At 35.7% G+C, this 116,746-nt stretch overlaps 1 protein-coding gene across 1 annotated transcript; it reads right to left on the reverse strand.

Annotated features, from left to right (window-relative positions):
• Nucleotides 1-18,294: 18,294 nt before the first annotated feature.
• On the reverse strand, nt 18,295-82,733 carry Svip (small VCP interacting protein). Its single transcript, XM_081752094.1, has 4 exons — nt 82,514-82,733; nt 40,559-40,726; nt 26,141-26,195; nt 18,295-18,488 (listed from the first exon to the last, which is right to left on the reverse strand). The coding sequence occupies exons 1-3, from the start codon at nt 82,571-82,573 to the stop codon at nt 26,178-26,180; spliced, it is 246 nt and encodes an 81-aa protein (XP_081608220.1). The 5' UTR covers nt 82,574-82,733; the 3' UTR covers nt 18,295-18,488; nt 26,141-26,177.
• Between the last annotated feature and the right edge of the window lie 34,013 nt (nt 82,734-116,746).

Consider the following 116,746-nt stretch of genomic DNA (forward strand, 5'->3'; position numbering starts at 1 on the left):
ATATTCCAAATAAATATAATAATTATTATTTACATATATGTTGTTCTGTCGTTAGTAAATAAATTAAATTAGAAAAAAGATATTGAATATTTTGAACTTCAAAATATTGGGGGGACGCGTCCCCCCTGCCAGAGACGCTCGTGTTCTGTGTGAGTTTCATTTGCCTGACATAATTCCTTCTTGGTGTCGATATTTCCATTTCCGTCAGTATATAGTTTTATACAATGCTTTTTATTAAACTCATTATAATCTTTCGTTATGTGATAAGTTCAAAATAAATAATGTTAAAAACACTGGCTAGTTTTTTAATTCCACATTTTACTATTACAATGATAAGAGTAGGTCTAATTTTAAAAAAAATCAAAAAATGAAATTTTGAGTTTTACGTCCCACGGGTATGCCGGCTAGGCTAAAGGTGATGATAATGATGAGAAATGAAATGGTGGAATGAAGAAACTGGGAGGAAACGGGAGAACCCAGAGGAAACCCACGCACACGGTGCTTGCCCACCACAAAGTTCACTTGACGGGAGTAGGGTTTGAACCCTGGACCCCATGCACCAGAGGTGAACGCTCTACCACTGAGCCACCGCGGCTCCTTAAAAAATTCAATCATAATTCAAGTGAAATTATGAAATATAAAAATGACATAACGGTTAATTAAAATCTACATGAATAAATTGCATGCCAGTATTGAGAGAATGTGTCCCCAATAAATGAGTGGTTAAGCTCGTTGCCTTGTAATCAAGAGGTCCCGGGTTCGATTCCTGGTGGGGATACAAGTGGTTCGGATCCCAAGTAGCTGTAGGTCCCGTCCTTATTATCAACTTATGAAAGGCAATAGCAAACTACCATGGGCTCACCTTGCCCAGGAACATTCGGGTCAAACACCTACCTTCGGGCAGAACACCACATTATGATCATCATTGAGAGAATTAGGCTATTTCAAATTACGTTGTAACTTTTGTAACTTCTAATACCTAAACTGCTACTCGACAAAATCTGGTATGTTTGCAAAATCACCGATTGTTCCCTTGTTTGGGACATAAGTTTGTGCGGGGAGCGGCAAATTATTTAGACACAGGGGCGCACAATGTATACGGGCCTGAGTCCAGTCTTGAGTAAAATTTTTCTTGTGCAAATTTCACAATCGTTACATCAATGTTTACTTCCTACTTGTTTAACTTACGGTTCCGCCCAACTGAAATTTCACTTTATAATGATTCCTCCCCCTTCCGTTAGAATTGGAGTATCCACAAGATGCAACGAATACACTATCAATACAACTGATTTTGGACAATGACTAATTCTAACTTTTCTCTTGAATTTGTAGCTTAACCTCTCTTTCCACCTACGAATATAATTAACTTACAATCTACAAAGGCTGATCAACTTCCAAAGCAAAGATGCGCCGATGAAAATGGAACTCGTGTTAATCTCTCACGCAAGTAATATGAAGTTCCTCTTTCAATGAATCAGTGAAGAGAATGACGTTTTAGAATGTGCGCGTATGAAAAAATGAAGATTAGTGCATGTATGATGCTGACAGTACTTTTAGAAGCAAAAAGGTATATTCAAATGGCGTTTGAAATGAATCAGGATGCAGCTCAACTTAACCACCTTTGAAACACGCGTAACAAATAAAATGCGAAAGCGCGAAACTGGAAGTGTGGGAACGCTTGTAGGCGGAGATAATTATCAGATGGCAGATACTGAAACTATCGATGGACATCACTGTCCCTGTGATAAATTTCACAAAGGTTTTATAAATTTTAAACAATTCAATGTCTAGTACCTGGGTCAAATCAGTACACTTAGGCAGCATTAATCATGTATAAAACTGAGCACTATTCGGAATAGTCCCATTGATTAAGTCATCATCTTGATTGATATACGAACATCCAGAAGAACACTGTTAGAATTCGAAAGACGGGGAGATAGACATGTCGGATTAATCTACTTTCTTTCAGTATAAAATAAACTTCGGAGAGAACTAATATGAAATGAAATCCTCAACGTCTCACGAATATACCTTTTACGGTAATGGAGATGATTATTAATGAATTGAGGAATCAATATGAAAGAATTGGTGGGATAAGTTGTGTGGTAGAAAACGGGAAAATCCCGAGAAAACTCATAGAATGATGTCCATCACAAACTTACATGGTCTGGAATCGAACTATGAATCCTTCATTGAGCCATGGTGAGAATCATGGTGAGAATCCTATCATTGAGCCACTATCTCTACTTTGGAGGAAGAACTAGAATGTCTATAGACGTATCGACCCAATATGTACTAATGTGTAATAAACAAGGAAATGTTTCGACCCAATAAACACTAACGTGTAATAAACATAAGTACAAAAATGCTTATGTATCGTGGCGGACAAAATTCTTTGATCAGGTAATAACGACTGCTTTGAAACTAAGGCAGAGTATTAAAATTAACTCTGTCATATCTATAGTATGGTGTGAAGAAGAAACAAACTTGTGAACCAAAGGTTTAAGAACAACTTAAGTTCATTAATATAAATTATGCCGAAGATCATATGACAACGAAAGAAAGACGAAAGAAGTTTTGAAACGAAGAAAAATAACATAGAACTTTGCAAGCGGAGGAAAAGAAACCTAACGTAAACACACTAAAGACGAATAGTTTACCACGTAGTCATCGCGATTCAATGGTCAAGGCGCTTGACCAGTAATCTAGAGGTTCTCGGATCGAATCCACGTCGAGCAAGTCTTTTTTTTTTTACTTTACGATTTTTCGTGGCGATTAATCAGGGATGACACACGTTTTATTATCTTCAGATATTTGAATACTCGGATATTTCAATACTTGAACTATCAAATCTTCAGGAATAATAACAATAATAATAATAATAATTATTATTATCTCGTAGAAGATTAAAAGTTAGGAGCTTATTATCTGCTCAGGTCATACCATTATAAACAGAAACGTGACATTTGGTAAGAATATTTCGGTTTAGTTTCATGTTGCCCACGACAAGGGGAATTTCTCATCTTGTTTCTAAAACAAAAGAAACGAAATTGGGATGAGAATGAACATTTTACATTCGAGACGGGACAAGGCAAACTCAAATTACAGTCTCACTTTAAAGATAAGAATCGAGACGAGACGAAAAGTACCGTAAGCATTTCTAGTCTTATCTCGGTTCTCGAAATGGTGTATGTCCATTCTTTAAGTAACAATTGCTCTGTAAACCGAATCTTATACGGTATTTTGTTATTTTTTTTATTTCAGAGCTCATTGAATAATGGTTTGTGTACGTACTTTTGAAGTAAAGCTTTTATAATTACCTCTGCATATCCTAAAAGTTAGTTTATTATATGCGTTAGTGTTCAGTGATATTCAGTTATTACTATTACAGTTATTTTCCTTGAAAGGTACTGTAGAATACGTTCTGGATATGAAACTTTGGTGAAGCGCTTTCGTTTAAAATTTGGGTAGTTTCATAGGTGTGTCTTGGAGGTACGAACCCACTCGCCGAAATCCCGACTTTTCTGTAAGTTTTGCTTCATTTTGGGTCAACTTTAAACATTTTAATACCATTATTATTATCACTGAAGTTTTGGGAATTTAATGGCTCAACCTGTTCCAACAAGCTCCCGCCTAGTGCGCATTGTGCTCGACAAACGCCGTGTGTGTGTGTGTGTAGGATTTCTCGGGATTCCGCTTCCTCCCACTTCCTTTATTCTAATATTTCTTTCATTCTCATCATCGACTTATTTTTTAGCTTAGCCAGCGTAACCATTACTTAAAAATAAATTTTCTTAGAGATCTTGTGAGTTCAGACTTTCTACATGAAATTTGCCTGGAAAGTTTTCGTTTAACATTTACCTGGTTGTGGGGGCGAACGCAGAGGGTATGTCCTGGTGGTCGGGACACTTCTCTCCAGTCCCAATGACATTGCTTTTGCTATATATATATATATATATCTTTTGCCATATGTTAGGGGCGATTTTACAGTTTTTAGTACAATCTGTCCTCATACTGAATTTGCCTTCTATATAATAATAATAATTATTATTATTACTGAACATCTGAGACCTCAATATTACGTCCAATTCCAATGCAAATAAGCATACTGAAGTTGATAGGAAAAAGGAAAAGATGTAGGGTGAATAGCTTTATAAGAGATACTTTGGAAGGATTAGTGTCCGGAAGGAAAAGACTATAAAAAAGAAGGTATCTGCTCCTGGATAATATAAAAGTCAAAACTTCGGATGCCTAAACAGAAACTAAGTAGGATTTGTCTTCATCACGATACATAGGAACCCACTACAAACTGCATCTTTGGGTAAGAGACTTTGGATTACATGTGCGTTATATTGGTATTTTAACAAAATATACATACAAATATAAAAAAAGAATAGTTCCTATTTACAGATTTTGATTGAAAGGATATATGGAACGTGTTGGAAATGGCGAACGAAAATATTAGTATGATTTCTAGTAATAGTGGAAGAAGTTAGAAACAATTCTACAATGGAACAATAACGTTTCAGACACATTTATGACTCATATTAGACCCTAAGGATGACCCTAATGTATTCATGGATTGTTTGCTAAACACGTTACGTTCTCACACACTACGAATCAAAATTCCAGGCATGTAACGTCATGTTGTTAATATTTTCCTTATGAAGAAGGTAGTTTCAACTCGTAAGAGCAAGATAAATTGAATATTTTTCATGTTATTATACATCAGAAGTATCAACATTGTAAATGATAATTTCTTTAATTACCTCAGGGGAAATCGAACCCAGGACCCTTAAAATCACGAAACGAATACTCAAGCCACTACCCTAAGAGTGTTCTGTTAAGAGTCAAAACACACTTGTGTATGTAGCAAATAGCACACGTTAACAATTCCAATATTTTATTAACGATGAAACACTCTGATTTCTGTCATGATAAAATACTATAGTCCAGAGAATTCAATTTTAAATTTAAAAAAACATAGAAACATACAAGGAGATGACGGAGAAATTGGTCTTAAGACTAATTCGAACGCTTAACTGGAACCTGGTACCTCAGGCCATTTGTTTCTGATTCACCGAAAGTATATCCGTAACTTGTCTCTGTTATACTTCATTAAACTCGTTTTAGTTACTTTCAGTAACCTTGAACAACAGGGACACGAACACAGATACATAGAGGCCATTTAAAATTTCAAAAGCTCTCAGCGGGAATTGAACCCGGGACCCTGACCACTGAACTACCTGATGGGTGGGGTACCTAGTTCGTTCCCAAGACAAGTAAGCTTCAGATGGAAAACATCGTGCTCGTGCGTTTTCTCGGGCACTCCTGTTTCCTCAAATTCCTCTCATTCCACGAATATGTTCATCATAATTCACTTGCTTTAATCATGGTCTTTCTCAACCTGGCAGGTATAATTGTGGGACATTAAATACAGATTTCATTTCATTTCACTTTCAAACGACTAATCCAAAGCCATCCTAACCGAAAAGCAGTTGTATTTTCTATTGCTCATTAACGTGTTTTCAGAAATATATATAGAGAAAAAACATGGGGAATCGTAATTCCAAACAAAAGTGAAACAGCAGATTCATAATACCTTAACCTAAAACGAAACCATTTTATATCTTTCGAAACTTTTCCAAAATGTGTATGGATATTCTGAAGAGTGGCAATATAGCGTTTTTTCGGTTTCTGAAATAAGCGAACACATTCTGATTCAACCTTAAACCAATCCCAAACCAGTTAACCATGTTTTGGAACCTGTCTAGTACCTAGATTGTAGTTGATCTCACTATTGTCTCGCGAAATCAACTGCCACCATGTAGTTCAAATTTATATATATATATATATATATATATATTGTCAGGATCCCCACATCCCTACATGAGCACATGTTGATGGACAACATGTGCTAATGTTTACAAACAAGCAGGCTATACACTGAACAGGAAGACACGAAGATCAATACCATGGGAAAAGAAGACGAGTTCGATTCTCCTTGGTTGTGCCCGTGACTGATATAATGCTACAGCCTCTCTTCTAAAAAACACGTGAACAATTTGCCACAAATATCCTTAGCAGGGACATACCGGAAGAAGCTATTTTTGGGATCAATTAATGTGAAATTTGGTGCTACCATACTAAGAAGGTTTGAGTTTTTCAAATTTGAAATGTTATTTCGGTAACGCACAGCCTTAGGAGGACACAAGAGATGTGATTTTTATATAAAAATACCAAATTTTACTCTAGAAATGAAAAGGAGCGTCAGATTAATTATATATGTCACAGAATTAATATTCTGATGGTCCTTGCATGTGCAATGCACGATAAATATTCTTATGTGGATGTATCATTATTGCAGACAAATTTTGTGATTTTCTTTAAAAACTTCAAATCTACTTCAATCGTTATCTTCTAACAGTATAACAAATTTTATAGCTTTGTTCTTATGGTGTCACTTAAATATAATCAAAGAATTTGCATTTGCTAAAGTCAATTGGGACACTTGTTATAGCACAAAATCACACACACGTCACCAACGTATTTTCTGCAACTAAAGTAAAACCAGCTCGAAATAGAACATAAAATGATAATGAAAAATATCGCAGCAACCACAAGCACACATACAAAATCGTAATGAAAACTAACGTTTTAAAAGTTGCAGGTTTAGTTGGTTGGCTTTACAGTTCAATATTGTCTTCTTTGTTCCTTAAAAGGAGCGTACTTTTCTCAAACTTCTTACATGATAACCGTATGATCCCACTTTACAAACAATAGCCTACTTGCATGTACTGCACACATAAATACATCAATAAACCATATACTATGGACACATAGTTGTAGTAGAAACAAATGCCTCGCGAGGAATAAGAATCATTACTTGAAAATTATTCCTTCTTAAAAACAACACTTTGTGGCTCTATCACCTTTAATTGTTTAAAAATATCATTAGTCTAAGACAGATAAATTCAACTTACTTTTATTCAGCATGCTCTCCTGAACAAGCAAGACAGAAAGTAATGCGATTTACTATAACCATTATGAACACCTTCAATGTATATGATCATCTCTACACTCTCGACAATTCTCTGCTTCAAGTCATCTGATAGATATGTTGAAGAATGTGGTGAAGGTAACTGCCCATATTAAAACTGGCACATGCGAGGAGCATCGGAGTATTAATTCTGTGACATTTGTGATTAATATGACGCTCACGCCCATTTCCAAAGTAAAATTTGGAGTTTTTATAAAGATTCATCATCATAGATTGAGCACCCTAAGGCGCTGCCTTACTAAATAACAATTCAGATTTCATAAACGCATACCTTTTTACTACAAGAATACCAATTTTCACATTAATTCACCAAAAAAGGTTTCTTTCCGTATGTATCTGCTAAGGATATTTATGCAGAATTTTTTGTGTGGATTTTAGATGGGAACTGTAGCCCCATATAAGTCATTGACACATGCAAGAAGCATAGGAATAATAATTCTGTGAAATTTATTATTAATCTGACGTTCACTGGCATTTCCAGATTAAAATTTGGAATTGATATAAAGTTTCACCATCGTGTTTCGCCCCCTGTGCTCCCCTAAGTTGACGCGTTTCCAAAATAACATCCAATATTAAAATACGCATACCTTTCTACTACAATAACGCGGTATCACATTAATAGATTCAAAAAATATCTTCTACTAGTCCCTACTATGGATATTTATGGTGATTTTTATGTGATTTTTAGAAGGGGGAATGTAGCCTCATATCAGTCATTGGCACATGCAAGGAGCATGGGAATATTAATTCTGTGAAATTTGTGATTAAGCTAACGCTTACTGGCGTTCCAGAATATACAATTTGGAATTTTGATAACATTCCACCTACCACCATTTTTCGCCTTTTGCCACCCAAAAGAGGAGCCTTACCAAAAATAATGTTCCAGATGACCATACTAACATTGCGGATAAGTGTTATTGTCTTTTGTAGCAATAATACTCATGTGCGCCAAATTCCTTACCAATAATTATTGGAGAAAACTGCTACAAAAATTTAACATTGAATCTCCTATAAGGAACATGAACTTTTGTGCTTACGACCCAAAACAGGGGCTAAAGAGTGACTTTCTCTCAATTACTGTTTTTTTTTTTTTTTTTTTTTTTTTTTTTTTTTTAATCAGAGATTTTTCAATAAGAATGCCAAATATTACATTAATAGTGTGAAGATTTCATCTTCCAGTGCTGCAGAAATTTACACGAATTATGGAACAAATTTTGGTAGAACGGATATATGAAACCTGTTGGAAATGGCGAACGAAAATAGTAGACATGTGACGTCATGTTGCTAGTATTTTCCCTGTGCAGAAATTCGTTTCAACACGTAAGATTGAGATAAATTCCGTCCATATATATGGGCGGAAATGGGGAGTTATAGAGGTTTTAATCAACTTTGAACTACACAATGGCAATTGATTTCACGGGACAGTAGAAACACCAACTACAATCTAGGCACTAGATGTGTTTCAAAACACGATTAACTGGTTTGGGTTCGGTTGGCGATTCAAACGGAATATGTCCGTTTATTTCAGAAGCCGAACCGTAATTTGGTTCAGTTTTGTTTGAAAACAGACACTATATTCCCACTTTTCAGAATATCCATACATATTTTAGAGAAGTTCCCACATATGTGTAATGTTTTCGTTATCACCGACCCCCAGCCTGTTTTATTGCATTTGAAGAGAATCAGGAAAAACTTTCATAGCTTTCAAACTTTATTAACCAAGCCTCGTATATTTCCAAACATTCTAGAAACTCTTCTCTCATCGCTTTGGTATGTTTCTTCGTTTGTGTTGGTGAGCCTCAGTTCGATTTTGTGGCTATATATAGACATATGATGTGGACACAGTGACTCCCTTTGTGATTGTTCTTTTGAGTCCAGAAAACGGGACATTTGCAATAACACCTACATGTTGTTATCGCCCATCGCTAGTTGAACGATTTGAAGCATCCACATCTCTTCAGCCAAAGAGCTTGGACTCAACATTATACGTCATAAGCGGGAGACTCCAGCCCCAGGGTTGATATTCTATAGTTAATCAAGAGTGTCTCAGTTTTTCAACACCCTTTGTGAGGATTGCCTCCTCGTTGCTGTTTGTTAGGCGGTGCGGTCCGCACCTACTCGAAAGCAGCGTCCATGCTGCCTAAAACCATAGACTGCGCGTACCTTTAAATACTTTCTGAAAAACGTAGATTTATACCTCCACGAGACGGACCTAAGCGCTTAATTAGTTTGATATGTGACGAACAGTTTGTCTGTAAAGTATTTTTAAATGTGAAGACTAAGTTGAGTCAGTTCAATATTCATTACGATATCGCAATAAGTGGAACCCTGGAGCACAACCTCGTCTGTTACCATATATACTTAACATCGTATTTTCGACACCAGCTTGGAACATCAATCACGGAGGCAGCATTCGGGACTCGACCCCAGAACAGTGATAGGACAGCACTATTGGCTAGCCGAAGAATGACGTGAGTTGTCTAATTCATATGCCAAGCCACCAATTTCGTTTATATATTAAACAAAAGGTGTTAATACATTTATTTCTTTAGTTAATGTGCATGTAATAAGTGTGTTTATTGAGTAATATTATAGTTTCATTATCTAAATTTTGGTTTCATCATTTGTTGCAAACGTTGTCTGCATCCAACTCTACTGCGATCCCAGCCCTAGCACGATAAACTATATGAAAATATTATAAAATTGAAAGTGACTATATTTGTGACTCCTAATCTCTTGAACCACCCGACCGACCTCGATCAAATTTTCAACATAGATGACGTTTGGGCCTGGGAGTGTTTTAATCATTTCACTTTAACGGTAAAACTTAGAGGAGGGAGCAGGGGGAGTTATAAAATAACAAATAAATCTTAACTCTTGAACCAAACTACTAATCTCGATCAAAATTTTAACATAGATGAGGTTTAAGCCTAGAATGTTATTTGTCAGTTCACTTTGACGAAACAGCATAGGGGAGGAGGAGGAGGGGGAGATGTGCAAAAATCAACATAAATAAAAATAAAAGTGATTAACTTTGTGACAATAATTCTTGAACCCACCCAACCGATCTCAAATTTTTAACATGTATGAGGTTCGGGACTGGAAAGTTTTTAGTTTCACTTTGATGGTAGAAACTAGGGGAGGAGGAGGGGAGAGGTATATATATTAACGCATCGAAGAGGGTGATTGATGCTAGTACTCCATATTCACAAGTGAGACTTCAAATAAATTGGAGTTTGATGCCGTTATTTTGTATTTCTAATACAGGTCAAAAGTATTTATATAAATTGAGTTTACACAAAAGACATAGACAGTTGAGTTGTTTTCAGTTTTCACTCAAATTATTCTAAAATATTAAGAGGTTTGATTATAATCATTATTATTTTAATTTTCTCTCTATCTTTTTTGGTCAATATTGCTGAACATATCATCATCATCATAGCTATTCTGCTATTACTGGCAGGTTACTTGCTGCAACTGAGAAGCTTCGACGTATGGTGGCCCTCAGCTAGTCTCTTCGTCTTGACGTAGCAATTTTCTGTTTTAATGCCTTCCTTCAACTAGTCTCCTTCGCTCTCTCCCTCTGTTTTCTTTTACAATACCCTCTAGCACGTCGCTCATAATACAGTTCCTCCTCAGCCAATATCCCAAAAAGTTCTTCTTCCTCCTCTTCACAATATCTACAATTCTTCTTCCCCTCCCCCTTACTGCTAATATTCCTAACACTTCATTCATTTTCCGTTTAACACAGCTAATACTCTCCTTTCTTCTACATGCCCATGCTTCGAAAGCCTGCAATTTTTTAATCGATTTTGCGTAATGTCCATGTTTCTGCCCCATAGAATACATACTGGAATCAATAAAACAAAATCTCAATATTTAATTGGAAGTTCGTTTAATATAAGGATTAGCTAATCGATTGAAAAGAAAAATCTGACACCCTTATAGTGTAAAAATGATTTTGCAATTCATGGTATTTCAATAATCTGTGCCGTCTTGATTTTCTTTCTTGCGTCTCAGGGGTAGCCTCACCAGTTTGGGAACTAGTAGAGTGTTGGATCTGTTAAAAAATATATACAGATTCCGAAAAGTTGTGATTTATCTTATAAGTAATGAAGCGTGGGTACATTAAAAAAAATAAAGGTCATCACCTATGTTGTATAGTATCGTCATACTTACACGAAGGTAAAACTGTATTACATTTAGAAACATATATTGTGTTTCCGTTACTATTGACGCATTGTAGAGTTCATTCTTCCTTATATTCAAAGTAAAATTTACCTATGAAAAGCGTAAGATTTCTTAAATGCAAAACTTGCAAGACCAAGACCAAGGGTTCTAGTTCAAGACCAAGAACAAGACCAAGACCACCCCGGTCTTGGTCTTGGTCTTGGTCTTGCATTTGCTCATCACTACCCCTAACATATGGCAAGTTACAATATAGTCAGGATTGGAGAGGTGTGTCCCGACCACCAGAACATACCCTCTGGGTACGTCCCTACAACTAGCTAATGTTAATCCAGAAGTTTTCAGGCAAATTTCATGTAGAAAGTAGGGCTATTGTACTTACAGGATCCCTGAGAAAAATTTTTAAATTTTGCATTCCATGGTAACTCCGGCTAAGCGAGACGTCGATGATGAGAATGAAAGAAATAGTGGTTTAAAAAAGTGGAAGGAAACAACCCTAGAAAACCTACACCCAAGGTGTTTGTCCAGCACTTGGCTGAGCGGGCTACGACTAAAACAACCATAAATGAAGCGCTTAATCTTTTCGGAGCAGGGTGAATTATTAAATTCACAAAATTTCAAATAATAATAATGGTATTAAAATTTTTAAAGTTGTTCAAAAATTAGGCAAATCTTACAGAAAAGTCGGGATTTCGGGGAGATGTCCGTACCTCCAAGACACATCTCTGCAACTACCCAAATTTTAAACGAAAGCGATCCACTAAAGTTTCATGTAGACCATATTCTATTGCACGTTTTAAGGAAAGTAACTAATAGAAATAACTGAATATCACTGAACACTAAGGCATATAATAAACTAACTTTTAGGATGGGCAGAGGTAATTATAAATCCTTTGTTACAAAAATATCTACACAGACCATATTTCGATGAGCTCCGAAATACAAAGTAACAAAATAGCGTATAAGATTCAGTCTACAGAGCGATTGTTTCTTAAAGAATGGACATACACTATTTAGAGACAAGACGAGAAAAGTTTATGATACTTTTTGTCTCGTCTCGAATATCATCTTTAAAGCGAGACAATAATTTGAGTTACACTTGTTCCGCTTCGAATGTAAAATATTAATTCTCCTCTGGATTTTGTTTCTTTCGTTTTAGAAACGAGATGAGAAATTCCTCTTCTCGTGGGCAACATGAAACAAACCGAAATATTCTCACCAAATGTCAGGTTTCTGTTTATAATGGTATGATCTGAATGATGATAAGCTCCTTGATAGTTCAAGTATTGAAACATCCGAGTATTCAAATATCTTAAGATAATAAAACGTGTCATCGCCGATCAATCACCACGAAAAATCGTAAAGTAAAAAAAAAAAAACTTGCCCAACGTGGATTCGATCCGAGAACCTCTAGATTACTGGTCGAGCACCTTGACCACTGAACTACGATGACTACGCGGTAAACGATTCGTCTTTAGTGTGTTCACGTTAGGTTTCTTTTCCTCCGTTTACAAAGTTCTACGTTATTTTTCTTTGTTTCAAAACTTCTTTCGTATTTGGTTCATCATGATATAAGTCAATGGTCTTCGGCATAGTATAAATTAATAACTTGAGTTGTTTTTAAACCTTTGGTTCACAAGTTTGTTTCTTCTCCACACCTAACTACAATTATAACAGATCTAATTCTCATACTCTGCATTTGGTTTCAAAGCAGTCGCTATTACCTGATCAAATACTTCGCCACGATACAAAATGTGGAAATCGTAAAAATTTCTTCGTCCGGAGACTACCTTTTTCCGTGTTTAATTGTAAGAATATGCAAATTCTATGAATAGTATATGAATACATCATGCAGCTTGGATTTATGAGTTTTAAAAATTATTAAACGAAGTGCTTCAGGAAGTTCTCTAATGATGGAAAAAAATACAAAAAGAGAGCTGCCGAAATAAAGAAAAAAGTCCATAGCCAAGTGGTAAAAATATGTTAGTGGCAGGGAACTACATTAAGAATACTACAAGTAGCTTGAGTTCATGGATAACCAATTCTAGTCGTTAATCTGTAAGAATATTTACTAGATGTTCCTTGTATTATCGTATTTCACATGACACTGTACAGCATGTTGTAGGCGTTGGGGTAAGACTGACCTTAAAAAGCATGTTTAATGCTATACATTCTATAAACTCTACATAGTTAACAGTGAACTAGTTTTATTGATTTCTTTCATTGCGTCACAATAATGATTTTCTAAATTATAAAATATTTAGTGAAAAATTATTTAAATGGTAAAGAAACCGATATGAGAGCTCACTAAAGGACCCGTAACGCTTACATACGTAATTCAGAGCATCATAAACACATTAAGACATAAAGAGTAGCAAGACACCATCACACAGGAAACGCAGCTGCGAAATATATCTGGGTAAGTAGGGGAACTTCAAGAGTATCAGGGGGACGGACAGTCAGGAAATAAATGCGAACAAGAAAAAAATGTATAGTAGAAAGTTCAATAGTACATTAGTTCAGAAACTATTTGGTCTAGGAATTAATTCGTGCGGTTGGTACGCACACATTGAAGCTGTAGTACAAACACAAAATACATAAATACCTTAAGAAAAATATTGTCCGTCGCTAGCCACCACTTTCGCCCATCTGTCAGGCAATGTACGGATTCCGTGGCGAAAGAAGTCCTCATCCTTGGAAGCGATCCAGTCAGAGACCCATGTTTCGATATCTTCTGAAGAAGTAAACCGCTGTCCAATCAAATCGTTGTTCATGCAATCGAACAAGTAGTAGTCCGAAGGAGCAACGTCTGGTGAATACGGCGGGTGGGGTAAAACTTCCCATCCGACATTTTCTAAATAGGTTTTGACCGGTTTTGCGACATGTGGGCGAGCGTTATCATGTTGAACAATAAGTTTATCATGTCTGTTCTCCCATTCTGGTCGTGTTCTGGCCAGAGCTTGCTTCAAACGCATTAATTGTCGTCGATAACGTTCTCCATTCATAGTTTCACTCGGTTGCAGCAGCTCATAGTACACCACACCTTTCATATCCCACCATATGCACAGCATAACCTTTGCACAGTGAATATCTCGTTTTGGTTATGATGGACCTGGTTCACCTGGTTTCACCCAGGCCTTTTTTCGTTTAGGGTTCTCGTAATGGATCCACTTCTCATCACCCGTAATAATTCGATGCAGAAACCCCTTTCTGCTCTGTCGTTGAAGCAGCAATTCGCAAATGGTTTTTCGTCTTTCAACGTCTCTGTCTTTCAATTCATGTGGAACCCAATGTGACATCTTTTGAATCATTCCCATGGCTTTCAAGCGTTTGGAGACTGTTGTTTGATCAACGCCTAATGCTGCTGCAAGTTGTTCCTGCGTTTGACACGAATCCTGCTCGAGCAATGCTGTCAATTCTTCGTCTTGAAATTTTTTTGGCTGTCCAGCTCGCTCTTGGTCTGCCAAGCCGAAATCACCACTTCTAAACCGTGCAAACCACTTCTGACACGTTCGCTCAGCTAGAGCATGGTCACCATACACTTCCACCAAAATACGATGACTTTCAGTCGCACTTTTCTGCATGTTAAAGTAATGCAGCAGGACACCCCGCAAAAACACTTTATCAAGCACAAATTGCGCCATGTTCACTTAACTACAAACTGGTGTTGTTGACGCTTTAATCCACTGCCCTATACTACGAACGATACGCGATGACAGGGGTTTGCAACACATGTATGGATACACGGAACTGTGGGACGCTCCGTTCGTTGCGCCATCTCTTGTCCCCCCGCACGAATTAATTCCTAGACCAAATATATATATATGAAGGACAGATTAAAAAAAAATCGAGAACGAGTAAATTACAGAAGTAAAAGTTGTGTATTTTTATTGTGTATGTATATATATATAATCGTTACAGAATGCCACGCAAAAGCGTACTACAAGACTGGAAAGCATCACAAAGCTGGAAACACGTGCCTCGTGGTTGTAGTGGGAGTGATAAAGAACCGCCAGTGAGCATTTTATTTGTCGTCTGAGGGTATGTTCTCAATAAAATTGATTTTTGATATAATTCTGCGCTGAGAAATCTTAAAAGATAAGTGAAAACCTATAACTTTTATTAAATAATCTTGCTATAGAGTTAAAGGTTACCTATCAAACATTAATATAGTATTTTTGTTTACTGCAGAATATAAGAAACCTTTGTAAATCAAATTATATTCAACAAACGATATGAGAGTGAATGCCGCGCAGTCGTTGTAGAGTAATACTGCACGGTATTCCTCACGAAGTCTGATCATTTATCATGAATAGTAGGCGTTTGACAAATATAAATTTAAAAGTATTAAAAGAAATTTGTCATGAAAATGAAAATTTGTTTCTCTTTTTCTTCTTTAATGTCAAAACAATCTGTATCTAGTTTGGCTCAATATAAAGAACAAACAAAGCCCAATTGTTGTGTAATGATAAACTGAATTATATTCTCTTACCTAGTTCTGGAAATTTATGTATTATCTTTAACTATTTTGGAAGAGATGAAGAGTTGTGGTATCGTAGTGTGCTTTTCCCCTCCTTACTTTGTTGATATGTGCTTCTCACACATTTTGGAATACTATTTTTATCAGAAATTGCAGTAATTAATTTTTTTATAATTAATTAGTTATCATAAAGTTTCTCATATTTTATACGTAAAAGCCTTCGCTGGGAATAGCTTATTCAATCAGTGAAATCCACATCGAAGTATGATCAATGGTTCTCGATATAATCGCGAAAAAACATACATACATACAAGGAGCTCAAACTGATAATTGTATTTTTTTAAGGTCGGTTAAAGAAAGAATTACAGCCGGGTTAACCAAACAGTCGATCGCCGCTGAATACTGCATAGATCACGAAATGTTTTTAGAAAGTTTTAGATATTACCTGAAATCTCACACACCAAACGAGAAATAATAAACATAGAAGCAATCGAATGAATTACATTTCTATGTTCTTTCTCATTTGTTTGTTCTTTGCATATTTGTTTGTTTGTTCTTTCTCATTTGACTTTGCCTACCTGCAGTGAAAAGTATGTAGAGAATAAACTATTGAGACTACAAACTGATATTTTCATGAAGGAAAGAGGTCTGAAAACATTTTTTTCGTCCCTTCTTTATGGAGAGAAGTAGCAGCTCTTCGTCTGTTAGCATTCTCTGCCTCAACCTACCTTTCTGAAGCAACCTGGCCTCAAATGAAAACCATTAAGTCTAAATATAAAATGTGTTGGCCGATGAATATTTATACTTAACCAACCGCAAAACTTTTTTTAACAACTCTCGGAAGAAACAGTGCCATCCTTCATTTTCAAAATAAAAGGTTAGTGACCAAAATATATATTTTAACTAATTATTTTTTTGTAAACGTTTTTGAAAACGATCTTTATGTACCACTGTTTGCGTTGTAAACTGAAACGTAGGACACAATCGGTGGCGTGTTGACTAGGCAAATGAAATAAATGCTGTGAAGTGACGTTGCCGCGTAGTAAAAGCGTGTGTCTAAAGACGTACTACAGCGCAAGTAGATAACATATACATACATTTTGTCTCTGCTTCCTTCGTGTATAATTGACGCAAATGTGTACAAAGACGTGACATCACCTAAGCCCTTTCATTTAATAGCAGCGTTTAAAGGGAACTCGGAGTGCAGCCTTCAAACGCCACAACCGCTGTCCCTTAGCATAATACTAGACTGCGGTATTAGCAAACGGTCTGTGGTACATTGCCAAAGATTTTCGTCGTCTGAAGTAAGGGAATCAAAAAGTTCAGTTTTGAATCCTGAATTACATACGAGGGTCGTTCCTAAATTAAGGCTTTTTTTTGACTGTGTATGTCCATGCCAGACGTCATTGGTGTAGTGCTAATACTTGAACCTTCCTCTTTTATTTGCAGCTGGTCCCGTTATTCTGCGGTAGTTGGCGCCAGCATAGGAGTGTTCCAATATGGAGCCTGATATGGACGTGCGTATAAAACAACGATGTGTGATTGAATTTCTCACTGCTGAAGGAATTACGCAAATTGAAATCCATCGACGCTTGGTTAAAGTTTATGGAGATGATACAATAGACATGAGCAATGTGAGGCGATGGGTACGGTATTTTCAAGGTGGTGAAGAGGGTGCTCATGACAAGCCACGGCCCGGTCGACCCTGCACAGATGCCATCCCTCGCAATGAAGAGCGTCTTAATCAACTCATCCGTGCTGATCGCCGGATAACGACCAGAGAATTGTGTACAAAGCTAGATGTGGCGAACATTTTCAAGACTCGAAAGTGTCGAAACCTGTAAGGAAGCGGTTAGCCTCAGCTGGTTCCGATTTTTACAAGCGCGTCATGCAGGCTCTGGTTCATCGTTGGCAAAAATGCATAACGAATGGTGGGAACTATGTGGAAAAATGACAGTCTGTAGCTGAAATATTGCTCTGTTTAGCTGTGCTGTTGTTATTTATGTATCTCCATTAGTTTCCAGGGAAAAAAAAATAGGAGGCATTACTTTCGGAACGACCCTCGTACTTTTGGATTCTGAGCTCACGTTAGTGTTACTTATGCGACACGTCTGATTTCCTATCTAAATTTCGAACTTGCATTCATCCTATCTAAATTTTCAACTTGCATTCAAGATGGTAGCCATGCTCGCCATATACCCTACATGTTGCACCCCTTTCTCCTCTATTACCATCTTCTATTAACAGATTATACATTTTCCTGTCAGGTTTCAAAATAAAACAATATCGACTTTCTACTTTCCCTGTATAACATATCCATAAAACCAAATACTACACATTACATTGGCAAGTAAAGGCAAACTGATACACTACGAGGTTGGTACATGAGAAACCAATGCATAGTTCTAGTTTTAGAAACTAAGCTTGTCTCTACTCTCAATGTTTAAAAGTACAGTATATTTCCATAAATATGTATGTGATGAACACAAATAACTACACAACAGATACTACAAACCTATTATATACACACAGTATGGATCTTTACAAAAAAGATCTAAGCTATCTTTTTATGTAATAAAACAACACTTTCCTTCATTGATAGTTTTTTTTTATTACAATTATGAAGTTTAGATTACATCTGTATTGATATGTACATATTTATACAAAGTTTATATTACATAAAAACTTCAATTCAGTTAGTATGTGTGGTCCCTTGGATAGAGACTACTGCAATATTTATCACATTACATGTCTTCAATTCTGAAATAAAATAACATTGCATTATTGAAAAGGAAACAAACTAAAGATAGAATCATTTAAAATGCGAGGGACGTTTAGCAAGTCCATGCACTCCGATAGCAAGTTCAAATTTCTAGTTGAAGTTGACATCCTTCAATAAATATACTTGAATTTTGATTGTCTTTCGTTTGTTATACTGTTTATACCAGCATTCTAAACCAAATAAAAGCATGTTTAGTACAGTGAAACCTGTCTATGTTGGAATCATTTGTTACACTCCAAAGTGGCTAACTTACACAGGTGACCAACTTACAGAAAATAAAATTATTTTTGAAACGAATACTATTGTAACTCGTAATAAACACTTATACATGTAATGCTGCTACTAATCATTATCTACGTAAATACATGGTTAAACTTATTTCTGGAATATGAAACTATCTTATGAAATAAACATCTATCTTATTTCGTTATTCACACACTATACTTTATACGTAATTTCAATATACCAATTAGCTGCAAAACACTACATCACATTGTTTTATCTTTACTATTCTCCACATATGACGATAAATGAAATAAGGTAAAATATAGGTTCCAGGAAATACTCGAAACATCCACTTTTACTCGCCCAAAGCTCTCAGCAATGAAACACGTGATCGTTTGTGCATCAGAAAAGTGGTTGCTGACCAGCTACCTAATAAAGGCAAGGAGACTTCTATTTTCTTATGTAGCGTTTTTTAACATTCTTCAACATGTATCCGATCGCCATTGCTTCAAATTTTTTGCAAGTTCCTCACAGAAAAAAGAAAAAAGAAAAGATTCGGGGAAGTGGCGAAAAAATCTGATGGTAACCATGAAATGATCTATGATCTTTATTACAATAAAGAATATGAAAAGGAAGGCACTAATCTATTGATAGACTTTTCGACAATAGTTATAAAACCAATAAAGAGTTTACACCGTTTGCTGTATTTTTGGAGGAGTTACTTTCAATTGACAAGTTCTCCTCTTACTGTTCGGTTTACTGACCTGAAACAGTAAAATATGTTTAGAAAACGTTTCTAAGGAATAAAGATCAGGCAGGTATCAACAGAGGTGCATTTAATGTTAGCGGCATAGGAGCAACGTTACTTGAATGCGGCCAAGTTCTAAGATAGATAAGCGCCTAACTTTAGAGTAATAAGTAATGTATGTCTTATCGGAAAACATAACTTTCATAGGAAAGATACCAACATAGACTTGTGGCCAACTTAGAGAGATGGCCAAGTTAACAGGTTTTACAGTACTTAATATGGGAAAAAGTAAACTTCATGTATTGATTAAGCACTACTTTTTGCGATAAAAAACTATTTTTAAAAAAGTTTGAAAAGTATTGTGAAGATTGCTCCAAGTCATAGGAGGTGCTAAACATTTCACTTGTTTCGTTGTGGTCGTACGAGCGTCAACAACTCTGAACATACGAGGCGTTCGAAGTAGATTACATCTGAAGAAATGGTGAATAAATTCATTATATTGAGTTGAAAGATTGGGTGAAGATACACGAGGCTATAATGGTAATCATTTCAGTCGAAACGTGTTTTTAACATTCTTTATGAATATTTATATATATGAACGCTTTGATAAGATGAATGACATGATTGCTCAAAGGCGAAATCCCATGAACATTTCGAGACAGTGTTTGGACATACGGAAGCGTAACTCAAGTGAGTGAGTTTTGAGATGTTATGCTACTGCTTATTAAATTTTAATACATTGCTACAACCCAGAAAGCAAAGAATAGTCAAAACAGTATATTTCAAATGAAGAACGTGCTCAGAAAAGGTAATAACTGTTCTATCAACTAGCAATCTTACTAGGATTTTTTGGAATTCCTATGCCACTGTTTTCATAAACTACCTAGAAAACGGCCTCCGCATTTAATAGGTGTTACAAGGAACTGATGAAAAAATAACCCCATTTAGAAAAAAAAAAAAAAAAACTTTCACCAGAACAATGCCAAGGCCTATGCATCTGCAAGTGTTACGATTGAAACTGTTGAACTGACTACAAACTGCTACCTCAACTACCATATTCTCCAAATTTTATCGCCTCTGACCTTTTTCGTGAACTGAAGATTTGACTCGCTGGAAAACAGTTTGCATTTGATGATAAGATCATGCTTGATACGAACGCCTATTTGGCAGCAATTGACAAATCCTATTGTTCGGAAGGCATAAAAATGTTGGGAAAACGCTGAATAATTACCGAGGTAAAAGAAGGCTAATCGAAAAAAATGGAAGGTTAATCGAAAAAAATGGAAGGCTAATCGAAAAAACATGATGTTCAGTATGAAAGAATTCTTTCATTTCGAAGTCACGGACGGATATACCAAACACTTCTCGTACTAGTTGGACAATCACATTTTATATCACTACTATATGAATAAACAATAATACATAATATCTTACTTTATGCATCACTTTATAGGAAGTAGAATAATATTTACATACCAAACAGACCATACTATATACTACACAAGATAGATAATTACAATATTTTATACTCATTACTAGGTTTACGATTTCTATGGTTTTCTATCTCTTTCCCTCATGAACAGAAACCTGTACATTATGATACAATTTGTTTCATTAAAAACCGAGTGATTTAAAGCACATTTGGTTTGGCATCTTTTAAAAATAATTCCTGTTTATAATTGCATTTTTTAACATTTATGCATATTTAGGTGCAATTTTAGTATTCAATCGTTATTTTAACTGCATATCTTTTAACAGCTTAAGGGCTTTTCTTTTAATAAAAATGAACACAGTACAATGTTTTTAACGTTAAATTCACTTCACCTAAAGAAAAAGAAACATTCAGGTTTTCCTTTCTTCAAATTCTGCGTTGTCCAGTTTTAATTTTTGTATGAAACCTGTTTCTCTTCCCTTTCGCCCGATCGCCTTGACCTCTATTTCTATAGAGGCTGGCTTTCAACTTTGTTGATACTTTTAGATCATGTGAGAACTAGACTAACAGTTGAGGCAGACAGTTTTGTACAGAGTGCAGCTTTGATATTCCTAAATCCTGAAAGTTAAAGAAGGTACTTCCTAAATCCTGAAAGTTAAAGAAGGTACATGTTCCAAACTAAATCGTTTTGTGTTTGAATTCGGCGGTGAAAAGGTTTTTATCACGGATGGCTCTATTCTCTACGTAAAGTGTGTGGTATGGCAGTTGTAGGTGAAAGAATATTTACTATTTAATAGCATGTATAGTGGTAGGCAAAATTGCTTACCAGTTAATGGCGACTGCTTTGAAACCAAATGCAGAGAATGAGAATTAAATCTGTCATTTCTGTAGTTTAGTGTGGAGAAGAAACAAAATTGTGACCCAAAGATTTAAGAACAACTCAATTTTATTGACAACCAAAGATTATTGACTTGTAGCATCATAAAAGAAATACGAAAGAAGTTTTAGAACAAAGAAATATAACGTAGCAATTTGTAAACGGAGGCAAAGAAACCTAATATAAAAACACTAAAGACGAATCATTTTGCGCGTAGTGATTGTGGTTGTGGTCAAAGCGCTCGACTAGTAATCTGGAGGTCCTCGGATCGCAACTACGGTGTAAATATACTTTTTTACTTTAAAATTTTTGGTGGCGATTGACTGGCAACGACATATGTTTTATTATGTTAAGATATTTGAATATTTGGATGTTTCAAAATTTGAATTATCAAATCTTTAGTAATAATAATAATAATAATAATAATATCTCGTAAAAGATGAAAAGTTAGGAGCTCATCATCGCTCAGGTCATACCATTATAAGCAGAAACGTGACATTTGAGAAGAATATTGCGGTTCTGATTAGTGTTGCCCACGAAAAGAGGAATTTCTCATCTCGTTCCTAAAACAAACAAATCGAGACGAAAATTAACATTTTAAATTCGAGACGGAACAACGCTAACTCAAATTATCGTTTCGCTTTGGAGATGAGAATTGATACGACACAAAAAGTATCATAGAAATTTTTCGTCTTATCTCGATTCTCGAAATAGTGTATGTCCATTCTTTAATTAACAATTACTCTGTAGACTGAATCTCATATACTATTTTGTTACTTTATATTCCGGAGCTCATCGAATTATGGTCTGTGCAGGTAATTTTGTAGTAAGTTTTTATAATTCTTTCTGCATATCCTACAAACTAGTTCACTATATGCCTTACTTTTCAGTGATTCAGTTATTTTTTATTACAGTTACTTTTCCTTAAAACGCACAGTAGAATACTTTCTACATGAAACTTTAGTGGAACGCTTTCGTTTAATATTCGGGTAGTTGCCGAAGTGTGTCCTCGGGGTCCGGACCTCCTCCCCGTAATCCCGACTCTTCTGTAAGTTTTGCCTAATTTTAGGACAACTTTAAAAATTTTAATACCATTATTATTATTATTATTATTATTATTATTATTATTATTATTATTATTATTATTATTATTACTGAAGATTTGATAATTCAAACATTGCAACATCCAAATATTCACATATCTTACGATAATAAAACGTCTCATCGCTGATCAATCGCCAGCAAAAATTCGAAATTATAAAAACATATATTTACACCGTGGTTCCGATCCGAGGACTTCAGATTACTGGTTGAGTACCTTGACATCTGAATCACGATCGTCAAATGATTCGTCTTTAGTGTGTTTATGTTAGGTTTCTTTGCCTCCATTTACAAAATGCTACGTTATTTTTCTATGTTTGAAAACTTCTTTCGTATTTCTTTTATCATGATATAAGTCAAATAATCTTTGGCATAGTTTGTATTAATAACTTGAGTTGTTCTTAAACTTTTGGTTCGCAATTTTGTTTCTTCTCCACACCAAACTACAGATATGTCAGATTTAATTCTCATACTCTGCATTTGGTTTCAAAGCAGTCGTCATTAACTAGTAAAGCAATTTTGTCCGTCAAGATACGAAGGGCGAAATAAAAGCGTGAACTAAGGCTATATGCGAACGAAAAACTCACTGGGTTGAGTTTGAAACATCAAATCATTCTGTGTTTTTAGAAGACATACAGATGGTGATCAGAAAAATGGAAACACCTGAACGAAACTGCAACTTACCAAATTAATATGGTGCCGGGCCACCTTTCGCCTTCAGAACAGCCTTGATGCGACGTGGGATGGAGGCATAGAGGTCGTGAATGGTAGGAAGTGGAATTTTACACCATTCCTCGTGCAGGGCATCGGCCAGTTCTGTGAGAGAGGATGGAGGTGGAAATCGTCGCCGGAGTCGTGTTTCCAAGACGGACCACAGATGTTCAGTTATGTTGAGATCTGGGGATTGGGCGTGCCAGGGGAGGTGTTGAACTTCATCCCGATGTTCCTTAAACCACGCTGCAACAATGCCAGCTGTGTGAATGGGTGCATTATCATCCTGGAAGATGGCGTCATTGTCCGGGAACAACATCCGGACCATAGGATGCAAGTGGTCTCCTAAAATTGCGACATAATCGTTGGCAGTGATTCGTCCGCTAAGTGTGACCACAGGACCCAATGAAAACCATGATATAGCGGCCCACAGCATCACCGAACCGCCGCCATGTTTCACAGTTGGGCGGAAACACTGCAGATCATAAGCTTCTTTGGGCGTTCTCCACACATAAACACGGCTCGTGGTTGGGAATAGGGTGAAGGATGACTCATCAGACCATATCACACTTTCCAGTCCTCAACGGTCCAAGTTGCATGATCGCGGCACCATTTGCGGCGTGCAAAAGCGTTATGGTCCCTGATGAGCGGTTTGGCCCGTGCAAAACAACCCCATAAGTTCATGTCATGTAATTCGCGGTGGACTGTGATTGTCGAAACAGGGTGGGGGAGGTGCTGATTGAGTTCCTCCGTCACTTGCACCACAGTGGCACGACGGTTCTGCGTGACAATGCGCTTTAATACCCGGCGTGACCTGTCACTCATGATCATCTTCCGCCCACTGTTCCGCTTCCCCGATGTGGTTTTCCCTTGTGTTGTGTAGGCCGTCATCACCTTCGACACTGTCCCACGCGACACACCTAACACAGTAGCCACTGCCGTCACACTCACTCCACATAACCGCGCACCAACAATTTGCCCTCTTTGAAAATCTGAGAGGTTTCCCATTTTACACTACCTCCGTCTGCTGCAGCCACTGGACACTGCTGTTCCACTGCGCCTGACGTAGTATGGAGACCGACCTAACACACCACCACCAGCGGTCCGGCGCTGCGGGCGCCACGAAACCACTGCCAACCAATACATCTGACGTGTTGCCAACTACAGGTATTTCCATTTTTCTGATCACCATCTGTATGTGAGCTATTTATCTAAACTGACATTCCTCTGAGTAAAGTGGACAGTGTGAAATTCGGTGTATTTTAAAAAAAATACAATTCTAAACTCCCTTCCCGATTCTTCGACATTAAGGAAGAACAAACGATAAAGTCTTGATTAACATATTTTTCGTTATTTGTGGAGTACCACTATCTGTTCAAAAATAAGATTGATAAGTACAGGTATACCCTACCATATTTATTGAAGGCATGAACACTACACAGAGAAATCACTACACGCTATAACACAATAACAAGAAACAGAATTAGTAGGGCTCAAATTTCTATGACTGAAAATATGCAGCATGCATTTATGCCCTAAACAAATGGAAAATATTACCTTAAAAATAATCTAAAACAGGCAGGCGTCTTTGTGGCTGCAGGAATGGGGATAATATATATCATAGCACAGTTCCCCTCCCCACACAAAGCAAATGTTGAAATGACACTACTGCTAAAGAAGTACGCAACTTCATACTTACTTTTTAGAACACTTGGCTTTAGACATCTTGAAAATTGACTCAGTGATGCCAGAATCTATGACAAAATCCTTTTGAGAAATGTGAAATATCTTTCATACTTGAAAAATACCCGTACTTTCAGTGTAACAGAAAAAGAGGATGGATCTTATCGTACGTACCAGTAATGATTTCAGAAGGTGGCCCAGGTGGAAATTCTCCCTGGATCTCCGATCGTGATTAATGTGGCTTACCAGTATTTTCTCAGTGCTATTTTAATCTCCCATGTACTTGAAGTCTCTCCTGGAATGCCTGAAATACTTTCCAATACGCAACAAAGAAACTGAACTTTCAGGTACTTTTGTAGGGAGAAGAGAGAAACTAAGATAGCCAGAAGCTGAGATGGCAATTTCTGTTCTCAAAGTGACAGATGCTAAGGCAGGTCAACAACTTTGACCCCATCACTCTGATTCCTTCAAATAATATTAAAAACACCAACTGCTTGTAAGACAATAGCTCTATAGAACCTCGTTGCCAATACTTGCAAATATACTTCTGACCAATAAGTGAAATCCGCCTACAATATGTCCAAAATATGCTCTGATACCTCTTCCGGACCAAAATATGATCTAATGCTAATATTTGGTTCAAATATGTATTTATAGCACTAATAAAAACCGTATTTTCGTGTTCACAAGAGTAGTGTTCGTGTTTATATTTAATTAGACATGTGAAAAGATCCAGGATAAAAATCCAAGCCTTAGTTATTAGCTTCTCAAGAATCGTATCGTTTTGATTTCTAACTTAAGAATATGATTAGCATGTAAATGATGAAATTTGAATATAAATTAAAATACTTACGAAATTTAATTTTATTATTTACAGAATATCTCTTCAGTTATCTGTCCACTTGCCACTGAAACAAATACATATATATATATATATATATATATATATATATATATATATAACTAGAATATTTATTTTCAATAGTCACTTCAGAAATTTAGCACAAACATTCTTATCTCTCTTATAGCACCAAATGGAAGACAGTGAATAACATATATTAGCAAGTTCCTCTAATTCTCACTATAGACAAGCAATTCTAATCTTGGAAGGATTTCATACAAACAATATATATATATATATATATATATATATATATATATATATATATATATATATATGAACTGACCTTCCATTTGAATATTTCAGAATTCTTTAATTCTGTACCATTTCCGGGGAATAAAATAGTTGCCATGAGTTTTGCAATGGCCCTCGTGTATATATATATATACAAGGGCCATTGAAAAACTCATGGCAACTATTTTATTCCCCGGAAATGGTACAGAATTAAAGAATTCTGAAATATTCAAATGGAAGGTCAGTTCCAGTGGCGTATTTACGATTTTCTTTCGGGGGGGGGGCTTTGCTAACTTTCGGGGAGGGCTTTGCCTGAAAATGTGAAAATTCTGCAAGATATTTCATATACTCTACTATAGTAAGATTTCGGGGGGGGCTTAAGCCCGGAAGCCCCCCCTAAATACGCCACTGGTCAGTTCATATATAAACATTACATGTAGAGAGATGGATGAACACACACACCATCATAAAGATATAGCACGAGAAAAAAGACGGACAAAAATGTTCCAAAAGTGTTTCTGTCAATTGCAACTGTATGCAATAGTACATTACAAACTACGTGCATTTCATGGCATCAGAAGTCTCCCCAAGAATCCACAAGATGGCAGGGACTTCCAGATGTCGCAGGTACGTGTTCCTGCCCTGTACTATTGTATACTGTAGCAACTGACAATAAAACACGTTTGAAACGCCAAAATATTTTCGTCTTTTTTCTCGTGCTATATCTTTATGGTAATATGTATGTTCTCCCATTACCTTACATGTAATGTTTACATATGAACTTCTATTTGCATATATATATTAAAAATGCAATCAAATGCCGTAAAGTTGGACGATAGCTTCGATACGTGGCAGTAATATGCCTAGAGTTGCACTTAATGACCACCAGGTGACAGAGTGTTGCTGGAAGAACGACGAACGCGGCAGCGTCCGTATCAAGATGGCCGCATGCACCTTGTCAGAACAGTGTTTGGTGATCCGGTTTTTGAGCAGTGAAGGTGTGAAACCAATTGAAATTCATCGCAGGATGATAGCAAAGTATGGTGATTCGTGTTTGTCCCTGCAGCAAGTATATGAGTAGTGTAGGAAGTTTAAAAGTGGCATAACATCTGTGGAGGATGCTCCTCGACAGGGACAGACTCACCGCGTAGCGACCGACGAAAACATTGCGTTAGCGGAACAACTTGTAAAGGAAAATAGGCGGCTCAACACATTGTGCATAATATTCTGCATTTGAATAAGGTCTGCAAAATGGGTTGACAGCTGAATTGAAAGACCATCGCGTCGAAGCCTGTGAAGAAATTTTGTCGTTTCAACGCCAAGGGTGGTGCATTTCTGAACAGGATTTACAGGCGATGAGACCTGGGTTCACTATCATCAACCAGAAACAAAAAAAGCAAGCGAGGAATGGCGGTATAGCTCTTAGCGAAACCAAAATAATTTGCACTCAACCTTCAGCAGGAAAGGTCATGCTCACTCTCTTCTGGGATGCAAAGGGAGTAATTCTGAAACAGAGTACATGGAAAAAGGAGTGACAGTAACCAGTGCCTCGTATTCAAACTTCTTGAAAAATCAAATTTGCCCTAACTGCGGAGACTTCTGTCCTCAGGTGTCCTCCTACTGCATGACACCGTCCAACCGCATACTGCCCGTTTGACCGTTGAGACTATCAATGACATCAAGTTTGAGTGTCATTCATCCACCCTCTTGCCAGATCTTGCCCTTAGTGACTTTCATGTGTTGGAACCACTCAAAGAAGCGATGGGAGACAAGTATTGGGAGGAAGCGATGGGAATAGTGATGAAGAGGTGAAAAATGTGGTGTACGAGTGGATACAATCTTAACCTCTTCCAACGTAGTATCCGAAGTAGTGGAATACTTGCATTCAACGTCAAAGGAACTACGTTGAAAAATAAGAATTGATGAGAGTAGATACACTTACTTATACTAATATATAAAAGAATGTATGTGCCTGACATCAGATTTTCGCACAGAAAGGAGTCACCAAATTATCTACACATATAGATTTTCACCGCGTACTAAGGAGATTTTTCGGCTAGAGTGTGAAGGGATTTGAGAGTAAAGTTTTATAGTATGTATACGTAGAGTAAGCCATAGTATCTATATTTAGATAGGCAACCCAAACTGCTTGACTCGGATGCAGATTACATGGTCCAAGAATTGATAGGAACAGTGCTGAAGGCACTCTCCAGGTGTTTATTTCTGTTTGGTCCTCTTCCGCCAGATGTTTCCTGCTTGCGTATAAAGCTTCTATTCTACACGAGATATATGAGCTTTTCTAATTGGTACATACAATATAAAGTAAGTTAACTAGTATTTTTCATGTTTTTGGTGCTATTGCTTCAAATGAATTTGAGAGATACTGAAACGGTAGTAGATGCACTGTATTATATGGTGAACGTTAATGTTAATGATAGAAAAAAACGAGAATAATACCATTTTCCAGCACCCCTACATATTCACACTTAAAGCTCAATATGTGTCACGATTTTTATCTCTCTCTCTCTCTCTCTCTCTCTCTCTCTATATATATATATATATATATATATATATATATATATGTATATATATATATATATATATATAAACACCTTTTAAGATTATGAAACCGTGAAATGTTCTGCTGCCGAAATCAATTAATGCCCTTTTCAACAATAATTGTAGTCAGTACTTCTGGAAAGACCTATGAGGTACTACATATAATTGAAAATATAATTCCATTTTTAGTTAAATCATTATAACTAAAACCTTGGAAAAATAATGCAAGAAAGAATGGACGAATAATAATATTAATATAAGCTAATACGAATATTAAAATGAGAATACTAGAACAAGGTGTCCTTTGTGATTTTCTTCACTGTGAAAGCTTACTGCTGGTAATATCTTGTCACTTTTGTTTATACACTTGTAATCTGCAAATGTCACGTTAAAGCGAAGGTTTAAATATAAATAAATGCAAGAAACACCACATGTTCACATACGGAGAACCTACTGTTTTGAGTGAACATTAAAACAGGAAACAGAGCAGCCATTTAGATTTAGCGATGCTCAGCTGTTTCTCAGCTTCACTGGGATAAAAATAGCTATGAGCATATCCTCTAATTACACATCCTTTGTATTTCCATTATTTTGACAACCATATGTATATTACAAAAAAAAAAAAGTCTTCCTCTGTTTGGTCATAAAGTTATATTAGGCAAAAATCTTTCTTCGAATTAATTTTTGTCTTTTTTTAACGATGACTGTGAATTAATGCTAATCACGCATAGATAGTAACATTTTCCCCTACATTTCCAATTACCAATGAAAAATTATTAATAACCAGATGGTAATCAGAGAACCTTTTGTGTCATTTATTGCTGACAACACTTAATTCTACCTTAGCACCATGTTTTAACAGTTAAACTGTCTCACTAATGAATGAAACAAAATCTCAATTAAGACATAATAATTCTGTTTTAAGTTTTCTTTTGAGCAAAGTTTCAACACCCATTTCTTAGAAGTGACTAAGTTGATTTTAATATTACCGATCACTAAACCTACACTGGAATGACATGGGAATATGCCGAAATATAATGAATATACGGTATACGAACTTTAAAATGACTTCTTTTTCTTATTATTATTAAATTGTCGGAAAAGTCAGGACATACTTTTAGAAGAGATGACACTGACACTAGCTCATTTCTGGAAGTATTAGATCACTGGCATCTAAATTTGGTAGGAAAAAATTGTAGTTTCATTCCAAGAAACAAACAAACAAATAAATAAAATAAATACTTTTAAAAAAAAATAAAAAATAAATAAATTAGTTGGTTGATTTTGCAGATTTTACAAGTTCAAGAAGGAAAACCAAACAGTGCACTTTCGCCATAATTTACTGTTTTATTTCCGCAAAGTGAAGAAAGGGCGTCAAGCTTACGAAAGGTTACGTAAAATTTATGGTGGCACTGTTCTACATAAATGTCAGTGCCAATGATGGTTCAGTTCACGAAATTCCGTGTTAATGATTTTGATCTTAACGATGCTTTTCGGTCAGCAGTCCCATCGAGGTTAATGATGACAAAGGCAATGACTGAGTAAAACCACGTCGTACGACACGAGAGGTTGCAGAAAGCAAGTGTTAACGTCCACCTGAAGAAGCTTTGATACATAAGTCATTCTGCTTATAGGTCTACGCAGAAAAAGAAAAACACCAGGAAAAATAAAAGGAATGCATTTACCAGGGTAGAGCGATGCTGGAAACACCTTGTGAAATACGCAGATTTAATACCAAATGATTTACATACGGATTTCGTTATGGCGGGATTAATTTCACATTCTTTTGTTCCTTTGTGGAAGATTGTCAACTCACGTTCGTATTTTTATTGTTATGCAGATTTTGTAATTACTGATTTCCATTCATTACTTAATCATTCCCTCTTTATTTTTAACTTTGTTATTTTAAAATGAATAAAAACATTTTTAAACACTTCCCGCCTTATGCAGAGTCGTTTTGACGCATTATTAGCGTCATACTAAAGCTCTCACTACTGCAGGAAACATATCTTAGTCTAAGTCTTTAGTATGGCACTAATCACGTTACAAAACGACTCTGCATAATGCCCTTCATTTTTAGCCCCAATAATTCGAGATCAAAATTTTTTACGCAGCACGATTTCCGTACTGCTTTGAACACTAAAAAATTGTAGAGAAGAATATCATTCAATTTAAGAGTTATTACACAGATCTCAATGAGAAATCAGGTATCTATGAAATAAAATATAGTTGCCATGAGATTTACATAGACAAGACTAAATAACGCCTCAAGGCGCATGTTAAGGAACTCCTTACGGATGCTAAAGCGGAACGTTCGGTGTCAAATTTGTCTAATAAGGGACATAACACAGGATAGAAGATTTAAAAGAATTAATGGAATTTAAAAATGAAGTAAAAAAACTAGTGTCGAAAATTTGTATATTAAAAAAAAGTTAAATTTAGACAGAGGATGGTTATGTGATGAATGGAAAGCAGTATTGACATATTAATAAAAACACCAACCTGAGTTGGCAACCTTCCACAAAAAAAAAAAAAAAAAAAAAAAAAAATGTGCAAATTAATCCCATCATAACGCAATCCGTGTATTCATCATTTGATTTTCCTGACAAGGTACTTCTAGCATTCTTTTAGCCTGTCCGTTCCTTTTATTTTACCTGATTTTTTCCCCTCCTGTTTTTATCCTCCGCGACTAAGACTCCAAGGGAGAGTCGAAAGCTCGGAATTGCAAGTGGTATTCAGAAATTGCATAAACCTATAAGTAAAATGATTATTAGAATTTCTGAGAGTGTTATTAGAATGCCAAACAAGTACATTTGACAACACGTATAAAAAGCTGTGATAAGCTCATTAAATGTGACGAAACCTTTTTCTTCTTGAGTGATTGGTAACTAACTGGTAATGAAAAGTGAAGTGTGGTGCGCAAATGGTCTTGGTTTCGACGTGATAACTTGCCTCAAACAACATTGAAGGCAGACATTCATCAGAAGAAGGTTATGCTTTTCTTATGGTGGATATTTTAAAGGTATTCTACCGTAGTAAACCTTAGTGTACAATAAGCACAATTAGATAATTACTAACTAGAACCTTAGTCGTAAATGATGAAAGGTGAAGTATGAACTATATCCTGTATATTAGTTATTCCTAGAACTATTTGACTGTATCCTTAACATATTTATACATTAATTAGCTCCTTCTATCACACTGAATTGTTTTCAGCGGTAGACAAAGTCCAAAACTATTCTAATGTACGAAATATGAATAAACTACCGTCTTTTACTATAATTTCAAAAAAACTGATTTATGAACTAAGATTCAATCTCAGAAACTAAGCACTTTCAACCCTTACAACTATATTAATTCCCAACGCGTACCAAGGACCAATCTATCAATTCGAATGTGTACTGTCGGCAATTAGAGAGTTGGAACGAACCCATAATATAGAAATATCTAGAACTCGTTAATCGTAAAAGAATTGTTCCATCACTACAACGCGAAACCACACACAAGTTTGATCACTCACTAAAATTATTGGAGTTTATTTTATAGGATAGAAATTTAGATAGAGTAAGCATTATATTAGGTAGTTATTGATTGAATAGTTTGCTTGAGCATTAACGACGAAACAAGTTATTACTAGAGTAATAGCTTTTTTTATTGTTAATAATTCGTAGGCAAAGATTTAAATAATAACTGTAAATTTATAAACAGAACAAAGCTTTAGCATTATTTGAATTGAAAGAGAACATAAAACAATAAAATATTTGTATTAATATATTGCACCACGCATAACACCCTGAAGCCGCACGAGGTAACGATATTTAATTAAACTGATGCAACGAGATATTTATAAAATAAGGGCTTTATTTTTAAATTATGATATACTTACATTTGTTTAATAACAGGAAAACAATTTTAAGAAATTATAATATGTGGATGGTTAATACAAGTGAAATTAGTGATTGATATACACATACGGTAATGACTTGAACTATTACGAGCAGCGTTTTCTAAGTTGCTTGTTTTTGTTTTGCTTTTGGCGCCCAAGTGCTGGTTACGTTATGCATTTTTTGTTTTGTTTTGTTTTTGCTGCTCACGTGAGTTTTACCTACTAAGTTGATGTAAGCACAGGTAGGACTGTGATTGGCTGCTGGCGGCAGCCAAGGCCGATGATTGCTATTGTTTGCTTTACTGTTGATATATCCATTATGAGAACGTACAACGAATAGTTACGCTATGCCCGAAGATATATCAGCCTTTAAATTAAAGTGATTAAATTGTTTGAGCTGGGCACATAAAAAATAATGCATAAATAAGTTTATTACAAATGATCCCCGAACAGCTGATAGGTAAAGTTTTCAAGAGATGCGTTTACCTTAAGAACTTTGGCAACACTTATTGTTTATACTTGCGTATAACGGGGACACACTGTAAGTTATTTTGAATATACACTGTCTAAGTTACAGTTTGCACAAGCACTTGGAGTTAATGTTGTATTTATTAAAGTTATATGATATATAATAAAGTATACATGTATACTTGTTTATTATAGTTAAAATAATAATTTAAATGCATGTTCACTTGGTTGATAACTGGATATTTAACACATATACTAGAATATTGCAACATAATATGAATAAAATGAGAAAAACATTTCAAATGATGAATAAACTTTAACTTATAAACACTTAACACTTTTAGTGTTGTAATTAATTGAAAGATAAGTAGATAAACATTAAAATGAATATATATATATATATATATTAGTTTCGATTATTAAAATATAATTTGTATTTTAGTTTGAAGAATAACACTTTACTGTTTATGAAAACACATTATTTATACTGTTTACTGTTTGCATACACAGCACTGTTTACATTATTATTTAATTTGGCGGGATATTTTTTGTTCATTTTTTTATTGAATAAACACTTGATGATTTGATTTTTTGTATTTATTATTTTTTAATTGGATAGGGCTAGGTTTAATGGAGGTTTTTTGCATATATTTTTTATTGTTTTTTTACTTAGGACTTTTTTGTGTACGAATGTAGGGTGTTAATATTTGTATTTTGTTTTATTTTTTTTAATTGCATATAAACTGTTTTGGCGTGTATGAATTTTTTTTATTAAAATTTTTTTTAAATTTGCTGCTGCTGCTTTTGCATTTGTGTTATTTAGAATTTGAGTGGAAAATGTTTTTTTTTTTTGTATGTGTGTGTGTGTGTGTGTGTGTTGTATTTTTTGTGTATGTATAGCAAATGTATGTTTTTTACGTGTTACATGTGATTATTGCAATGAGTTAAGAGGAAGTTGACTTGGGATGGGTCAACAAAAGAAATGTAAGTATTTTTTATTTGTTTTATTTGTTACACTTTTTTATGCATATTACGCACGAAAAATATGATTTAATTTTTGCTTCTTACATGCAACTTTATTGAATAAACACACGGTACACAATACATTGATATTTGATACTTAAATATATGTATACAGGATATGATGCTGAATATATATATATATATATATATATATATATATATATATATATATATATATATATATATATATAACATAATATGCTTACAAGTATAATATTAATGATGGTAATTACATGGATATTAATATGAAGAGGGAAATAAACCAATATAAACTCGTATGATGGAGTCTTATATTGAGGCATTCCAGAAGTTTATAATTGCCAATCTGTATTCATTTTAGGGATGGATTGATGACTATGTAAAGTAGTGCCAATCTACAAAAACCAAATATATTTATTTATTTCTTATTGAACAAAAAGAAGTCATGTTAGGAAACTTACATAGAGTTTTATAGAAGACAAAAAAAAGCATTTAAAATTTAAGACGAAGCGTGGTTGTAGGTTTTTGAGGTAAAAGTTTGATGTTTTTTAACAACAAAAGGAATATTTTAGTAAATACATAAATGTTTTAATAACTTTTAATATATCATTATATTTAACTTTACACGTTTACTATTACTAATGATAGTATTTTTTTAATAGATTAAACAATTTTTGTTTGTTTAAGTAGCCTTGTTGTACATACCACAAAACATTATTATTAACAAATGTAGAATGCACTTTTTGTTTTCTGTTGTTTATATTCACAACTGATTTTTTTTATTTTTATTTTTTTGAATTATGTAATTTTTGTTTGGTTTTTCTAGCCTTTTTTAGAATATTACTGAATTGTTTTTCATTTACATGTTTTTTTTAGAAGTTTAAGCCATTTTTTAGTGGCTGGTGTTGGTTTTTACAACTTTATTTTTGAAACGTTTTGAAATTTAAGATATTTACCACTTTGCGGATTTACTATTTTAAATACGTTTTTAACGTTTTTTTTTTTTATATACAAGAAGTAAGGACTACGGTACATTTTATACAGTTTTGCTATACGTTTATTTATTAGGTTGCTCATACACAGAGTTTTTTTTGGCTTTTTGAGAAACGTTTAACTTTTTATTTTGTTGCTTGATAATTTTTTTGTTGTAAATTAGCCATAATTAACTTTTCATTTTAATTTATGCCTTTTCTGTCAATCATGTTGTTATTTTGCACAATACCAAAATATTATAATGTAAACTCTTTTGGTTTGATGTTAAGATATAACTTAGCTGGCGCTATTTCCAAATTGGCACTAATAGTATAGTTCAACAGCAAACACGCTTGCACTACGTGTTTAGGCTGTGAAGAATGAGAATTGCGCCACAACATACGCAATTTTTTTTTAGGTTAGTATGTAATTTTTTAATAACATTTCCTTGGGCGTGGTAAGGCGTAGTATAATGTATTTTGATATTATAAGCTTTTATGGCTCGCATAAATTTTTTGCCAATAAATTGAGGTCCATTATCTACCAAGTTATTTATGAAAATACCAAGATGAAGCATGTACAATTTAGTAAGACATTTTGCTATACTTGCACTTGTTGCACGGCGAAGAGAATATGCCACTAAGTAACGAGAATACACGTTATACACAGTTAACAGGTAAGTTTTACCACGTTTGCTTCGAGCAAGAGGACCCACTAAATTTTCTGAGACTAGATATCGAACACTTTTCGCTGGTACAGACTGCATTAAACACTTTACTGGCTGATGATCCACCTTTATTTTCATGCAGACTTTACAATTGCGAATGTACGACTTAATGTCACTGCCATGGTTTTTCAGTAAAATGTACGTGAAATAATATTAAACACTTTCATGAATTCGAAGTAACCATAATGATCATGGTAGCCAATTAGGATATGTTTCACTAAGCAAGGAGGTAGGTACAATTTTAATTTATTTGGGAAATGAAAATTTCTCATCATTAAAATACCATTTTTAAAGTATAATTTTGTTCTTAATTTCTAGCACTATTACGGAAAGAACTTTTATTTGCGCTGTTGCTTTTATTTATTTATTTTTATTTTATTTTATTATTATTTTTTTTTGTAGGTAACTAATAATAGGGCGGTATTTATCACATTTCTATGGTAATTTCGCAATTGTAGACGAATCTAAGTCGAACACTTCCGACTGAACAGCCTGAATGAGATTTACGTTTACCATTAAGTTTTTTTTTTTTTTGAGTTGGTAACATATGAGATAAACAGTTACTTAACGTGATAGACATTTTACTAATGAATTTAATTTCATAACCATAAGATTGCAATTTTAGGGACTAACGCGTAAGTCTTGCATTTTAATTACGCATGCGCCTTAACTGTACCAAACTTTATGATTCGTTTGTATGTATATTTTTGATATTTTAAATCAAACATCCCACTTGTGAATACACCACACAAACGCAAGACATTTCAGCTCAATAATGGCGAAGTGTTTGTTGAGGGTACGGCTTGCATAGTTTAGCACACACTTTTTACCATCAATAATTTGATAACATGCACAAGCTAATTTAAATCTGCTGGCATCACTTTTGAGATAGAACGACTTATCGAATTGAGGATCGTGTAATTTTACGTTTTTTTACTAATTTAGCCTTTAATAATTCAATTTTTTTATGTTTATTTTTTATTTTTATTTTTTTAGGAGCTTACAAAGGGATTGAGAGATAACGGCATGATTTTTGATTGATTTTTAATGCCACTGCACTCCACCAAGAAACGAACGTAACATCTTTAGGTTTTTCGGCACTGGTAACTTTTTACTTGCTTCAGCTGATTTTGGACATTTTTTTTGTATGCTTTTTGAAGAAACGTAATACCCTAAATAATTGATTTTGTTTACACTAAAAATGCACTTTGCTAAATTTAACGTCATGTTCGCATTAATCAATAAACTAAGCACTTTGTCTAACTGCTGTAAAAATTTTGCAACTGTTGTACATGCGAGGGCTACGTCGTCCATGTACTTTATTATTATTATTATTATTATTATTATTATTATTATTATTATTATTATTTTGTAATGGCAACGGGAACACTTTGTTTAAACACAACTGCAATATGGATGATTCGTTTTTTACTTTAAAAACTATACGCGTGTATTAGTTTTTTTTCTTTTTTTAAACAAGAAAGCTAAATATTGCATGGAGTCTTTGGTAATACCACATTGTTGATTTGAATTGGTAAAATTAAAAGTTTTTAATATACGTTTAGCACTAAACTTAGCAAAGAGGTCAGACAACTTTTTTACACCAAGAGCTGAATTTTTAATATGCACGTTTAAAGTTTAACAATTTGTTACTATTTTCAAAGCTTTACTTTTTTTAATACTACGTGCAACGGTAATAGATGACAAGACAAACTAGGCTGGATTACACCTTATTTTAATAATTTACGAATTTTTTACGCACTTTTTTTTATATTTGTGCGGAATATCGTAAGGACGAGCAACAATAGGTTTATTTGTATTAGTTTTGAAAACGGTATTGAAATTTATTACACAGACTAGGAAGACGAGCAAACACCTTTTTGTCTTTTAATAGCAGCTGAAATTTCTTTTTTTAATTTTTGTTAAACAGCGTAGCGCGTGTAACTGCATTTATAATTTCTTTTTACTGTAAAGTATAAATTTGGTGGGAAGTATTTTATTTGGTTACTAGCTTTATTTATTTATTTATTTTTACTGTTCCGGCGCACTGACTGTGAAACACATGCGTAAAATTTATTAAGTTTTTTTTTTATTTTAGACAACACAATAATAGGGGCTACTTTATGCTTAATTATATTAACATTAGCTACAGTGATACTGTTTACTATTTTTTTGTATTAAAGGTACTTTACCAGTAACTTCTTCAAATGCAACACGCAAGTTACTTCGCTTAAAATCTGTAAGACTGTTTAATTTTTCAAGAAAATTTGCACCAAGTATGACGTCTTCATGCAACTCTGGAAGTACGAGAAATTGAACTGACACTTTACGTTTTTAATGCGTACAGGTAAAATAACTTTTTTTTTCATGTTCCTCTTTCTTTCAAGAAAATCACATAAGGCAATATGCTTTTCTTTTTGCAAATGCACATTCATAAAGCACTTAGTCACTTTTTGAAAAATGTTATATTGTAACAAACACAATTCCGATTTGCAATTTAATAAACAAATTTTGGGTGGTTTGTTTAAGAAAATTTTTATTTTTATAGTATTGCGACCTAATTCACACGTAATTACTTTCTTTTCATTAATTTTATCTATATTATCGTTAGCTTGTATGTGATTTTTGTTGCACACATACAAGTAATCTGTTTAACACGACTAAAATCCCTCCCCTTTGCAACCAAGTGGGAAGGCGCTACTAGTTTAAAGGAATAGCGCTCTGTGGATAAAATCCACCCTGTTGGTACGTAAACTGCCGTTGTTGACTGTTAGCGTTATTCACAGTGGGACCTTCGTTAAACGCTGGAAACCAATTACCATTCTGATTCGAAGTGCTCGGAGGATTTTGTACGTTAGCTTGATTTTCGTGTGTGTGTTTGTTTGCACCCTGCGGTTTACTTTTATTTTTACTCGCATTTACATTTGGCTAAGAATTATTTTGTGAACGATTATCCCCCTCTGCATTATGATTTTTTTTAAATTACCGCGCCGTCCACATTTATAAAATTTCTTTTTTCACCCTTGTTTGAAATTCAGACGAGAACTCTGATCAATGCTCACTTTACTGTTCTGTTCTGCCTCCATATTATTTACACTAACATATGCAGCACTTTGTTGTTTCGACTTATTGCACTGATTATCATATATATTCGTTATACCTGACAGTCCTTTAATAGACTGAACACTCGCGAGAAATTGGTTACCTCATACGCTATATACCCACCATACTCAACTGACCTTGTGCCGTCAGGCTTCCCTTGTTACCAGGCCCGTATTTATATATTGTGCGCCCCTGTGCTCTAAAATTTGCCGCCCCCGAAAACGACCAATATTAGAGTTCAATTCATAGTTTTTGGGATCGCTGAGATGAATGGTGACAGATTTAATCCAACTCAACTTCAGGGTCATAATCCTCTCCACAGTGAGGGGGCAAAATTTTAAAACAATCGAAAACGACAGATATTAGTGTTGAATACATAGTTTTCGTGATCGTTGGGTTTAACGGCATCGGTTTTCATGTTGTTTAAGTCCATCCTCACCTCTTGAGGTCGGGGTGGGAGAGGATTACTTTTTAAAAATCGGTTAAGCTATCTAATTAGTATCTAGTGTAATTAGTGCGAATTAAACACATTAGCATATTTTCTCGTGATTGCGCGGGACTCTGCGAGTTGTTAGTTTTAAGTATACTTTACTGTGAATTTTAAAAAGAATTCCAAAATTTTGCCGCCCTGTGCTCGAGCCCAGAATAGCACTTACCTAAATAAGGGCCTGCTTGTTACGTTCAGATGAGGCTACAAATCAGCACTTTGTTCGGTTTTTGCCGATAAAGACAAGTTCTCCTATGAACGAGGAAATATGAAGCTCATTGAAAAATGGTAAGACGTTATCAAACAAAACTAACCATACATTATTTATTAATCTTCGTTCTTCATATAAAGAAATGATATATGGGAAACAGAAAAACTAAGTCATGACTATCCCGACAAATGATTATTACTATTATGCATAATTTTAACTCCATTCAATTAAAGAAACCCAAATCAAAAGTTAACAGAACAATTTAAGGATAAGCTATAAAGAAATGCTACAACTAATGCGAAATACGACGGAGTTAATAATGTTTAAACGAAGCGTGCTATGGAAACTATAGAGGTTAAAGGAACAGAGAAAACAGGTTACTAATTTTCAGTACCGAGGTAGTGGTATTAGTAGAAATAGGAAAAGCAAAAGAACCATTTAGGTAGAAGACAATCTTGTTTTGTGAGTCGTTGAATGAACAGGTACGGTTGACACTTCGCAGTAGAGCCCTCCCTTCTGCTTTAGTGGCTAGTGTGCATGCTTTTGTCAATGTGCATGTGGTTCCGGGTTCCATTCCCGGTAGGAAATCACAATAATTTCACAATTATTCACTTTCATTAATTATCAGTCTTCCTTTAACCTAAATGGCGCTGCTGTGTGACGTTATAAACTAAAAAGATTTATTTCATTTCATTTTGAAGTATAACGTATATGTTGCATACCTTCAAACCTCCACTTCCTCCTGCTTTGTCAAATTCCATCTGTCGCTTCTCTAATTCTTCCATCTTCTGATACTGTCTTTTCAATTTCTCGGGGTTTTTAATACCTCTACTGTCTTGCTCTTTTAATCTTTTTTCCGCTGCCTCGGCCATTTGCCGTCTTTTTATCTCCTGGAAGTTCAATAAAGATTTTATCTAAGATCGTAATTGCATACAAAATTTCATTGCTAAGTATTAGCAAGCATAAAATTATAGAGGAGAAATATCTCCAAAACGTTAAAAAGAAAGAAAAAAAGGCACTGAATAAACTGAGAATACAAACTTCAAGCAAGCGAACATACCAGTCAAGATCTTGTAAAATTAATGTGAAGCTGTACAAAACGAATGTTTTATTATGTGTGTATGTTTCCTTAGCAACATGATTTTAGTTTTCTTTCCTTTCCTAACTTGGGAAATAAAACTCTCCCCCACATCTTTGTAGGTCCAAAAAATTAACTTATACAATGGCTATTCCGCACACATATAAGATATATATGACTCAATATACCAGGAAGCCTGTGTGCAGTTTCATATCACGTGTACCGGAAGTATGTATTAACCATTCTCCTATAATAAGAGAACTTGGTTAATTAAACAAAGCAGGTTGTAAAGTGTCTTCTATGAAATAAGAGAATCTATCACATTTCAACATACAATATAGTTTCGAATATTTTCTTTTCTTTTCATGATACACTCTACCTTGGAAATAACATAGTTCATTTTTATTAACGTTAGATATTTTCTGTTCTCACCTAATACTACGTCAATGGGATATCTCACTCTTAATAAAAATGAAGGAAGTATGTATGTATTATAGTACATATGGAGAATTTGTGCTTCGTAAAGGATGATGCAAGAGCTTGTAGTTTTTGTGGTCATGGAATCTCCATAGAACGTGTGTTTCCCATCGAGTATTTTGTTTTGAATTAAACGCACAGCCCTCAGATTTTCTAGCTCAACTGTATGCTAATATGTTCGAAGTCGACCAAAAACATGAACGAAATTGAACATCAGCTATGATATCGCAACTGAGCTGTCTAACAGACAGGGAACATTCTACTAGGGCTCATTCTACCATTTTGTTATTTACACTAATGCTCAAAAATTAAGGATAATTGCAGATTGTGGTACTACACAACGTGGCACTACACAAAACTGGCGCTAATAGCATAGGCACATAGTGAACACAACATACGAACAAACGAAACATATCGGTACCACGGTATTGGTGATATCCATGGTATCCACGGTATTGGTGATAAGTTGAGAAACACATGTGCTACACAACGCCACTGTTTCCTGTGCATGTACCACGACATCAATATGGGATATGATCACCATCACACGTACACAGGCCGCACAACGGGTTGGCATACTCTGGATCAGGTGGTTGAGCAGCTGCTGGAGTATAGCCTCCCATTCTTGCACCAGTGCCTGTCGGAGTTCCTGAAGTGTCCTAGCGGTTTGAAGACGTGCAGCGATACGTCGACCGAGAGCATCCCAGATATGTTCGATGGGGTTTAGGTCTGGAGAACAGGCAAGTCACTTCATTCGCCTGATATCTTCTGTTTCACGGTACTCCTCCACGATGGCAGTTCGGTGAGGCCGTGTGTTATCATCCATCAGGAGGAAGTTGGGACCCACTGCACCCCTGAAAAGGCGAACATACTGATGCAAAATGACGTCCGGATACACCTGACCTATTACAGTTCCTCTGTCAAAGACATGCAGGGGTGTACGTGAACCAATCATAATCCCACCCCACATAATCAAACCACTACCTCCATACAGGTTCCTTTCAAGAACATTATGGGGTTGGTATCTGGTTCCTGGTTCACGCCAGATGATAACCCGACGAGAATCACTGTTCAGACTATACCTGGACTCGTCCGTAAACATAACCTGAGACCACTGTTCCATTGACCATGTACTATGTTCTTGACACCAGGCTTTACGGGCTCTCCTGTGAACAGGGGTCAGTGGAATGCACCTTGCACATCTCGGGGCGAATAAACCATGTCTGTTCAGTCGTCTGTAGACTGTGTGTCGGGAGACAACTGTTTCAGTGGCTGTGGCAAGGTCCGAGCAAGGCTACCTGCTGTACTCCGTGGCCGTCTGCGGGCACTGATGGCGAGATATCGGTCTTCTTGTGGTGTTGTACACTGTGGACGTCTCGTACTGTAGCGCCTGGACACGCTTTCTGTCTGCTGGAATCGTTGCCATAATCTTGAGATCACACTTTGTGGTACACAGAGTGCCCGTGCTACGACCTGCTGTGTTTGACCAGCCTCCAGTCGTCCTATTATTCTACCCCTCATAACGTCATCAATATGTGTTCTTTGAGCCATTTTCAACACACAGTCACCATTAGCACGTCTGACAACATCTGCACACTTACACGCTGCACCGTACTCTGACATGCACCAACACACCTCTCGTATTTGGACTGCTGCCAGCGCCACCGTGCGATGACCGCACCGCACCGAATGGTCAAATGCACCGCATGGTCATACCCCGAGGTGATTTCCAACCGAAAACCGCCCACTAGAGCGTTGTTTCACCATGTTTCCGCATTATCCTTAATTTATGAGCACGAGTGTAGTTAACATCCTCCGAGATGTTACAGGTTAGTAGTTTATAGTAGAAATTGAACAGTACACTTTCACTGTACTAGTTATGATTGTGTAGCCACGTTGATTTCACCAAACAGACACTTTCAGAATACTGGTACACATAACAGCATACTGACTACGCTCCAGTAGACGTACTGGAATCGAATGATAAAATTATCTTTCTGCTCCCAACTGCAGATTGATTCTGCATTCAGTCAAAGAAGAATACTTTTAGGTTTAAGTTTAGTTTCTAAGTACTATAGTTTAGGTTTAGTATCGGACAAGGACTTTGCATCCCCCTTCGATAAATTAATGTTATCTTTCGTGATATGTCAGCACATGTAAACCTAACTTCAATTATTTACACTTATTCGACATCTTCTAACAGATTTCGCTACGCATGTAATGTGAGATTGTTTCGGCAGACGAGCTGACCTCTTTTTATCTATTCTAGTTAAACAATCAAACCTTTCAAGAGCCATGAGTCACCGACTTTTCTCTGACAATACTCCAGAGACTACTCAACGAAATACAAAGATATACTTGCATACATTATTTCTTCTCTTGACAATCAAACCTCTACACGGCAAAATAAAAGCTTTTACATGTACACACCTATCCTAAACAAGGAATAGATTTATGGCCATTTCTCTCAGCTATAATTTTGCAAAGACCATAGCCAGCAGTTTCAAGCTTCTCTTTCCCTCTGGCGTAATTTCAGCTCCGTACGAATTCTCTTTAGGTCTGGCTCTTATTCTCTGCATTTTTGCCACAGTCAGAGGTGAAAATTGAAAGATAATATTGCAGTATGCATACGATAATTTCGTTGTAGACAAACAAAATAGCTACAATACAGAAAATTGCTGTAATTTTAACTCGCAAATGTGATACATTATTTATATTTTTAATTGAGAACAATTAAATAAGTGACGGAAGTAGGGAAAATACCGTAACTACAAACAGATTACTATGATTAACCATTTAGTTCACATTATTTGTTAATTGTTTCACTGCCAATTCCAATGTCCCCAAAACATACCTTTGTTCAGTTACCCTCCTTGGAGCGAAAGCTAACGAGTAATTGAATAAAACTCATTGAAGTCACCAGGGTAAAAGCAAGAATATTTGAAAATATTCTGTTGTTTTCTGGTATAACATGTGATTCAATCGAACAGTTTTTTTGCATAGGAGGTTGAGAGGGAATTATATTTCAGGAAACAAAGTACAATCACACTTACTTGCAATATCAGTATTACAACTTAGCAGAAAATAAACCAAAACCTGAACAAATTTTGCTCTGCATAAGATGGGTTACTTTTTTTAAAAAAAAAAAAAAAAGGCTTGCCTCAAAATAAATACACAAACGCGATTAAAAGAATCTTGAAAATTATGAATCTTTACAAAACAAAATTATAATGATTTGTTTGTTACTTCTATCTCTGGTGCGTGAGGTCCCTGGACTTTGCGGCGGGCGAATACCATATGCGTAGGTGTTCTCGGACCATTATCTTCCATCTTATTATCACCGTCTCCTAACCTCGAGGCATAATCGTGGGACGTTAAACTAAACAAAAATATTCCTGTATTTTAAATTAGAGCCCCCCCCCTTCAAAAAAATTTAAGCTAAATTTCACGGCAATTTTACCTTTTGCCAGAAAGAGAAATAATGCAAGAATAATGATGATGTTTCGTTATGTTAAAATAATCCTTACGCATTTTAAATTAATAGTATCCGACGACTGAAAGGAAGTAGGATTCTTATAACAGCATTTCTCATTTGAAGTTCAGTAACTTATATTTATGTGTATTTACGGCACTTCGCACTTAATAACGATCTCACCTGTCGATAAAAACAAATAAGAAATTATGCACTTTTCCTTCTCCTTCCTTTGCTTTTTTGAGCAATATTAAAATAATATCCACAACTGCATTTATGTTTAAGTTAACAGCCACCTTTATTTGTTTAATTGTCTTAGATTGATGTACTGTATCTACATTATATTTTCTTTATATTGCACAACTTAACAGCCAACTAACCGCGTGCAAGGGAGTTCGACCGATTGTTTCTACTATTGTGTTTAATGCTTTTTTTTTTTTTTTTGCTTCCATCATTTTGTTGTCTTTCGCAATGTTCATTATTAAACATACTTTTTTTCTGTATCTGTTCGTGAGTAACCAAAGCAACTTAATTCACATTGTACTGCCATTTGCTGATTTCCCTAAAGAGCTCCCTCGAGTCTGACCGGTTAGCGCCTTTGGCGTGTGAGATCCGGTTTAATTCTGTAACGTTAATTTCTTCCGTTACATTCCCTGATTCCAGATTACAATGAGTCACACCACAGTTATGTGATTTTGGATATATATATATATGTTTCAACATATACCGTATTTGTCACATCAAAAATAATATACATTCAATTCCTTCAAGATGGTTCTTCGTTCTCTCTTTCTTAGTTACCTTAACAACGACATAAACAGGTTGTCATAGCAACAAAAACAAGAAATATGTCAATATAATACAAATATTTAAATTATTTCTTTATATATTTTCTTCTTCTTCTTAACCGCTTGTGCTCTTTTAAATAGCACTTTTGCCCGTAAATACAAACAACACTTAGAAGTACATACAAAATATACATTATCGTTGTATGTATGACTCCCGAACTATAGGACTTCTTAAATTGATTACAACTGAAGAAACAATCCTGGACCGTTAAATATGTCATATACATAGTTACCTTACTTTTTGAATAGCCTTTACATATAAAAATTACAATTCATGAAATAATATATGATTCTTATCTTATCTCAATATCATTGTTATATTTTTCTAATAATCAATTTTTATTTTAATTTTATACAATTATCGATAAGAAAGACATATTCAAAATATGATAAGTCGGTTGATTATTTAAATCCTAAATAGATTCTTTAGTACAATACCATTTATATTTGTTAATAAAGTTGGTGTAAGTTAAAATACAACATAACCTATTTTACTTATTCGGGCACAGTTAGCATAACTTTGATAAACAATATTTGTATTAATGTATAGATGTGATTATATAGAATGTGAACGAAGTAAAAATTACAATGAAATCATAACAATATTCAGTGGAACAAAACAAAAACTAATTGATATGAAAAAATAATCTCACAATAAAGAAATGATTACACTAAGGATTAATCTGAAACTTCAATATTATCTATATTGATCTTAGATAAAACTTCTGTAGGAATTAACTTTTCAACTAATTGCATCCATTTACTTTTGGTATGCTTTGACGGACGCCATAACTTTAGTTCAGGTTACATTATCAAAAGATTCGATTAGGTTGCATTGAATGGCACAATTTTGAATACAGTCCTGTATGTTATTTACTTCACCAGTTTTTTGGTTCCTATTTTGAAAATTTCTGCCACCTATGTAATTACTACGAAATCTGGGAGTGCGTGGAAAATTAGATCGATTGTTTACATTATTCCTAAAAGCTGTACGATTATTATTTCTGTTTCTTCTAAAATTAGGTTCGGTTGTATTGCCATTACGAGAAAATCCAACATTGCCTCTCGTATTATGATTACAATCTTCTCTAACATTGATATTTCGAACAGGAATATGGTTAGCTTGATTTCTGTTATTATTATCTAGCAATCTAGACTGACTCTAATAATTCTGAACTATCATTATTAAGTAATTAAAATTAATACACTGCGAAGAGATCAATACTTGCTGTAGCCTAAACAGTAGTAATATTTTTATTGATGAAATAATGCGTGATTCCTGCTGATATGGATTGATCTGTTTCAAGTCATTATATGCTGAGATCACGAAATCTGTAAGACTTTTGTCCACTTTAGGATCAAAACGTCGGTTTCTAATCTGGGAATCCCGGTATGCTAAAATATAATCGTTTTCAAAGTTTGCTAGCAGCGCATTTTTAAAATCTTAATAATTACGTAAACTACCTCTGATCGCTTTATACCATACCGAACAAGGTGGTAACAAAATATGAGGCAAGATTTTGAAGAAATTAGCCTTATTTATACCAATTAGTTCACATTCTTCTTCAAATTTTTCTAAAAAGGTACTCGCTGGGATGTCCTCAGATCTACCGCTGAATTTAGTTAAGGACTTTATTTCATTAAATTTCACACAAGTATTAGTATTAAAATACCTTAGGTGTCTAGGTTTTATGCGTATATGGTTCCTTCGACGTGGTCCTCTTTCTTCGTCCTCGATATTAGAAATGGTATCCTCCCTTTCAGAATAGCCTTCTGATAAGTTGCTGTCTTCTTCACAGGGTCTTGATTCAGTTCTCCTATGTTCTTCATACACTACGTTGAGGGTAGGATCAGGATTACACTTTGCTGTACTGATTTTCTCTTTGAAGGTCTGTACTTCTTCTTGCAGTCTGCAAATTTGGTTTGTATGTTCATTGACTTGCATTTCTACTACATCAACGGTATTTCTCACCACTGCAAAACTATGGATAATTTGCTCTATCCTATTGTCGGTTATTTCCAGTTTGGTATTTATCTGCTGGGTTACTTGCTCCAATTTGGAATCCATCTGCTGTCCTATTTGTAGTTTTACTTGTTACAATCTCGAATTCAAATTTTGTGTTAATTGTTCCAATTTGGAATCCATCTGTTGCTGTCCTAGCTGTCGTAAAAGATCAATCACATTCGTTGAAGTCTCAGTTGCTGGAATATTGACATCTTCAACTCCTGTACTGGTATTCATTTTAGTTCCTCGATATATTTTTCTTTTATTACGTAGTAAAATGTAATCCGTGATGTTGAGATAGTTTACTGAAACTTCTAACTAATCTCAAGGGTTCCACGGTTTCGGCACCATATAAATATGTAACGTTAATTTCTTCCGTTACATTCCCGTAATACTGAAATTCTGCTCCGAATACTGAACAGAAGGTTATATGAAAGAACAAATAAAGAAGTTGAGGAGGAGCAGTTCGGGTTCAGAAGAGGCAAGGGCACAAGAGATGCAATTGGATTATTAAGGGCGATCGGTGAAAGATTTATAGAAAAAGGGAAAGAGGTGTATGTTATATTTATTGATCTAGGAAAGGCTTTTGACCGCGTGAATTGGGAATTGTTGTTGGGAGTTCTTACGAAGATAGGGTTGGAATGGAAAGATAAAAGACTAATAAGAAACTTATACATGAACCAACAAGTAAGTGTTAGGATAGGGGAAGAACTAACGGAAGAGAGTGCAATTGGAAGGGGAGTTCGACAAGGATACTGCCTCTCGCCAACACTATTTAATGTCTATCTAGAAGAGATAGTGAAAAAGAGTTTACATGATGATGATGGCATTTCGGTAGGAGGTAGAATGATTAGACGCACAAGATTTGCAGACTATATGGCGCTTGTTGCAGAATCTGAAAAGAAAATCAATAAAATGTTAGAAAAAATTAGAAAGGGCTTTGAAGAATATGGGATGAAAACAAGTTAGAAAAACAAAAGCCATGGAAAAATAGGAGGGGAGAAAATAGAACAAGTGAATAGTTTTCGATATCTGGGTAGTATTCTTAGTAGTAACATGAAGTGCGAACGTGAAATGAAAGCAAGGATAGGAATGGCGAAAGAAACCTTTAGGAGGAAGAAAAGTCTGTTTTGTGGGACCTTGAATAAAGAGTTTAAAACTGAAAAAAAAGGGGAGCCGTTGCCATAGAAACCACCGTTTCCATAACAACGAATTCCGTCACGGCTCGTCAATCTAAAACTGATTGAGGGAAGAAAGAATCTGCAACAAATGTGATGCACGGAATAAGTCGTGAGTGGGAACCCTTCACCCCTGGTGGGGATATTCATGAAGCTATCAGCTTATGTCTAATTATATTGGAATATATTACCCATTTCTTAATTTCGAACATACTAGGTTAGATCGAAACGAGAAAACTCTTTATCGGACTTCTAAAGAAAATAAAATAAAATAAATAAATACATGACCGTGTTTATTACATATAGAATTCCCAGTCACGACCCCCTTTTCAGTTTTATTAAAAATAGAAGAAGAAGATGAAGAAAGGAAGAGGAAGATAGAAGAGGAAAGAGGTAAAGAAAGAAGGTGATAAAGAGGAAACTGTTACTGGATATTTTGAAAAATATGGTAAAGGGAAAGTGAATAATTATCGAATTGGGATCATTTCCAATAGCTATTGGGTGAATGTTTGGTATTAAGGTGATCAAAGGTAGACACACGTTAACCCATACATCCCCGACCTAGATCCATTTAACCCCAACTACCGAATTATCCCAATCTAGCTCTGAGATAGATGAGAAAGTTCAATTTTACCGTTTATTCAATATTTCCAGAAGTTCTAGACTAATATCCAATATTTGAAAAATGAACGACGAAGTTGATGGCATGTTAGAATCGACCACAGAGGGAAAGAAAAAAAAAAATCAGAGTATCACATATTTGTCGAAGATTTTGACTTTCACAGTTCTCCCATGATGATCATTTGTTCAGGCTACTTCGGTCCTTTTTACTTCCTTCATAGAGCCAACTTAAATTAAGTTAGTATTGACATTCAATGACTTTAATTGCCAACTACCATTAATTATAATAAGTCACACATATATGTCAAAATAATTGGTGCACTTAATACTAAACCTACATTTCACTCACACACACATTCATACAGGACAATGTATACTTCAGGTTGTATTTAGTTGAATTAAACTAACCTAACTACATTTCTATAGACATTTATTACATTTCAATAAAAGAAAACTTAGTTTGACATAACAGGAAGAATTTAATACAAGAAAAGAATGTTTCATAAGCATGCACAGAAATCCGCTACTTTCAACAAGATCAAATAACACATTTCTCTTTCTAGATATATTAAAAGTTGGATTACATGAAAAAAAAATTCGACAAAAGACGAAAGACAAAAATAAAGAAAAAAAATTCAAAGGTAAATATATTTAAGATTCAGTGCAATGAATACATATCATTGCGGGCAAAAGAAAGAAAAAAAAATATAATTGGTTAAACATTCTTTAAAAAAAAAACACTTTAGTAACATTTTATTGAGTCTCTGTCCCAAGAGGAGACATTTCGACAATTTTATGAGTCTTTGTTCTCACGTCGATAATAACTCCTTTTTCAACTCTCTTTACGCACTGTGATTTGTGTCCATGAGAGTATTTAATCGTTTTTGTTTTAACTATAGACAAATAGTTGCTTCATATCACATATATATTTATATTTCTCATTTCGTCACTTGACGCACTTGATATAAAATTTCAAAGTTTATCAAGATTTAAAATATCGAGTCCAGTCCCAAACATTGGGAACATATTTCCATATTCCTGTATTCACATTAAATTATTAACCAAATTTCAGTTCATTGAATTTAAGATCACTAATTTTTTCCTAGTATAGATCGTGTAGTCAAAAGATTCTAGTCTCTGTATAGTTAGGTTTCCCATCGTAGGGGAAGGATTTGTTTCATAGTTTACTGATAGAAGGATTCGTTGGTGGGGCACACTGTTTCGTAGCTTACTGATTTCACTATGATCTCGCAAATACATTTGGATAAGGATTAGGGTTATTTTTACTTTTCTTACGACCTGCTACTTGTTTTATTTACATGCAGTATTTAACATGATATTCAACTTTAATAGTTACAAACATCAATAACAACTCAACAAAATGTCATTTATTACAATTTACGCGGTAATACTGTATATCACAAATAGTTAGTTAATATCGGGTGTCAAAAATCTATGGCAACCTAAAACAACCAGGGTAAATACCGAGCCCTCTACATACATACTCACATATATATATATATTCATATAACTCAATATAATAAATTTCATTTTAATATCCATCTTAATATTTCGTCGACATTTAATATCTACATAACCTTTTTATATTCGATAAGTATTCATATTTTATTGGCTCAAAAACAAAACAAAAACCCTGACTATCAAAATTCACTTTTTTTTTCTCATAAGGTTGCAACATTGAACTTTATATGTATAAACCCGATAATCAATAATCATTCTCAATTTACTAAAGATCCGCGTATATAAAAAAAAAATAGTCGGTATTATTTAATAAGTTGACATAAGAGGTGGAAATACAACAAATAGAGCAGGCACGTAACTTTTAAAACTATGTAAGTACATATATAGATGTATATACAGAAAAAAAAAATCAATGTTATTCGAAACTAGTGGGCCCAAACTACTAATACATACATACTATATGACCAATCAATAGAAAGAAAACCAGAAATCAGTCGTCAATGGGTATAATTTGTACGATCAATGAATAACAAATGTTTCTAGGAATCTGAAAGCATAGTGTACCTTCTCGTCAGTTTCTCCCGTGGTGGATTTAATATCGCGAAAATGGTCCTGAGATGTGCTGCAATACCTCCACGAATTGCATCCCTCGATGTCTCAGTTAGTACATACGATCGAAATAAGTGATATGAATATTGTATGTTTTCATGAGTTTCAGAAACTGGGGGGGGGGGAGGTTGAAAAATTTGAAAAAAAAATCTCGAAGTAATGAAGACAGAGAGAGAGATAGAGAAGAAGGAAGACGAAGAATAGGGGCGCCAAAGACTTAAGTGGGAAATAACTAACGCTACAAAGATAAAAGTCGAACTTCGCTCTCAACAAAATCCATAGCCAAAATATTCTTAACATGCCAAAAGGGTGGTCTACTCAAATACGTAGACTCAAGGAGCGCCCTGCTGCCAAGGATGCAAGTTCTGTGTCCATCAGATCCCAATCCCACAAGAGTTTGGTTGTAAGATTGAAATCCGATCCCCGTATCCGGCCCAAACCAGCAGGGTCCCGAAAATCCTCCGGAAGGTTAGAGACGGCGTTAATTTAGAATTTCAAAAGAAAAAAAATCATCCGACCTCTTGGAAACTAGAAGATTCCAGAATAGTAATGAAATTAGAGTAATAGCTAAGATATCCCTAATTAGAGTTTGCCAAAATAAAAAAAAAATTAAATAAACTGGATTTTGAATCGGTGATTTCAATAACCAAACATCACCGATGGCTACCCCGCGCAGACATGCCACAGTCTGGGACGTCGTTAATTTCCCTCATCTAATTAAACTAAGAAAAGACATGAAAATACTTAAGGGGACTAGGGGTCGACGTCCGGGTACGCTAATGACGTGAATATTAATTTAGTAGCAGTTGATTTAATCGGATAGTCCGAACTGAGTTATATGAACACTGCACAATAAATAAATAAGGTAACAACGAAAAAAAAAAAATCTCGGAGAGGCAATGAATGTTAAAGGTACAAATGACCGAAACCTGTACTTTTCGATGATCACAGGATATAGCAGTTGGTTTTCTTAATTATCATTTCTGTCAACCTTTAGAAGTAATTCCCACATGATGCTACCCTATCTATTGAAAGGCTTAAGATCTGGGGCTGTTATTATGAGGTACTTAAATGCGAAGTAACACACAATTCCCAAACTACAATTTACTATCCAAGTAGCAAACTCGGTTGGATGAATGTACTGGTGTAGAAGTCAAAACGCGAGAGATTTTTTTTTTTTTTTTTAGTAAACGTATTCATATTTTCACTATATAACATACACTAGGCCTATCCATTTAAATATAGGTGTCATCATCTCATTCATATTTTATATCATATTATTAATATATCATTACATTCATTCATTATCTACTAATTTTCGCGCGAAGTAATATTTTACAGACACCCTATTTCATACATTTTACACGCAGGCCATACACATATTTACATTACACAGTAATAAATATATATATAATTATCACAATCTATCACGCTCAAACCACTACACGATAACATTCATCGAACCACGTACTCTTTGTTTCGAAGCACCCAAATTGTATTTACTTCGCAGTTAATAAAAAAATCATATGTGCATTTACTGAAAGTTAAATTGTCAACGATTAATCTATTTCCGATTTGCTGATAAAACTAAAGCAACAATGGAATTTTTCTACAGCCACGGGAAAAGAGAATTTAATACTACATTTTGAAACAAACAGTAACAGCATATGGGCTTTACTTCTATTAAGAAAATAGGTATTCTTTATTTCAGTAGATATTTCAATTACTACTGGACCTAGCAAGCTGAAATTTTCAGTACAGTAAGATCTCATGCTATCTTATATGAAGGTATACTCATCTGAACCGAAAACCATGTCCACGGGATGTAATTTGAGAATAAATGGCCAAAATCAAACAACTTAAATCACTAAGTCATGCGATGTCGTAATGTCAACAAACAACTGATTACCGAAAACGAGCACTATGGCGCTGTAGTGGAGGCATAATTTACCGTGTACTGAAATATATACTTGTACTCATTAATCAGAAATTTAATATTTACTCTGGTTTAGTATACTTCGAGTTAGACAAATGGTACTAAATTAACGCATATTTATACACTGTCCTAACCGAAAATTCACACACTCACACAAAAACTACTAACTACATACACCACTGTTAGTACTATACATAAAGACAACTAACTAAACCAAACATGCACCATTTAATTACATGCATGTTGACGAAAAATACTCCCTTCTGGTATATACAGTCGGCTCTATTAAACTTAAAGGGGGGGGGGGCAAAATGAGAAAAGTAACCCTAGGTCCAATTGACCTGACCAATTATTTACATAATGATTGCCAAAGATTGATGCCCTGGGGGCACCTTAACGAGATTTATGGAGGGACCCTTCCCCTGAGAGGGGAAAAGGCCCTAAAACAAACAATAACTAACCCATTCCCCCGCTAGAACTGGTTCAATTTGGAAAAGGGGATAGGAGCCCTTTTAAGCTAACTTAAGCTGCCATTATGATTATTTACATTACAACTATCAAACCTACTACGTACATGCAATTACTAAATAAATAATAAAAAATCACATTTACTGTATACACGAACAACATGCACTAAACAGGTCGTAATTTCCCTAATCCCTAACTGAATCTATGGTTTGAAAGAAAAAGAAAGTAAAGTCACTATTTCACTTTGTATATTCTAGCTGGGCAGCAAACATGGCTTCCTAGTAAACAGAACTGGATGTTTCACTAACTTATTGTTTCTTTACGAAAAATGTAGATTTTTTCCCTTTTTTTTGGGGCTCCTACACAGCCTTCAATGTTCAACTATGAAATTAAATCAGATTTTTACCTGAATTCTATTAAAATCCTAGTCCTTTTACCGCATATATGTAGGCGAAATTATAAGCTGCGCCTCGTAAGGTGTCTTCGATTATTCTGATAACATTGCGCCGAAAAAGCCAGAGGTAGGAGAATTCCTCCAATCAGAACGAAAACTTTAGCCGCGGAAATTACAAAGCAAATAGAAATTTGGCAAATCCAGATATAACCGGATCTGAAAGTGACTATGGACTAGTGAGAGGGGGTGAGGGAAAGATTAGGTACCTGGCCAAAATCTACATTGGTCTGAAATTAAGAAAATTTATATCCAATGACGGAACTATGTTTCGGTATGACGTCAGAATGGTAAACCTTGTAACTATTCGACTTGTATATCCGAAAATGGGATTTACACTTAATCAAAATATAAATAAAATATATTATTCAGTGGGAATATGGTTACTAATGAAATCTTTCGATTCATTATATTTAATTCGAAGTAAAGAGAGTAAATAAATTGTGTAACTAAACCGAAATTGAATAAAAAAAAAAATTACTAGGTACAGGGTGCGTAAAAAAAAGTTGCCATTACTCTCAACTGTAATGGTACATTACAGTTTTCCCCGGCCCATTAACAAAATTTTGTTAGAATAACAAAATTTTGCTAATTGGGAATACTAACTACTGATGCTTGTTAAATTAACACACTCATTCATCCCATTCAAACGTTACCAGTCTCACTAGGACAGTATATTATATCTACTTGGGGTATTGCGCGAGTAATTCACTACGTTTATCTTCTGTACAATTGAAAATCTTTAAATTTCGAAAATTGTGAGTTCCGATACCTTTTTTTTTTTTTTTTCAGTAGTGTTCATATAGCAATAGAGCGGACAGAAGTTCTAACTGAGAAATCGACAGAGACAATTCGTAAGGCTTTACCCGTCGACTAGCATATCTGATGACATTAGGCCGCAGTTTCCCGTCTATCACTCCCATTTAATATGGTTCTAGGCTCACCGTTACCACGCACTTGCGAAGGGACCGAATTCTGGGGTCGATTTACATTATTGTTACTATTATTGTTATTATTCTGACTATTACCGTTCTCCCTTCTTCCGTACGTCCTGTTAAAATTCCTCCTGGTGTTATCGCCCCTATCCGGGTTCGATTCCATGTTGGTACGGTCATAGGGACGATAACTCCGGCGATTGTTGAACATGGGCCGATTCCTGAATAGTCGCCGGCCATTAGTGTTGTTTTCTGAGCCATACCCACTAGGATAACGAGATCCAGCTTGGGTATAACTCAGGAAATCTGTCTGGCAACTTGCCGTTACCTTCGTCTTCGTCGGTTTTAGAATCTTTGCCTGTCGGGCGAAGTATCGTTTTGGTGGACCACCAACTTCCTTGCCGCACAAGGCAGCTAAACGTGAGGTGACTTCTCGCACCGTTTGGCACAAGTGGGACGCTATGGCCCGGGACTCATCGGGTGGAAGAGCGTTAACTATAATATCTACCAGTTCGGCCTGAGAGGGATGTTCAGCTATCTGATAATATAGTTCGATGATTTTCCAAGCATAGTCCAAGAGGGACCCATACTTGGAGCGATCATACCGGAGTGATTGTAAGTTTCTCTTTTGGAGCCGCTCGATGTGCTCATTACAATACTCTTCTTTGAAAAGAATCAAAAAATCACTGAACGTCCGGATTTGGTATTTAACAGAGGCAAACCATGCGCCCGAAGCGGCGATCAAACATTTTTCAACTATCTGTAGGCGTTCCCCATCAGTAAGTTTGTACATGTCTAGATATTGCTGCAGTCTCCGCAGGAAAACTCGAGGTAACCCGTTAGCAATGTTCCCATCGAAAGTGGGAAAACGTTCAATATCCCGGAGGGAAACTTTAGAGCTCATACTATACGGGGCAGGAAAAGAATCTATTGGAATCAACGCGTTATCCTGAGCGGTTGGGGTTGTCACCGGATTTGCCACCGACGGAGTGGTCACCGAACTGAACGCTCCCATATGACCAAGAGAGGTTTTATAATTAGTGTTGACCATGTGAGGTTCGAACTTAGGACCCACCACGGCAGTAACTGACGGTCCGGCACATCTCCTTTCCCCTCCTGGCAGCACGCTGTAAGATTGTACCATTCCAAAGGTAGAGTGAGCATTTACGCTAGTGACTGTTGTAGTCACAACACTCGACTGCATCGGTACATCGAAATTACTCAACCATGATTTCGAGGTTGGCTGATGCGGGCGGCAATACATTGCTGTGTCCCGTGCATCAGGCAACACTTGACTCTTTCCCGGTTGGACGTTACTTGTTTCTGGGAAAATTTTCCCTGGAGAATCGCCATCAGGAAAAGGATAGGAGATATCAGACTTGACGATTTCCAATTTAGTAATATTCCCCTTAAGACTGTCTACTTCGGTTTGAATTTGACCAATCCTTTGATCAACCGACTCTAGTTTGGTTTCCATTGATAGGTTAGATATTACAACATTTAATTTACTTATTTCAGCCTGCTGCTGTTCAACCTTTTGTTCGATGTCACCAAATCTTTTGTTTGTACTCTCAAACCTTACATCTATTTCATTTAATTTTTTATTTGTTTCGTCTCTGAGCTGCTCGGTAGACTGTTGGGCCTGGTATCTAACCTGCTCTAGTTCAGTAAACAATTGCTCTTTCAATTTGCTAATCGAAGAAGCAAAGTCTAAACAGATCTGGTCAAATTTATTGTTTAGTACCTCGAATCGAGCGTCGGTCTCTCGTTTCGAGGTATCAAACTTTTCATTTATCTCACGCCTTAAGTTTTCACTATTCTGGTCTAACTTTTCATTTATCTCACGCCTCATTTCTGCATTCTCACGTCTCAGATCTGCACCATTCTGTTCTATTTTAACTTCCATGTTAGTGAATTTTTCGTTCATATTAGAAAATTTTTCATGCATCATTTCCATCATCTGGCGAATTAATGCAGACGTGTCAGACCCTCCAGATGACATTCCTTCCTTCGGGTTTGCCGTCTGATCCCGAGAATCACTGTGATTTCCATTCTTTTCCTCATCGTCGAGGTCAGATATCTCCGCTGGAGATATTTGGCCTCGGTCCTTTTCACAATCCTCACAGTATTTTATTATTTCGCCGGTTTGAACCTTTTCTGCATTTTCAGCAGTATCATCCAAATTGGAGCAAGCAAAATGGATCCATTTTAGTCCACAACCGGTGCATCTTATTAATCTCCGCGGGGCGCGAGATCTTTTCTCTTTTTCATCTAATGTGCATTGAGTGCACGTGACTTCACATTCGCCCTGTGACACAACAACCTTTTTTGTTGCCATAGCTTTGAGACACTTTACAAAAGACAAGATATATATCAAAAATACACATATACTATAAAATACTTATTCGCTATCCAGACAAGTATTATTCATGAATTAAAGGACTCCCATTCTCTTTCCTTCCTTGAAACCCTTCTAGCGTTTAGTTCTAATTTAGAAAAAATTTTGACACTCCTTCTCTTTTTCCCCCTTAGAAAAGGAAACAAAAATGACAAAGTAGCCAACGACTCTACTTGTCCCACTTGACTATAAAATTTCTCTTATTAATTTCAATGTTGTAATCAATTCAACATGCCTTCAACCTCACTCTTTGACATTCTTAAAAAAAATTCAGATCTATCGGTCGCCATTTAAACTGAGATCCGTTGCCATGGGAACAAACGTTGCCATGACAACCATTCTTGTCGCGGTTCACCAATTCAAACTGATTGGCATGATAACTGGTATTATTCAATAAGCATTTTCAGATCCGTTACCACAGCAAACATGCGTTACCATGGCAACAATCTTGTCACGTGTCGCCACTCTAAAACTGAAAAAAAAGGGGAGCCGTTGCCATAGAAACCACCGTTTCCATAACAACGAATTCCGTCACGGCTCGTCAATCTAAAACTGATTGAGGGAAGAAAGAATCTGCAACAAATGTGATGCACGGAATAAGTCGTGAGTGGGAACCCTTCACCCCTGGTGGGGATATTCATGAAGCTATCAGCTTATGTCTAATTATATTGGAATATATTACCCATTTCTTAATTTCGAACATACTAGGTTAGATCGAAACGAGAAAACTCTTTATCGGACTTCTAAAGAAAATAAAATAAAATAAATAAATACATGACCGTGTTTATTACATATAGAATTCCCAGTCACGACCCCCTTTTCAGTTTTATTAAAAATAGAAGAAGAAGATGAAGAAAGGAAGAGGAAGATAGAAGAGGAAAGAGGTAAAGTAAGAAGGTGATAAAGAGGAAACTGTTACTGGATATTTTGAAAAATATGGTAAAGGGAAAGTGAATAATTATCGAATTGGGATCATTTCCAATAGCTATTGGGTGAATATTTGGTATTAAGGTAATCAAAGGTAGACACATGTTAACTCATACATCCCCGACCTAGATCCATTTAACCCCAACTACCGAATTATCCCAATCTAGCTCTGAGATAGATGAGAAAGTTCAATTTTACCGTTTATTCAATATTTCCAGAAGTTCTAGACTAATATCCAATATTTGAAAAATGAACGACGAAGTTGATGGCATGTTAGAATCGACCACAGAGAAAAAAAAAAATCAGAGTATCACATATTTGTCGAAGATTTTGACTTTCACAGTTCTCCCATGATGATCATTTGTTCAGGCTACTTCGGTCCTTTTTACTTCCTTCATAGAGCCAACTTAAATTAAGTTAGTATTAACATTCAATGACTTTAATTGCTAGCTACCATTAATTATAATAAGTCACACATATATGTCAAAATAATTTGTGCACTTAATACTAAACCTACATTTCACTCACACACACATTCATACAGGACAATGTATACTTCCGGTTGTATTTAGTTGAATTAAACTAACCTAACTACATTTCTATAGACATTTATTACATTTCAATAAAAGAAAACTTAGTTTGACATAACAGGAAGAATTTAATACAAGAAAAGAATGTTTTATAAGCATGCACAGAAATCCGCTACTTTCAACAAGATCAAATAACACATTTCTCTTTCTAGATATATTAAAAGTTGGATTACATGAAAAAAAAATTCGACAAAAGACGAAAGACAAAATTAAAGAAAAAAAAAAGAAAATTCAAAGGTCAATATATTTAAGATTCAGTGCAATGAATACATATCATTGCGGGCAAAAGAAAGAAAAAAAAATATAATTGGTTAATCATTCTTAAAAAAAAAACACTTTAGTAACATTTTATTGAGTCTCTGTCCCAAGAGGAGACATTTCGACAATTTTATGAGTCTTTGTTCTCACGTCGATAATAACTCCTTTTTCAACTCTCTTTTCGCACTGTGATTTGTGTCCATGAGAGTATTTAATTGTTTTTGTTTTAACTATAGACAAATAGTTGCTTCATATCACATATATATTTATATTTCTCATTTCGTCACTTGACGCACTTGATATAAAATTTCAAAGTTTATCAAGATTAAAGAAAAATTATCGAATCCAGTCACAGACATTGGGAACATATTTCCATATTCCTGTATTCACACTACTAAATTATTAACCTAATTTCAGTTCGTTGAATTTAAGATCACTAATTTTTTTCTAGTATAGATCGTGTAGTCAAAAGATTTCTAGTCACTGAATAGTTAGGTTTCCGATCGTAGAGGAAGGATTTGTTTCATGGTTTACTGATAGAAGGATTCGTTGGTGGGGCACACTGTTTCGTAGCTTACTGATTTCACTATGATCTCGCAAATACATTTGGATAAGGATTAGGGTTATTCTTACTTTTCTTACGACCTGCTACTTGTTTTATTTACATGCAGTATTTAACATGATATTCAACTTTAATAGTTACAAACATCAATAACAACTCAACAAAATGTAATTTATTACAATTTACGCGGTAATACTATATATCACAAAGAGTTGGTTAATATCGGGTGTCAAAAATCTATGGCAACCTAACAAAACCAGGGTAAATACCGAGCCCTTCACATACATACTCGCATATATATATATATTCATATTAGTCAATATAATAAATTTCACTTTAATATCCATCGTAGTATTTCGTCGACATTTAAATTCTACATAACCGTTATATTCAACAAGTATTCATATTTTATTGGCTCAAAATAAACAAAAACCCTGACTAACAAAAATTATTATTTTTTTTTTTTTATAAGGTTGCGACATTGAACTTTATATGTATAAACCCGATAATCAATAATCATTCTCAATTTACTAAAGATCCGCGTATATAAAAAAAAATAGTTGGTATTATTTAATAAGTTGACATAAGAGGTGGAAATACAACAAATAGAGCAGGCACGTAACTTTTAAAACTATGTAAGTACATATATAGATGTATATACAGAAAAAAAATCAATGTTATTCGAAACTAGTGGGCCCAAACTATTAATACATACACACTATATGACCAATCAATAGAAATAAAAACCAGAAATCAGTCGTCAATGGGTATAATTTGTACGATCAAGGAATAACAAATGTTTCTAGGAATCTGAAAGCATAGTGTACCTTCTCGTCAGTTTCTCTCGTGGTGGATTAAATATCGCGAAAATGGTCCTGAGATGTGCTGCAATACCTCCACGAATTGCATCCCTCGATGTCTCAGTTAGTACATACGATCGAAATAAGTGATATGAATATTGTATGTTTTCATGAATTTCAGAAACCGGGGGGGGGGGGAGGTTGAAAAATTTGAAAAAAAAAAATCTCGAAGTAATGAAGACAGAGAGAGAGATAGAGAAGAAGGAAGACGAAGAATAGGGGCGCCAAAGACTTAAGTGGGAAATAACTAACGCTACAAAGATAAAAGTCGAACTTCGCTCTCAACAAAATCCATAGCCAAAATATTCTTAACATGCCAAAAGGGTGGTCTACTCAAATACGTAGACTCAAGGAGCGCCCTGCTGCCAAGGATGCAAGTTCTGTGTCCATCAGATCCCAATCCCACAAGAGTTTGGTTGTAAGATTGAAATCCGATCCCCGTATCCGGCCCAAACCAGCAGGGTCCCGAAAATCCTCCGGAAGGTTAGAGACGGCGTTAATTTAGAATTTCAAAAGAAAAAAAAAATCATCCGACCTCTTGGAAACTAGAAGATTCCAGAATAGTAATGAAATTAGAGTAATAGCTAAGATATCCCTAATTAGAGTTTGCCAAAATAAAAAAAAAATTAAATAAACTGAATTTTGGATCGGTGATTTCTATGCCAAACCTCACCGATGGCTACCCCGCGCAGACATGCCACAGTCTGGGACGTCGTTAATTTCCCTCATCTAATTAAACTGAGAAAAGACATGAAAATACTTAAGGGGACTAGGGGTCGACGTCCGGGTACGCTAATGACATAAATATTAATTTAGTAGCAGTTGATTTAATCGGATAGTCCGAACTGAGTTATATGAACACTGCACAATAAATAAATAAGGTAAGCAACGAAAAAAAAAAATCTCGGAGAGGCTATGAATGTTAAAGGTACAAATGACCGAAACCTGTACTTTTCGAAGATCACAGAATATAGCAGTTAGTTTTCTTAATTATCATTTCTGTCAACCTTTAGAAGTAATTCCCACATGATGCTACCCTATCTATTGAAAGGCTTAAGATCCGGGGCTGTTATTATGAGGTACTTAAATGCGAAGTAACACACAATTCCCAACTACAATTTACTATCCAAGTAGCAAACTCGGTTGGATGAATGTACTGGTGTAAAAGTCAAAACGCGAGAGATTTTTTTTTTTTCCGTAAACGTATTCATATTTTCACTATATAACATACACTAGGCCTATCCATTTAAATATAGGGGTCATCATCTCATTCATATTTTATATCATATTATTAATATATCATTACATTCATTCATTATCTACTAATTTTCGCGCGAAGTAATATTTTACAGACACCCTATTTCATACATTTTACACGCAGGCCATACACATATTTACATTACACAGTAATAAATATATATATAATTATCACAATCTATCACGCTCAAACTACTACACGATAACATTCATCGAACCACGTACTCTTTGTTTCGAAGCACCCAAATTGTATTTACTTCGCAGTTTTAAAAAAAAAAAAAATCATACGTGTATTCACTGAAAGTTAAATTGTCAACGATTAATATATTTCCGATTTGCTGATAAAACTAAAGCAACAATGGAATTTTCCTACAGCCACGGGAAAAGAGAATTTAATACTACATTTTGAAACAAACAGTAACAGCATAGGGGCTTTACTTCTATTAAGAAAATAGGTATTCTTTATTTCAGTAGAAATTTCAATTACTACTGGACCTAGCAAGCTGAAATTTTCAGTACAGTAAGATCTCATGCTATCTTATATGAAGGTATACTCATCTGAACCGAAAACCATGTCCACGGGAAGTAATTTGAGAATAAATGGCCAAAATCAAACAATCTAGATCACTAAGTCATGCGATGTCGTAATGTCAACAAACAATTGACTACCGAAAACAGACACTATGGCGCTGTGGTGGAGGCATAATTTACCGTGTACTGAAATATATACTTGTACTCATTAATCAGAAATTTAATATTTACTCTGGTTTAGTATACTTCGAGTTAGACAAATGGTACTAAATTAACGCATATTTATACACTGTCCTAACCGAAAATTCACACACTCACACAAAACTACTAACTACATACACCACTGTTAGTACTATACATAAAGACAACTAACTAAACCAAACATGCACCATTTAATTACATGCATGTTGAGAAAAAATACTCCCTTGTTGGTATATACAGTCGGCTCTATTAAACTTAAAAGAAAAACAAAAGCCATGGAAAAATAGGAGGGGAGAAAATAGAACAAGTGAATAGTTTTCGATATCTGGGTAGTATTCTTAGTAGTAACATGAAGTGCGAACGTGAAATGAAAGCAAGGATAGGAATGGCGAAAGAAACCTTTAGGAGGAAGAAAAGTCTGTTTTGTGGGACCTTGAATAAAGAGTTGAGAAAAAGACTCATAATATGCTTCATGTGGAGTGTTGTACTGTATGGGGCGGAAACGTGGACATTACGTAAAGGTGATGAAAATCGACTGGAAGCCTTCGAAATGTGGGTGTGGAGAAGAATGGAAAGAATTAGTTGGGTCAAGCGGAAAACAAATGAGAGAGTGTTAGAAATGGTGGGTGAGAAAAGAACACTTTTAGATATTATTAGGAAGAGGAAGAGAAACTTGTTGGGACATTGCCTAAGAAGAGACTGTATCATGAGGGACGTCCTAGAGGGTATGGTGGCCGGAAAGAGAGAGAGGGGGCGAAGAAGACTACAATTAATGGATGATATAAAAACAGAAAGATCATACGCGAAGACGAAGAAGTTAGCGGAGGACCGTGGAGCATGGAAGATTCTCAGCTGCGGCAAGTGACCTGCCAATAAAGGCAGAATACCTATGATGATGATGATAACATTCCCTGATTCCAGATTACAATGAATCACATCAGTTATGTGCTTTTGGATATATATATATATATATATATATATGTGTGTGTGTGTGTGTTTCAACATATACCGTATTTGTCACATCAAAAATAATATAATTCAATTCCTTTTAGATGGTTCTTCGTTCTTTCTTAGTTATATTAACAACGACATAAACAGGTTGTCATAGCAACGAAAACAAAAAATATGTCAATATAATACAAATATTTAAATTATTTCTTTATATATTTTCTTTTTCTTCTTAGCCGCTTGTGTTCTTTTAACCCTTATCCGGGCAAGCGGGGCCTTCCAAGCCCAGTAGCTTAATGTTTTTCTTTTTCGAATTTCTCAATAACCATAAATATTTCGATGACATAAAATTCTGAATTCTTCTATCTTTAGTCGAAGTTAAAGTCATGATCATATTGAGTTGGTAAGGCTAATACAGTTAGTAAGGCCTCAGCTGCCGTCTACGTTACAAAAATAGCTTGCCCGGACAAGGGTTAAATAGCATTTTTGCTCGTAAATATAAACAATACTTAGAAGTATATATAAAATATACATTATCGTTGTAATTTCCGGCGGGAGCTCATGCGATTCGGAGTTCGGATTCACGTTAAACTGTATCCACGTCTCATATAGCCTCATTTCGCTACTGAAAGGGACACTAAACTCATCCTGTATCAATATTTTAATTATTAAATGTGAAAAATCACCACTGTAATAAAATGAAAGAAAAAATCTTATAATATAGAAGAAGAAAAAGATATAATTAGCAAAAAGTTCTGTTTGAAAAAAAAATAAAGTGGAATGGTTCACCAATTACAGAGAACAAGTACATAAATCTTCAAATTTTTTTTCTTCTGGAAACTTCAGAAGGGAACACCACAACAAAGAGAATTTAGGCCGATTGTTGCGAATCTTGGAATAGCGTCCCAACTACGAGCTGTAATTGGTTGAAATATATATATATATATATATAAACACTTTAATATAAACGATTTCAATAGGTGAAATAGTTTTGTGGACTCTCACAAGAGGGAGCTAACATATCCTCTTCCCCCATTTTTCTGTAACATTTTTTTTTATTTATTTTATAAATATGTAATAAACTAGTATATTCAGTTCCTTTTTTTAATCCTGGTCCCTTATTAGTCTTGCCCCCTGAAATATTTCTGTAGAATCGTATGTTTACATTTATCATTGTGTTTGGATCTTAAAGTTCATGTCTTAGGTTAACTTAGTTTTTACTATGCTATAGGAACCTGGTTCATGTTCTATACAACCACTATATTCAGTCTTGTGTGACCAAAAGCACATGAAAAAGTGATTAAAATCTCATCAAAAAGTAACTTTAAACCTTATGGTAAACTTGGGCATAAATTGAATTTTACACTTTTTTTTTTCTTCAACCAAAACAGGGCCGGCTGGATTATAGTTGAAATATGTAATGTTTAAACATGTTACGATTAAAAGTTATTTTACTTAAGTTTGTCAACTAATTAAATAAAGAATGGGTTACTTGTGTTTAGAGATTCATAATTAATTACATACTTTGCACGGCTTTGTATTTCAACTTTGATCTGGATCGGGTAAAGCCTAATTTCTATATTTTCATAATGTCCAATAATACAAAATTAATGTACTTAATACATAGTATCTAGATTATCATTAACTAGTAATAAAATTTTGTCTTGTACAATTGGCTTGTTGCAAATTTTGTCTTGGTACCACATGATTGGTAAACATAGGTATGGCTTCTACCAACAATCCACATACAATGAAAAGTAAACTGTAAACAGGTAATATATGTCATTCTCCTTGTACACAATAAGATCAAAGCAAATAATGTGGATTATGTTTCTATCCTTATTATGAGCTTTTAAAATAAATCACAAATGTTAACTAAAAATGCAATTGCATACAAAATGCTTACAAGGGCTCTGAAACCCACCTTGAGAGATTAAGCACCCACCAATCATCCACTGTGCTTTAGAAAGAACGAAGGCTGAAGTGAGAATAAAGCTGACTTGGTTCAGATGGGGGCAGCATAGCTGCACATGGCAGCAAGTACTGAATTTTCAGAAGAGTAATAAGGAACAAGTTTCTACCTTTTTCCATTTATTTCTGTGACATTTTTCTTGGAAAATTGCCAATGCAAAACATAAATCTCACAAAAAATGACTTTACCCCCGAAAAAAGTAACTTTGAGTGACCAACTTGAAAAAAAAAAAAAAAAAAGTAACTTTTAGTTACAAAAGTGACTCTCTATGAGCCCTGCTACTTTGATATTTTACCTGCTACAATAGTGCATAATTTATAACGCTAAAATAAAACAGTGTGTTTGTTACAAGAATAGAAAAGGAATTTACATAAGAATAGCGACGTAATACGAGCGCCTACTTCTGTTGTAGAGGATAGGGCTCTGATATACTTTAGGGGGCAATCTTTACAAAGTTTAGATCATAAAAAGAAAGAGTTAGAAGTGATTATCCATAGTTCTCGAAAGTAAACAAACATTTGTGATCATAAACATAAACAGCACTAGGATTTTCGTTTTATTTTAGTACTTTTCAGTATATTTTCAAGTATTCTTCCTTATGCATTCATGCATATGAAGCGGGCATTCTAAAAGCTCGCATAGGGATCGCCACCTTTTGCTTTCCCTAGCGATTGATCCTAATCGAATTAAAAAGGATCTCTACAAACTTCCAAGTATTTTTATTTTCATTCTTTTTAATTTTGTGTGATCTTTTTGGCAGCAGATCCACAGATTACTTTTTTTTAAAGAGTGTTGTTTTGGTAGTATACAGGGCAGCCTTCTGAAATCTTGAAAGTAAACATAACGATGTAGTCACGGTGAAGTGGCCCTGGCGTCACAGGTTAGCGTCCAGTGGTTCAATTTAGTACGATTTTTAAGCATTTTATAAATGACAAAAGTGAAGATTCATATGTAAACAGTGTTAGATTTTTTTTCTCCTTCGTGTAATAACATACGAAGTTTTGAATTGATTCCAAAAGTTATAGCTACTTGTGATGTGCCCTATATAACACGCATATGATATAGTATGTTCCTTCTACTATCTTATACTTTGCTTCCAAATATAAAACTTAATTCATGAGACACTCACATAATATAAATAAATTTGTTTACTAATCGTCTAGGTAACTAGCAAACAATAAACTTAATAGTAATACCCAAGGTTCAGGGAATTTTATATCAATCAGACTTTTTCAGTAGACTATAGTTTATTCAAAAAATTTAAAAAAATATTCTCTGTGAGATTAATGATCCTTAATGAAAATGATTTCTCTAATCAAAAAAAAAAAAAAAAAAAAAAAAAAATATATATATATATATATATATATATATATATATATATATATATATATATATCATTTAGGTACACCTCTTGACCCAGAGGTCCCCATCTATTTAAACCTTAAATTCAGTTTGCTCCGGACATGAAGCTTCCTTTAAAGATTAACTAAAATTTCCTTAAGAGAGGTTCTGAACATGCGTCCTCGTACAAGCCATCATGAACCTCGCATACTCTAAAGACAGACCCAACATTCCGAGTACTGTCTGGCCTAAATCCCTAATTCAGGTATCGCCCTTTATTGGACAACCCTTAAGGAAATAGCTAGCTAACAGACTTTAAGAAGGTAAAGGGAAAGGGAATTTTCCTTCATTTAGGAATAAAGCACCTTCACTCAGGCTCGGTAGTAGGGATAAAACTCAAAACAAACAACAGCCTACCATCCCCTTATGTGAGGAATCAGCTGTGAAAAATCTAATCGGTTAATCAAATACAACTAACCGAGAAAAAAAAATATATTACTTATCCGGCTCGGTTGCCATAGCAACAGCCTTCCCTAAAAATCAAAAGAAAAATTTCTGCAAACAGACAGCGTCCGAAAGGAACGTTGCCACAATAGATCTAAAGATCCCTGCTAAATTTCATTTCCTTAAATATTCCTAACCGGGAATCGAACCTATCCTTAGACTATAAACCCCCTGACATACAACCAGAACTTAAATATTTTGATTCGTACTCCACTAAACAAGTCTAAAGTTGATCCTATCCACAGCCATCTCTCGGCTGTACCCCTGCTCTGACTTAAAAGAAAAGTCGCGAAGCAAAAAAGACTCAAGGAGCACGTAAGCTCCTCCCGCAAGAAATTCCGTCTCGACTATCCGAAAGAATCCTATATCTGTGATGCATAAAATTCTCCAATTTTTTCTGAAATTTCTTAAGAGTTTTGAGTTTTTCAAAAAAATGTAGAAAATTTATCTCGTGGCCTAGAAAGTAGAAACTTAGTTCCCTGATAAGAAAAAACTCTATATTTTCTTCACAATGCTATTGTAACTGCCAGAACCCCAAAACACAACAAATAAATGCAATGGCCATTAGTGGGTCGCAATATTCCGTGAGTAACCAGCAGGGTGGATTGATTTAAATCAGTTTGATTTAAATCACGTTTTTAATCAAGATTTAAATCACTTGATTTTTTAAATAAAAATCGTTGATTTAAATCAAATTCCTAAATAAATTAATTTAAAGAGAAAAGAAGTAAAATCTCATTTCTGTTCTGTTATTTTGATTATGGAAAATAATAATCATAATGCAATGAGACTCAAATGTATGTAAGCACAGTATGAAAACGAGTATCATGCAGAGAATGATTACGGAAAATCCCGTTTTGAACGGGTAACGAGTGAATCTTGCTTTCTTCTCTTAATAACATAGGGTTTTTAAACCGTTAACTATTCCAACGGGGAAATCACCATGGACATTTAAGACGAAAATTCTTTTGTGTCCACGTCTATTTGTGTTTCCAGATAATAGGGGCGTATTTAGAGGGGTCCGATCCCCTCTCCGAAAAAAAAAATTAAAACTTTTAGGCGAAATTTATGTACTACATGGGGGAGAGTAGCCAAAATCGCACCGCTTTTTTACATAAATTGCTTTAATTCGAAACTTCTGAAGAAATTTAAAATGAGTTTTTGATCGTATTGAACTTTATAGTTTACAATTTTTTTTTACAGTGATTTCATAACGATATCTTGATATGATAAAAATGATGAAGCCTGCGACTGTGCGATTTACCCAACAGGTTTCCCAAATCGCACCATGTGAAGCCAAAATCGCGCCGCCATTTGAATACACGCAAATTTTACACTAATGCATATGGGTAAAACAAATCATTTCCATGGAATATCGCATTATTTTGTTTATGTTATATTAGGATGAGGTATAATACATCTTTAAAGAGAAAAATACTCCAATGTAAATAACCGAACACAGAAATAACACCTAGTAGAAATGCAACCTAGAAGTAAAACAAATTAATATATCTATGATATATCACATTCTTTTATCTCAGTGTTATTAATACGAGGAAGAACATATCATTAAAGAAAAAATATCCATATTGTTGATCCAATGAGCAACATTGTTCATAATCCTATGGAACGTAAAGTATGTATATTTATGGAAAACAGACAGCTAGCCCTTATGTGCACAAAAATCACATTGGAATGCACGTTCATCTCCTGAAACACCCGTACAAGGCTCATGTATCCAGACTTTACACAAAACACTCTGTACCATATCTTCGACTAAATTTTGTTGACAGAGGACGCAAAACCAATCTCGTTCATTGATTTCAAAAGCCACATTTGAAACACTGCGAATATGTAGATCGGAGCATCGTGATTTGGATGTATCTACTTTTTGAATACACTTTTTGGTGTTAAGGTTTCCTGAAGCACATACAGACCTAGCTGACAGTTCAGAAGGATTAGATCTCCCCACATGTTTCGATACTCTTGATTGCCTTTACGGTTTTTAAGGACTTGATGAGAGTACTTCTGTTCTTTGTGATTGCATGTTGGTAGTTCTATTTCCTCCTATTACTGGGCTGGGCAGCGTCACTTTATTTTCTATATATTTTTTCGAAGCACAATTCATAGACTCCGGAGACCATTTTCCATATTGCCATGTGCCCACCTTGTGTGAATTGTAACCGAAAAACAATTCATCATGGGAGCCAAAATCGCACTGGTGCGATTTCGGACACACGGTAGTAGTGCGCTTTGAGAAACTACATCATTTTAAAAAAAATATTCTTTACATGCCTCACAAATTAAAAAAATAATAACTTGAGTTTGTCACTATAAATATTAATGGTGCTTTGTTTTTATTACTTATTGAAACATAAGCTAATTCTCTTACCTTTATCTCTATTCTACTGTGAAATACCCCGAAAATTAGTAAGGAATACTCCAATTATATTGTACTGCAACTGTACACACACACAACTTACTGAACGTCGTCACTTTACTCTATAATTATGGAAATATGTTTAAGTACTTAATTTAACTATTAGATGGCTTGTTAGTACTACGGTTCTTTTTAAACTAGGGGTGGTGCGATATCGGGAACTCTCCCCTACATAGAAGTTCCTCGAAATTGTAATACAGGAAATGTTGGATGCGTCAAAATGTCGAATAATACTTTTGATAAAGTGGATACTTTCAAATATCTAGGATCAATACTAACAGACGAAAACAATATTTACGAAGAAATTAAATGTCCACTAAAAGCAGGGAATTCCTCTTATTATTCAGTTCAAAATCTCTTCTCGTCGCGAATTATGTCGAGGAATTTGAAGCTTAAAATATATAAAACGATAATCATGTCTGTTGTTGTATATGGTTGCGAAACATGGTCGCTTACTTTGAGAGAAGAACATAGACTGAAAGTATTTGAGAATAAGGTCCTACGACGAATATTCGGACCCAAGAGGAACGAGAATGATGAATGGCGGAAACTTCATAACGAGGAACTATATAATTTATACGGTTTACCAAACATTGTTAGAGTCATCAAGTCTAGGAGACTCAGGTTGGTCAGGAGGTCATGCAGCCAGGATGGAAGAAATTAGGAACGCTTTCAAGTCTTAACTGAAAGATCAATCGGAAAACGACCATTAGAAAGACCTAGGTGCAAACGGGAGAACAATATTAAAATGCATCTCGTAGAAATAGGAATACAAAGTAGAAACTGTATCTAGTTAGCTAGGGATAGAAGTCAATGGAAAGCTTTTGTGAGCGCGGCATTGAACCTCCGGGTTCTATAGGCTATGGAGTTAGTTAGTTAATTTTAGTCGAAATTTATGTACTTTATATGTATTTCATGCCACTAGCTAGTTCTGATTTATTATGAATATATGCCCCTGCCAAATATCAGTAACCTTTGTAAAAATCACCTTTGTAAAAAGAAAAAAAAAGTCATGTTGATAAACGTTGCTGTATTTTCTCCATAATGCATAAGAAACATTGGGATTGAAATAGGTTAACGATTGGGGATGAATTCAAAATTAAATCCCAATACTTTCGCTTAAATGGCATAATTAACATTTAATACTAAGTTTTAATGTTTTTTCTTCAGTTCGCAACTTGTATTATACGAGGAGAAAGATTTGATTTAAATCAAAAAAATCGATTTAAATAAAAAAAAATCAACAAAAATGTTTTTTTTTAAATCATGATTTTTTCCATCCTGGTAACCAGTAGGTGGCCGTATGTAGTTTCATACTAGTTACTGTTTATGGCCACCTTTTGCAATTGTGATAGTAATTGGATTGTTTATTAATAAAAATAACAAAAACAGTATTTTATTGACATCACAACACTTTTTTGCTGTAGGCCAAAATAGGCAAATCCACTAATAGATCTAAATATTAAGTTAACTTTACAAAATATTTTGACGTAACGAAAAAAGGAAAAATAATTTTTTTTATCTCCACCTAATCATATAATGGAACGAAACAAACAGTCCTAGCCTACTACACTCGGTATAAAATATTGTGTTAACCTATATGCAAACTTGATGAAATCTCTCCGTGTGACAGAAAAATGAAATGAAATCTTTAGGTTTTACGTCCCACGGTTATGCCGGTTAGGCTAAAGGAGACGATGATTATGAGGAATGAATGAAATGGTGGAATGAAGAGTGGGAGGAAACGGGAGGACCCCGAGAAAACCCACGAGCACGATGCTTGTCCACCACAAAGTCCACACGGCACGAGCTGGGATCGAACCACGGAGGTGAACGCTCTACCACTGAGCCACCGCGTCCCTCCGTGTGACAGAGTACAAGTATGTTGGTGTAAATATTGAACAAAATATAAAATTTTGAGTATAATATTCAATGTTTCAAATGTGTGGACTCAAAGAGTCGGTTGAGTTGATTTTAAGTTTAGCGTTCCATTCAGCAGCCAGGCTATATGAGACATGGACCTACTGATTTACGTGGAATCTCGACATCAGCTCCCGGCGGGAATCGAACCCGGGTCTCCCACGACAATGGCGCGTACGCTAACCGCTTAGTCACGAAGGAGTTCGTGTGGATTCAAAGAAAGCACAGTTTGTAATCATTAAGAATGACATATCGACATACTACAAGTAAATATTTTGAACATTATTGATAAATTGCTAGAACCGAGAATAAAGAACGGGATCTAATGATGGTAAATGTATTTCCTGGAGCTGTAAAACCAGTTGGAAAACACTACAACATTGATATTGTTCTATGCTCGACTAGCTTTGACCTGTTTGTTAAGTCGTTATTCTATTAGGTAACTTCTTGTTATAGATAAATTTCCAAATTATGTATAAAATGTATCTCCATATCTGAATGTTAAAGATAATACATTTTTTAACGTAGCATATATAAAACTTTAGCATTCAGACATAAGTAGGCAAGAGCACTATATCTAGACTTATTTCATGTATTAGTAAATGATCTTTGATGTCTTTTTACTAAATAATAATTTGGAAGTTGAGTTTTTATATTTATTCTGAGTGGCCATAAGTGAAAAAAAAAAGTGGCCATAGGTAGAAACAGAATGGCCACAAGTGGTGAAATGTACATTATCTTTAAAAAATACATTTTAACTAACTTTTAAAGACTGTAGGTAACAATTTAATACGGAAAACGTGTTCACAAGAGTTCAAATTAGAAGTACAGGGTTTTCATAAAGTATGGACGGATTTAATTCGCTTATAATTTACATAAAAATGCTTATATTGAAATCAAATAAAGTGCAAACGGTAGCGGAAGGATTAAATTTTTACCTGTAATCTTCACCAGCTCAGTTCATTCACCGCCCCACCTCCAACTGGGCGCCACTAGGAATCGACTTCTGTGGGCTGTTGATGATGCTTTCCCTTACCCTGCTCACTGTTGCAGGCGATGTTGGCGGCCTCCCACTTCGAGGACGGTCCAGGACGCTTCCTGTCTCCAAGAACTTAGCATGCCACTTTCGGATTGCACTCTCAGTCGGTGCCGGTTTTTTGAACTCTTTGGTGAACTTTCGACACACCAGAATTGGTGATTTTAGCTCTGCGTACCACAGAACACATTGCGCTTTCTCTTTCACCGACGCCATCTTTGATACGGTAACAGTTTGTCAACTAAAAATTTAATCCTTCCGCTACCGCTTGCACTTTATTTGATTTCATTATGAGCATTTTTATGAAAATTATAAGCAAATTAAATCCGTCCAGACTTTATGAAAACCCTGTATACGTTTTCCAATCATCTACAAATAGCGGCAATATCTTTTACAAAAAAAAAAGTAACGAAAATGAAAAAGTCCTTAAAGTGGCCATAACCGGTACCTCCACCCTATCGCGTACCCGCCAGGAAAGACGAACGAAATTTTTTTATCTTTAAGTGTTAAAAACAGGTTTAAGATAGTAAATGACTGACAACGATGAAAACCAGTATGCATGCAACTGAATAAAACAGGACCCCGCATGCTAACACCCAACCTTTAGATAAATGACTATTAAAGTGGTTTTTAATAACTAAACAAAAGGTAAAAACAAAGATAAACTTCCAAATAAAAAAGCTGGGTGGGAGCAGCGGGGTCATATCTCTCTCTCATCGCCGCTCTCATCTCGTCACTCCACTGCAAAGCGATCGAGGATCAGACCTTTTCTGGAGCATGGAAGTGGAGACAAGAGTGTAAGTCATTTTCCCTTTTCTCCGATCTATGAGCTGTGGATTGGGTAGTGAAATCGGTATCCCGTGAGGGGATAATACATTCACTGGTATCCACTATACTATTTGTTAATTTTGTAACTGTAACCGCCAATAAATCAGATTTTGATCAGATTGCATTAATTTTTCAATAGCCGAAGTTAACAATTAAGTTGTATCTCTAGAAATTCTCTCTTTGAAGGATCGAAATTGATATTTTAAAAGATCGAAACAACCCTGTAAGTAAAAGAGCACATGGGACTATCCATAAATAAAATTTATACACAGAGTGATCAAGATAGTGTAAACAACAGAGGTAAACACTACATTCAGTACATTGGTGTAGTGCAAATTTGCAAGCCATCGGTTCGTGGTTTGTATCTGGTCTTCCATTAGCAAATGCTATAGTTACTATAGAAAGTCAATAATATTATGGGGTATTCAAGTTTTTTATGAACATTTCAGAAGCCTGTTTTCTTTTTCTTAATTTGTCTTTTTATTTTTTACTTTCAATGCATAAGAAACATTACTTAGTTAACTTCAGGTAGCTGAAGTCATGAGATATTCCTTTCCTTTTTTTCTTTCTTTCCGTACGTTCGAAATCGTGAATATTGACAGTCTGTGCCCTTGTGTTTACGTGTAGATCCTGAATTAATATATCAATGAACGATTTTTTTTTTTTTTTTTTTTTATTTATTTGCGTACCTTGATGGATACAACTATTGGGAAATAAAGAATAATACAGTATAAGTGATGAAACGAAGAATTGAAAGAGACAACAATTTTCAGTTTTACTTTTTTTCAATTTTTTAAAACTTATTGCTGGAGCCCAAACTTACCCTTTTTTCTTTCATTTTTATCTTACTTTTATTCCCCTGCCTCCGACGGTAACGGATAGTTTTTATTTAAAAAAAATTCTAAATTAAAGCAAACGAACACCATCCCGGATAGTCCGGAACCTTGGAGGGCGTCCAGAAGGGCCTTGGATTACGGCGATAAGAGGGCATGTTAGAAAGGGGGAGTTCTTAATAACTTTCCTCTTTGTAATATCTCCCGCGACACAGACTCGTTGCGATCTCCAAACGGATAATAGGCCTGGATGGCGAAGGCCGTACATCTTTCAGCAGATAAATATTTTTGGCGCTACATCAACACGATGATAGTATACTTTTTTTTTTTTTTTTTTTTTTTTTAGTTGCGAGACTCCGGATGCATCAGTCACTTTTCTATTTCTCACCTCAAACTACTTTTTTCATTAAAAAAAAAAACACTTTCTCTATTATTCTATTTCTTTTCTTTAAGTTTTTTCAAGTTCCTCTTATATTTACAATAAACCATATTTGATTATATTTTATTTTGATTAAAGATCTCAAGTACTTCCTTGCTTGGACGTATTTTGTGGACGAGAAGTATACGCGTTGTTCGATATTCTTTTTTTTCTTTTAATCTTCTCACTCAAGTTGTGTAGTGTTCGGGCTTTGGAAGTGCAATGTTCCATGTCATCACTACAGATTACTAAAATATCTTTTTTTATTTTTATTTTATTTTTTTATTTTTTTTTTTTTTTTTTGAGGAGGGGGATGTCATGAATAGCTTCATACCCCATGATGCGGTATTTTATGAAACATGAAGTATATATCCATCCCATCTAACATACGAATATTTATATAGAGAATTATTTTGCTCATCTCATTCCTAAATAACTTTTGGTGCGGCTGATCTTAAATGAATAATACGTACAAAATTTAATAATTCTGTGATGTTAGGCCTAACGATAATATTTCGGCCTTGAGATATTGTATTTTTTTTGTTTGTATGGGAGAAAATAAAAAATAGTATCTTTGTTTACTAGCTGACATAGTTTATTATTATTAAAGAGAGTTTATGATTGATATAGAAAGAAGTAAAAATATTCCATCGTTAATTTTATATCGAATCTTGTACTTATGGGACAAAAGAGTCTAGACAAAATGACTACATTTTATTTTGTATTAAATAAGTACTGTATGTTTGTTAATGGTTGTATCGACTTCTGTGATAGGGAGAGGTTATTATCCTTCCTTGTCTCCTCTAATTTGAGGATTAACATAATATTGACTTTAAATGGTACTTTCCTCTCACTAAAGGAGTGAAGTGAGTCATGTGCCCTCCAACATAGTATTGTCCCCATTCTTCTGAATCTATTGCACGCGGAATATTCTTTGTGAAATGTCATCTAAACAAAAATAATTGCTAATGTAATTTGATTTGGTTGGTGTTTTTACACTATACTGACTTTATGTCAATTTCTATGTAATGAGATAATGTAAATCAGGCGAAGAAGTAGATATCCCTCCCCTCCCCCAGTGATCTAAAAGTATTATAGTGAAAATTCAATTTTAGTGAAATGTCGTAAACTTCAAAAAGTGTGTTTACTTATCAATATCATACAGTGTGTTCGAAAAGTTGGCCTACGTCATGAATGCCTTACTTAGTCGCTAGTACTAATTCAGCGCTATAATTTTTTGAATAATTCGTCGTACCTCTTACAAGATATTATCTTTTTGGATAATTATTATTATTTTTTTTTTCTACTGAAATTTTATGGAGGATCTTCCCACAGTTTGGAACTACTTAAATCATTATTATTGGAACAAAAGTAGTGCCGAGCATCTTGTTTGTATGGGTTATCATTCTCGGAAAGTTGTTCTATCTAAATGGAACAGTTTTTTAACTGATGCTAGCATTGCTTCGTATAACAGAACATGTGGACCAAATCAAAACATATTTAATATACCAGACATAGGAGTTTACCTGAAATTGACAACGTTTATTATCTCGGACATGACAAAATATTTCTAGTTTATGGAATAAATCTAACAGAACAATTACAGTTTACGGTGAAAGACAATACTGCAAATTTTTTTGCAGTACTTTATTAAATATTTTGTGTGTAACATCCCTAATATATAAAAATATAGACTCAACATCCTCAGAAAGATTTTATATTTTTAAAGAATTCTTGATTACAACTTATGTGTGACTTTTTTCCATGAACTTCTTTGGTAAAGATATGATCCGAACGGAACGTGATTTCGAAAGATTATTTAAGATGCATAAATTTGGCGAATATTTTCTCTTCTTATTTTAAAATACTCTATTATTATATCATGTAATCTATAAACATTTCAAGCCAGTGAATATTGTTCCGTATATGAGAAATAATTACCAATGAAAATGTGATATAACTTCCTTTAATGTACAAACCTAAAGTATAAACACACTTAATTGAACATATGAACCCAAATGACAAATTGTTTTGTTTCTCAGTCCCCCTTTTCATTCACTATTCTATCCATATCTGGGGAGGAGGTGGGGAGTAACATTTGTAACTTTATCAACTCTTTCGTAAGCATATAAAAGAAAATATTTATATACATATATTCATATGGCGCTATGTAATCATTTGATATAACCTCTGCTATTTTCAAGTTTTATTTATTTATTTATTTTCGTATTTTGTAATACACATGTGCTATATATTTTTGTTGAGTATGATTTTAAATACAAATGCAAAAGTAGAACCAGGTTTCCTTATAGCCCTTGTGATAAGATGTATATATTTTAATGTGTAAGGTTTCTATTTCAGCTGATATACATGTAAAATAGAATTACAATTCAGAAAATAGGTTGTTACCGTTCTCACCAAAGTAAAATAAATAAAAATAGAATATCTCTTCACAAGATCAACAGTTCAATTTTAGAAAAAAAATTTATAGTTTAATCTTAATATTTCAACGCGAAGGATTTTCTTTTTTAACTTTCTTTGGATCTTATAATTCTTTATCCCTGTTCTATTTAGTATTCTATTCTCAACTCTTGTCTTCTCTTTTTCTATATCCTTCAACCACACATTCCTCATCCCTTGTTTCCAATCTTTCTATTTTCTTTCTTTTTCTACCTCTCTAATTTTTCTGTCCTTTCTTCTTCGTTTCCTTTTCTTTCCTTCCAGGCTAACCATCCTTCTTCGATTCCTTGTGGTGTCAATATTTCAGCACGGACATATAAAATTTTTAGTTTAGAACATACAGTTAGAAATCAAAATAATGAAATAATTTTCTTCGAATCAAGTCTCTAGTGTTCAGTTGACTAGCAACTAATTCAAGCAAGGAATGACGAGAGGGAACGTTACATGTATTTTGAGCTGAACTGAGTTATTTTAGTTGTTCCATCCCTTTTGATCATATCCAAATCCCGTAACCTGGTAATAATCCCGGTTACTGACAGATTTTTATTGCAGCCTTTCCCTCTCTACACACAAAAAAAGGAAATGTAGGAGGAAAAGTGCCTCAGGATATAGTCGGAACCCTGAACAGATGCACATCTATTTTGGTGTGTATAAAATCAATATTAATTTTCACATCGCGGTCTTTTCAAGAACAACAACAACAACAAGTATTATTATTACATACCGGTACTATAAATGAACTACCATGTATCAGCATTATATGTGTTGTCAGTTTCACCAGAGATTCTGTATTAGGCCAGCTCTTGAACATGGGTCAAATCTCTCAGGGATTTGTTTGAAATTACAAGCAACTTCGTAATTCTGAATGATTATCTTACTCCTTTCATTCATCAGTATGTATCGTTTCCTTCTTCCCACCTCCCTTAAGTTGCATTCAGATTAAACTGATACTGAATGATGCTTAATTGTCACGTTTATATGGTTAAGATAATAAAACATAATGGAAGATGGGTCATCATCTAAGAAGCAAGACAGCATCCATATAGGAGTAGATTTATTGAGTAATTTCAACCTTCACCTCAGATAATACAAGGGGGCGCGGTGGCTCAGTGGTAGAGCGTTCACCTCCGGTGCTTGGGGTCCCTGGTTCGATCCCAGCTCGCGCCGTGTGGACTTTGTGGTGGACAAACACCGTGCTCGTGGGTTTTCTCGGGGTTCTCCCGTTTCCTCCCACTTTCTTCATTCCACCATTTCACACATATCTCATCATTACCGTCTCCTTTAGCCTAACCGGCATAACCGTGGGACGTAAAACTTAAAGATTTCATTTCATTTTTTCAGATAATACAAAAGTAATAATACAAATTATATTTACAAAGTTATATCAGTAACTCGAGTAGCATAGTGGCCGGAGTTGGTTATCAAGAAGTCAGTCCTTGCTATCTCTCACGTATGTTCATGTGTTCATGCAATCCCTTTATACAGTAATAAATCATGTAATAATCATAAGCACAATGCATACTCACAACCCATAGAGTCCTTTCATCGTCGTTGGCTCTGATTGAGACGTTCTGAGAAGACGGTTGTCACCAAACGATGCGGTTCGAATATTCACTAATTGTACTGTTGATGGATGACGATCGGATCATAATAATCGTTCAAAAATGCCCGTTTTTATACTAATTCGAAGACTATTTTGGATTTAAGGGAAAGCACATGTTTACACTTGTTTTTCGACATAAAGGAAAATATGTTTTCCTTTTTCTTTAAAATAGTCACCTTGGAAGTGTTTATGTAACTTATTTTTGACTTCATTGGAAATTCAATTTGTTCTTATACAAGGTCATACGACTTTTCTTTTTAATTTTGTATTTGGATCGCTTCTTATTTTTTGTTCTTGGTTCACTTTTAAAATTACATTCACGGAGGAAATATCGCAAAGTATACGTGAGTATATATATATATATATATATATATATATTTAACTTTTTCATTACTTATATCTATTGGAACATGATAACATAAACATCACTGCAATCCATTCACGTTGATTCCGATTTGAGACAGGAAACAAGTCTTGGCCCTTAGAATAGGGTCTACCGAGAAATGCATCTATTTTATTATTCCATCCTTCTACAGCATGTTTCCGCTAGCAACAAGTCCATATATTCAGAAGAGTGTAATCGTTTTCAAGCCACTAATATAGAAAATAATCCAAATTCTTCTAACTTTCCATTAGCAGGAGAATCACCATGGATATATAACCAGCTTTTATCCATGTCGTGGTTTTAAAAAGGTAGAACTGTACACATTTGAACTGACAACCGTATACCATCATCACAATTAAATTCACAGAAAAGGCCTAAGCTTGTTGTTCTTTTTCCATAAGCACTTCTTCATACAAGAAAAAGCAATATCCGTATGAACGCATATCAATCTGTACGCAATTGTTTGAATATGTGCCAAGTAAATAGGGGTGTCCGCATGAGATTCAGAAGAAAGAAAATAAACGTATCACTGTAGTATGAGTGATTATTGAGAAAAACGAAGTGAAATTGTGTAGTATTTGAATTCGTGTATTGATGCGATATTAGTAGAATGTGTTGGTATTTTAATTCCATTGTGTTAGTAACTAACTTAGACGTGTATACTGCAATAATGGAGAAAAACAAAAACGTTTAGCAGAAGGAAATGAAACTGAAGTTGCACTAAGATTCACTTTATGAATGCAGCATGATGTCCCTAAAGTGGTAAATATTTTGATGTCGAAACACCATCCTATGATTATTCCTGAAGGAATTACGAAATTCCTTCTTTCCGCACGGAAGGCAAATATTTTTAAGCCATATGCAATATTTTGCACTATCCTCGTTTACAAATATACCCAACGGACGCATCCCGAGGACCCCCTGGCCTGAGACGGTTAGATGGCATTCAAGCTTTTTACAGGCCACCTAGCACAAGTTGATTTGTATTTTAATTTGCTTTGTGTTTTATGCACTGTAGTATTCATGACGTACGTCCACATGCTGTATTTTATACTCAACTCTCCTAAAATGAACCTGTAAGCTTTAATGAAACTTTTAAGAAACACTTCCTAAGGGTGGTAGGAGTGGGTATTAGGTAGAATATCTATTCAAAAAATGAAAATGAAATCTTTGAGTTTTACGTCCCACGGTTATGCCGGTTAGGCTAAAGGAGACGGTGATGATGAGTAATGAATGAAATGGTGGAATGAAGAAAGTGGGAGGAAACGGGAGACCCCCGAGAAAACCCACGCACACGGTGTTTGTCCACCACAAAGTTCACTTGGCGGGGGCTGGGATCGAACCCGGGACCCCTAGCACCAGAGGTGAACGCTCTACCACTGAGCCACCGCGGCCCCAATATCTATTCAAACAGGCAACAAAAGACAATAAATTGTTCAAGAGTTCTAGAAGCAATATTGAAGCTATATTTTCCATCGCAGTGAGAAGATAAAAACACATTGCTTTCTTTGTCAATAGTGCTTAGTTTGGAAGATTTAACAGCCTAAAGGTATTCATTTTGCACACGATACAAATGTTTAAGTATTCAGAGAAGAGAAAAAAGCATAAAAATAAGAAAAATTTGGGAAAGGTTCTAGAATGGTGGCCTGCACATAAATGTGAAGGTGGATTAGTAGCCAGTTTTGTTCCTTTCATCATTAAAGCTCAATACTCAATTTAAAAACCGAGTGAGCAATAGCGAGAGAAGGCAGGTTAGTAAAAAGTTGATTACAACTCCGCACCACACGAATTGGCATATGGCATTGGGCAATAAGCTGCCAGTGCGGTGTTACTAAACCTTCAGGGAGTCAATCATAATTGATTTTGTTTGTATTTGTGGACAATTATGGATGATTAGATTCGTCACTGAAGGTTTGGTAACAGCGCACTGCGAGCTTATTGGCTGACGCCATACGCCAATTCGGGTGACGCGCAGTCTAGTTACTTTATTATGACTCACTGGGGATACAGGATAGTGATCTAGAACCCTGCCAATATTTGTGGTCAACAGTTAGAAGCAAAGGATGAAAATGAAACATGAACAACTGTAGGTAAGGTATATTTCAATGACAATAAATAATTAATGCGAGGCTGAAAACATATACATATGGGCGTCATTTAGGGATGCCATCAGCGGAAGATTAGCCATATATATTTATTTCAAGGTGTGTTATAAGCCAGCATGAATACAGCTTCAGAAAGAACTCATATATATAAACTTAGGGTTACCTTTACAATGCCCGCTCCAGTTGATAACGTTACACTGACACGAGAAATTTTTAGATCAACAAAATAAGCCCGAACTCTCGTAAGCTAACTTGACAGTACTCTACTTTACTATTCACTTTTGAAGTGGTTTTATTTATCGGTATGAAGTATGTTTCGTAAAGTCTACTGTAAACTTGTAATAATTAATCCATTCGCGTGAAGTATATGTGTACATAAGCGATGCGGTAAGTAGTATGTCATTCGGTAGATTTTACTACTCCTTCATTGGTAATACGACTCGCAATTGCGTGTGTACTTTTGTCAACTTTCGGTCGTCAACTTTTCACTCCACCTTGTTCATTAGCTTGTTGCATATTATTAATATACTAATAATATTATTTACAACTGCCGAATTTTCATTCTCACGCATCTTTCACATAGGCCTATTTGTGTACTGTAAACATAACTCACAACTTCTGACATACAGTATAAACTAGTACATAATACATAAGGGAATTAATGGCTTATCACTACTTCTCATACTTCCCAGGTTATTAGTCTAGAATTTATTTGGTAATTCCATTTATATTTAACATACCAGGTCTGGTGTAGTATCATTCCCAGACGTTCCTTTCAAACATGAAACGCAGATTCCCATTCTTCCATTCCATGCAGGGTTGCCAATCAATAACAAACATATAGTATGATACTATTATCTATTTATCATTGCATTATACTCATAGCATACGGACCCCAACAAAATGCTTTCTTTCTTTCTTGTACACTGTTATCAGTGATGGGGGGGTGTCCACAGGCATGAGGAATGCCTATGTAGGCCACAAGTGTTGTATTGATCAATTAGAGAAGGTGAAGAAAATTGATTGTTGCAAGTCCAATATGGATGGTGGCAGCCGCGTAACAACATTTCGAATATAGGAGGAGGCAAGTCTTTTTGTTGCACCCCTCTCACAACAGCGCCCCCCATCACAGCGCGTAATTTCCACTAATCTTTACAGTATTACTGTTATGTATTTTTTTGTGAAAAAAATTTTCTAAAGTGATCAACAGATTCTCACAATACACCTACACGCACACTTTTCTTATTTTACTTTCACACCACATTAATCTTCAAATGTTTCAGTACATAGATTGAACTGCACTATGTATTGATATACCGGACTAGAGATGCAAAATAGCCGAATTTTTGAGACGTGCTTTATTTTCATTTAAAAACAAAACGGCTTTATGAAAGAAAACGGAAATTTTCGCTCTTTTGACAAAACTACGACCTCATAAGTCCCACGTTGGTTGCCTAACCATGTCAAGTTCTTGAAACTTATACATCTTGAAATATGTTGTTTGGGTTGCTTAAAGTCAAACTGGCAGACAAGAAAAAAAGTATCACTGCCATTCCAGAAACACTATTGTTTCAGATACTCTTCAATATCTAATATTAGAGCCGAGAAGGCTTCATAACTTTGCTCATATTTCAGAAGAAAGTGTTTCACTAATAGCAGCAGCATATGATTTAGTTTAAGTAACTGGAGCAACAAAGTTTAGTGTGGTGGCTCTTACCTTTTATTTTTCTTCAGAATACAGTATTTTTTTTAAAGTTAGACTATGATGGGAAAGAAAAGCTTTAACCCATTGTTGTTTCTTCGCTAAATATGAAATATTAAAAGAAAAAAATCCCAAGCCAAAAATGTATAAAGAAAAGCGGAAAAATTCAAATTTTCAAAAATTAACTTTCTCGGAATCTTATCTCCTCGGGTACATGACAGCGCAATGGTAGTGGTACCGTTGGAAACGTTGTATCATTACGAACAAAATTAAGTGCAGACAATGATCCTACGATAAATAGGGATGCCCTGTAGCTACTTTACTAAACACGTTGACGAAAAATGTGTAATAGGGGAAAATTCATTTTAAAAAATCAATATTTACCCTACGATCGTGGTTTGTACCTTGTTTAAAAAGAAAAAGATTGAAAAAATCTCCTTTTTCCACTTTGGTCGGGATATTCCCGCTTCTGGTACACAATAGGGATATTTGAGTGATACAGTTGGAAAAATTTCTTTATTACGAACATAAGTAGGTATGGACCATGATCCTAGGATTAATATCGATGTGTTAGGATTTTTTTTTTAAAGAGCTCTAAAATTTTTCCTTTTCTTTGTTCCTTCGTCCATGTTTGTGACGTCACTGCCCCCAGGCATCGCAAGTGTGACTGCAAAATGCCCATGAAACACACACTTTAAAGTTTCCCCGCTTGAATGAATGCAGAAAACGGTATGAAAAGCTTTAGTAGAGATTTATAAAGTAAATTCCGAAGGTCGACGCCATGGTTCAGATCTGTAACAAAAGTCCCCAAAGGGTTAATATATTTGGCCTTTTTCTTATGAGTGATCAATTATTCTTGATTGTTGAACTTCTCATATTTATTTTTCTTATAATGGGGAACAAATGTGGAAAATACTTTCTTCATTAAAGTTGAATTTAAAAAAATGGAAAAAAAAAAATAATGTGACAGGCAAAAAAGCGTGGAAAAAACTTTTTTAAAAGCCGTTTTTAAGCCTTTGGGTACGTAACATCCAACTTTTAATATATTTAACAAGAACGGAATAATATAGTTTCAATTTGATTAAATATTTTATGTAAAAAATACCGAGCCACTGTGATCCTATAGCTCATTTCGACACAAGAACTGCACACTTTAAAGAGCAGAATTCAGTTTGCCGAAGACAGTTTCACTGTAGGCGCTATTTGTGAATTCTCTACACAGTTCCTTCACGTCCAGTGAGTCAAGCCTGTCTGAGTATGCATTAAGAACTGCAAAATGGTTCAGTCTTGCCTGGGTCATTGTGGACCTCATATAACGCAACATTGAGAAACTTCTCTCGGCAGTTGCAGATGTCGCCGGGATGACAAGCAGGCGACAAATGATTTTCAACACTTCAGGAAACATATCTCTTGTTTCTTTACAGAGTTTCTTGAAGTTCTCAAGCAGGTCTCTCAGATTTTTTGAAGTGGGAATAGTGGTGAGTAACTGTTGCGCGGATGTCTGCGAGTGTTCTAGTCTTTTCGGAGTCCGTTTTCCGCGCGGTAGCTGAGGAGATCCTTGTTTGTTCTATCGAAACCCCCCCCTATACAATCAGGGGCGACAAAAGTAATAATTAATACATCTACAGCGCCATTGGTGCAATATTACATCCTTTTTGTTCTATTGAAGGCGACCCTATACCAGGGGCGGATCCAGGGGGGGCGATCGGGACGATGCCCCCCCAGAAGAGGAATACTTTCTTATTTTATATATATAAATAAAACCCATTCCAAAGTTTGGTGCCCTTTAAAGTAGCAGTATGACAACCGACCGCCCCCCCCCCAGAAGTCGGTCCTGGATCCGCCCCTGCCTTATACAATCAGTGTCGACAAAAATAATGATTAATATATCTACAGTGTTCTTGGTGCAATATTATTTCTTTTTGGCTCTATCGAAGGCGCCCCTATACAATCAGGAGCGACAAAAGGAATAGGCCTAATTAATATATCTACAGTGCCCTTGGTGCAATATTACATCGTTGTTTGTTCTATCGAAGGCGCCCCTATACAATCAGGGGCAACAAAAGGAATAATTAATATATCTACAGCGCCCTTGGTGCAATATTACATCGTTGTTTGTTCTATCGAAGGCGCCCCTATACAACCAGGGGCGCCAAAAGAATAATCAATATATCTACAGCGCCCTCTAATATTATATCCGTTTTTGTTCTATCGAAGGCGCCCCTATACAATTAGACGCGACAAAAGGAATAATTAATATATCTACAGCGTCCTTGGTGCAATATTATTTTTTTTTGTTCTATCGAAGGCGCCCCTATATAATCAGGAGCGACAAAAGGAATAATTAATATATCTACAGTGCCCTTGGTGCAATATTACATCCTTTTTTGTTCTATCGAATGCGCTCCTATACAATCAGGGACGACAAAAGAAATAAAATATCTACAGCGCCCCTTGGTGCAATATTATTTCTTTTTTATTCTATCGAAGGCGCCCCTATACATCCAGGGACTACGAAAGGAATAATTAACATATTTGCAATGCTCCGTCATTGTAACATTATTTCCTTTTTTGTTCTATCGAAGCATTATGTCGCCCATACATAATGAGGGGCGACAAAGGTTTAAGAAAATTTGTATATCGCTGCTTGACTGTCATATAGGTGATTTTTATTTCTTTATTTTATTGTATGAAAGGTGCCCTAGACAATCAATACAAAAGAACAGAAAAATTATCCATTAGTTATAATAATACAAAGCACTGCGCTCTATATTTTGTCGAAGATTTGGCAGTGCATACAAAACACTGCTTTTGTGCATAAACTTTTCATTCTTCAATAGGCTTTAAAAAATGCAAAGTAATCATTAGGCGCCTTTGGCGCCCCCAATAACTTCTACCAGAACTTTTTTGGGGGGGGCAATGACCCCTTGCCCCCCCGTCTTGTTACGCCACTGGATGGAGGAATATTTCGGTCGACAGGTAAGTGCCTTCATCAGCGTAGAACTTCATAGATTGATGAAATTTGATCAATGATCTGGAAACAAAAATTGGCGGCTGGGTAGAGAATTTCTCCGTAAAGTTCTTGCAATATTTATGGCTGGGCAGTTAATTCCTTCGTAAAGTTCTTTCAAGTATTGACAACTGGGCAGAGAATTCCTCCGTAAAGATCTTACAAAATTGTTGACTGAACAGAGATCTTACAAAATTGATGACTGAGCTGAGGGACAATATATATATATATATATATATATATATATATATATATATATATATATATATATATATATATATATATATATATATATATATATATATATATATATGTGTGTGTGTGTGTGTGTGTGTGTGTGTGTGTGTGTGTGTGTGTGTGTGTGTTTGTGTGTGAATATTTGGTGTGTAATACTAAGTGGTAATGATTATGTTAGAGGAAAATACCGTCGTTGAGTAGAAAGTTAATAAGAATTCTGATGGCGAACCAGTTGGATGTTGCTAAGATGTATTGATAGGAAAGAGGGCCCAATCCAAGATAGAAAGTCAGTTCCTGTAAGAAGAAATGACGATATTGATTCAGAAGATCGCATGCACACAAGAGATGGTTAAGGGTGCCTATACCTTTGTCGTACCAATAATGCTAAGTGTCTTTCTTGCGAATCTGAAAAAGCTTGACGGGGGTAAGAGCAGTTCCAAACAAGATTCGATAGTAGGTGGTGATTTCAGCGCGAGACCAATTAGTAATGAAATCCCTGGGTTTGAGGCGATGAGGTTCAACAATTGTCCAGTAGAATTGACCAGGACCACGTCTGTTTTGCTGTTGCCATCGTGTCAAAGCGTGATTGTATTGTCTGTCGGTAGTAGTAGCTTTGATAAGGAATTTGATAAAACAAGCCTTGTCATCGCTACATGTAGGTTTCGCAGCCAGATCTATAGTATCGCTATGTTCCAATCCCACGTATGAGCGCATGAAAGGAAAGTGAACTATGTGGTCTGTAGTCATGGGAGAGTTATAAAGATGTTTAATATTAAGTATGAGACAGGTAGCTTTAGCATTCCAGTAAATAGGGGATAATGATTGAAGCACATTAAAACGAGTCCGTACAAGAAGTTGGGATGTTGTGAAGCTTGACATATTAGAGGGCTTGGCGAATAGCAAACGCTTCGCCATCGAAGATCAAGAAGGAAGCAGGTAATTTGTATTGCATTGTAAGACTGCGATCAGGAATGAAAACTGCAACTCCCACGGACAAGTGGGGATATTTAGAGGCATCTGTGTATATGAAAACAGTGTCAGGACGAAGAGGTTGCAGGCAATCTGTCCAGATATTGTTGTAGACTAGATTGTAGCGTTGATACATGAATTAGGAACAATAGCTGGAATAGTGATAAGATTGGTACTTTACTGCCAAAAATAGCAAGGAATAAGTGGCACGGTATAGATATATGGCTTTAAATGTTTAAGATCAAGATAGGCTTGTAAAATCCTGTCCGAGTGTTCAAGTGAGGGCGTGACTTGACGTACTGAAGAGGTAGCCTAATTGTTGAAGTCTCTCAATTGGTAAAGAGTGAGTACGACCAAGTCATGCTAAGATGAATTTGCCAGCTAGCCTTGGTAGTTGTACAGTAAGTGGTACAGAATGGAATTCTTCAAGGAGGGATTGTTTGGGACAAAATCGAGGCTGAGAAAAAAATTATTTTCACCAACTCATAGACTATGCGGGTCAACTTCGTGTAAAAATAGCTCATGGTAGTGGAATAGAAAATGCCACCATACATAAATTTAGCGACCACACATTGTTTCAAGATGGTCAAAAGACTGAAAGGGTGCAGACCCACTTTTTGGCTGAAATACAACGAAACAAGCGATTAAAGTTGTCTACCTTCTGAGTTAAATAGTTGAGGTGGTCTTTCAATTTATTATTTTTTTTATCAAGAATTAAGCCTAGGTATTTGAGCGCAGGTTCATTGGAAGGTTGTATACCATTAATACGAAGAAAGGTGGAAGGAAGATGTTTCTGTCGAGAGAAGATTATGAATCTGATCTTCTTTCAATTAATGTCAAGACCATGTTGAGAGGACCAATAAATGAGAGTTTGAAGAGTACGTTCCAGCGTCTCGCATCCAGTGTCCAGAGTAGGCGTTAACAGACGAAGGAACAGACCATCTGCGAAACTGCTAACTTTCGGGGGGGCTTTGCCTGGAAATGTGAAAATTCTGCAAGAAATTTCATTTACTTTACTATACTAAGTAAGATTTCTGGGGGGCTTAAGCCCGGAAGCCACTCCCCTAAATACACCACTGGTCACGAATGTAAAGATTAAAAAGAATCGGGCTCAATTTACTGGCTTGAAAAAGGCCCAAAGAGGTCATGCGTCTAACGTTATAAGAATTCCCAATTTTAATATAGATTGTTCTGTTAATTAATGTGTTGTGTACAATGCGTATTACCTTGCCAGGGATATGAAGGTCGTAAAGTTTGTGAATGAGAATGTCCAAGATAACGGAATCATAGGCGTGTTTGATATCAATACTAGTCGCCAAAAGATGGCGTCTAGTATAAAAAGCATAATAGATGTCGAGTACAACCGAGAAAAGAGCATCGGATGTGGAAATATTCTTCCGGAAGCCAGTCATATTGTGGAGAAGGAGTTGGTGATGTTCAATAAACCATGTTAAAGCGTTGAGAATAAGGTGTTCGAAGATTTTGTAAGCACATGGAAGCAAAGCTATGGGGTGAAAGTTCTCTGCGGAACCAACAGAACTTTTGTTTTTTGGGACTGATACAATGAACACCTTTTCCATGCCGAAGTAATAAAACTGGTGTTCCATATGTGATTTAAGTATTAAAGCTACAAAGTGAATCCCGAAGGCGGTAGATGTTTATAATGATTATAGGCAAGACCATCGATCCTTGGAGCAGTAGATTTAATGCTGTTGAGAACAGTTTCCAATTCGCAAGGGGAAAAGTCACGATCGAGAACAGGGTCTGAATTGCTATAAAATTGCCGTTGAAGAGAGAGTCGATCATTATTGATATAAGGTGGTGATAAAGAATAATGGAAACGGTCAACCCATTGTAAACCCTGAAAGTGAAGAGGTAGATTCTGGGAAGAGTCGCTCAAAAATTCCAAAGCTTACGAGTGGGTGCACAAGTAGAGAGAGAAGTACAAAAGTCGTGCTAACTCTGATGCCTAGTGGTGTTAATAGTGCGTCAAGTACGGATTTTGTGATAGCTGTAGGAGAAGAAATTGTCCTTGGACGGATGTTGAAGGAAAATGCGAAAGGCCTGTTAACTGAGATTAATGCTTTGCTGGCAAAAAGAAATGCAATGATAAAACGGGTAGACCCTGTCTAATAAACAGGGTGAAGATGAGTTTCTGTCTAATAACAGCATACGGAAATCAAGTGCAAAGACATAATAGGACTAGATATCAGTGGTGCTGATGGAAACAAAAGAGTATATCTGAATGACAACTTGACAGAAAGGAACAAGGGCCTCTTCAAGAAAGTTAGAGATCTTCGTCCACATGTTAAGTATGTGTGGGTTAGTGACTAAAATTTTGACAAGGAAAAGTGAAAATGACAGAGTGGTATGGATTAGGAGTGAAGAGGATATTGCCTTATTAAGGAAATAAAGTTAGATAATTATGTTGCAACTTAGCAATAAATGGATGGATATTTGGATTTAGGATTAGGACTTATTTATAAGGATCTTTATTATGAGTATTTTAGAATATTATGAGTCTATATATATTACAATCATATTTATACTATCTGTTTTTTACTTCAATCCCTAATATGCTGTTCTTTTTCAATTTTATTTCATATTTTAAATTGCCATGAGTTATGGATATATATTGCTATACCTCCTCCAAGCCTATCTCTATTCACATGTACTGATATATATTCTCTTATATTAAAGTAATCTATTTCCAATTTATCAACCCATGCTTCACTAATTACCAAAAGTTCACTAGCGAGAGTCTATGCAATATTGTCTCTATTTTGTATAATTTATTTCTTAAACTTCTTGCATTGATTATTACACAAGTTACACCTTCCTGTTATAGTCGATAATGTTCAGACAATAAACGTTCTAAAATAGACTCATAATAAAGATCCTTATAAATAAGTCCTAATCCTAAATCCAAATATCCATCCATTTATTGCTAAGTTGCAACATAATTATCTAGCTTTATTTCCTTAATAAGGCAATATTTCTTTACTCCTAATCCATACCACTCTGTCATTTTCACTTTTCCTTGTCAAAATTTTACAGTCACTAACCTACACATACTTAACATGTGGACGAAGATCTCTAACTTTCTTGAAGAGGCCCTTGTTCCTTTCTGTCAAGTTGTCATTCAGATATACTCTTTTGTTTCCATCAGCACCACTGATATCTAGTCCTATTATGTCTTTGCACTTGATTTCCGTATGCTGTTATTAGACAGAAACTCATCTTCACCCTGTTTATTAGACAGGGTCTACCCGTTTTATCATTGCATTTCTTTTTGCCAGCAAAGCATTAATCTCAGTTAACAGGCCTTTCGCATTTTCCTTCAACATCCGTCCAAGGACAATTTCTTCTCCTACAGCTATCACAAAGTCCGTACTTGACGCACTATTAACACCACTAGGCATCAGAGTTAGCACGACTTTTGTACTTCTCTCTCCACTTGTGCACCCACTCGTAAGCTTTGGAATTTTTGAGCGACTTTTCCCAGAACCTACCTCTTCACTTTCAGGATTTACGATGGGTTGACCGTTTCCATTATTCTTTATCACCACCTTATATCAATAATGATCGACTCTCTCTTCAACGGCAATTTCTTAGCAATTCAGACCCTGTTCTCGATCGTGACTTTTCCCCTTGCGAATTGGAAACTGTTCTCAACAGCATTAATAAATCTACTGCTCCAGGGATCGATGGTCTTACCTATAATCATTATAAACATCTACCGCCTTCGGGATTCACTTTGTAGCTTTCATACTTAAATCACATATAGAACACCAGTCTTATTACTTCGGCATGGAGAAGGTGTTCATTGTATCAGTCCCAAAAAACAAAAGTTCTGTTAGTTCCGCAGAGAACTTTCACCCCATAGCTTTGCTTCCATGTGCTTACCAAAATCTTCGAACACCTCATTCTCAACGCTTTAACATGGTTTATTGAACATCACCAACTCCTTCCCCACAATATGACTGGCTTCTGGAAAAATATTTCCACATCCGATGCTCTTTTCTCGGTTGTACTCGACATCTATTATGCTTTTTATGCTAGACGACATCTTTTGGCGACTAGTATTGATATCAAACACGCCTATGATTCCGTTATCTTGGACATTCTCATTCACAAACTTTACGACCTTCATATCTCTGGCAAGGTAATACGCATTGTACACAACACATTAATTAACAGAACAATCTATATTAAAATTGGGAATTCTTATAACGTTAGACGCATGACCTCTTTGGGCCTTTTTCAAGCCAGTAAATTGAGCCCGATTCTTTTTAATCTTTACATTCGTGACCAGTGGCGTATTTAGGGGAGGGCTTCCGGGCTTAAGCCCCCCAGAAATCTTACTTAGTATAGTAAAGTAAATGAAATTTCTTGCAGAATTTTCACATATATATAATCCCAATAACAATAGTAGTCCGCTAATGATGGAGCATCTTGGAAACATATTGTCACTATATTTTAATAGAAAAATAATATTAACCGGAGATGTAAATGTTAATATAATTAATTATGTAGATACTTATAGAGTGCCTTTACTTGAGTTAATGATGTTCTTTGGTTTGTTACTATGTAATACAAAGTACCCTACTAGAGTTGGTAACGCTAATGAGTTACTTGTAGGTCATATATATTCTAACAATTATGAATTACAGCATATTGTATGTACTGTTGAAAATTATATTAGTGATCATAGGGTGTTAGTAACAATTGTTATAGGATGGAAAACTGAGCTTAGTGGAAAACATGAAAATTCAGAAGTGCGGGTTTCTAATCAGATTGGCCATAATAAAACTAAAAAGTACTTTGAAATACAAAACTTTAATAATGAAGATAATGATATAAATAAGTATTACAACAATTTTATTTCATTCTTAAATAAGGGAATATAAAATTCAACTTCGGTTAAAAAGAAATTAATTTCAAACACTTAACCCTATACACCAGTAGCTCCATGGGTCAATAAAGAATTACTTGGGTTAATCAATAGACGAGATATCCTCTTTTCAAAAACCAGGAGATATCCTAGTAATGAAATATTAAAAGAAGAATATATCTTTTTTTGGAAATAAAGTAACAGAAGAAAAGAGAAAACTCAAAAACATGTATTACCAAAATAAATTTAATAATTCGCTAGATAATCCTAAAAAGTTTTGGAAAACCGTGAATGAAGTAATAAGAACTACAAACGATTTCCCTAACAAACAAAATTTCACAATAAAAATGGAAGGTAAAATAGTTCCACTGGAACATGTACCAGGTATGTTTAATGATTTCTTTGTCACTATAAGTTCAAATCTTGCTAAAAGTATTAACGATTCAAGTCCTAACAAACATATGAAAGAGCCAATAAATAACAATTCATTTTTCCTAAGGCCAGTCACAGCCTACGAAATTCAGAAGATAATAGGAATGTTGAAACCGAAAAATAGTGCAGCTAAAGACAAAATAAGCAATATATTTATGATTAATTACAAAAAATCAATTAAGCATATACATTGCTCATCCTGTAAATCATTCATTCACTTCGGGAACAATGCCCAGTTATTGTAAAATGGCTAAAGTACTTCCAGTTCATAAAAACGGAAACGTTGAAAAACTAAATAATCATAGTCCTATATCAATTTTGCCTGTGCTCTCAAAACTAATTGAAAAAAGTGTATAATTTAGATTAGAAGATTACCTAAAATCTGTCAATTTCTTTTACGAACACCAGTATGGGTTTAGGGAAGCCTCCTCAACACAATCAGCAGTTTTAGACATTAGTGTTAAGATATAAGAGGCTTTAGATAAAGGACAGGCGTCAGCAGGATTATTTATTGATCTTCGCAAAGCCTTTGATACAGTTAAGCATGATATCCTGCTTAACAAACTTGGTAATTTAGGAATTAGAGGACTTGCATTGCAATGGTTTAAAAGTTATTTAAACGGACGAAAGCAATATGTTGAGATAAACAACTTCACAAGTTCAGAACAGACAATTACATGTGGGGTGCCACAAGGTTCCTGTTTGGGGCCTCTCCTATTTTTAATATATATAAATGATATAGCAAACATTACACTAAATGGTACCTTAATATTATTCGCTGACGATATGTATATATTATACACAGCGGAAGATAAAAATACATTAGAAAATATAATACAGCAGGATCTAAATCTACTGTAGGATTGGTTGAATTGCAATAAACTTTCACTAAACGTAAAAAACCTTATATATAAGTTTTCATAAGAAAACAGATATCCATTAGACCATAATATAAATATTTATTTGCAAGGTCAACAAATAAGAGTTACTGAAACTAAATATCTAGGAATAATAATTAATCAGCATCTTGAATGGGGACAACACATAGAATTTTTGTGTTAAAAAATCTTACCAATAATAGGGGTGCTTAATAGATGTAGAAATATATTATCGCCGAATCTTAAAAAAATATCTACTATGCATAAGTACACACTCATCTAACTTACATGAACATATTATGGGGATGTTCGAACAAAAGTGCACTGCATCCACTACAAATTTTGCAGAATAGGGCATTACGTACCCTCTACAATCTGCCACGCTTAAACCCAAATTTAAATACTTATAGAAGGTCTAAAGTATTACCAATAGATTATTTAGCCAAAGAATCAACTATGTATTATATGTTTAATGTTATGAATAATAATGCGCATCATAATATAATAGTAAATCGAAATACTCACTTTCGTAATTATGAGACAAGACAAAGAACAAATCCATGTGGAATCTTATTCTTCAAAAACATACGGAACGGGAGGGGTTAAGAACTATCCCATAAAATGCTTTAACGAAATTCCAACTGAATACAAACAGTTGAAATTAAAATCATTATTCAAAACATGGATAAGAGAGTTATTATGGCAAAAACTATGAAGTGTAATTGTATAAGTAACAGCATTTAAAAAAAGTAGCAAGTAAGTGGAAGGATAAACTGAACAGTCATTGTCATGTTTTTATTTTTCTATATGTACAAGTATATCTCGGTGCATTTTTTAAGAAATCGCTACTGGGTATCCAGGCACAAAAGGGCCCGTGGCAAAGTTTTTAATGTGCCTTTTTGTATAATGTGCACTTTTGAAATAATGACATACAAAATGACGCATTTGTCAGACTTCTGTTAACCGTTTTATTTCCGATTCAACACATCACCATCAATACTGGAACATTGTGTGTATCCCTGCTTTTCCTATGAAAATAGAATGCATGCGGTGTACTGGAGATTTCGGCAATAGATACTACTAGAACAGTCTAATAATTATGTAACGCTACAGAACATGAGAAAGGTTTACAATTTGTTACGGTTTGTGGCATAAGGGGTTCTTTTTAACAATTTAACTGTCACAAACGTTTAATCATTTTGTAGCATCTTACTGATCGTAAAATTACAAAAGAAAAGGAAAAAATTCTGACAATATTTAAGAAAACTCGCGCTGAAGGAAAAGGGAAAATGGACACCGACTATAATCTGAGTATTAGAGATTCTAATATCTGGGTATAAGGGAAACCAGGGGGATGGGCACAGAGGTAGCCAGCGACAAATTTAGAAAAATATTTTAGTAGGGGCTTCTCTTTAGGAATACTTTGTGTTTAGAAATTTTAAATTTTAAGAGAAGGGGCTTGAAGGTTATGAGGAACATTTGTTTCGTTTTCTATAGAAATCCGAGAATTTTGGAGAAGCTCAGCCCTTCCCCCCGGCGTAAATCCGCCACTGAAGGTAACTGTGCAACAAATTGGGTAAAAAATTGTTTAAAATAGCGCATTTTATTTAATGGACAATCCCTTACTTTCCTACTAGGGATGGCCTTTTTCGAAAAATCTGTTTTTCGATTTTCGGAAATTTTATTTTTCGTTTTTTCGTTTTTCGCTTTTTCGAAAAATTTTTCGTTTTCCGTTTTCCAAAAAAGTTTTCGTTTTTCGAAAAATTTTTAGTTTTTCGAAAAATTTTCGTTTTTCGTTTTCCGAAAAAGAATTCATTTTTCGTTTTTTCGAAAAATATTTCGTTTTTCGGAAAATTTTTCGTTTTTCGTTTGTCGAAAAATTTTTCGTTTTCAAAAAAATGTGGCCATCCCTAATTTCATGACGTTTTATAGACAGTAAGATCTAATTGGTTTATTTTCTAAAATTACAGTATTCTCAATCCTCTTTGCAATATTTAAAGTCCAAATAAATTGCATGAACCGTAATGGAACTCATTGTTAAAGAATATCAAGAATCAGCATTATAGAAATAAAAATGACCAAAATACAAATTATCCTTGGCATATTTACCAGTATATTACTATTAAGTACTAAAATATAAAGTGATTTTAATATACATAGGGTGTTAATTTTATACAAAAATCACTAGTGAAATACGTGGAATGAAAGAACAGAAAAAGCTCATACGAACATCGTAAATACCACTATTGTTATTAATTTGATCTGTTGTAGCTCTAAAACTATGTGCACTCATGTCCAAAATTATTGTCGCATGTCTATAAATATGTTGTTGTAGGAATATAATTTGATAACGAATTCGCCCGGAATATTTTATAATGTTAGTATGTGTATAATCGGGAAAGACATGTATGTGGCAAATTTCATGTCAAAAGAGCAGTAAATAAGAACAATAAAACGAAAAATAAAACTTTCTAGTCCATTTAGCAACATTTTGTTTTACTCACACTAATTTTCGTATTTATTATTCTTTTCCTATGAAATTTACCACAAATACACATTTCCCGATTATACACATAATATAAGTACCCTGCAAAATCATTATCAAATTATATTCTTACAAGTAGACAGTTATAGATATGCGACAATCATTTTGGACATGAGTGTACCTATCGAAGTAGGTCGAGAGCCTTTGATACAAACTAATAAGAAGCTTAAAAATTAATATGGACTCCATAAAATGTGCATGTTTTACAATATTGCATCACGTGCACATACATTTTATGCAACAAATGTAGAAATGGGAATGCAGTGTTCAGTAAGTAGACTTCCTCAACCATATTCGTTATACATGTTTCGTAGGATTCTGATAAATGGATAGCACATACTTTACTTTCTAAGGAATCTTTGGACAACCTTTTATAGGTTCATAGTTTTTGAACTACATAAAATCCAATCTTACTTATCATTTTCGGGAGCTTATAACTCTGATTTTGCTGTTTCCAACATTTGTTCATAAATAATTACTAGTAAGTATTAAAACAAAATTTAAATCAATTATAAAAATATACACATAGTTTTAATGTGATTTCACTGAACAGTGACTTGTGATATAGACACACATAACAATTAAAATTCAATCCTTTCCACTGGCTTTGTGATTAGCATATGTGCCTTTGGTGCATGTGGGCCCGGGTTTAATCATCAGTGAGAGAATATTGAAAGAATTATAATGGTGCGGAACATACTTTATCCACGTTTCTTATACCCCGGGGCTGGAAAAATTAAACTTCAAGAATTATACATCAAAAATTAAAACTATTAATTAAAATGATTAATATTATGTTTCATCAAGGACTAACGCCTGTGACAAACATCTTGGCATTTCAGCTAAACGAATAATACGCAAGCTCTATGGCCAAGTTGCCAAGTGGTAAAGGGGTGTGGCTATGGCTAAGCAAACAAACTACAGCGCGATCAGATGACAGGGGATAGACGTAAATGTGTACAAAGTAAATGTGGCAATATCGCTGGCCTCTCATTTGCTAGCAGAATTTAAAAGGAACTTGGAGCGCCGCCTTCAAATGTCAAGATGTTTGTCACGCCGTTTAATTTGAAAATAATAAGCCCAATAGTATACACCTCTAACAAGGACTACTCTTGAGATTTCATGAAATCTACTTTTCGACCTCACTCATTCTTCATGTTCCTGTTAAAAAAAAAAAAAAAAAACAGCATATTAACGTGTTCAGGTGTGATTCTACTTCTCCGCGAACTTGCAATCATTCCAGCTGTTGAGAACACTCTTTCTGCGGGAACTGATGTTGCTGGAAGAACCAAATGCTTTCTGGCCAATTTTGAGAGTATGGGAAATCTGTGTTCATTTTTCTTCCACCACTGCAATAGGTCATCTGAGGGTCGTATTTGTGGGTCCGACAAATAAGAGTTTACTTCATCAGCATGACTTGAAGATTGAAGAGTAGTGTATTGGTCTGCATGCAACATATCCACCACGCTACGAATTTCTTGTTGATCATCTTTCCTCGAATCATCACTGATACCCTTCGACTTTTATCAATGAATAATGTTTCAAGAGCAAGTTGCACTTCTTTCTTACGTTCACTAGTAAGAAATGGTAAGTGCTTGTATCGCGGATCAAGGACAGCTGCTATCGTCAAAACGGACTTAGACATCTTTTTTATGTCTGTGCAACTTAAGTCTAAGCGCAGCTTTAAATCTTCAGCTATTTCCACTTTAATCTTTTTAATAATTTCTAAATCTTCGTCTTTCAGAGTAAGGTGACGTGTTACAAGACTATACGCTATAGGACGCACACTAGAAAGAGTAACATGTTCTTGGCTGCAAAGATCTGTAGTTGCTGCTTTCAGAGGTTCCAAACACTTTACAAGCTCCTCCAACACTTTCCACTTGTCACTAGAAATTTCAAATTTTCTTACATCATTTGATGATGTGAGAGTTCTGTCCATTAAAATGTCTACCTCGGCAAGGCGTTGTTTTGTAAGTCGAGCATGTCGTACGCACTATTCCACCTGGTTTTAACATGTTGTATTAATTTATGTTTTGGAAGCTCGAACAGTTCTTGTCTTTTACGTAATTCATTGGAGGCTAAAGAACTGTGTTTAAAGTGTGCTACTATGATAGAACACAATTTTAAGATGTATTCTACTTCGACTATTGATAGTCCCTTGTTGATGGTATTTTGCAATATATGGGCAAAACAACATACGCTTTCATACGGTAAGCAAGCCGCCGCTGCTACTATGTTGCTCGCATTGTCATGCACGATACCACAGATTTTGTCTTGAATTTTCCAATCATATATATTGTATGTTAGCGTGTCAGCAAGATTTCTTGCTGTATGTCTTTCTTCCATTTCAACTGTTTCTAGAACAAAATTTATTAATTTATTTTCTTCTGTTAAAGTGTGTGCAGTAATTGTGATGTAAGACTGTGTGGCTGTAGAGGTCCAACAATCAGTTGTTAACGCGATATAGACATGGTGAGACTGTCGCGGTAAAGTACCGGAAGCTTCAGCAGGCCTTCGGAAATGAAATGTTATCAATGGCACAGGTGTATCGTTGGCACAAAATGTTTGCGGAACGCAGAACAAAAATCAAAGATGAACACCGCAGTGGGCGAACCTCAACAACACGAACGGAAGAGAACATAGACAGGGTTAGGAACTTGTGCGAGCAGATAGACGATTAATCGTGAAAGTGATTGCGAATGAACTGAATATGAATCGAGAAACAGTGCCTCTGATATTAACCGAAACTTTGATATTACGAAAAGTGTGTGCCAAACTGGTTCCAAAAAATCTCACACAGCAACAAAAAGATGACCGGAGGACTGTGGCGGCTGATTTGTTGGACCAAATGGAATCTAACCCGGATTTACTAAAATCATCACTAGTGATAAAAGTTGTTTTTTTCAATATGACCCCGAAACGAAACGTCAAAGTGCACAATGGTGTTGGAAAGATTCGTCACGACCAAAGAAAGCCCGCATGTCGAAGTCTAAGGTGAAATGCATGCTTGTGTGCTTTTTTGGCTCGAGGTAAATTGTCCATAAAGAGTGGGTACCTCCCGAGTAGACAGTAAATCAACATTTCCACACAGATATTCTCGTAAGACTTCGAAAACGCATCTGTCGTGTTCGTCCAGAGATTGCTGACATCTGGATTCTCCATCACGATAATGCCATATATTGCATTGCCCATATTGCATTGTCTGTTCGGCAGTATTTGGCATCAAAATCCATTACAGTGCTACTACACCCTGCTTATTCACCGGGCTTCGCCCCGTGTGATTTTTTTCTGTTCCCAAAAGTGAAAGCAGTCCCTAAAAACACCATTTTGAAGCAGAAACAGACATTCAAACAACGGTAGCACGGGCTTTGGCAGGCATCCCAAAAGATGACTTCCAGAGATGCTACCAACAATGGAAACGCCGATGGAGTAAGTGTGTAGAGGCGCAAGGGGAGTACTTTGATGGTGATCACATTGTGGTTGGTTAAAAATGTAAGTAAATTTGTTTTTTTTTTAACAATTCTCATTACTTTATTGTCAGCCCTCGTAAAATTTCGAGGCGAAATTGGAACTATCGTCTATTCCAGGCAACCTGATAGGAAACTCCCCTTCCTCCCACCACTCTCAAGTACGGAGGGGAACGCAAGCCGTTGACCTTCACAGGGAGGGAAGCTTTTCTAATAAACAGAATCGTGTACACACTAAATTCGTACGTAAATTCGCTCGCACCTGATGCAGTGCGCAGACTATCGACCTGTGCAAATATTGGATGAATTTAGCGTGTGTGGTAACTATATTATATATAGTGTCGGTGAAATTAGTGCATATTTAATTGTATTTTGTGTCCATTATATTTTGTATAGTTTATATTATCTGAAACAAATTTTAGTCCATATTAGATTGTAAATAATTGCGTATTTAGTGCTTTGTGAAGCGACAATTCATGATGCTTACACTAATTCTGTTATAAAACATGAGCCCGGAAAAGCGTTATGAAGTAGTGAGAAGCGTTGCATTTTGAATATATTCCATGCTTTAAGAGAGCAACACCCTCTCTTGAAGAATTCGCCGACATGACTGGGAAACAGATAAGTGTAGGAAAGGCAACTGTTTATAGAAGTAGGCGGGAGGCTAAAGGAGGTGGGCGGATAAGGGCCATTTTTCGCCCATCAGACAACGGAAAAATGAAGTGTCCGATTCCGACAAGTTTGCAATGTATTTTTATACTAGAAGATATGTTACATTTGTAAAGATAATAGATACGTGATAAAGAAAATAGTAAGTCATAGAAATGAGTGCCCAAAAAGAGTTCGTATCAGCGTTTTGCGACCTTTTGGTACTGTTTGCTGTCTTTGATGGAGGCTTATAGGAAGAAGGAGTCGATGAACCAAAATAAATCTGACTCGTCATAATATAACGCTTTGATATGAGTACTAATTGATTTTGGTTCAGTGTGTCCTTCTACCTATTAGAGAACAAAATGTATTGCGCGAGAGTATAGAGCGATGACTACCGTTTATACGCTGTAATGTACGAGTTCAACTGGAGACTCCAGCTCTGATGTTATTTACCGATTGTGATTGAAAATACATGCTCAGTATGTCAATAAAATATATAAAAAAATGTATTGTTTGCGCGGATGTGTGTGTAGGGCAGAAAAATAGAGACAGCATGTTATGGAGTATTGAGAAAGCGTGTCATTTCTAAAAGTGGTATGAGTAAAAGTGCGAGCAGGAAAACCAGTCGCAGAATGGCATGAAATTCTGCAATATATATATATATATATATATATATATATATATATAAGAATCATACAGACCACGCGATGAGAATTCATTGATACGTTATATTGCAATACTGAGGGAAAGATGAAAAACAACGACCAACAATGGCTACCAGATGCATCCGATCCAAGCTAATACATACCCATACCCACAAACACCCCCACCCCACCCCCATATATATATATATATATATATATATATATATATATATATATATATATATATATATATATATATATATATATATAAAGCACTCCTATGCCTTAGTCTGTTGTTCAAAGAGATCGTTCGTCTACGAGTACTGCCGTCGACACTACCTGTAAGAGTCCTAAAAAAGAGTTAGCAATACCTCGTTGTCGCAACTCTAATAGCTGTTGTATAATATGTAAGCGTAAGAAATACTTAGTGGCTGTACCAAAAGCAGATCCAGCGCAGGCCTTTACAGAAACGGGAATCTATATTTCGTCGGGAAACGCTGCTGTTAAACGCATCTTACGGAGTCCGTATTCCGTGAGGAGGCTCTGCAAGCTGTACGCCCTGTAAGTGAGAAGACAACAATGTCTGCAAAAGATATTGAAAGCCTGATAAACGATATCAGAAAGGTAGCACAGAAGAAAGGTATCGATTTCGACTCACCGGGACGACTTTCCGACTCCGATTATTATACTCTCATGGATATATCAAGGTCTGATTTTAACTGTATTTATGACCTAGTAAAGTCCAAAATGCGTTCCTCAACACAGAGATCCTCTCGTACTTGTTTGGCAGTGTTACTTGTAAAGCTTCGAACGGGTCTCTCGAATGGTGTTCTGTCCACATTATTCAATGTCAGAAAACGAAGAATATCATCTTCTGTGCACGCTGCAGAACTTTGATGCAGAACTTTGTTCCACTATATCTTGGAACGGAACACATCACCAGAACACAGGTTATTGAAAACCATACGAGGCCTTTAGCACGACGATTATTCATTCCCGACGACGACAATGATACTGTAATACCTGTTGCTGATGGCACGTACATTTATATCCAGAAGAGTTCCCACTATTTCTTTCAGCGACGATCATTCTCGTTATACAAAGGAAGACCTTTGGTGAAGCCTATGATGTTGGTCACGATGACAGGTTACATTTTGGATGTCTTTGGACCTTACTTCGCGGATTCAAAGAACAATGACGCTAACATACTCACTCATATCTTTTAAAAAAAGATGCACACAATATCAGAGAGTGGCTGCAGCCAAAGGATGTTCTGATTGTTGATAGAGGCTTCCGTGATTGTTTGGCACTTCTGAAAGAAATGGGTCTCGTACCTGAAATGCGTAGATTACTCAATAAGCAGCCACAGTTTACAACAGCGGATGCTAACGAGCCGCTTCTTGTGACGAAAGTTCGATGGGTTGTCGAAGCCGTTAATGGACAGTTGAAAAGCTGGCGCACATTTGATAAAGTGGTACCCAATACCCAATAATCACTCAGTGGATGCTGGCTTTAGTTAAAAAACCTAATTACTTAAAACAGATGGTCGACCAACAAGGCTGGGCGCGAAAAAAGGCAATTTGGGCTAAGTTAACCGAGACAGATCTTCAAGATTTTCCACGGCTAACTTGGGATGAGGTACGGCAATCAACTCTTGCCATATATCAACTTAAACAAAGCCAATCTTACACTCACGAGCACTTAAGTGACGAAGGTATGTACTCTCTGTACATACATCATGACGGTGCTTCTGTTCTCCGAGTTCAGTTACGATCACGTCACATAAGATCCAAAACCTGTAATATTTGGATCAAAACAGAGCAAAGCAACATCGCACACATACAGTGGTACTGTCAATGTAAAGTAGGAGCACGGGTCGTCGGATGTTGCTTCCGTACTATGGTTTCTGGCTTACTGGCGCCACAATTCCACCGCAGTTAAGAAACCAAGTCTAGAATCATCTACTCATACACTACAAGATGCCGCCGCTGCAGGATGGTCCAGTGGCGATTCGGATGACGACAGCAAGCATGATGCCTAATCTGCAAACTAGCTACAAGTGTCTCCAGCTGTCTGATTATTATCTATGCTTGATTATTTCCCATGTAATATATTGATCTCATAGTCGTAGTAGACTTCATTCTTCTTATTCTTGCTGTTAGTGTTCTATTTACTATTACTTTCTCGGATTCCAACTCATGACAGTAGTGTTTACGTTCTTTCATTAGCACACGACTTACGTCTTTGTTTATTTTTTTTACCTCTCACTTATAGCGCTTTCCGTCAAAATATATTTGTTTTCTTATTTTTATGAGGTATACTATTGAAAACCATGCATTTCACATCTCGGGCCTGATGGGCGAAAAATGGCCCTTATCAGCCCACCTCCTTTAATGGAAATAAATTAAGTCCCAAAAATACGCGTACAAGTATTTCCCCTCTCGGAAAACTATGACGACTTCACGAAATCGGCAATTCGATCAAAGGTACACCAGGTCTTTTCCCGTAATGAATTGTCAACGTTAAATAAAATTCTGATAGCTATAAATACCGATGATGAAGTGCCCTGCTTTTCTCACTCAACTCTCCATAGACTGTTGAAAATAATGAAATTCAAGTATGTATAGCGCAATAAAAGGCCTGTTGTAGTTGATAGGGATGCCATAGTATTATGGAGGAGAAAATATCTCCGTTTAATTAAGAAGTACAGAGCAGCGGGTAGGAAAATATACTATCTTGATGAGACATGGGTAAATGTTTCTCATACCGTGTCAAGAGTAATGGTAGATGAAACTGAATTCTAGTAAACAAGCCTTTCTTTCTGGACTCTCCACTGGACTTAAGAACCCAACCAGTGAAGGTAAAATGTTACCTTGGTTTCAAAACATACTTCCACATCTAGAACCCAACTGCGTGATAGTCATGGATAACGCATCTTATCACACTGTAAAAGTAGATCGGGTTCCCACCATGTCTTGGGCAAAAAATAAAATAAAAGAATGGCTTCAAAATAAAAGCATTTCTTATGACGATACGTTCGTTAAAACTGAGTTAATTAGTCTTATACCTCCTGCAGCCAAAAGTGAATGCTACAAGTATAAAGTGGACAAAATGGCGGCCTCTTCAGGTAGGGAAGTTTTTAGAATACCCCCTACTACTGTACATTTAATCCAATTGAACTGATTTGGAGTCAAGTAAAGGGACATGTGGCACGAAACAATAAACGTTTTACACTTAGTGAAGTGAATACTCTTTTGGAGGAAAAGTTAGGAATTGTAACAAGTGAAAAGTGGAAAGATTGTGTGCAACATGCAGTGGAGATGGAAGAAACGAAATACTGAAAACTCGACAGGATAACTGACGAAGTTACAGAAAAATCGTTATTAACCTTGGAGACAACAGTGGGGACTCTGGCGTGAGTGACCAAAGTATGAATACAGAACCTCTGGAGAGCAGCAACTAATACTAATACATTTTACTCAGTATTACTTGTCCTTTCGTGTGTATTTATATATGTTGATTTTATAGAGGATTTGAAGTCAATGCAAGTCAGCACCCATTAATTGCATTGACATCCAGACAAGAGTTCTATGAGAACTAAAAACTTTTGTTGGGGCCGTGGTTGCTCCGCGGTAGAGCGTTCACCTCTGGGGCATAAGGCCCTGGTTCGATCCCAGCTCGTGCTTAGTAGGCTCAGTGGTGGACAAGCACTGCTTTTACAGATTTTCTCGGAATTCTCCTGTTTCCTCCTACATTTTTCTTTGCACTGTTTCATTCATTCTCGTCATCACAGTCTCCTTTAGTCTACCCGGCATAACTGCGATAGGTAGAACTAAAAGATTTCATTTCATTTCCAAACTTCTGTTACTCTCAATCCCCCACAATGGTCGTCAGCACTATTGACAACTCCGTTTTTATTAAAATAGTCAAGTAACAATTCAAAAGTCAATTTTCTCTATTATCAATTGGTTAAACTCAAGGCCAACGAAAGGGCCGGGTGAGGATTGCAACCGCACAAGGCGCAAAACTTTAGGGGATTTTAGGGGCGTCAAATTCACTACGATGGTTAAGCTCCAATAATTATAATTTTGCTTGCAAACGGCAGACTCAGACATGGGCCTGTTCAAATTACGTAGCATCTGTAGTTACTACTTCGTGTCAGGTTTCAATCAATCTGGGATTGTTTTTCTAAGTCCACCATAACAAATTTTTCCCCTTAATAAACTCAGAAGATTTCAATGTTGATGAATCTTGTATGTATGATGCTTTACCGTAAATTTATCGCCGCGTATTAATAAACAACAAACGAAAAAAGATACTTTGCCACCATCACATCAGGTGCACGTACGAAGAGAAAAACGTAGGAAAATGATTTCATTGAAATATAATCAATAGAAACCAGGGCATTTGCCTGAGTTGAGGCGCCCGGGGCGAGACGCATTTATTGACTATTATCAGTGTTTATACATATGGTTATTTTTCTTCTGGTTCTTTTTAATGTAAGAACACATGTATATAAGAGAGGAAACAAGAAGTGTTTAATTATTATTATTATTATTATTATTATTATTATTATTATTATTATTATTATTATTATTATTATTATTATTTCAGGTTCATTTTTTATTATCTTAACGCACTAATAATTTACCCATACATATTGTACTTGGTTTCCGATTTTATATTATGAAATCAATGTATCAAAGCAGTAAATACCAATTCAATTACCAACCCTGACATCCCTTGCCATTCCAACATTATGTCACAACCCCACTGCCAAAAAGGAAGGAAAATAAACAATACAGCTGTTCAATAAAATTTCCATTAAAATGACACATGTGCTACTTACTCACTAATGCAGGTAAATGTAATTAAGTGTTTTAATATACGCAGTGTTATTATGAAAGTTGTAATTTATTATTTAGGCCTAGACATATTTTGATACACTCTATACCTCCGTGTGCGGGGGCTGATGGTGGAAGACAGAACACCAACATTCACCTGTCCTTGAGCGTGGTGGGGGAAAAAACTTCTTCTTTTTCCTATCCCCTTATGTGGAACAGAGAATAGTACTACCATATTCAATACTTTAATGTGAGGTTTAAAAAAAGTTAGATCACGTTCTAACATGAAGGAGAAAAAATGATTACAAACAATCCATTCAGGACTGTAAGTGGGGCATTTGAGAGACAATAGAACAAAATGTTACATTTTTTTCATAAAATATTTAATATGCAAAAATTATGAATGACAGTTCGTGTTCCTTCAGTATTTGTTCTCATCAGCTTCTTAATAAAACCTACATTTTTGCTGCATTTGTATCCTGAGTTTTTTAAATCAATTTTGTTCAGTCATTATAACTTCAAAAGGCATGGTAACGTTATAAACAGGCCCGTATCCAGGGGGTCTAGGCCCCCTCCTAAATTTTGGCTTCCCCCCTAAAATTTTCCCGATAGACTGGCAAATGAACTATAATATGGTAATGAACTATAATATGGTTGCACCGGGCCCCCCTAACTTCAGCAGGCCCCCCGTACATTTTTGGGCTGGCTACAGGCCTGGTTATAAATAGAAAGAAATGTAGTTTAACAGTACAGGAAGAACATGAATTCTCTCAGTGATGCACTCCACTACTAAGAGACCTATCGAAGTTAGTGGATTTTTTTTCTCCCTAAATATTGAATGCGATTCACTGCAAGTAACTGAAGTCTACAATGTCTTCAAAGCACGCGTGATTTTGAAAGGGTAATGTTATCAATAATGAAAGAGGTCTGTAAGTTTTAATATTTTACAGATGATTTAGCTGTAAGTATCCCAGGTAGAATTCGAGGTCATTCTATTGAATTTAATCTTATTCATAAACAGTAACCGCCTTATGCAGCAGGGCCGCAACTAGGGGGGGGCAGAGGGGGCACGTGCCCCGGGCGCGTGGTTGGAGGGGGCGCCGGAAAGAAGATATATCAATTGTTTTAAAAATCGCACCCTTTCCCTTGAGGAACTTATTCTAGAGGTTAAAAGAAATTAAAAGTTTACCATGCCTTTTCCATGGGACCTCTTTTCGTTGATTATATATATACGAGGCCTGTCTAAAAAGTATCCGACCTTAATTTTCTCCACGCAAAGTAGTGATTCTCAGGCGGCGCCACCGTGCACGGTGGAAGGAGGAACCTTAATGCGCATGCTTGAATTTTTTCACCGCGTTCGCGTGTGCCAGTCGTGAGCTGGTGGTCGCGAAGTGAGGTGCTGTTGGTAGTGTTCGTCGGATTTAGTGTTTCTCGCAAGATGGCTGAACGAATTGAGCAAAGATACTGCATCAAATTCTGTCAAAGGCTGGGTGATTCTCAAAGCCAAACAATTTTTAAGATTCAGCAGGTGTTTGGAGAAGATGCGATGGGTGTAACACAAATTAAACAATGGTTCAACCGATTCAAAGATGGACGCACATCAGTCGAGAGTGAGCAGCGTAGCGGCAGGCCCCAAACTGCTCGGAATGCAACTGTTGTTGAGCGGGTGCGAAATTTGGTGATGGCAGATCGCCGTTTGACAGTGCGGGAGATTGCAGAAGATGTTGGAGTGAGTAAAGATTCTGCACATGCAATTTTGCGTGACGATTTGAACATGAAACGAGTGGCTGCTAAATTTGTACCCAAGTTGTTGTCTCAGGAACAAAAAGACACCCGTTTTGACGTGGCACAGGACCTTCTGGACACCACCAACACTGATCCTGGGTATCTGAATTCCGTGATAACTGGAGATGAGTCATGGGTGTACGGGTACGAGCCAGAAACAAAACAACAATCGTCTCAATGGAAGTATCCCGATTCTCCAAGGCCGAAGAAAGCGCGGCAGGTGCGAAGCAAAATCAAGATGTTGCTGACTGTTTTCTTCGATGCCCGTGGAATTGTGCATCACGAGTACGCACCGGAAGGACAAACAGTGACAAAGGAGTACTATCAAGATGTTCTCAGGCGACTCCGTGACGCAGTTCGGCGCAAAAGACCAGACATGTGGACAGCGAAGAACTGGCACGTCCATCATGACAACGCCCCAGCACATTCATCCCAATTGATCCACACGTTCTTAGCCAAACATGGAATTACAACCGTTCGCCAACCTCCCTACTCTCCACACCTGGCTCCTTGTGACTTCTGGTTGTTTCCAAAATTGAAGACGCCTCTGAAGGGATCCCGTTTTGAGAGTAGAGAAAACATAATGCGGAACACGACGACAGAGCTGAACAACATTCCAAAAGAAGACTTCCAGCGGTGTTTCCAGCAGTGGAAGGATCGATGGGCTAAGTGTGTGGAAGCACAAGGGGCCTACTTTGAAGGGGATTAGGGTCCCAAATCTGTCAGGTATTCGCAACTATTTTTCTGGCCAAAGGTCGGATACTTTTTAGACAGCCCTCGTATATATATATATATATATATATATATATATATATATATATATATATATATATATATATATATATATATATATATATATATATATAGAGAGAGAGAGAGAGAGAGAGAGAGAGAGAGAGAGAGAGTCTCATCTAAATAGGTGTAATGTCATACATTAAAAACCTAATATTGCATGCATTTGTTCCCTTGGGCGAGCTGTTTGTTTGTATAATTCCATTGAGAACAGCTCTGAAGTTTAAAACGCTGTTATCAATAGGGGCGGGGGCGAAAAGTTCCCGATTTTTGTTGCTTGCTGGTGGTTGAAGAGTTTAGCTCAGACGCGCCCCCTGTAATGTTACGCAATTGCTGTAATGTTTTTAAACTAGAGGGCAGTTTTGTGGCGGAAAAGATAATTTACACGCCTCGGTGTATTTAATTGTTTCTTGTACGCCTACCAAGAGAAAAAATGAAATCTTTGAGTTTTACGTCCCACGGTTATGCCGGTTAGGCTAAAGGAGACGGTGATGATGAGTAATGAATGAAATGGTGGAATGAAGAAAGTGGGAGGAAACGGGAGAACCCCGAGAAAACCCACGCACACGGTGCCTACCAAGAGATTTTGCGAGTGAAGGCTGTATGAAGTTTTATCTATTAGTTTTGCTTGAGATCTTTTCGAGGCATTTTGAATTGTTATCTATCAGTCCAACTTATGCTTTATTGTTAATTTCAATCATTTTTTTACATTAATCGTGTATAATGTATAATATTTACTATACATTAAATAATCTAAATATCTTGATCTATTTATTAATATTTTATGAAGCAATTTTTTTCATATTTAATGAACTTTCTAGTTAATGCACTGTAAAGAGAGATGCTTTGCTCGAATAAGTTTTTTCTATCACTTGTGTGCACCTTAGAGGTGCATATATACAGAAAGAGAAAGTATACAGAAAGGTGCCCAAAAGGTACAGAAAGTGCTCAAGTTCGAGAGGTACACATAACAATATAGTGTGGAGTTCTTGTGTGCTTCATTGTTGATGGAAAGTTTTCTTCTTTTCTCCACATCAAAGGATTACACCGAAAAATTTACAGAAATAAAAATAAGCTTTTCATTTTGCATTGTTATGTTCTCAATGATTTTGGATCGTAAATATTGGTTTTAAAAACATTTCTCATCAGAATTGGCATTTTGCAAACTCATTGACCATCTGATCAACACTCAAACTATAATGAAAAAACTTTGACGCTTTTGAACATCCGTGACATCAATAGTCGCGCGGGCTACAGATGTAGCCCATAAAACTTCCAAGCAGAATAACAATGAGATCCTTTCGATTTTACGTTTGACCACACCCTAAACACGCAGAATGATAGTTGATAGAAAGGTACACAGACACCCTTTGAGTTATCATCTCGAATTACTTTGCGGCAAGGAAAATAAAAACGCTGGGCTACAATGGTAGCCCGCGCGCGTATTGGAGGGTTAAAGTACTTAAAAATCGATATAACTGGTTTCATTAAGAATGTTATTTACAGTTGCAATCCATAAGTGATACTTTTCGACTAAACCTTGGGGGGGGGGGGCGCCGAATTGTGTGTTTGCCCCGGGTGACAGAAACCCTAGTTGCGGGCCTGTTATGCAGAGTCGTTTTGACAAATGATTAGCGACATGCTAAACGCCCGACTTCTGGAGGAAGCATATGTAAGTCGAACGCTTTAGTATGGCACTAATCACACGTCAGAAGTACTCTGCATATGGCCCTAAATATCTTAGTGCATCACATGAATTCCTATAGTAAACAGTCACGCTAAAAACTATCTACTTCCATTATCGTTTATTGTTAACAGATGTCGGTAGCGTGAGGCAGTTGCCCATTTAGAACTTTTGTGACGATTTAACTGTAACTCAAGAACTGTAATGTTTCAATTTAATTTCAAAATAAGGCGACTGCAAGTACTGTAATCATATTTGCACTTATGCATTAACAACTGTGTATTTCTACAGTGATATATTGTAATGATTTAATTGTGATATATTGTAATTAATTGCTGTATTTAATGAATTTGAATATTTCAAAATAGATAGTGATGACATTGAACATGAACGTGCTTTGCTATTTACTTTTAGACAAGGGCTGCAACCATATTTGCGTAGATTTGAGCATTAATATTTGAATAACCGCATGTTGGTTGGTAGGTAAACTCAAGAGATAACCAAATAAGAACTAAATTTATTACATACAGTATTTGAAACTTTTATGAAGCTCAATTTTAGCCGAATGCTTGCCCACAACAACGCTTCCGTGCGGTTTTCCGTGTCGTTTCCCACAGTATTGTTTTTGCTGATTTATCTTATATCACAATCGTAAAGATTTACATAAATCGACTCGTAAGTTTAGGGTTGCCAGGGTGAAGATATAACCATGAAAAACCGACTATGTTTTTAAACAGAATACATGCAAATGGTCTCAAGTGCGTTATTAGATTATTGAGCTATCATCTATTAATACCAATTAAATTGAAGCTCTTGAGATAATCACCTTTACACGACGAACTTGGTCGTTTTCGACCAATAGCGAATTTGGCTGAATATACGGTTTGATCCTTTTCGACCAAAAAAATTATTCAGACCAATAACTAATGTAGCACTGGCTATCCTGCATCAAACCTTCCGCTGCTAGCATTTGTGTGTTCTAAAACGATCAAAGGAACACGTGACAGAAAAATGGTTCACCAGTTGCAACCCAAACAAACCAAAAAATTGGTTACTTTTCCTCCCTTTGTTTTTTTTTTTTTTTTTTTTTCATTTCTTCACGTTGGCTTTTGTGACCGCTTGCTTATCAATTATTTCTGCTGACACGAGGAGATTGTTTCTCTTGTGAGGAACTCAGCTTACACTTCGAGGTGTTTATTACCAATGATGTTGATGAGATAAGGGGAAAAGTGTGTGTGTGAATGCGTTTGTGTGTGTGTGTGAGTGTTTCTGTCCAGACAGTCCACACTCTATCCCTTTGGGTGTTTCATGGTACATTGCGTTATAACTCTCCTATTTGAGCTTTTTCTTCCGGGTTATTTTTGTTTTTCAAGTCCAGAGGCATTGTAGAAAACTTTACGTATGGTTTCACACCTTCCTGCGTCGAGACATAGGAGGTGATGACGTCATAATTCTCAAATATATATTTTCTTTTATTAAGCCTATGTTCATTATTTTTTGGCGGGCTTATTTTTGAACGTAGAAGATAGAAATTTTGCACAAACATTCACTCCGCCGAGTAGTATTTAACAGATTTTTTTTTTAGATTTCTGCGTTAAAACAGGGGGGATCCAGAGAGGCAAAAAGTTGAAAAAAGGGATATTTTTATCAAAAAATCCTTTCCTTCGAGATTTTCCCGTCTTAGATACATGATGGAGACATGTGAATGACACCGCCTGAAAGGCAGTTCTATTCTGAAGAAAATAATGTGCAAACCATGATTCTAGGGTAATTAGGGATGTCTCAGGGAATTTTCAAAAATATCCCTCTGTATACGGGAATATGGTACATTGTCGGTATATATATTTTTGGCAGGCTTACTTTTGCACCTAGAAGATTGAAATTGGGCATAAACATTAAGCCCACCTAGTAGTATTTATCATATTTTTTTCAGATCTCTGCGTTAGAACAGGGGGGGTCCAGAGGCGCTAAAAGTTGAAAAAGGGATATTTAGACTCAAAAAATCCCTTTCTTCGGGATTTTCCCGCCTTAGATACATGATGGAGACACGTGAGTCATACCGTCTGAAAGGCAGTTCTATTCTAAAGAGAATGATGGGCGAAACATGCCCCTAGGGTAATTAGGGATGTGTCAGGGAATTTTATCAAAATATACTTCTGTATAGGGGAATATGGGACATTGTCGGTATATATAATTTTTGCGGGCCTATTTTTGCACCTAGAAGATTGAAATTGTGCAAAAACATTCAGTCCACCGAGTATTATTTAACAGAATTTTTTTCAGATTTCTGCGTTAAAACAGGGGGAGCCAGAGGGGCTAAAAGTTGAAAAAAGGGATATTTACACCAAAAAATTCATTTTTCGGGATTTTCCCGCCTTAGATACATGATGGAGACATGTGAATGGTACCGCCTGAAAGGCAGTTCTATTCTGAAGAGAATAATTGGCGGATTATAGTTCTAGGGTAAATAGAGATGTCTCAGGAAATTTTTTACCTGAGATCATGGTGTTTTGCGGTAATTTGGGTCATTGTGGGAATTCTTGATAAAATTTCTCCCGCCCTTAGTATTCAAGATATAAACTTGAAATTTGGCATACACATTCAGTATACCAAGTACTATTTTCAGATTTTTTTGAGATCTCTACGTTCACACAGGGCCGTTCCAGAGGGGCCCAAAGTGTGGGGAAAAAAATTCCCCCCGAAAATTTCCCTTTAACATCATTTTCCCCTCTCCCGGTATATGGTACGAGCATGCAAGTGGTACCATTTGAAAGCCAGCTCCATTCTGCAGAGAATGAGGTATTAACCATGATCCTAGGATAAATAGGGGTGAAGATATGGACTTGTTTGTAAACTCTTACGAAAACGCTTTAAATGGCGCCGTATAAAAGGGGCTGCGGCATTTAAATCCCTTCGTCGTCTAAAGGTTATTGTTGTTCGAAACCTGCCAAAAACGTTTCAAATTTGATACAACGTTCAACTTGTGTGCGTTTGAATGTGCATCCAATGTTGAAAAATGTAATGAAATCTTTCAGTTTAACGTCCATGATTATGTCCCTTAGGCTAAGGAATACGATGATTAAAGCAAGTGAATGATGATGAAAGAATTGGTGGAATGAGAAAGTGGGAGGAAACAGGAATACCTCGAGAAAATCTACTGACACTATGTTGTCGAAGATCGAACCAGGGACCCCGCCAGAGGTAAGCGCTCTACCCCTGCACCAACATTAAATCTAAGCATATCATTAGGTCAATCTGTAAAAGAGAGAGAGAGAGAGTGGCAATCCCGGTAAATTTCGGAGACTCAGACCTTCGGGAGGGAGCATGATAAAAATTCTATCTCCTTTTAATTTTTCATTAGTTTCCTACAGGTTAAATTAAACGAAACTAAATATATGATTTTAACAATTTTTTAAAAACCTTTGGTGATAAGAATGAAGGTTAGTCCGTTGACGATACAATAATTTAGTGACTTGTGTTATTATTTGGCTATTTTATATAGTTATTACAAATATTATTAAAATACAATACACTGGTGGGCAATTTCTTCCTTCCATAGCCTTTCTGAAATAAGGTGGATTATACATTGAGGCAATGAAGCCTATAGCCATCCTATGAAGCCAGACAACCCATCAGAAGTAACTAAAACTGCAAAATATATAAAGCTAAATAGGCAATGCAGGTTATGTATTGGCTATCAGAAGTAAAGATACAGGGGCGTACCCATGTGGAGGGTCCACCGGGTCCGGACTCTCCCAAACTTCGTAACTCAACATACATTTGTACACGTTTATAAAATAAAACTATAATTTTCTGACAGAGAAATGATAGATGTAGGGTAACCATTTGATCTTACATTTTATCTATACTCCTACTTTTAGACAAGGGCTGCAACCATATTTGCGTAGATTTGAGCATTAATATTTGAATAACCGCATGTTGGTTGGTAGGTAAACTCAAGAGATAACCAAATAAGAACTAAATTTATTATATACAGTATTTGAAACTTTTATGAAGCTCAATTTTAGCCGAATGCTTGCCCAATCTTGCTTGAGAATCTACTTCGTATGTTTTTTTTTCTGAGAATATAGGTGGCAGTACTTAAAAATCGCATATAGTCTTTTCGGGTGTAGAACAACACCAGTTCAATACTACATTGACCCCCAAAATTTGTCTTGTAATATTGGACCCCCCAAACTTTGAACCCCTCAACAAAAACTTCTGGTTGCGCGCCTGTAAAGACACATGACATTTCTTTGAACAGTTACAGACATCCATTTTCACTTGTGAAAACTTGGAGTTGTGAAGATGGATTTTTAAACTGCAGCAAATAGTGCATTACACTTTACGTTTCCGAATGCAGTGATTTCAGGTTACAACTACCATTTCAACCAGAACATCTGGCGGAAAGTAAAAAGTCTAGGGTTAGTCGATGACTATCTCAAGATTAAAGAGATTCGCAGTCACGTCCGGATGTGTGCAACACTAGCACTAGTTCCCGCAGAGTATATTTCAGATGGTTTGTTGATCAACATGGAGGCTGTCCGATTAGACGAAGAGTCGGAGTCTTCAATGATTACTTTACGGAACAATGGCTGGAAAATCCAAATTTTTCTCCGGAAAGTTCGAATTGTAGTAGTCACAGGAATCGAACAAATAAAGCAGTAGAAGACTGACAAACGCTTAAACAAAATATTATCCAGAACCCCTGCACATTTCCAGTCCTGTGAAGATTCTATATGTTTTCAGAAGAATGGAAATGCTGAGCATTACTCAAAACAACAGAAAAGCCATGTATATGAAAATTGACAGAGAGAACATGTTAACCTGAGAAAATGTCTCAGTCCCTTGAGCTTTGTATATACATAAATTTCAGTAGTCAATACCTGAATTTTATTTCAGACTTACATTTTTGTCAATGGACGACGTGGAGTTTGTACAGAATATAGAGGACGGAGTTCTAATAGGCACCTAGAACTATGAACTAAATGTGAAGTGGTATTATAGTCACTACTTGTATTTCATGCTTCTGGGCGCATAAATTTTACTTCTTTATTTTATCTTTGTAGAATGGTTGCTGCGGAATTTTAAAAACGGGTTAGAATTATCAGAAGGGATATATGAGATCAGCTTTGAGCTTCGTAAGTTAATATGTGTGCTTTTCTTACAATTGGGATTTTGGAACTTTTTTCTACTCTTGTGACCACCCAAACGTATTATATAATGCATTTCTTATGTATATAGGAGCCACTTTGCCTCACTGGCCAAGTATTCACCTCTGGTGCGTGGGGTCTGGTTAAATTTCAACTCATGTCAAGTGGACTTCGTGGTGGACAAACCGTGTGCGTCAGTTTTCTCGAGGTTCTCCCATTTTCTTCCACTTCCTTCATTTCACCATCTTTCATGCATTCTTATCGTCACCCTCTCATTTGACAGACATGGCATAAACGTGGGGCGCAAAACTGAAATATTTTATTTTTCTGACAATAGCCGCATAGCAGAACCGAAAAATGGAACATTAGGTATATAACAAGAGGCATTATTAAGATCTATGTTAAATGAGAAAATGCAGTACTGCAATTACATCAGTTTATGAAGCTATTGCGATATTAATGATGTTTTGTAAAAAAAAAAAAAAAAAAAAAAATTAAGTTTTACGTCCCACGATTGTGCCGGCTAAGCTAAAGGAGACAATGATTATGAGAAATAAATGAAATGGTGGAATGAAGAAAGTGGGAGGAAACGGGAGAAGCCCGAGAAAACCCATGCACACGGTGTTTGTCAACCACAAAGCTCATTTGGCACGAATTGGGATCTAACCAAAGACCCCATGCACCAGAGGTGAACACTACCACTGAGGCACCGTGGCCCCTAATGATGTTTTGTGTTCGCTTGTTTAGAGCTTAATGTTCTTTTGCAGGAAAAAGATAATGCTTGTCCCAAAGGCAAGAACTCTTACCACTTATTTACAGAGGACCAAAAATAGAGGTGCTTGCCAAACCTTACCTCTTACGTTAAGTATGTGAATCTTCTCGATAACGAGATCTAATAAACCGCATTTAAAATACTGTGGCAAATCATGCCAGACAACAAAATAGAATTGTGGCAAACAACGGGCCACCGCAAGAACTAGTATAGCTATAACACGTAATTTCAGACATTAAGAAATAATAATAATAAAAAAAAAAAGTGTGGTAGCATAATTTTTTACTTGAGTTAGTCATCCCGCGACATCCAAAGTAATAAACTGAAGTTGCAGCAAAGATTTTTTTTCTTATTACACAACGTCATAAGTAAATGAGTTTTTATTTCTGAGTATGGGAATAATACACTGATTTTGTGCTTTTGTTTCGCCTTAATTGCCCATAGATAATCAGAAACTTTGCCTTACGTTTTACGTTCATACCAAAATAAATCAACCAAAACAAATTAACCTTAT

This window comes from Thermobia domestica, chromosome 3, assembly GCF_964235325.1.
Source record: "Thermobia domestica chromosome 3, izTheDome1.hap1.1, whole genome shotgun sequence".
Classification (NCBI taxonomy): domain Eukaryota; kingdom Metazoa; phylum Arthropoda; class Insecta; order Zygentoma; family Lepismatidae; genus Thermobia; species Thermobia domestica.

Excerpts from the sequence above, each read along its gene's own strand:
- Svip (XM_081752094.1), bottom strand. The coding sequence starts at position 82,573 with ATGGGAATCTGCGTTTCATGTTTGAAAGGAACGTCTGGGAATGATACT. Across the intron at positions 40,727-82,513 it reads ATGATACTACACCAGACCTG|GAGATAAAAAGACGGCAAAT; the intron begins GTATGTTAAATA and ends TTGAACTTCCAG.